Source organism: Rhinolophus sinicus, chromosome 17, assembly GCF_057876585.1.
Source record: "Rhinolophus sinicus isolate RSI-liver-muscle chromosome 17, RSI-T2T, whole genome shotgun sequence".
Classification (NCBI taxonomy): Eukaryota; Metazoa; Chordata; class Mammalia; order Chiroptera; family Rhinolophidae; genus Rhinolophus; species Rhinolophus sinicus.
Window position 1 is genome coordinate 84,964,667 of NC_142517.1, and position 144,179 is coordinate 85,108,845.

The 144,179-nt window shown below is 35.1% G+C and overlaps 1 protein-coding gene across 2 annotated transcripts; it reads left to right on the forward strand.

Moving 5' to 3' along the window:
* The first annotated feature begins 2,469 nt into the window (after positions 1–2,469).
* Positions 2,470–71,725, forward strand: PROS1 (protein S). Of its 2 annotated transcripts, XM_074333221.2 has the most exons (16): positions 2,570–2,704; positions 3,545–3,626; positions 27,548–27,705; positions 31,318–31,342; positions 39,734–39,820; positions 41,463–41,585; positions 41,684–41,815; positions 44,764–44,889; positions 47,567–47,688; positions 49,916–50,031; positions 54,996–55,185; positions 59,917–60,084; positions 61,372–61,540; positions 65,224–65,372; positions 67,315–67,540; positions 70,411–71,725. In XM_074333221.2, exons 3-16 carry the CDS (start codon positions 27,604–27,606, stop codon positions 70,569–70,571), a joined length of 1,896 nt encoding a protein of 631 aa, XP_074189322.2. In that variant the 5' UTR covers positions 2,570–2,704; positions 3,545–3,626; positions 27,548–27,603; the 3' UTR covers positions 70,572–71,725. The 2 variants fall into 2 exon arrangements, with proteins under 2 accessions (XP_019611102.3, XP_074189322.2); XM_019755543.3 differs by lacking the exon at positions 3,545–3,626 and having other exon boundaries at positions 2,470–2,704.
* Positions 71,726–144,179: the final 72,454 nt, after the last annotated feature.

Below are 144,179 nucleotides of genomic sequence, written 5' to 3' on the forward strand. Positions count from 1 at the left end.
TAAAGAAATATAAAACTGGGTAAGGAAATGGAGCTAGGATTAGGACTGGGCCTGGGATTAGATTGGGAGTCAAATTTTGGATGAGATTTGGTTGCATAGTTAGAACTGTACCGAAAACAAATTTTGGCCAAATAAAACTGGCCAAGTGTTATTTGATTTTCAACTAAAGCCAGATATCACCATTACAGAGTGAAGTTCTGAGATAAATTAGAGATAAAATCCCCAAATTTTATCCAAAGATATATTATTGAATTTTCACATTAAAAATTTCTGTATATAATTTTTCAAAGTTTGACATTACAATATAGGTAGGATGAAAAAAATTTTCAGCACTGACTACTCATGCTGGCACTGTGACACACTTTGCTTTACTGAAAAGATATTTATTTTCAGCTGAAGTCTTTGGGAGCATAAGATTTTTCTTTTAGGCACTCGCCTGTTTCTCTAACATTCCTTTATATTCATTTTTTATGTCTGTGTTGGAGATGATTTGTTATGAATGTTATCGATTCACAATTTTGGAAGCTTTCCCTCCTTGTAAAACTTTTGAGATCTCAAAGTTGATATTCTACTCTTAATTCTCCCTCAAGATGAAGAGATTCTCAAATCGAGCTTTTGCTTGAAAGATTCATGGCCTAAATACATTTAATAATTAAATATAGGACTTAAAATTTATTTTGTCTAATGTTATGATTGCTAATATACCAAATAAATCTACAGAGATTAGAATTATATTTATAATTAAATCATTTGGGGCTGGATATAAAGTGGTGAATAGACTGACATGGTAGAGTCAGACAGTAAAAAGGAAGATAACTGGAAAGAGAGAAAAAATAAAAAATTCAATAATTCCGTTGCAAATATTCTTATCAAAAAAAATGACTAACATCAACGTCCATCCAGCTGAATCACAAAACCATAGAAAGCTACAAGTAGAGCTGGAAGAGACTCTTGAAAGATGATCAGCCTGTGGAATTTTGCCCACATACAAAGGAAATCAACTGATATGTTCATTCGGGCAGAAATACTAGAAGTGATAATAGCAAATACCCCTTAAGTACTATTTAACACACACTAATTACTTTACATGTGTTATCTCTTTGAATCCTTACATTGTGAAACTCTATGAAAACATACGCTTACCCCATTTTACAGATGATACAACTGAGGCTTAGAGAGGTTAATCGATTTCCTTAAAGTTACATAACTAGTAAGTTGCAGAGTATTGCGATGTGTATCCCAGCAGCTTAACTCCACAGCAGCCTTAAACATTAAATAACATATTGTTACAGGAAACAATGTTTTCCTCGATCTTTGTCTTCTTAAAGGAAATAATTCAGTCAAGAGAGTTTGTGCAGCATAGGACATCCAAAAGTCTGTTAGTAAAAGCAAGCACACTCGGAGATAATGGAGAGGGATGACGCAAGAGAGGGAAGCAGCTCTTCTTACACTGTGTGAGGATTTTTATCTCTATGGGTGGAATGGTCTCCCCCTCTAGGTCTTGTTATCTCTCTCTTTCTTTGCTGAGGTGTATCGTCCTCCCCTCTGGTTCTCAAGATTGTTTTCTCAGGGCGTAAGCATGAACCTGTTAATTTTCCATGATTTATTTGAGAAGCTTATTAAAAGGGGTCCTGAGAAGCAGGATGTATACCGTATTCTGATAAGAGGGAGGGCTTCTCTCCCTCTCTAGCCTTTTTCTTTCTTCTAAGGACATATCTTGTTCTCAATATCTTGCTGAGCAAGCAAGGTGTTTGTACCCCAAGTGAGAGCAGCTGCAAGGGGCCTTGACCCAAGTGAGAGCAGCTGCAAGGGGCATCCTAAGTGGGGCTAGCTGCCTCCTCCTGTTCATTCCTACCTACCCTGTCACTACTTCAATATGTATGTCCACTCACAAAAAGCAGAGGTAATATGTGAAGAAACCAAACCGAGGTGCTCCAAGGTGACGGAATTTGATACATTCACTTTTTTCTCAAAACATTTTTTTTGCTAGTTTTTAATACACCGTACATGCAAGTACAAAATAAAAATGTTGATGATCAAAACTATTCCATTTGCTTCCATTATCTCTGTTCTTTGCCGTCTTCCTAGAGTCCTCCCTCACTTCTAGGTTTCCGTTAACGTTCTCATCCGCAACGTCGATCTCTCACGAATTTTCCTTCTAAGCAGGGATACCCTGTCCTCTGTGTCCTCAAAGTTCTCTTGGCCACTCAGCCTCCCACCCTCGCTCGCTGGGGCTGTTTTACTGCAGTCGTTTCCCCTTCCCGCTGGGAAACTTCACATTCCGGAGACTTGGAACGAAACGCTGGAGTTCGGGAAAGGGCGAGGGAGGGTGTCTCTAGTGTTTACTAGGCCTCCAACACTCTCCCTGAGCCCTGCCCCCAGCTCCGAAAAGCTTCCTGGAAATGTCCTCTCTATCACTTCCCCTCACGGGCTGGGGGCTGGGAGCGGGCGGTCCCCCCCCCCCCCCCCCCGGCTCCCGCTGTTGCCCGGAGCGCTCGCTCGCTTGGTGCTCTGCGCCGCAGACCTCAGAGAGCCGCGCCTGGGCTCACAGCTCCATCGCACGCCGAGCGCTCGAGTCCCCACCACGACGCGCCACGGTCCTCGCCCCGCGCCTTTGCCGACCTGGCCATGAGGGTCCTGGGTGGGCGCTGCGGGGCGCTGCTGGCGTGCCTCGCGCTAGTGTTATCCGTCTCAGAGGCAAACTGTGAGTAATCAATAGCGTCTTCTTCTCCCAGCAATGCCAACTGAGCTACCAGCCTTATTGATAGGGTTTTCTTTTCTGGGGCTGCAGCCTCCTAGAAAGTTTCCGGCAAGTCTGGACAATCAGCCGGCTGATGGAAGCAGCCGTGGATCTAGCGGGCAGTGTAATGGTGGGGCAGGGGCAGTATTTGTTCCCTGTCTAGGAATCATGTGTTGCCTACAGGACAGAATCAAGAACCTGGTTAACACTAAATATCAGTGAAGGAATTAGATCACCTATCCATTCGCCCCCAACAGCTGAACTTCCCAGTTAGAAGACGTGGATGAACACATTCCAATACAAAAGTAGAGAGGAAAAGGCAACCCGCTTTGCCTTCCCTTTGTACAGGCGCCTGTCCAACCAGCACCCCCTGCTGCAACCTACCACCGTTTTGCAATTGCTGAACTTTGAGCTTGGTTTACTTATCTCAACATTGACAAACGAATTGTTTTAGGATGATTACAGGTTTGCCTACCAGTAAGCAGATGTCATTTTCTGACCTTGAAATCAAAAAGACTGTTTAATATGGTATTTCCCAGATCATTTTGTCCTGAGGCTTTTTGGCACTGAGTGCCACTGATTTGTGTTTGGGGCATGAGCTTTCTGTCTTTATCTTTGTATTTCCAGTTCTTTATGTCCCTACGCAGGCCTGGATTCAAGAAACGACATTGAGTTTTCTCTGAAAAACACGAGGAGTGTCAAGGCATTTCGAGGATTTTAATTGTCAGTTAATACGTTTGTTTTCTAAAGCTTAAGTATGCTCATTGATTAAAAATGCTGACTTGTGCTATGTTTTATTCTCAGGAAATGGCCTGGGAGAGATAAACTCTGAATTACAAATAACTTTTAGGCTTTCTAAAGCTCCAACGTAAATTTTTCAAAGAAGGTAATTTAAGGAGAATTAAGTAGAAATTTACTAACATTCCATTAGTTCCTATTCACTACTGATCCGGATGAATGAGGTATTTTAAAATTCTAATTTAGAAGCTAAAATATTATTTGTTGATTTTAAAGAGCTACAATAGCAGAACGTGAACATTCAAAATCTTTCATTAAGCCTATATGTAGACCATATGCACTGCATCGTTATCTATATAGGTCATTAGGACAATCACGTATTTGCTTGTTAACCAGTGTTTTGGAGAGGAGAAACAGTAGCGAAAGTGGCTTGTCACATTTACAGCTTGTCACAGGAATTTGCTAGGCACTTTGTTTTAATAGAGATTATTCCATTTTCATTGAATCTAGGCAGAGTTAAAAATTGTGTGTGTGTGTGTGTGTGTCTGTGTGTATTATATGCAGGAGCGAAGGAAGGGAAGAGAGAGAGAGAGAGAGAGAGAGAGAGAGAGAGAGAGAGAGAGAGAGAGAGAGAGAAGAGAAAAGAAAGGAAGGCCATAAGATGCTGAGGGGATTTATTGGAAGGCTACTGAACGGTATGCTGAATAACCAGGCCTAGGGAAGCCAGGGACTTGGATGTTTAGGTGATCTACACAGTGGAAACTCATGTGCTCACTATATTAGAAGTTGCCACCAAATGACTCAGTTCTAACTGCCTTCTAGTCCTGTGTGTCTCTATTCATGGTTGAAATTCCTAGAAAAGACAGCCTGGTCATTTTGGCTTAGCTTGTTTCTGGAGTCCTGTGATTGACAGCTCACTAGAATCAGGTAGAGCACAGGACAGCTCCCACAAAGGAATGGATGCTGGGAAGGAAGCAGAAACAAGAGAAGTCTACACATTCCAATTATTGGTTGTACAACATACACACATTCCCTTCTTTCCATAAACACCATTTGAAAATATTTCAAATATGTGCAGATATTTCTAATATAATGTAAATAAGTGAAGTACAACAGAAACAACACCAACCCTATTTCTAACCTCCTCAGTAGGTTTTGTCACCATACCCAAGGAGGAAGGCTCAAGCCTATCATTTCCTAGTTCAGTGTCATCAGGTGATGTCCATGCCTCCTCTTGTTCTGTCATAATCCCATGTCAATGGGCTATGCTTTAGGGATGAAATTATACATTATAGTGTACCAACACATCCTATATGCCTAATAATAATAAAAATAATAATGAAAAGCAAGCAAAGAAATAAAGGTACTTGCTTTAGGGCTTGCCTATCCCTCTTGGTTATAAGCTGGAGCTGGTTTTATGGAAGGACTTCATCCTTCACAACCTCATTTCATATTTCTCTGGCAGTTCCTGTGTTGGGTTTTTGTCTGCTCAATGAGATGAACCTACACCGTTATTCAGGAAGAACCGGAACCCTATTGTTCTGACCTGTGGATGGTTGTATCCTTCTTTTACAATTTCAACTGTATACAATAGTTACTCTGGAGGAGAATAACTCTGATTTTTATGTGACAACACTATTTTGCCTTATCATTCTAGTATAACCTCTCTTATTATTATTTTTAAAAACCAAGAGTAAAACACTTTAAATGGCTTTAAAGCAGCTTCAACTTCTGTTTGAGTGGAGCATATATCCCCTAGTGAATCTATTCCCCCCTGGTTTTCCAATTTCTAGATAAGCAGAACCCAGTTGTAAGGAAAGAAAGCTAAAAAATTGGGAATAGGTCTTTGAATTAAGTTCTTAGTGCTGCTGTAACAAAATACTATAAACTGGGTGGCTTAAACAGTAGAATTTAGTCTCTCACAGTTCTGGAGGCTAGAAATCTGAGGTCAAGGTATCAGCAGAATTGGTTGCTTTTGAGGGCTGTGAAGGGAGAAATCTTTTCCAGGCTTCTCTCCCACCTTCTGGTTGCCTAAGATATTCCTTGGCTTTTAGAGGCATTCTTCCTTTGTCTTCACCTCATCTTTGCTCTGTACATGTATGTTTCTGTTCCAAATTTCCCTTTGATAAGGATGCCAGACATATTAGATTAGGACCAACCCGTATGACCTTGTCCTAACTTGATAATCTCCAAAGTCCCTATTTACAAATAGGTCATATTCACCAGCACTGGGAAATTAGGACTTCACTATCTTTATAGGAGACGCAGTTCAACCTGTAACAATCACTAAGCATCAAATCATGACAAGTACTTCTTCCCTTTCTGCCTTCATTCCTGATGTGTGTATTTTGGCTTTAGGACAAAGAGCACCATACACTGGACTTAGCCCTCAATAATTGGTCAGTCCATCATTCCCTAAGGCTAGGTCCTTCCAGGCATTAGAGTATATGAAAAGACCAAGAAAGCCATAATCATCCCATTGATTTATTTCCTTAATTGTAGACTTAATTCCTTAGAGGTTATGCTGTGTGGTTTAGCTTAAAGCTAAGTGTACCTACCAACAGTGGTGCCGACAAAAAAATTAAATCCTAATACAGAATAAATCTCTCTCTCTCTCTGAGTACAAATTGCTATTCCTCCATGATAGAAAAGCCCTAACTAATCAACCATCCACTATGTATCTGATTGAATTTTGCAATATGTGCAATTTCCAACAGCTAAAGGAATAGCAATTCTGACCTTTTTTTTTTTAGTAGTGAAAGCCTGGTGGACCTTAGTGAGGGAAAGTCAGTTGACCAGTAGTCTCCATCCTTGCCACCATGGCTGCTTTTTTATTTTATGAGTATTGAATAAACATTAGACTGAATCACACAAAATAACAGCCTGAGGGCCATATATACTCACAGAATTGTGTGTCTGGTCCTCATGGCATTTTAAGAAATTAGAAAATTTCATCTCAAATTTTGGTTTTATAACTTGTCTTAACAAATAAAGGAAGATCTGGCAACACTGGGCCCACATTCCAACATAGTAAGATTCAGTTACAGCTGATTCAGAGCTACCTTCTCTAGATAGAAATACTCTCTCCAGTTGGCCACAGTTCCAAGCATCTTCAATTGTCATTTACCACATTCTCTTCCCTTGTTTATGGTACCATTCTGACATTTAGAGGTTTTTGAGTTTGTGGCATTTGTCCTAGAGCCTTGAGAAGAAACGTAACTGACCCCTTTTATTAAGAACTTCTTTTCATTCTGTCCCCTTTTATTAAGAACTTCTCTGGCATGGGGCCATATTGTGAGCATTTACCTGGAACACAAATATTCCCAGCTCTGGGCCAGTTCTTGCCCAGACTTCCTTGTCCCGAGGCCTGAAATATAGCTCTTTATAGGTCGCTGAACATTGGACAGACCACTTGCAACAACTCATTTCAAATAATTTCTCATTCTAGGCAAAGTGGACAATGAAAAAATACTGCTTACATGTCTGCCCATTGTGAAGGTTTTGTTTCTCCGGTGCTTCTTAGGACCACCCTTGAAAGAGGCTGTAGTGTGTGTGTGTTTGTTTGTTTGTTTTTGGCTATAGCAGGTTGGCCTCTGGCTGCAGCAGGTTGGTACATCACAATATCTAATAATCACTAAAGTTTTTTTCATCTCTTTCCTTAGTGCACTTATCCAGTGCAGTTATTTTGCTTTGGAGAAAACTAGGAGAATGTTTACAGTACTGTATAAAGCTTTATAGTATTACTGATATATATATATATATATATATATATATATATATATATATATATATATACACATATATATATATACATATATGTCATCTCTATATATGATTCTTTAAGGGCATCTCTCCTCTCCGTTTAAGAGGTTCTGGATCCATCAACTTATTCAAGTTTGGTAATTAAGGAGAGATTGTGATTTCTTTGTTTTGTAACTAAAGTACAGTCCCTATTTGCTAACACCAGGAACATTTGGGGTGAAAAAGTTCAGTGAAGAATTCTGTGAGTTGTCTTCCGATCCCATTCTTTGTGGTTGTTATTAATCCTCTCTCCAAGATTTGATCAACATACTCAACCTGACTTTCATTCAGGTGAGTCCAGGCTGCTACCTAAGCTCATCACCCAAAGATTTCTCCCATTCCACCTGAGATCTGGAAGTCCATTTCAACTGCAGCCCCTCCACCAGCATTTCCAATATAAGGAGGATAGTCAGTAAAATGCTTTCTAAAAACTTCAGTGATTTCCTTAAAAATCTATTTCTATGATAATCATGGAAACATAGCCTTTTCTTCTATATTGAGAGGTGGGATGAATGAGTGAAGAGGTGAATAGGTAGGAATCGCATGAACAATTCAAGCCAGAATGTCTGTCTTCTAGTCTTCTGTTATGCCAAGGAATGTCTGGCTCTTCAGTGTTATTTTAGTGTGTGCAGAGCTTTCATCTAGGATGGCATTAGCCACCCAAGCCAACAAGTAGGAACTGAAACTGGTGACCCTAGCTAGCCCATGGAATGAAATTGGCAATATTAATACGTTTGGCTGGATTCAAAATGATATATGTCTTTTTGTATTAGTTTTCTATTGCTGTGTAACAATGAACACAAACTTAGCATCTTAAAACAAAACAATTTATTATCTCATGGTTTTGTAGGTCAGAAGTCCAGGCGCAAGTCCAGGGACGTGCTCAGGGTCTCCCAAGGCTAAATAAAATCAAGGGGTCCACCAGGGCTTAGGTCCCATCTGAAGCTCTTCCAAGCTCATTGACTGTTGGCAGAATTCAGTTTCTGTTCCTGAGGCCTCCCACCAATCCCACCAAGTGGCTGTCTCCACAAAATGGCAGTTTGTTTCTAAAAGGTCAACAAGAGGCATCTGTTGGCTGTTTCTTGTCTCTTCTACTTCTGATATCTGAACCTGGCTACCCAAGTAGGTTGAGTCCTGAGGGCAAGGGGTCTATACCTCGGGGAGCTGGAAGAAGTTGCATGGAGCATCTTCTTTACAGGCTTCCTGGGATACAGCCAGAGTTTCTCACTACTGCTTCACACAGCTAGACGTCCTCAGGTTACAACCTGCAGCCAGCAGCAGCCTCATAACTCACAGCAGCCCGTTTCTCAGTAGTCCATAGCTTCCGCCCTTGGGCACGGGCCCCACAGCCCCGTGTCTCAGCAGCCCTCACACTCTGGGCACAGCCCACGGTCTCTGTGTGTCTCCGCTCCAGCCCTGTTTCCACGCCAGCTGCCTCAACCCATCTCCATCCTGTCCCCTAAAATGGCCGGACCCCTTTATACCATTCAGAGACCAAAGAGTCACACAGCCAAGGTGCTTACACAAGCATATACACAAACAACATCTTCAGGATGGCTGGTGCTGGCGTGACATTCCATCTTATTGGACTGATGGACATGTCAGGGTCAGCAGCTAGCTGGGAGAGGGAGCCTGACCAATTTTATTGTCCCTACACTCCACCCCTTCAGGGTTCCTCACTGGCCAGTCTGTCTGTTTGGGCTGGGGCCTGCATCTCAGGCCTCTTGGACAGCAGGGCACTACTCTCCCTTGTGGTAGCCACTTGGCCACCCCCTCTGACATCACTGTAACTCATGGGTTAAAGCAGCCCCCTCCATGGGGCTACCAGGCCTAATCTAGGGATCCTATAAGATCCACTTGCCTTTGAGTGAGGGTCACCCTCCCTCACATAACCTGTTGTATCTCCTAGGGGAGCTTCCACCTGAACTCAGATGGCACAGTTGTGGCAGGTATCTGCCACCTCAAGTCATTTCAAGGGCAGCTCCCTATTTTTGTTCACTTGTCACATGGTCCTGTTTTCAGTGTGCTGTAATTTTTTATGTAGCCAATGGGCCACATCAGTGGCGGGGGCCTGTTCCAACCACCAGACCCGTACTAAGGTGTCTGCTTTAGCATTGTCCGGGGATGTTAAAGAGGAGTGAACTGTGACATGCATTAGGGTTACCTCTTTTTTCTGTCTTAGGTCCCAGAAATCTTGTCACATGGTTTGACCCCACGCAGTGTCCTATCAACCACACATGTGGGGAGCCACAACGTTAGGCTCTGGAATACCACCCAGCTATCTGTACAAATAACCAGAGGTCTGGGCTCATGGCCGATTATCATCCCACTGGCTATTCTGGCCCACCCCAGTATCAAACCAAATGGTATCTGGTTTGGACTGTACACCAATAGCTGCCCAAACGGCAGCAGCTCCCTGGCTGGAGCCATCAGTATACCGGGCATCTTTAGGTACTGAGGGGCTGTCTCTCCCCAGAGGTTGAGGGCTCCAAGTCCTTCCCATTAGGTAGAGCACTCGGCACAGCACGGGCTACAAGCTCCACAGGCCCTAGGACCTGTTGTAGCTTTGTGCTCAAAGGGCTTGAAGCTATGTTGAAGAGGATGGTGGTCTGTGCCACCCCCACTCTGGGTCTTTGGGTCCAAACATGGACCTACCCCTGGATGGGACTGAGTGTGTAAACCAATTCTCATGCCATCCCTGTGATGGTTTTTGTGGCCACCAAGCTGCATGCACAGCAGCCAACTGTTTTTCTATCAAGGAGTAGCGGACTTGCGCCCCCTCCCACAATTGGGATCAAAACCCCACTGGCAACCGGAGATGCTCTTGCCGTTGCCAGAGGCCCCAACTGTACCCCTCTTGGGTTATGTGAACATCAAGTTCAAACAGGCGATCAGGGTCTACTACTTGCCACGCCTGTGCCTGCTGCACTGTCCGTTTTGTGGCAACAAAGTCTTGTTCTATATATAGTCTCTGTCCAATACCATGAGACACCTTTTGTTTTCACCATGGAGTACAAGGCCTTGTTATCTGTGCTAGATGGGGTATAAACACCTGCCAGTACCCCGGCAGACCTAAATCTGTCTGCAGTTGGGAGACCTTGGTTGGCTGGGGAAATGTCTGTATCGTATCAGTAACAGCTTCAGGTATGACCTTTGTCTTACCTAACCACACAACTTGATGGATAAGCCAGGGCCTTGGACCTTTTCCTTGTTCACTGCCCAGCTCCATGACTTCAGGTGGCGGAGAAGAGAGGGAGCTGCTTGCTCTAAATCTGAAAGAGAATCAGATGTTAGTAAAACATCATCAACACAGTGAAACGGCAACAGATCCCTTTGTACCAAATTCTGGGCTATAAGCCCATGGCAAACATCGTCAGATCTGCTATATAGTAGCTATACAGTCCCAGGTGAACAGTCAAGCAGTCCATCACATCATGGATTGCAGGTACTGCAGTGTGTAAAGTCCACAGTCATTTGCCAGGTTCCATCTTGCTTCTTGACAGGCCATACCGGGGAATTAAAGGGCTGTGCATTGGTCTCACAATATGTGCTTTCTCTAGTTCCAAAATCATACGGCCAATCTCCTCCTGTCCCCTCCGGCAGGCGGTACTGTTGCACTGTAACCATACCCCAGGGCTGTGGCAACGCTTGAGGAGGTTGATGAGCATGCCCACGTATCACCTCTTTTACCACCCAGATCTGGAGGCAGAACTCTCTGACCTACATCTATAAGCTGAGGCCATGTAGCACATCTACTCCTAAAATGTATTTCAGGATGAGGAAGACATACACCACGTGGCGGGGGGGGGAGAGGGGTTGCGGGGAGCCTTCCGATACCCAGTGGTAAGAAAACAGCTTTTACCGTCACAGTCTTTTCCCCATAGCCATCAAGGTAGATTGTTGGTCTGGGGAACAGTTTTGTGTTTTTATAAATAAGACTGTAGTCTGTGTCGGTGTCTGTCAACTAGGGACAAAACCCTCTGTACATTAGAAGGGGACCAATGTATGGACAGTTTCATGTGGGGCCTCCAGTCCCCACTCGTCCCCTCCGACCAGGTACCTTGGTCCCTGCCCCAGTCAAACTGGAAGGAGCCGGCCTAAAGGACAGATGTATCCTCACAGAGGCTAGCTTTTCCATTTCACGCGCCAGCTGCCTCAGACCGTCTCTGTCCTGTCCCCTGAAATGGCTGGACCCCTTTATACCCTACAAAGACAAAAAAGGCACATAGCCAAGGTGCTTACATAAGCATATACACAAACAACATTTTCAGGATGGACGGTGCTTGCATGACATTCCATCTTATCCAACCGGTGGTGGGCTGGTCAGGGTTAGCAGCTGGCCGGGGGAGGGAGCCCGACAAATTTTATTGTCCCTACACTGGCATACCAGGCTCATGATCCAGAGGCTTCCAGATCTTTTCCTTCCCTTCTCAAAGAGGGTCATTCTCTGTCCTCTCTACCCTGTGGTCTTTTCACATGTGAGTCCTCATGTTTGGAAGACTCTTTCTTTGATTGTCCCCACCCCCCACAACCATCCTAGGTGATCTGACTTAAGGTTCCTTGAACTTTAGGATATTTTATGATATTTTGTTCCTCTTTTTTAAAGAGTCATGAATTGGTGTGTGATAAAATGTTCTAGGATCTTTATTTCCCCATCTATATTAAAGGATGATTTAGCACGTTATTTTCTCAATTGTTATTTTCTAATATTTTAAGTATATTTGGGGATTCTTTGTTTTTTGTTTTGTTTTTTTAATCTTCTGCTTTATTCGTTAGTTTGTTCAAGGAATAAACTGAAATACCCTGTCTTATCCAAGCATACTTTTGCTTTCAATCAAGCCCTCTGGTTTTTAGAATGAATGAAGGAGCAAATTAGCAGCACATAATTGAATAACCTGTTACAGGCATTAGTCGAAACTCTTCACAATCTCATAATAGTTAGAATAAGTATGCTATGGAGTAATAATACTTTAAGCCACAAATCTTCAAATTAATCTCCAAATTACCAAATCTTAGTGGTTTAGCAAAATAAGAGTTTATTTCTCAATCATGTAAAGTCCAGTGTGGTTTATGTAAATCTCTTTCATCTTTAGTTATACTACCTGGTACACATGGCTGCCAATGTCCCTGCAAGAAGAGAGAGCAATAGAGGACATGTACTTGTTATTAACTGTTTTGACATGGAAGTTACCAGATTCATTTCTGCTTATAGTTCAGATAGCCCCATCTCAAGGAAGCACATGAATATTTGGTCAGCATTGTCTCGGTTACAAACATTTTTCTTCTAAGGTTAAGATTACAGTTTCTTCCTCTAAGAGAAGTGCAAATACTTATTACCTACCGTGTTTCCCCGAAAATAAAACCTAGCTGGACATTCAGCTCTAATGCGTCTTTTGGAGCAAAAATTAATATAATATCTGGTCTTATTTTACTATAATATAAGACCAGGTCTAATAAAACATTATAATATAATATAATATAATATAATATAATATAATATAATATAATATAATATAATAATACCGGGTCTTATATTAATTTTTGCTCCAAAAGATGCATTAGAGCTGATGGTCCGGCTAGGTCTTATTTTCGGGGAAACAAGATATTTAAACTTCGGTAACATATATTACAAAGTGTGAGATTGTTAGCTACGTGAATAAAATTTGTGATAGGGAGAGGGCATAATTAAATATGCGTATTAACATATCAGCTGGTGACGTAGTAGAATGTCATTGAGTTGGCTGTTATTGTAGCAGGGTGAAAAAAATATAGTAATAGCTGGTACTGAAATTATTTCTATGGTGAGAACTGCTATTATATTAGAAATTACCTTGAAAAATGGCTTTAGGTTTAGAAAGTTAAGTTCTGAAAACATGTTCTATAACTTTGCTATTCAAGTGTAGTCCATGGACCAGCAGCAGTAGTACCTGGGAGCTTGTTAGAAATGAAGTATCTCTGGCCCCACCCCATGTATTTTAACAAGACTCTCAGGTAACTCCTGTGCACACTTGAAGTTTGAATCATTGTGGTCTATAAGGAGATAGCAGGGAAGATAGATAAATGGTTCTAAGAAGTGAACAGATTGCACGGGAGGCAGTAGGGGACAACCGGGCAGAGAGAAGAGGAAAGATGTCAGAGAAGGGAGAAAGGAAGTGAACCACATGGCAGAGAACACAGCTTGGAGGAAGGTCTCCAATCAGAAATTATTAGATGAGAGGCGGACAAAAGATTTTTAGGAGCTGGCATTTCTAGGATTCAACCTGCAATTTTAGAAGTTGCTTTAATATAAAGTGCAGCCATTCCCACCTTCTCCCTGCCGCCTGCCCCCAGTGTTTCTTCAGAAGGGGTTGATTTCCACATTTAAGTTGATTAAGAACAGAGAGAAGAGGATTGTGAGATGAAGAGTTCAGTGAAAGCTAACAGAGGAAGCCAATAGTGACCACAAAAACCACAGCTCCAAACGAATGCGGATGTCTTAAAATTTTATCAGATGTGGGTTTGGCATTTCAGGTCACCATTCAGTGACTCAAAAAGGCAGGATGACAACTGACATTAGCAAAACTATATTATCTTTAAATTGTTAAGTTTTAGTTGAGGGTAATGCTTTGCTAAGCTAAAAGAAAAAAACACCTTGGTGCTGCAAAAAAAAAAAATACATCTTAACTCTTGTTCTAGGGTGATACACATTTTTTAATCAAAATATTTCTGTTTTATTTTACAATTTCTGGGAAATACATATAATTATAATAATTTGGGGGATTGGGTAATAATTCATTTTTATTAAATTGAAATTGAAATATGTTGTTTATATAACTCTAAATTTAAGTTGTACGTTAGTTAATTTGATATATTTATATGTTGTAATATGGTTTCCATTAAGAATTCAATAATTTTAAATAAAAATATACTCTGTATAAAAGGTATAAGCTTTCAATTATAAAAATAAATAAGTCCTGGAGATGCAATGTACAGCATGGTGACCATAGTTCATAATAATGTATTGTACATTTGAATGTTAAGAATGTAGAACTTAAAAGTTCTCATTCACTACACACAAAAATTTGTAACTATATGGGAGATGGATGTGAACTAGACTTATTGTGGTGGTCATTTCACAATATATACATATAGCAAATCATGTTGCACACCTGAAACAAATATAATGTTAAATGTCAATTATATCTCAGTAAAAAAAAAAAAAATCCTTGCATAACAAAAAGGAGTCAAAGGAAATAAAATAATATTTTAATAGTGTCTTTAGAAAGTAGAATTATGATGCATTTTATTACTTGTTTACTTTTTTGGTTTTAAAAAATGTAATAAATTTTTATTAACTCTAGTGCGGAGAAAACTTCTTTAATTAAGAGGTTTATTTATATTACATTGTTCTAAATATAGAAATTTAATCCTCCAAGCTTATGGGTAAGTAAAATACGTATAATTTATCTAAATAGATCTGAGTATTTCTACAAATGAGTAAATGAATAGGAACCAGTTCTCACTAGTTCTAGGCCATCAGTATAAATGTTTATAGTCCTCGTCCATTTTTTTGGAATGAATTTTAAAAAGACGTGTTCAATAACAATGGCTTTTAAATTTTCATGAAAGTGGTAAAATTATAACTTCCTTCATTTATATGATATTTTCCATCTTTCAAAATGGCACATTTGGCATTTTTCCATTGGGTTTCACAGCTATTCTGTGGTGCATCTTCCCAAGTTTAGGAAAATGTTATCTTGACTCTGCCTCCATCTAAAGTTATTACCCCTTCTTTTTCTTCCTTGTCTCTAGTGAGCTTCTTGAAGAAATAGTTTATTCTGGAGGTCTCTATTTCCTCTCACTGGTATTGGTTACAGAATATTTATGGTCATCCTGTTGTTAAACCAGCAGTACAGATTTTAACTCTCATCCTACATACTAGTAATTACTACTAATAAATTATTTCCAACATTTGACACTGTTGAGATTTATCTTTTTGAAATATAATAAGCATTATAGTCTTTAATTTTTTTTTCTCTCTCTACGTATGTGTTACTGATTCTGCTTCTGTTGTTTTGTGACCTCTGCTTTTCCTTAAATATTAGTGTTTCCTGAGTTTCCCTTTTGACATTCTATCCATATTGATCAGCAGTTTAAACTACTAGCCATATTCTACTGATTCCCTAACATTTTTAAACCATTCAGTTAATCTGTGCTTAATATAATCTAATTTGGGAATACAGACATATGCTAAGAAGAAAAAAAGAAAAAAAAAAGGCATGTGAAGTCCCACTAGCCAGAGACCAATATAACATTTTGCTTTGTATTCTTCTAAGCTCTTTTGTCTTCATATATACATTCTTAGAAATTAAAATATATAAATGAAAGAATGGAATTGTGCTTTATATTTTATTTTTAACTTATTTCACCCAAAAATATGATTGTTTTCATATCAATAAATTAAAATCTATGTCGCACTTTAAAATAGATTCATAATTTTCTTTATGTTCATCATAATATATGTCCAAACCATATTTTTGTACATTTAGATTATTTCCACTGTCTTGCTTATATCAGTAATATTGTGATGCATATATTCATGTATATTCCTTTGCATTTGTCCATGTTCATTTCCTCAGGCTAATTTCCTAGAAATAGGATTATTAGCTGAATGTCTAAATAGTGTGCCTATTTTGAAGGTTTTGGATACATATTATTATATTTCTCCCTGAAATCTGCTTTTAAAAGTAGATTTTAAGAGTGCCTAATTCTTCTCATCTTTGCCAACACTGGACATTAACTTCTTTTTAAATTTTTGTAAATGCAATGGGTGCGGGGGGGGGGGGGAAGGGTGACATTTTTCGGAGTGGCGAGGATAATTCATTCTTTCAGTTCACCCATTAACTTTTTATTTCAAAATCATATTTTAGTTCTCTACTTTTCCTTTGTCATAGCAGCTTGCTTTTGTTTTATGAATGCCAGATCCTCTTAATTTATTTAGGATATTAGTTATACATTTTTAAATGTTATCTTCTGTCTTCAATTACGTACCTTGATTACCTTTGGAGTCATGTTCTATCTGTTTCTCTTGTCCTTCTCTTTCATGCTGTTAATTTTATGCAAATATCTGTTCATCTTTGGCTGTTAGCTCATATTTTTTAAATATAGCCCTAAGCTGATTAGATAGACTAGGTAGCTAGCTAGCATGTGGGTCTTCTGTGGTTCTTTAGGTTAGTTTCTCTAACAGGACATTTTTTGGATTGGGAAACCTGCTATCAGTCCTAGTTGGGTGGGCAGGTGTGCCAGTAGCCAGGCTTCTCTTTAGGAGCTTATGTGGGAATTGGGCGGGATCAATTGCCAAAGTAAGGAGGGCATTACTCTTTGATAATAATCTTTTGAGTTGCTCTACCAACTGTCTTCCACACTGTACTGAGATGAGGCTTGGAGTGACTGGAAGTTCTGCTCGTCTTTGTCATCCCGATTCCACACATGGATCCTTCCCAAGCAATATCTCTCCGATCTATAGGGAGCAGATTTCAGGTTTTATTTTGATGGCTAAACTCACGGTCTTTATCCTCTGTAAATGAATGGAGTTGTATAAATTAATCTGATGCTTATTCTTCTATTAGTTGATTCCAGAGCTTCTTTGGTGCTAGTTTTTTTTTGTTTTTTTGTTTTTAAATTGCATCATACTATGTCTAAATTGGCTTTCTTTTCACTCATTTGGTTTGGCACTCAGTAGAGCCTCTTTACGTGAAAACCGGTATTTCTCATCAGGTCTGGAAAATTGTCTGTCTTTGCATATCTGATAATTCCATCCATCCATATGCTCTATTCTCTTTTTGGAAATCCTCTGGAATTGATCCTTTATGACTTTGACTGTCATGTTTTCTGTCTCTTTGAAATTTTGCTCCTGGTTCCAGGAAATGTCTTTAGCTTTTCTCTCTTTCTTTCTTTCTTTCTTTCTTTCTTTCTTTCTTTCTTTCTTTCTTTCTTTCTTTCTTTCTTTCTTTCTTTCTTTCTTTCTTTTCTTTCAACCCTTCCATTTTGACAATCATATTGTAAATTTCTCAAAGTATTTTTTCTTTGATTTTACTTTGTTTCATGGGTGCATTGTCTTCTTAAGTAGCTATTAGGATATTCATTAGATTTTTGAAAGTTTTGAAGTTCTTTTCTGTGAGTTACCTCTTTTTTCTCATGTCAGTTTTCTTTGTCATGCTGCCGGTAGCTGTTAATTTTTTCTTCCATATTTCTGATGATTCTTGGTTATCTCTTTTTATTTAAGCAATAGTACTGGATTGATTTTGGGTGACTTGTGAGGGTTTCTTCTGCTGTTTTATATATTGATCTGGATTCCTACTAGTCTTCTAAATGGGAGAGTTAGCAGGTAGCTCTGTGTATACACATTGTTTGATTCATTTATACAATTAATGTTTATTGGTCTCATTCTGAGTATACTGCCTCATGTACATTGGGATGCACTGGGAAAGCAGTGCTGTGTGTGTTTGCTGGACTTTCAAATTAGTCCCCCTGCTTCTAATTGCCTTTCTCCCACTCTCCTGCTAGCTGTATTATAACCTTTCTGAGGCTAATTTCCAAGAGGCACAAAAGTTCTTACTTTCATTGCGTCTCTGTGTGTATATTTTGGATCAAGGCTTCCTCTCCTTTGTTTTATTCATCAACAGGTTTTTCACTAGCTTTTCAGCTTGGAGAATTCGCTGAAATCACTTATCTAACAAAAGTTTGCTTTCACTGATAGAACAAAATACCACAGACTACATGGATTAAAGAACATAAATTTATTTTCTCACAGTTCTGGAGGCTGGAAAGTCCAAGATCAAGGTTCTGGCAGATTCAGTTTCTAGTGAGGGTTCTCTTCCTAGCTTGTAGATGCTGCCTTATAATCCTCGCGTGGCCTTTCCTGGGATTGTGCATGCATGTGTGGAGAGAGGGGTAGTCGGAGAGAGAGGGAGAACTCTCTGTCTTCTTGTAAGAACACTAACCCAGTGGGATCAGGGCCCCACCCTTAATTGCTTACTTAGCGTCCCATCTCCAAAATACAGTCACACTGGGGATTATAGCTTCCACTTATGAATTTGGGGGAGATACACACATTTAGCCCATAATGACTTGTCAACTAAAGCACAAATGCTTATTTTATTATTTTCATTACTATGAAAGAGGACAAGTTGGTTTTATACTTTGTCTGTGGTTACTTCTTTTTTTCAAGTGGGCCTGAGTTTCTATATGTGAAATGCACCATTCCTTATTACTTGTTTTATTTTCCTTCTTTTCCCTGACTCCTTATCCCAGTAATTTTCTTTCCTTTCCTTAGTAAGTTATAATTTTATTCCATTGCTACTAAGGCTGTGTCTTACAGAGTTTTGGAATGTCAACAGGGAGTTCTGAGAGGCTAGCAGAAATTGTATGGAATTAGAAACACCTACTCAATGATATACCAGTGTTCCACGTAATTTCACTTCCATATCAGCACTTTTTGAAAAAATAAATAATATCCTAAGAGTCAAAAGGGAAGCCACTGAGATCTAGAGTCTTTGTAAACCTCTAAGCACACTTCAGACTTGCTTATTGGGGAGATCTGGGAGATAATGCAGGAAATGGGATATTGCAGAATTAGGCCAGCTCTTTCGTTGTTGCCTTTAAAAATGTCCAGGAACAGTTTGCCTGTTGCTTTTCCAAACATAAATACAGACACAGGCCAGTGAACTAATAATATTAATTGATGCCATCCTAAAAAAAATAGGTCAAATAGAACAAAAAACAAAACATTTCCTGTGCTGTAACCTCTTGGTACATGACGTCAAAATCAGATGGTATTTTGGTATCCTAGTGTGTAGGAGATAAAAAAAGACAAGGAAAGCTGTGCGTGAATATCTTCCTACACGTCATAAAAGAGACCACCCACTATAGCCTCAGGAAGTATAGCCAGTTGGCAATGTAGTAGTCCAGAGAAGAAAAGAGAGGACTATAGAAAATTCCTCTTCATTCCTCACCAAAATCTGAACTCTGATGAAGTATAGTATTTAATCAGTCACTGACAGCAAACAAGTCAAATACAAGAAATGGTCAATGTCTTTTTTTTTTCTGGGTAATAAGCTTCCTGTTCTGTCTTTTGGGTAGAAATATTTGTTGTTTTGGAAGGAATAAGTAAAATGGACTGCTTTCTCTGTCTATGGATAAATCAAAGTTTTAATCTTGCAGAGACAATGGCGGAGTGTTTGATTTCTTCTACTTTTTTTTTCCCCCTAGAGGCTGTAAATTAGAGTTATAATTATACCTTGGAGTAAGAAGAGGCCCATTTCACTTCTGTTGTGGCTAAACACTTCAGGCATTGTTTCCCTATTCATTCATTGATCTATTCTGGATCGGAGATCAATGGTCACGGATTTTTTAATGTCACCAATAGCTTTCCTATTTCTAAATCAATATGAGCCATCAGCCCTTCTAAGCCAAATGTTTTAGAACGCACTTTAATATGTGCAGTATATAATTCCCAGGTGATTTCCTTTTTTTCTTTTCCTGGATTTAAATCCTTATCCAGACTGATCTCTTATGATCTTTGACTCTCTTAAAGTCAGCCTATTTATTGCTCACTCCTGAAGGACAGGCATAGTTCACCTTTAGAGAATACTGTTAACATTTTTCTAATCCTTAACATAATAATAAGAGACGAATCAGTTGTTTAGCAACGTAGTCCTCAATATGAAACAAAATGTGAAATTTAGAGAAAAGCCAGGGTAATAGCTTTCTTTAAAGAAAAAGCAACTTAAAAAATAATTTAAGGGTAGCATACATACAGAGACATAGCATTTCTTTCTGAAGGCTAATACAAACTTTTCTGAACGTTCATAATAATTCTATAGGATGATGAATGCCTAATTAAAAATTGGTCTTTAGGTTTTTCTTAATCTTTGCAACCTTCACGTTTTTTAATATCCCTCCTGAATTGGAAATCTTCTGTAATAGAAATAGTTATGAAAAAACTGAAAGATTTTATAGGTAATGTGATACTTTAAAATAAAATTTGTAATATCTGACCATAATATTTTCCTAGTGTTATTAACTGAATTCTACCTTTTTTTCAGGCTTTGATTAAGGAAAACATACTGTTCAACAGTTGAGACATGAGACACAGTTATATCTCTAAGTATTATCTAATTGTTTTATTTGTATTTTGAAAGTCATTTTCCCTGACCTGGTCCCACACTGAAGCAGAAACAAAAATTCTAACACTCTGCCAACCCAAATGCGAGCCACAGATTCTCTCCTTAGACACATTCTTTTAGGGGCAGTTTTTCATTCTTGGGCTGCATCAGATGAGAAGGGCCTGGGGAATGGAGAGACAGAAAACAAAATTTAAAAAGGCATGAGCTTTTGGAGGGAGGATTTTTTGACTCATCTTTGCAAAGGACAAGAGAGCAGAATGGAAGAGATTCAGAGGATGAACTGTCCTAAAGCTTGGGCCTCCTTCCTGTGCTACCTCATCCTCATCTGACTGATCAGTTGTTGTTGTTTTTAAATTTATATTTTAAATTTATTGGGGTGACAATTGTTAGTAAAATTACATAGATTTCAGGTGTACACTTCTGTATTACATCATCTATAAATCCCATGGTGTGTTCATCACCCAGAGTCAGTTCTCCTTCCATCACCATATATTTGATCCCCTTTACCCTCATCTCCCACCCCCTCCTCCCTACCCCCTGGTAACCACTTTTGGGCAACCTGTAGATCAGTGGTTCTGACCTGCCAGAACAAAGCAAGACAACTAAGTGGGAAAGGGGCCTGAAGAAAGGATCTTGACTAAGATCAAACTGAAGTGAACAGTGGAGGAATTTTCCTGTGAGTGAGGCAATACTAACTCCACTATCCTTATTACAGGTGCTTAAGTGAAGTACCAATAATAATAAATTTATTTTTTGGAGATAAGGCAATGGAACATATGCTGAAAAAAACACACTAAGATTTGCCCCCACTGAAAATCTTGAAGGGGACACGTGAAGGCTGTGAAGACGTCAAAAGAGAATTTCAGTTAGTGTTTGAATAATTGTTATGTAGTTGACATAACTGTTCAACCTGCTGTGGTCACTATTTTGAAGCAGGGATGACTGAGATGAGTTAAAAAAAAACAAGCAGATTCAGTCATACTTCTAATCTTGAATGACTCATAACTAAACATTATAACCTAAAATTTTGAATCTGAATGTAACACTTTTCAAGCAACATAGTTGGGTTTTCACAAGGACTTTCTTGAAAAACTTCTTAATCTAAAGAAGTGAAACAAATGATTAGAGACAGTGTGGTAATGAAAAAATAGAACAGGTTTTGGAGGCAGGCTTGGTTGGCTCTGTTCTCAGCTGTGTGAACTTGGTAAAATTGAACTCAACTTTCCTGAGTTTTAGTTCATGTGTAAAATGAGAAAATTACTCTCTACTTAGAACAGCTGTGATTAGATTAAAGGAGATCATGCAAAAATAGCATTTACCTGCTAATGTGCCATGGCTATTATTGTGATAAATAACGGAACTTATTAGACATTCCTGCAGGCCCGTTAAGTGAATGTTTTGGGGCAGACAGATTTTGAGCCAGCTGTTAAAAGCACTTCTAACCACATATTTGTCTCATCCTACAGTTCTGTAGTTCTTACTAGTTTGGATCTATGATGTCTTGTTTATATCTTTTTGACAAAGAATAGTAGACGCCTACAAAAGCACACTCTGTTAGATGGATCGGTTTATTTTAAAAAGGACAGTGAATATCTTATTTAAGCTATCAAAAGTGTCCACTTCACAACCACATAATTTCCTTTTTTTTTTTAAATTAAGTACATTGTGAGCATTTGAGTGACAGACTACACAGAAGAAAAAGCAGAAGGCTAGGAGGATAGATATATGTAAAGTCCTGTTGCATTAGCACTACTTTATAGCTCTGACTTTGGGGAAATCATGTAACCTTTCCATTTTAATTTCTTCAATAAGAAAATGGGGATGATAATTCTATGCAGTAATTTATTTCATTATTTATCTGAGGATCAAATGAAATAACTAATATACACTTTGAAAATTATTAAATACTATGCCAGTTTGAAGGCTTATTGGGTTGAATCCAGAGAAAATAAAACATAAACATTCAAGTTTAGACAAAAGTAGTTTTTTGTGTTGTTAGCTGCATGATCCTTTAGGTCAGAGGTGTAACAATTTTCCTTTTTAATATTCCTCTCATCAGTCGACTCAGAAACTTCTGCCTGTTTTCTGAGAAACATCAAATAGTAATAGATGGTTGCAGGTCTGAGCATTGGAATGTCTGTGATCTAAGTCATACTTTTGTTATTTTTTATCATTGTAACATAGGGCAAATATCTTTCATGTTCTTTACCGGAGTTGCATCATCTCTGAAATAATGGAGGCTATTGTGTTTCCTTTTAGTTTTATAAACTTATGTGGGCATTCCTTTAAACCACAACCATGGTTCTCCCTGTACATTTGAAAACTTCCGCTTTCACAAACAGGAATATAATGTGTGTTGTTATACCTGGTCTGTGTCCTGCAGTGGGGTTGTGGGTGGGGGTGGGGTCCTTGTAGGGAAAGAGAGATTCTTTTTTTTTTTTACTTAAAAAAATTAATATTACATTTAATAATTGTCATTGATTAAAAGCTAATTCTGTGCCAGACTTCAGAGAGTTATATATATTTATATGTCTCACAGAATGAATATACATACATATATTTATTTATTTATTTATTTTTTATTAGCTTCAGTTATACAGAACAACATAGTAATCAGATACTTACATAACTTAGAAAGTGACAACCCCAGTAAGTCCACTACCCTGCGTGACACTGTACAGTTTGTTATTAGATTATATTTCCCATGCTGCACTACACATCCCCGTGACCATTTTTTAAAAATTATAGTTGACATTCAATATTTTATATTAGTTTCAGATGCACAGCATAGTAGTTAGACATTTATGTGATTTATGAAGTGATCCCCCAATAAATCTAGTACCCATCTGTAACTATACATAGTTCTTACAATACTACTGACTATATTCCTCAGACTGTACTTTACATCTCTGTGACTCTCCTGTAACTACAAATTTGTACTTTTTAATCCCTTCACCTTCCTCACCTAGCGCACACCCTCCTTCCCATCTAGTAACCATCATTTTGTTCTCTGTATCTATGGGTCTGTTTCTGTTTTGTTTGTTTGTTTATTTTGTTCTTTAGATTCCACATGAAAGTAAGATCATATGGTATTTTTCTTTCTCAGCCTGATTTATTTCACTAAGCATAATACCCTCTAGGTTTATCCATGTTGTCGCAAATGGTAATATTTTTCTTTTTTATGGCAAAGTAGTATTCCATTGTTTATATGTACCACAATGTGTTTATCTAATCGCCTCCTGATGCACATTTCAGTTGTTTCCATATCTTGGCTATTGTAAATAGCACTGCAGTGAACATAGGGCTGCATTATCTTTTTGAATTAGTGTTTTGGATTTCTTTGGATAAATACCCAGGAGTGTAATTCCTGGGTCATAAGATAGCTCTATTTGTAATTTATTGAGGAACCTCCATTCTGTTTTCCATAGTGGCTTCACCAATTTGCAATCCCACCAAGAGTGCACAAGGGTTCCCTTTTCTCCACATCCTTGCCAGCACTTGTTGTTTGTTGATTTATTGATGATGACCATCCTGACAGGTGTGAGGTGATATCTCATTGTGGTTTTAATTTGCATTTCTCTGATGGTTAGTAATGTTGAACATTTTTTATATGTCTATTGGCCATTACTATGTCCTAAGAAAGAGATATTCTTAAATGTCAATATTCTGTCAGGAAGAAATGCCAAAGAGTTATGTATATGGTTTGTTTCCTAAGTGCATTTGACCTTGATATATTTTTTTATTATTGAATTAGTGTATTCATCTTTCAAAGAAAGTGTTATTGTTTTCCCCAGAAAGACTCATGTATTTACTTTGAAGCTCAGAAGGGCCGAGTTTTTGCTGTATTTATTATAAAGTAGCATGCTTACAACCACTTCAAATAAATGAGATAATTGCAAATGTCAAACTCTTTCATTGTTGATGGGGCTGCCATTTATCAATGAGTAATACACTTGGTAGGTAGCGTGCTCATAGAATGGCATCTTTAGATACACACATTCTTGATTTAATCTTTATCTTAATGAGCATTGATAAAGATAATAAAAGATAGAGTTAAAAATATAATCTAACACTACTTATTTAGTTAGTTATCACTTTTAAACTTCTATTTGGCAACTAAGAGAGATAAAGTAACATTACTTAGTTAACTCTTGAAAGATGTTTAATTATTCAACTAATAACTTTGGTGATTGTTGATTAATTAATCCTTTGCTTTTTTTCTTCTTTTTATTGTAAACTTTGAGTATTTATTTCATATTAACAGTTAATAAGAGAAAAATAAATTTATATTATTTATAATATAAACTATTTATATTACTTTCGCATCTCAGTGAAATAAGTCTTTGTGTTTAAAATCAGGATTTAGAAAGTTTTTTATAGATTTTATTTGTGCTTTGAAAATTTTTCATTCAAAATTATGTTCTGTTCATATATTAAAATAAATACCTAAAACAAAACCTTATACTTTGTGGTTTTTTTTTCCAAATGTAATTGCAATTAGCAGCTTGAGTATGTTTTCACTCTTTTCTGTATATCTGTCCACAAAATATTTACATCTCTACAAATTTGGCTGATATATATAGGATTATACTTTAGGTGTGGCAGTCCACAATTTCCATTTTTAAACTTAATATATCTTGGAGATTTTCAGTGCAAAAGTTATCTTCCTTCTTTGTAATAGCTGCTTATAATTCTCTGGTACAGATATATTTTATAGCTTATGTTTCCATTCCCTTCTTGATATTTAGGTTGTTTTTAAATTTTTTTGATATTGCAATCTTTCAATAAACATTTTATGCATTTTCCATCAGAAGTGTGTATCTGTAGCACATACTTAGGGGCAAAATTGTTAAGTCAAAGAGTGTATGCACATGCTGGAAATTTTCAGGTACTAACAATATACCTTCCAATAATGTTTACCAGTTTATATTCCCACCACCAATGTACAAGAATACTTCTTTCCTTTTATCTTCACCAATACTTGACATTATCAGTCTTTTAAATGTTTGCAAATTGAATGGGCAAAAATAGAATTATTTTCTTAAATTTGTATTGAACATCTTTTCATATGTTTTTTACCCATGTGATTTTTCTCTGTAGTGATTTGTATATGATTTTATTTATATTGTTTTGTTTATATTTTATTTATACTATTTACATTATTTTGTATTTAATCTTGTACATATTCCTGTACTGGTTGGCTTTTGTTTTATTTTTTTTTAATTTGCAAATTTGCTTATAACTTCTGGATGTAATTTTTTCTATTCTATATGATACAGATATTTTCCTCCAACCTGTTGCTTTATGTTGAATTTTGTTATATAATTTTTGTTACTGTTCAACTATTTAAAAATTTTTATGTAGTTGAAGTTACCAATTTTTTAATTTGCCTTGTTTTTTCTTAGATATTCTATATAATGATTCCATTAAATATTTTTAAATAATATAATAAAATAAATGTTATAGTAACAAATCTGAAAAAGTAATTCTATTAGTCATTTTTAATTATATTAATAAATTTTTTGAGAAATGTTGGGCAAACTTATACATCCGTATTGATCTGTCACAATAATGAATAACATTAGTTAACTAGTTAAGTTCCACAAATTAACAATAATTTTGTCAAAACTGATCTTCACATATTCAAATGCCACAGATAGTATTGCCTGATTTTTTAATCTTGGCTCATAGTTGGTGAAAGAACATGTTTTATTAATTTTAATTATGGAAGTTTTTAAATGAAAACAGATATACCAAAAATAACATTTGAGGTTGTGAGAAGTGGTCATATCTTCTATAAATGTTGAAAAGAAAGCTGAGAGAATTTACAATGATGTAGATTTGGAATATGAGGGGGAAGAAGGAGGAATGGAGGATTATTTCAAGATTTTTTGCATACCTAGAAGTTACCATCAGCTGGGAGGCTTCAAATGGACCCATTCAGATGGAGTGGGGAAATTAAACGTTCAAACATGTGCGCCATGTTTGAGATTTTTATTGGTCATCCAGGTACAGATGTCCAGTAGCCAATTGGACATACCATCTGAAGTGAGGAGGGAGGCTAGAGCTGGATGTATAATGTATTATTACGATACAGCCGTGAAAGAGGATGAGATCATCAAAGGAGTGAATGTTGGTAGAGAATAAGACCAAGAAATAAATAGCCAATATTAAGAGGTCAGCAAAAGGAGGAGATGAGGAGGGCCTAGCCCGTGAGATGTAAAAATAATGAAAAAAGTCTGATGACTTGTAAACCAGGTTAAAATACTGTATCCAGGAAGCAATAATCAACACTGTCAAGTGTTACTGGTAGGTCATGTAAGATGAGGACTGATAATTAACCATTAGAATTAGTATTGTGACCTTGGTAAGAACAACATGATGGAGTCATGGATTGGTGTGAGTGTATGAAAGAGTGGGAGGAGAGGATGTGGGGACATAAATATAGACAACTGTACCATGGGGAGCAAAGAATTGGGTGCATTTCTGATAGGATTGAAATGCCCTTCATTAGAGGATGAAGAAGGTCACAGAGGGCACGATAGGATTTGTCCCCGTGGATCCAAGAGCCTTCTCTATGGTCTTCCTTTTGCCACGAATTTTTATTTTACTGTTTGTATGAATAATTAAGTGTGTTAGCCTATCAAGTATCTTTTAAATAGCTGATTGGACTATACTCCTGCATATCTGTATGTCCTCAGTGATCATGTAAGTTTTCCATTAAAATTGAGAAAGTTTATTACTCTAGCTTTAAAGATGGTATGGCTATGACTTTTGACATAGTTGTTTCAGCATAATGCTATTTCCAAACTAGTTATAAAGTAAACAGTAAATATTGCCTGGTATGTTTGACCTCAAGCAGGAACTTGATTAATTTGTGTAGATCATTATACAAGAGCTGTAGCTGCACACCAAACCTACTTTTTGAGTTGTTAACCAAAGTGCTATTATCTACATTTTCTTCTCAGTTCAACCATACTGATTTTAAATGCTGTATAATTTACAGGCAAAAAATAGTTTTAATTCTCATTGCTTAACAAAATAATATATTTTAGGTGGAGAGATGAAAGCTTTATTCATATACGCTTATATTTTTCTTCAGTTTTGTCAAAGCAACATGCTTCACAAGTCCTGGTTAGGAAACGTCGGGCAAACAGTATGTTTGAAGAAACCAAAAAGGGCAATCTTGAAAGAGAATGCATTGAAGAACTGTGCAGTAAAGAAGAAGCTAGGGAGGTCTTTGAAAATAACCCTGAAACGGTAAGAATTCATGAAAATTCATGTTAGCACACCTGGACATACAGTTATAGATGAAACATTTCCAGCTTTAGTCTTTGTTCCCTTGTGTTCCTTTTTAAAGTTAGTGATTGTGTATATCACGTTGCACATGTAACCACTGAAGCATTTCAGGAGGTAGTACCTTCAAAGGAAGGTGTGCTTGTTAGGAAGACACTATTGCCAAAAGCAATGTGCTTTGACCAAACTGTAATTCAATTATACCTCAGTATTATCAAGTAGCATAGACCTCATGGTTTTTAAATCCTTTCTCCCAACCAGAATTTGGTAGTATTGGGTGAGGGGGAAACCTTCTCAAGTATAGAATGCTTGTGTGTGAGCATGCACACACCCACATGCTTGCATTGTTATCACTATACTTCATTAAATCTCTCCATTGGCATTTTTAAGGCTTTAATCCAGAGTTCATACATAATGGTTAGTCAGGGAATGCTTACTGAAGAATCCATTCAGTACTGTGTTCCCCAAGTATACTTTAATTTATTCCATAAACCCTTGGGAAGTTTCCTGAGCCATTTTATGTCTTCAGTCATTCCTGGGGTTAGAATTTATATCTTTAGTGTATAAATGTTTCCAAGTTAATTTTAAAATGTCTAATCATAAAGACCCCAAAATATCATACAGAAATATGGGGCCCTTAGACCTTATCTTTAGTCTTCTTATTTCCTAGGGGCGGATATTCTCTGACATGTTCTACAGGTAGCAGGAGAATAAACAATGCCTCTAAGAATTAGGGTTAGGGTGACATTGAGAAGTGAGGTTTGATAACCTTCACGGTTACCTCAGATATTTTTTTTCCTGAGATGAACGATATAACCAAACGGAAATAAGGGAGAAAACATAAAAAAGTATTTCCTTTACCTCTGCTATGGCTCTAAGACCATGAAACTAGGTAAGAGATAATGAGAAAACCATTTCTCTAGTTAGAGAACTTGTCAAAGACAGTAATAACTTGAGTTCTCTTGTAGTACTGCCACCAACTCTAATAGGTTCAAAGGGAATTTTTTCCAAGGTAACTCAAAGATTCATTTTTAATACTCTCTGGAATTGAATCAAAATATTTCTCTCAGTGTTGTTCCTTTTGTGGATAAGCAATAATTAGCAAGACAAGAATATTTTATTCCACACAATATAGCAAAGTGTTCTTATTTTGTAGGAAATAGATACACACACACACACACACACATTTATTTTTATCATGGAAATTTATATATATAATAGAGAGAACAATATTATAAACTCTAATATACCTTCTTCCCACTTTGACAATGATCAACAATCTGCCATACTTCTTTTACCTATTCTTTACCCCACCCACTCTAATTTTTTTTTTTTTTTTTGCTGGTACATTTTAAAGCAAGTCTCCGTGCCTGAGGTATACTATTACTATGTCACCCATAAATACTTGACTATATATTTCTAACACTGTAGATATGTTCTTATAGCTTAGCCTCTGAGTAGCAAATTGAGACTGAGTTAGAAGACAATAAGGAAGAGAAAGGAAGATAGTGGAGAAGGGAAGTTCATGAAGGTGCTTCCTCTCCTCTCCTCATTCTGACATTGGTCATACTGGCAGAAGAGAACGACCTGATAGAGAGGGACAGGAAGAAATGGGAGAAATGAAAGGAAAAAAACAACAACATTTGGTTCGTCTCACTTCTCTCCTTTCACAACCACTCTCTAGCCACGTCCCTAACACCCTAGACCACATTCTCAATCTCTACACTATTGTTTACCTCCCCATTGTCCTTAATATATTCCTTTCACCATTACGTCATTTCTTTTTGAACCCATTCATTGTTGCTTATCCTCCTGGCTTTTGGTCTGTTGAAGACAACACTACTGTGTGAAATACGTGGTGGGAGATCCCATCCTTATAAACTAGTAGGTAAGTATTGTGTAGGTTTATATTGAGAGGAGGAAGCAGTGAGGACTTTGACTCTGTACTGGATGAAGTTATGTTTTGTATAGGAATACCTGTTCGTGTAGAATACTGGTTATTCATGAGGTGTTTTTGTGCTATTAATGTTACACAGATATATTATGGCTTACGAGGGCATTTATGAACTAGCCTGGGAACCAACTGTACCATTAGAAATCATTTTTGACATTTCATTCCTTAGTCCAAATTCTGATTTACAGACTAGCTTTTGGTACATAACCAATTACCGTATTTTGCCGTGTATAATGTGCACTTTCTTGCCCAAATTTGTGAGAGAAAAATAAGGATGTGAATTATACATGGGTAGTACTAATTCTGTATCTATATAAATGTTTTTAATTCTTTTATTTATGCTTATGAGTTAAAAGTGTAGCTCTAGAAATTAATAATGATATTCGTATGCAAAATAATACCCTGGAATACGATAATCGGTTTTGTTGAACTAACAACGAACTTGCAATGAGGAAGAGTTCTTGGCCTTCTATTATGCGTAAATATCATAAATTTGTTACAAGTACACAAAATTTCTTGTACTTTGTATCTGTTCTTCTTATGTTCTTTAGTTTTTTGTTACATAAAATTTCTTGTACCATATATATTAAAAAATAAATGCAAAATTCCTTTGTAATACAAAAAACAAGTACCTTAACGTAAACAAACAAAATTTCTTGTACTTTGTATCTGTCCTTCTTATGTTCTTTAGTTTTTTGTTACATAAAATTTCTTGTACCATATATATTAAAAAATAAATGCAAAAGTCCTTTGTAATACAAAAAACAAGTACCTTAATGTAAACAAATAAAATTTTGAATTAAAAAAGTAAAACAAAAGATTTTTTCCCCTGAAAGTTTAGGCCAAAAATGTGGGTGTACATTATACACAGGAGTACATTATACATGGCAAAATGCAGTAATAACTAAGGTATTGTGTGTACCTATGATGCTGAAAGATAAATGTCTACTTCAATTCACTTCAGATGATGTCAGTGTTATTCAACATTGAACCTGGTGTGTGTAATTAGCATGACATGAAATGTGTCAAATGGGTATGTAATCATTATGGAAACATTAATGGATTTACAAAAAAGGGGCACATATTATTACATTGAATAGCTTCTTTAGAACCTGTTTTTAGATTGGAAGCTTTTGAAGCATGATTTAATTGATCAATATTGACTTAAGCCTAAGCATTTTATTAATGTAACATTATTAGTTACCTACTTCTGGCATATTTTATTATACCATGTTTCCCTGAAAATAAGACCTAGTTGGACCATCAGCTTTAATGCGTTTTTTGGAGCAAAAATTAATATAAGACCCGGTCTTATTTTAATATAATATTAGACCGGGTCTTATAATATAATATAATATAATATAATATAATATAATATAATATAATATAATATAATGTAAGACCAGGTCTTATATTAATTTTTGCTCCAAAAGATGCATCAGAGCTGATGGTCCGGCTAGGTCTGATTTTCAGGAAAACATGGTAGAAAAAAAAGGTTATAATATAGAAATTACAGTTACATGGAAATTATTTGCATCTTTAAGATAAAAAAACTAAAAATAGTTTTAACTGTATAGTGAAATATGGAATACTAAGATATTTTTTCTTTTCTTTCTTTCTAGGAATATTTTTATCCAAAATATTTAGGTAAGTTCAAAATATTTCAGTCATATAATCTTAGAAATGGAAGAGAGCTTAGATATGGTAAAGTCCAACCCTTCACCCATGTATTTCATCCAATAAAATTTCATTAGCCTTCCCAGTAAGAACTCATTCTAAATGCAGTATTGCTGGGGTTTTGGGGGGGCTTTTTTTGTTTTTTCTTTTTTTTTAAGTTATGTAGAAAAATTTGGAATGGTTCTTTAATTACCATGTGGCATTCTAACTTTTAGTCTTTTCATTTTTGTGTCTTTTGCATAAAGAGTCATTGCACTAAGGCTTAAATTAGAATTACGTGATAGGTTATCTTTTAATGAAAGGAGAAATCTTTGTACTCTCCAGAGCTTGTGACATAAATAATTATCATTTACATATTTATAGAAGTTATTAACAACCTCTCCCTTTGCAACGTCATTTCATCATTCCCTGCAGTATCCCTTCCCACGTTTTGCTTCTGTACATGATTCTGGACGCTCAAGGACTGAGGAGTCATTTCCATCCAGACAGATTAGATGATTTCAACAAAACATCAATTAAATATAAAAAGGTTTCAGTTTGCTTTAAGCAAATATAAAAATATTTTGTATTAACATTACTTGGGATAGTTGTCAACATTTCCTAACAACGGAAGTCGAGTTTAATTTGCATATCTCTTTTTGATGGGATTTTCTGTAGGTTCAGCTCACAAAGGTGCACTCTCCCTCATTTAGGCTCAGAGTATTCCCCATCTGTGCATCTTTCTGCCCCACTCACATCCCATCCAACTGGAGCAGCAAGCCCTGCAGAAAATGAAAAGTGAATCGTCCTTGAAAAAAATGTAGAAGTGTATGCTGATATACATTAATAACTATGCAGCTTAAAACTTATTAATATAATTTTGTAAATAACTTTCTATTGAACTTTTATTTCTCTTGCAGTTTACAGTTTGGGGCTATACTTTTTGTTGATTCTTTTTTGTTTCTGAATACATATGCAAACATTCCAGAGACCATCTTTAGGTGGGGTATATTTCTTTCCCCTTTTCCTAGGGAGGCTTACATTGAAATGATGGTATATACTTATATTTACCCTTCAGGACAATTAACAAGATAAGACCCTAAGATCACTGTGTAGAAGGCTCTTGTAGAGCCAAGTGCTCTTTTTCATAATCCTGAAGTGGTTATTATTCCATTTTATTGAGTGTCCATGATGGTCTGAATCTTATTTGTGTGGCACATGCTGAGCCAAGGAGACTCAACTATAATGTACTACATCTCATTTCACCCTCTCATCAACTACAAGGCCTCAGTTCAGTGGTATCTCTTTAGAACGCCATGACATGACCCATTTCTGTTCTATGGGCTGTTAGGTTTTTTCCAGTTGTCTTATTAGAATTATTTTTATAATTTCCAATCCAACATTTCTCCTGCAAGATCTTAAAGTGATTTAACCTCTATGAGCCACAGTCTTCTCATTTGTTACATGGATAGGAGGAATTTAATAAGTTTTTAGCAAGAAATAAGATAATGTTTGCAAAGCACTTAACAAAATATGTCAAGCTAGTCCTCTTCATTTTTCTTCCCTAAATCTCTCCCCTTCCATTTTCTAGCTACTAATAACACACTTAAAGAGTTTTACTTAAATTTGGAAAGGGGACACTATAAAAACTGTGTAGTAATATTTATGTCTCTGGATTTGTAAATGCAACAAGATTTTCTAAAACCCTTAGCTGCATCTTAAAAGAACAATGAGATATAGATTTACATCCACGAAAAACATCTCTTCTTTTGAATTACTTTCTAAAGCAAAAACTAAGGGTTTGCACTGTGAAAGTGGAGAAAAGGTAGAATAGCAATACTATTTTAGCTTCTCCATTTTAGATAGAAATTTGAATATTTTATAACTAAAACAGACAATATTTGGTTATTAAAAAATTACAAGCTTGCATTAAAAAACATAATATTAATCCCTGTTTCTTAGGTCCGTCTATCGAGTCTGTCTCTGTCTCACACAGAGACAGACTCGATAGACGGACCTAAGATATTTTCAACATCTATTTTATGTTGAAAATAGAGTGTATTTTCAACACTCTAGAAAATACATAACTTTGATCACAGAATATATTTGGATAAAGATAAATGACATTTAAACACAACATTATGTATGTTGGAAAAGTTCCTTAGATGAAATGTTTTTCTTTTTTCTGTTTTTGTCCTTCTCCACTTCCTCTTTGTTGACTTGACCTAACTTTCTCTTCTCTTTGCCTATAATATTGGACAACATTGTTTAAAAGCTAAGTACCAAATTAATAAATAAGCAAATAAGATGTAAGCTGTAGTCTCAGATCTAAAAATTTCTACTATGTCAGGGTTAGCAAGTGAATTAACTTTTCAGATTCTCTATTTAAATACACACTGTAACTGTATTTTCTAACTTCAGAGCTATGGGGAATACCAAATAAGTATAGGAAGATACACTTTTTACTGCAGCAAATTTCTTCAAATATAAAGTATTATTATTTAACCAATCCATAATATGAAACAAAAATATACTTTTATCATGATTTATTTTTTGATTCAAGTTTTATATTTCGGTCTTTATTTACACATAGGCATATGCAATAAATTCCACTATTGAAAACAGAAAACAAATGCTCTACCAAAGTTAAGCTTTTCTGTTATTTGATATATATACGAGGTTGGACAATTAAGTTTGTGAACTCATCCTAGAAGTAGTGCTACATACCTCCTTGCTGAATATCACTACAATCACCTTCAAAGTACCCCCTTGGGAAGCTATGCACTGACTCCAATGCCTAGTCCACCCTTCAGAGCAATTTTGGAACTCTTTTTCTAGAATGGCCAGCAGAGCTCTCATAATATAATCCTTGATGTCCTGAGTGTCATCAAAATGTCTTCCTTTCAATATTTCCTTTATCTTTAGATAAAGAAAGAAGTCATTGGGGGCCAGATCAGGTGAGTAGGGAGGGTGTTCCAATACAGTTATTTGTTTACTGACTAAAAACTCCCTCACAGACAGTGCCGTGTGAGCTGGTGCATTGTCGTGATGCAAGAGCCTGAATTGTTGGCGAAAAGTTCAGGTCATCTAACTTTTTCATGCAGCCTTTTCAACATTTCCAAATAAAAAACTTGGTTAACTGTTTGTCCAGTTGGTACAAATTCATAATGAATATCCCTCTAATATGAAAAAAGGCTAGCCACAGTGGTATAACAAGTTTGCTAACTTAATTGTCAGACCTTCGTGTGTGTGTGTTGTGTGTATCAAATGCTCTGTCCAAGTCAAACTTTTCTGTTGTTTGATATATATATATATATATATATACACACATACATATATGTACATATGTATATGTACATGTATATATATATACATATGTACATATATGTATGTGTGTGTATATATATATATATATATATATATATATATATATATCCTAGTTGGAAAAAAACCCTTTACAATCCTGTCCCTGGTAAACCTAACAGTAGTTTTATTAATTACCACAGCCCATGCATGGAACTCCTTACAGTGAGATAAGGACACCCAAGAGATTAGACCACTAATAACCCATACTTTTTGGACAGTATTTAGATTTAGAGTTTCAGGGGTTTAAAAAGAACTTCAATCTATCCACATATCCTACTACTGCATTGAAAACATGGAATTTGGATAGTAATACTTGGGGATGTATTATGCAAACATAAATTTTTAAGTTTTGTTCTTTTCCTTAGAAAATAGAATGAATAACTCTATTATCTTTATCATTGACCTTTAAAATATCACCTGATAGAGTGAAGTATTTTATCAATGGGAGAGAAACTTCTTGGAAAGAATGCTAAATTCTGAACCTAAATATAAACGTTAGAAATAATTTTGTTTCTAGTTCTTGCCAAGTTGGTGAATTAGCTCAGTCTGCTGACTCCTTCTCTTAAAATCATCTCAAGAGCGACAGTAGCGTTTCACGCACTAATAGTAACAAATTAAAATGAAAAAGAACAAGAAACATGAGAAACCCATGGGTAGACTAAAGACTGGCTTGAACTACCGTGTTTCCCCAAAAATAAGACCTAGCCGGACAATCAGCTCTAATGTGTCTTTTGGAGCAAAAGTTAATATAAGACCCATTCTTATTTTACTATAAATGCTCTAATAATAATATAATATAATATAATATAATATAATATAATATAATATAATATAATATAATACTGGGTCTTAGTTTTGGGGAAACAGGATAGTATGTTCGGATGGGAATGAGGGTGCTGACTGCTGAGTCAGCAGTAAGAGGACAGACTGGAATATTTTTTTAAATGACCTAAGCATTCAAATCAACTACATTTTTTAAAAGTACAATAAAGTAAATCCTGAGTAACAAGAAATAGAGAAATAATAAAAATGGGCATAGAAATAGGTTAAATGGAAAATAAAAGAGAAAATAAACAAAAGCAAATTCTCATTCTTTGAAAAGGCTTGAAAGTTAGACTGACATCTGGCAAGAATAATCAAGGAAAAAAAAAAAAGGCAAAGAGGAAATGCCAAAACATAAAGTGTAGCATAAAAATGAGAAATACTATAACCCCTCATAGATTAGATTTATAATCATAAAATAAAGATCATCATAAAATAAAATAAATAAATAAAATAAATAAAATAAAATACAATCAAAAGTATTATATATAGCTATACCATAATATATTTGGAAACTGGATAAAATAGATACATTCCTAGAAAAATGTAAAACATCTGTAATTTCACAGGAAGAAACAGAGAACTTTGTTATACAAATGAGTACTAAACAAGCTAAAACCACATTCAAATGAGTATTAAACAAGCTAAAACCACATTCAAAACCTTTTTCTCCATATCCCTCCAAATCCAGACTTAGGTGTTTTACAGACAACTTCTTCCACATTTTCGAGTAAATAAATTGTTAAGTTTCCTCTTATAAAATTATCCTGGAAAATAGAAAAAGATCTATGCTGTGAGGATATTCTAAAAGGCTGTTGTAATCTTGATTCCAAAACCACAAAATAAAAACATAATTCCTTCTAATTTGTGAGTGAATTCTAAATAAAATGGCATCCAATCTAATCTAAAGTATATTAAAAATGATAAAGTAGGTTTTATTCCTGAAATTCAAGGCTGGTTTAACATCAGGAAATCCATTAATGTAATTCTCTGTGTAGTTTATTATTACCTCAGTTCATACAGAAAAAGCAGTTGATAAAGTTCAACACTTAGTTATGATAAAAACTTTGGCAACCGATTATTGAAGAACTTTCTGAGCTTGGTAAAGTTTATATATAGAATAACTATATAATTTATCTTCCCTGTTTTGACATTTTGTCCAAATACTACAATAGATAAATGCCAAGGAAAAATAATAAAGTAGAGCTGTCCTGGGAAAATTGTCACTTATGGTCATACTAATGATATATACACAACATGAGAGAAAAAATGGAAAGGAAGGAGGGAAGGAAGGAAGGGGAACAAAACTTACAGTAAACATTATACTTAATGGATAAACTTTAGTCACAGTGTCTTTTGATTGAGAACAATAGGAGAAGTACTGGAGGTTACAGGCAATTCAATAAGGAAATAAAAATTAATAATTGTGTAGATCATGAAGCAAAATATATGCCTATCATTATTTGTAATTGATATGATGATATACCTTAAAACTAGAGTCGTAGGCAAAACATTAGAACACATAAGAAATTTTATATAGTTCTAAAACTATTCCATATAAATAAGTAGTAGTTCTTTACACAATGACTTTCCAATAGAAAATGAAAGTTGATACTATTCTCAATAGCAGCAAATCCCATAGACTATCTCGAAATATCTTAAGAACATATAAGACCTCTATAAAGAAAATTTTAGAAGTCAAATTGAGGATATAAAAGATGAACTGAAATCATAGAAATGATTTCAAAATCAAAATCTCATGATATTAAATTGAGTGATGCTATAAGGAGATCAATTAATTTATATATTCAGAGCAATCCTGTTTAAAATTTCAGCTGGATTTTTTAAAAAGGAATTCAGTAACTTCACTAATATTTAAATCAGAGAATAAAAGTCCACACATGCCTAAATTAACCTTAAAAATGTAACAGGAGGAAATACCTCATCAAATATTAACAATACAAAGCTGTAGAAACAAAGCCATATACTATTGTCAGAAGAACATGTAGACTAATGAACTTAACAAAGAGTGCAGAGACAGACCTAATTCTAAATGCATGTTTTCCTAAAAACATCATCACATGAGTATAGACTTGTATGTAAGGCACAGTATGAGTTAAATCTACTTTTCAGTCTAGCTCGGGGTCCTAATCACCACATGAAACATTTCACCTGGACCTCCAACCTAAGGTCTTTCCTCTTGCCTAGAGGTACAATTTTTTCAATTTGTCTAGAGGTACAAAATGAGGCTTTCTCATAAAGGAGGATCCTAATACAATATCTACATTAGAATGAGCTAATTCTGGGATTCAGTGATTCAGAAGGAGGGACAAATTAACCTGGAGAAAGAATTATTCAAGATCTAAAACTGCTTAGGTCTCTTTTGGCCTCCAGGAAGACCATTATAATGTAAGGTGTTATTTCTGTGGGAAAATATTCTAATTCACTGTGGTAGGCTGAGTAATGACGCCCCCAAAGATGTTTCTGTCCTAATCCTTAGAACCTGTGAATGTTACCTTATATGACAAAAGGAAGTCTGAAAATTAAATTAAGGATCTGCAGATGGGGATATTATCTTAGATTATCTGAGTGGGCCCAATATAATCATAAGGGGCTGTATACAAGGTAAGCAGGAGATCAGAGTCGATTGTAGGTTATATGACAATGAAGCAAAAGTTGGGAGTAATATGAGAATGGACTCATGAGCCAAGGAATGTAGGTGGTCTCTAGAAGCTGAAAAAAGCAAGGAAATATATTTTCTCTTGAAGTCTCCAAAAGAAACACAGCCCAGCTAACACCTTAATTTTAGACTTCTAATCCCTACAACTATAAGAGAATAAACTTGTGTTGTTTTAAGCTACTAAGATGGTGATAATTTGTCACAGCAGCAATTGGAAACTAATACCCACACTGACTTCAAATGAGCCTTTGAATGCATCTGTGATAAATTTTATTTTCCAAAGATGGCTACAAAAATATCTCCCATCTCATGTACTTTTCCACAATTTCATTTTGCTGCTTCCCATTCACTACATGGAATCTGTGCTTGCCATGTCTTCCTTGAATCTCGGTGGAACCTGGGACCACTTTGGTCAACAGAATATGGTGGAAGTGACAAAATGCCTCCTAACTGGCCTGGCAGCTTTTGCTTTCTTCCCATTGGAAGCTAGCTGCCATGAAAGAAGTTCCACTTTAGTATCAGCATGCTAAGAGAAACTCAGCTGCAGGGAGAAGCCCTGTAGCATGACTTACCAAATGGAGAGAGAGATGCCAAGGGGCCCGAGCTGTTAGACATGTGAATGAAAAGCCACCTTGGAGGAGGGTCCTCCAGTATGTACAGCAGAGACAAACCGCCCAACCCAACCCTTTCCAAATATTTGACCCACAAATCGTGAGCAAAATAGAATGATTATTTTAAGCTATTAATTTTGGGGTTTGTTTGTTACTCAGCAAAAGATAATCAAATCCACCTTTTTACTAAGTCAGTGACTCTGCACAGTGAAGTGATATATATATATATATATATATATATATATATATATATATATATATATGTATATATATATAAAATGTTGTCTTCTGTGGCTATTAAAAAATGTTATGTCGTTGGCACTAAGTGACCCCTAGTTCCTTTAAAGTCTAAAGTATTTTATTTCTATTATTTCAGTTGTTATTTCTGCCTGATTGCTACATCTAGTTTCGTAGAGTTGTATGTAGTGAGGAGTAAAATGAATGCAGTAAATGTTTGCTTTGTAATATTGAGGCATTATGCAAATATTATTATATTAGTCTCTATGCAACATTGGAAGAATAGGACATTGCAGTAACCAGAAACATTAACTCATTCTATTGACTTAATTATAGACACTTTTTAAAGCAGGTTCTTGTCTACAGATTAGAGGGTAACTTTAGGTCTCTGCTGAAGCATTAAGAACATAGACTTATGTGACAATAAATGCCTCTGCTAATCCAAGATCTTTTTCATTTCCGGCTTTAAAGTTCATTCTTTTCCAAAGAGAATGTTCCATAAACCTGTTTTTCATGATTCTGTATTTTTGTAATCTTGTTTTGAATGCTGAATCCTGTAAATCCACAGGAGCATAAATACTGTACCTCTCTGGATAATTTCTACTTTGATTTCAGATCAAGTAAGCATATCTATTCTAAAAAGATGACATTTGTTTGTATTTACAGGTTGTCTTAGCTCTTTCCGAATTGGCGTATTCAGTCCTGCACGTCAGTCAACTGATGCTAGCCCTGACCTAAGGAGCTGCGTCAATGGTAAACACCTCTACAATCAATTTAAAAACAAAAGAAAATGAAAACATGCAAGTAAAGTACACCCATGTAAATATAACTATTATTTAAAAATCAACAAATGAACCCTGGAAGGGTATACCCAGCAAAGTACACCCATGTAAATATAACTATTGTTTAAAAATCAACAAATGAACCCTGGAAGGGTATGCCCAGCAATGAGGTGTTCTCAAAACACATTTGAAAGAATGTATTTCAGGTGTAAATGCTGCTGTTTTACTCAAAATCATTTTCCACAGAACGTTAAAATTGAACAGGTACCTTGTTTACTAAGGTTTAGGTCATTGACTTCAGAATTTTATTCTCCACAGCTTTATTTTGGCTGTGGTTGCATAATCATGTAGTATGACCAAATGTTACAGTTGATTAATAGGTCAAAGTGGAGATAGGTTTTTCTTTTAACTTTTGGCATCAATAGCTTAAATGTAGAAAATGTTATGATATCAAATTAGCTTTCTCCCTCTGAAGTTCATATAGGGTCTGGTAGATTATTTGTCTCTGATTTACCAATTTCCCAACTGAGAGTCAGAGAGAAGAAGGTGAAATTGCAAGATATAAATTGGGATGTTTGTCCAGTGACTATTTTACATGCAGCATTGGTAGTATCTAGATATTTGTCTGAATTTTTCTAAAGTTGGTTATAATTACATAAGTTTGTCTGATCACGTATATTTAATTTATGCTTCATCTTTTATAAAATTTATCAGAGAACAGGGAAATAATTTGATAATAATTTCCTGATTAATCTTTCTATCACTTTAAGTAATACCTAATTTATTATTACTTTTCAAAAAAAAACAAAAAAAACTTGATGCTTTTATGAGGACTTTTTTTTTTGGAAAATTTTGGTTCTTAAGTTTCAGTTAGGTTTTAAAGTTTTGTTTTGTTTTCAAGTAGCAGAAATTTCCTCTGACTAACTTAAGCAGAGGAGAATGTACTGGAAAGATGAAAGGAACTTGCAGAGTTGACTAAAAAGACTTGAAAAGCAGGTGTGGAAATGTGTAGGAACTGCAGTGTCTAGTGAAGAGGAAGAAACCACAAATGAATAAAGAAACAAATGGGCATATCATTTAAGATAGTGATAAAGTGCTGTGACATTTTATGAAGAAAATGTTCCTCCCCTAAGAATCATAGTACTCTGCTACCTGTTGTCCAATGTCTGAAAACCATTGTTTCATGTATGTTGACAAGAGTTCTATGTATTTCAGGCAGGAGGATAAGTCTGATCCCTGTTACTCCATGTTAGCCCAAATTGGAAGGCCCCAATTTTTTTCTATTTTGATATTGAGAGTAGTTTTATTTGTTCTGCATATCTCATGGAATTGTTTTAAGGGTCAAATAAGGTAATATATGTGAAAAAATATCTAAATTAGAGTATAAAATACTGTATATAGTTGCAGATATAAAAGTAGTTTCCTTTTGCAAAATAATTGCAAAGGTTTGTTTAATGGACTCACTTCTTCATGAAAAAGTATGATTTCAAGGAAGGAGTTACAGTTTTTTTTCATTGTTATAGGCTTCATGCACTGGATTTCTATTAAAGGACATATAATTTTATTTTACCATGGCATGTGGTAAAAATTAAATAGATGTCTATTTCCTTCAGCCATTCCAGACCAGTGTAATCCTCTGCCATGCAATGAAGATGGATATAGGATCTGCAAGGATGGCCAAGCTTCATTCACTTGCATTTGTAAATCAGGTTGGCGAGGAAGCAAGTGTGAATTTGGTATGTATAATAAACCCACCTGGCTTCGCTGGATTGACCTGGAAAGTTTTCTGAAGGCTTTATCACTTTTAAAAATAATTTATTTCCCTCTGTTTTAGACATAAATGAATGTGAAAATCCCTCAAATATCAATGGAGCTTGCAGTCAGATTTGTGTCAATACACTTGGAAGTTACCAATGTTCCTGTAAAAGTGGTTATGTTATGCTTTCAAATAAAAAGGACTGCAAAGGTAAGAGAGCAAGAAGGTAGAATAAAAACGTATTTGCTGTGTGAGACCAAATTTAGTTAGAGAAATTTCCTCAGGAAATTCTTGGAAAACTCTTTGGTTGTAAGTTGTTTTAATGAATATACATTATTATCCACTTTAAAGCCTTGTGATATTATGGGACTGCATTTTAGTTTATTGTTTATAGGGCATTTTATTATTTATAGAGTATTTCATTGTTTCTTATTGTGTGTATATGTGTGTGCACACACATGAGCATGTTTTAATGAAGAATTTCATTATATGGTGATAAAGTAACGTTTCACTGCAAGTCCTTGTATACTACACTTCTTTTCAGACACTATAATTTCCTTTATTCCAATAAGATAAACAATTATACAAAGGATGCCAGCACAATCCTGAATAATTTCTTTCATTTTATTTTATATTTCTTTGTCAGAAATACCTCTAATTTCCAATGTAAACCCTTCATCTTGCACCTCATTTCCTTTTGTGGTTTTGGGAAAAATGAAAATCTACTTTTCTTTCCTTTTGTACATTTAAGATCACATCATTGGTCATAACTCTTTTTCTTTAAATTTCAGACCTAAATAATTCCTGTCAATTTAGCTTTTTAACAGTCATTTTACTAGTGTATTTCTTTTATTTTTCTTTCCCCTGAATTTTGACTTCTTTCTCTCTGCATAATGTCTTTTCCATTAAATTGCTTTAACTACCATAACTGGATCTTTAAATATAAGTGCTAGGTTTGTGGGTCACTAAAAATGCAATTTTCCAGCCAGTAGTTAAATTTTGCCTTTAGAAACTGGGAGCGAGTTTTTCTTTCTTCCCCTTCCTTCCTTTTCTCCTTCCTTCTTCATTTCATTTTCTTCTTCTTTACTTTGTCCTTTCCTCCTTCCTTCCCTCTCTTTCTTTTTCTCCTCTTCCTGCTACTCACTTTCTTCTTGCTACAAGATAAAAAAAAATTAGTAAATTACAATGTAAACGTTTCTCATTCAACTCAATTCATATCTGCTTTGGTAAATCCCCAAATTCAATTCATAGTCAAGAAATGGTCTGTCCCTCACTGCTTTGTAGTGTTTTGTTAGTATAGTTTATTATTTAAAGTGCAGCTAAATGACTAACGTGAACTATATTAACTAACAGTTTCTTCTAAACACATATTTAATTTGTGACCATATATCTTTCTTATTTGTCTGTTTGAAGGTCTTTTTGTGGTTAGAAATTTAGAATACTGATTATCATTAGAACACCAGTTATCGGAAACCATCATAATGCAGGATACCACAAATATCCCACAAGAAAATAATACCCATTCGTACTTCTGCCTTTAAATACTTGAATAGTCTGTCCGTCTAAAGAATTTATGACTTACACTTTTAATTAATACATATTTAATACTTATCCATTTAATTTATCACGTGTATATAAACTATTTTACAAAAAATACTTGTATAAATAAGAACATCCCAGATGAGAGAAAACACGGTCTTGTATATTTCATTTACATAGCTTTTTATCCATGATACCTAAGTACAGAGTACAAAACTATTAGAAGAATATATATATGTATATATATATATATATATATATATATATATATATATATATATATATACACACAACTATTACAGCAGAGCTTTTGCCAAGATGGGGATATGCTTGGGATCAAGTTATAAATGTCTAAAAGTGCAAGAATAAAAGTTTCCATCAGTCATTAGATGTCAGTATAGAGTCATAAAATCAAAAACAATGTGCTCTATAACCTGAACTCATATGATTTAGATACTTCCTTGCCTCAGACCAGATAATTTAAGGCATATGTTTTTACTTTCTTTTAAAGGATTTTATAGCTCTTTAAAAAATATTAAACATTTTATTTTGAAGTAATTGTAGATTCACATGCTGTTTTAAGAAGTAGTAAAAAGAGATCCCATGTACCCTTTACCCAATTTTCCCCATTGAGTAAGATTTTACACAACTATAGTACATTATCACACCCAGGATACGGACACTGACACAATTAAGATACAGAAAAATTCCTTTACCACAGGGATTGACTCTGTTACTTTTGTGCATGTCATTTTAAATAAAACTATGTCTGAAATTTTGGCTATTAGTCTGGAAAAATTAAACTCTTAACTGTTTAGAGTAGAAAGTATATTTTCCATTTTGAACTTGCCTTTCTCCAGAGAGTACAGATGAGAAAAATCCACTAATAATTAAATCTCCATTGAACTATTTCTGTCACTTGTTGTGTTTTTTTCCACAAGTGCTTATTTAGTAACTAATAGCAATCAATACTTTGTCTCCTACTCTACCATGCAATATAATAAATACATATGAAATTTCAGGAATATTAATTTAGCACTAAAATTTGTATAGTATTACCTGCAATTTTATAAATACTTTGAGACCTTGCTCAATCTCATTTTACATTTGAATCACTCCTGAACACTTTAGGCAACAATAGTGATATGCAGTTTTAGCTATTGTCCATTTTCAAGGGACAAATGTAAGACTGATGAGCCAACTCATTTTTATTTTTTATATTTGTGATAATACGGAGTGAATATACTTTTAAGACTATAAATCAGAAATATGTATTTAGGAATACATAATAAGAATATGTTGAATCTCTTATCCCATTTATTTTCATGCTATAACCTGGTAGATAAAAAACAAAACAAAACCTAAAGCTTTCTCTTTCTTTTACATAACTACAAAGGAACATGGTAAACATCAATCAAATTCTCTTTGTGTTTGTATAAAGAAATCATATTGAAGTGAATTAAAATATGATGATAGATTTAATATTTTGTTATTCCCAGGTATTCTGCTGTTTTATTTCATATATTAAACGAGATCCAGAAAACACAGTTTAAGTGTTCTTTGCCTAGCATCTTCTGGTATGGGAAAAATGTTTTTTAATATATTTGTTTCATTTACAGATGTGGATGAATGCTCTGTGATGCCAGGCATTTGTGGCACAGCAGTATGCAAGAACATCCCAGGAGACTTTGAATGTGAATGCCCTGAAGGCTACACATACAATCCCTCATCAAAGTCTTGTAAAGGTAGAGTTGTGGTGGTGTCATTGCTGATGGTGGAGAAGGGTGGGTTTGAACTCTGATTTGATATTAGAAGCATTGGTTCTGTTTGACATCAACAACCAGATTTTCTAAGGTGGTAAAATCCATGATACAGTTCGGGGAATTGTGTAGTCATTGGCTTCCTTGGAAAACAAAAGTATAGAAGACTCATGGTCTTTAGGTTTAGTATTATGCGCTACGATTGGCCGTCTAAGCTACATATGGATTGGAGATCTCACATGTCTGATAAAAACAAAATAAATTCATTTTCACATCATTTAGATAATATTCAAAGATAAAATAATTTCAAGCTGGAAGGAAAAACACACACGTCACAAAAAGGAAGACAAGTTTGAAAAGCACATGGGTGTTACAAAGGTGGTTAGAAACCGATTTTATACCAAGTTTATCAATGATTTTCTGGGCATGTGTCAGTAATGTCTTTTGTTGTAAAATAGAAATGACATAGTTCTGTTATAATTAAATACGTATAAAAGAAAAGTTTCATCTTAACCAAATGATAAGTAAGCTCCAGAAATTAGAGAAGTACTGATTAGTAATGTTAGTGCCTGTGGATTATGGTCAGCTCTTGGACTTGTTATTATTTCATTTGGTTGCAGTAGAGTTGCCTTGTTTGCCTCAGGTAACTTAGATGGATTAGGGGACTTTTTTTTTTAAATCATGAATATACACAGATTATCTCACATTCCTCCATAAAATTTTTTAAATTTCAAAATGAATTTCGTATCATGACTAAAACTAATCTAATCAATAGTAATTTTTCTATTGTGGCAAACTATATATAAGCTACAATGTGCTCTTTTAACCATTTTTAAGTGTACAATTCAGTGGCGTTAATTACATTTCATATAGTTGCTCAGCCATTACCACTGTCTGTTCCAAAACTTTTTCATCACCCCACACAGAACTCTGTAACCATTAGCAATAAATTGCCCTTCTTCCCTCTCCCCACCCCTGGTAACCTCTAATCTACTTTCTGTCTCTACGAATTTGCCTAAATCGATAATAATTTTAGAATAGGTTTTTTTTTTTTTTTTCAGTTATATATACTCCTCTTGAGATTTTGATACCTTACCTCCTCATTCACTCACCAAACCCCTCCCACACACATACCGTATCTACTTTCCCACCACTCCAAATAAAAATTACTGTGGTAAGCCCTAAGTGTTTGTAGATTTATCATTAGCCAGACAACTTCATCATCTATATTGTAGTTTTATACAATGAATGACATATTTTTTAAAAAAGATTTACATGACATATGTAATATTTTATTACTTTAATCATATCTCATTCAATTATAATGATATTGAGGCATCACTACTTTGGGGGTTTTATTTTAAAGAATTTTTTTTTTTTTTTTTTTTACAAATTAGGGGTTTTTTTTGTTTTGTTTTGTTTTTTAAGATTTATTGGGGAATATTGGAGAAGAGTGTATTTCTCCAGGGCCCATCAGCTCCAAGTTGCTGTCCTTCAATCTAGATGTGGAGGGCGCAGCTCAACTCCAAGTCTAGTTGCCATTTTCAATCTTTAGTTGCAGGGGGCGCAGCCCACCATCCCTTGCAGCAGTCGAGGAATTGAACTGGCAACCTTGTGGTTAAGAGGATGCGCTCCAACCAACTGAGCCATTTGGGAGCTCAGCTCAAGGTGCCATGGTCAATTTTAGTTGCAGGGGGCGCTGCCCACCATCCCTTGTGGGACTCAAGGAATTGAACTGGCAACCTTGTGGTTGAGCCCAGTGGCCCATGTGGGAATTGAACCGGCAGCCTTCAGAGTTAGGAGCATGGAGCTCTAACCACCTGAGCCACTGAGCCAGCCATATTTTAAAGAATTTTAAATATTAAGGAATTTTTATGCTATAATAGCCCTTAGGACTTTGGGAATTTTCAAGTATCACAGGGTACATTCATTGAAAAGGTCAAGGATCTTGGTAGGTCTGAAGTGGACTTCAGCTGAAGCATATTATTACAGCTTTTAAAGAATGATATTCTCAAAATGTGGAGTGGGGACAGAAGATTTTACAATATGGGAGGTAATATAGCATAGTGAGGTTTTTGTTTGTTTGTTTTTTAAAGATGTGTTCAGAAAAAAATAAAGATATGTCCTTAAATTTATTGCCACCATTAATCATGGCATGATGAAAAGTCAGGTGTTTATGATATTGTCATTTAATCCTCAATTACATTGACCTTCAGTTAAAAGGGATCTTCCTTATCTTCCTATCCTCACCCCCACCCTCCACTCCCCTCTCCTTTCCCTCCCCTTCCTTTTCTTTTCTTCAAAGAATTGGGAGGTAGTCTTGATGGAATTATATAATCAGAAATGACAATGAACTTGAGACTCTCAGTCTGTTTTTCCCTCAAATTCAAAATCAGAAAATTAGCATACTTGTTATATTTTTTATTAATTATAATTAATGAATTTATACATTAAATTTGTTGTTTCAGATTGGTAAATAAATAGAAATTACACTGGTAACTCATTTAAATTTTCATGCAAAGTGTTTAAATGTAAATTGATATCAGAGATTTCTTTCACTAACGGTCTATTATCATTGGTGTCTCAAACTAAAATCAGAATACTCCTTCTATTGGATTGAACATTTAAGAGATACTAAGATTTATCTTCTCTTTTACTCCAGATGTGGATGAATGCTCTGAGCACATGTGTGCTCAACTTTGTGTGAATTACCCTGGAGGTTATTCTTGTTATTGTGACGGGAAGAAAGGATTCAAACTTTCCCAAGATCAGAAGAGTTGTGAGGTAACATTTTGCAATGTTAAACTTCCCATCTCTTTTCTAAAATAAGAGATCTTGGTACTTATTTCCACATAGCTGAGGTAAGTCAGGAAAATACAGATGTTCTACAATAATTGCTGTAGTTCTATCTAGGCTATGAGTCACCATCTATTTACTAATTATGGTCATGGAAGTCATAAACATTGGGAGTGGCTGGGTTAAAAAAAGGCTGCAGGGTTACAGATCAGAGAGTGCTCACCTGCGTAGCATGTACATTTGCAAAATGTATGTTTATTTAAGAAACTTAAGGAAAGCTGAGGTTTATACTCCCCTGTGAGAAAAAAATCTTCCATAGAAACTTTAGTGAAAACGTTTCAATAGTGTCTACTTTTTTTTATTGACCATTCTGACAAGTTTGATCACGTCTTAAGCATGTCAGTACTTGTAAGAGTGCTCATAAAATCTTAGGTGGAAACAACTTTGTCAGAATAGAAGATGTAGTGGTGTTTAAATTTATCAAATTTCAGAGAGTTTGGTTTTGTTCATCTGTATCTCTCAACCTTGCTTTTAGTTACTATGAATTAACACATAATTAGCCCAGAAATTGAATGTTGGGGTAGGTTCTAGTTTTCCCTTTATTGAAATAAATAGGTCAACCTCTGAAGCTATTTTTTTCCTAAATAAGCATCATGTGTTAGTGATCATTAGTTCAATTCTTGCATCTCTTTTATTTTTTACAAGTAAAGGTAAAATTTTACATGATTATGAGTAAAAAGAAAAAAATCCTAAATAATAATGATTCAATCATGTGTATACATATACCTCTTTATTATTAAGACAAAGCTGTTAGATGTCCAAAAAAATGTAGCGTTCAATATTATGCTACCTACTTGGTAAAGGAAGGTAAGGAAGTTAGTTGGCATATGTAGTAACTTTGGTAGTAATTAACTGAAATGCCATGCTGTGTGAATATCTATTTTGTAATTTAGTCTCTTACTATTTCAGTATTTGTTGCAGTTACACATCACTATCTACCTTGCAATAGATTTATTAAAGTTCTAAGAGAAATGAGATGTTATTTCCGGACCTTGATTTAACACAGTGCTATGTACACGATTCCTTCCAAAATATCTATATATCTATCTACCATGTTTCCCTGAGAATAAGACCTAGCTGGAGAACCAGCTTTCATGCGTCTTTTGGAACAAAAGTTAATATAAGACCTGGTATTATATTATATTATATTATATTATATTATATTATATTATATTATATTATATTATATTTATTATATTAAAGACTTGGTCTTATATTATAGTACAATAAGACCTGGTCTTATATTAATTTTTGCTCTAAAAGACGCATGAGAGCTGATTGTCCGGCTAGGTCTTATTTTTGGGGAAACACGGTATATCTATATCTATATCTATATCTATATCTATATCTATATCTATATCTATATCTATATCTATATCTATATCTATATCTATATCTATATCTATATCTATATCTATATCTATATCTATATCTATATCTATATCTATATCTATATCTATATCTATATCTATATCATCTATTTATGCCCAAGAACTTATCCTTAACAGGATTTCCATTTTAATGTTTATTTTTATTCTTAGGAAAAAAGTTCTTGATATCAGATTTAGTGACTCAAAAATCACTTTTTTGTAGCTTCCTTGGAAACAAAGATATCTTATTTATATTTATCCCATGTAGGTTTTTCAATATTTCCTTTGCTATCTTGATAGCACAATTTTTGCTCAGAAAAATTTTACTTAATAATGAATGAGTAAATGAATGAGGCACTATTTATTGGTACATTAACTTTTCCACCTATTTCTGACTCCAAATGAAAATAATTTTCAGATATAATTTATAGAAGGTATCATACCTATACTAGTTAGTTAAGGGGATATATGTTGTTATTAGAAGACAAAGTTTGTATTTCGTACTGGGATTTACAAAGGAAACATTAAGGACAAAAAATCTGAAGCCACACACATTGAACAAGATTTTAAAACACACATATTCTTGGAGGTTATACTGATAGATTATATACAAGGAAGTAAAATATATTGCTTTATTATTACCAACGTGGACTTAATTTATTTTAGTGTGTCACAGAGGGTACATTTGACAACATTAGGAAGGAACCAGAGAAAGGATGCATAATCTGCCAAAAACACCAAGCAGTAAAATGTGCAGTTTGTTTGTTTTCTTTTCTTTTCTCCAGGTTGTTCCAGTGTGCCTTCCCTTGAACCTTGACAAAAATTATGAGCTACTTTACTTGGCAGAGCAATTTGTAGGGGTTGTTTTATTTCTAAAATTTCGCCTGCCAGATGTCACCAGGTGAGATAATAATGTCAGTGATAATTTCTAGAAGTAAGCAGGTTAGGACGGAAGAAGGAAGTGACTAAAAAGGTTTAAAATGTATGAACTTGCATTATAAATCAGATAAATTTGGTATATGATCAATCAGATGACATCGGGAACCCTAAAGTGAATTTGCTCCTTCACATGTGTACTTTTCATGTTGGAACCAATTTGGGTCACTCTAGGCTGACCTTCCCCAATGATCGTTTTACCTTATCCCCTCATTCTTCCTTTTCTAGCGAGTACATATTTATTAAGAAGCTGGGAAAGTAGATTTAATGTTTATGTGTAAAATGTTCATTCTTTTTTATACGTGTTTCAAAAACTAAGTAATGAGAACGTACTCTGTTACTTTTAAATATGGTTATATTCATAGTTATTAATCAAAATTCATAAGATTGCTTACAAACATTTAAAGAAATGTATCACATGATTTTAGTAGACTATCTGAGTACATTCTCTGCTATTCCTGTAGTTAGCTTGACTTTAGGGAGGAAGTAGTTGCTTATGTTTTTGAATCATGATTTTACTTTAACTATCAAATTTTCTCAAAGCCATACACTGTTTGAAAAAAGAAATTGGAGTTTTGTTGGAATAATGGAAAGGAAACATGTTTGAGAGTGATTCTAGACTGCAATTTTAAAATATATTAATTAAATAAGCATGCATATTTAGAATTTATTTCATTAGATGTATTATTGGTTATTCATTAAATATAAATTCATAGAAATCTTAGCATTAAGGAACATTGAAATTTATACTAAGATTCACTGGTGTAATTATGCTCCTTCAACACTCCATTCTCCACTAAGACCTGGTTTTCCCCTTTAACATCTCAGAGTAAATAATAGTGATTGGAGACAATGGTTCCTTGCAATGCGAATGACAATGAGAGAAGAAAAAATAATTATTGCATACCTTCGGGCACGTTCAGACAATTCACAGTAGCTTGGCCTCTAATGTTGGCTCAAATATTTATTCTTCCCAGTATTTATTTATTTAGATAGTTAGGTACTTAATTTAAGCTTTTTATTGAAGTGTAATATATACAGAAATTACATGTCTTAAATGTACAGCTTGATGAATTTTTGTAAACTTCCACCTGTGCAACCAACACAAAGAACAGCTAGCGCTTTTTTGATTTTTTTCTTTTTTTTTTTTCAAATTCCTTCAGCTCTGTCTCCCAGGATCAATTACTTACCCTACCCAAAAGTTAACAAATTCAATCTTTTTTTTTTTCACTCTACAATACTTCTGAAAATAATGAATTGTTCCCCAGTATAATGAATCAGTATGTTGATGTATTCCAGAAAGAAAGTATGCAGAACACAATTCTTTGAATTACTGGTTTAGCATGATTTTACAAAGAGAAGGAAATTATCTCCATAATAGGATCAACTTCTGTGAGATTCTGAGCATACACAGCTTTGGATCTTGGCAAGATAACACATGTTTCACAGGAGCAAAATGTGATGATTATGAAAGAGTGTATGATAAGATTCTATTCTAAGGAATTTTTTTTAAATAAAATAATCTGAGTACAGTAAGTTTCTACTACATTATTATCCATCCAATATACTTAACTCCAGATTTACCTCTTTAGAATATTTCCTTGGAATTCCATGATTAAAAATTTATCCTATCACCTTTTCTTTGTTCCATTTGAGGTAGATCCATGCCCTATTGCAAATGGAACCTCTCTATTGCTATTTAAACTACTGTATGTGTGGAAAAGGGTGTGGAATTCTTTGCCTTATTTAGTATTATCCAAAGTCCTGACTTTTTAACTTAAATTATCTTTATTTTAACTCTGATGACTAATAGTTATACAACTACTTTTCCTATCACTTGTTTGTCTTTTTTCAATCATTTTGACTTTTTGGTCCCTTGGAAACTTTCAAGTGTCCTAATCTTGAAAGTACTGAATCAATACGTATTATCTAAAAATAACATCCCTAAGATTTTTCCTCCCTTGTAATAGATATGTATATCTCCAGAATCTTAATAGCAATAGGCATTGCCAGAGCTCAGATACCTCCAAACACATGGCTAGTCTATGTCTTTTTTTTTTAGGTAAAATTGGTGTATGACATTATATAAGTTTCAGGTGTACACCATTATAATTCAACATAAGTATACACTACAAAGTGATCACCATCAAAAGTCTCGTGGCCATCATTCACTATACAATTGACCCTCTTCACTCCTTTCATCCAATCCCCAACCTCTTTTCCCTCTGGTACCACCTTGTTCTCTGTATTTATGAGTTTGTTTTGCATTCCACATATGAGCGAAATCATGCAGTATTTGTCTTTCTCCATCAAATTTGTTTCACTTAGCATAATACCCTCGAGGTCCATCCATGGAAATAGAAAGATTTAATTCTCTTTTTACGGCTGAGTAGAATTCCGTTGTGTATTTGTGTGCGAGTGCCACATCTTTATCCATTCATCTATCAATGAACACTGAGGTTGTTTTTATATTGTGGCTATTGTAAATAATGCTGCAGCGAACCTAGGGGTGCATTTATCTTTTTAAATTAATGCTTTTGTGTTCTTCTGATAAAATTTTTAATCAGGTTGTTTGTTTTTGTTGTTGTTGAGTTCTATGAGTTCTTTGTGTATTTTAGATATTAATTCCTTGTCGGATTGTGGTTTGCAAATATTATCTCCCATTCAGTAAGTTGCCTTTTCATTTTTTTTTTAATTTATTGGGGTGACAATTGTTAGTAAAATTACATAGATTTCAGGTGTACAATTCTGTATTACATCATCTATAAATCCCATTGTGTGTTCACCAGCCTTTTCATTTTAATGATGGTTTCCTTTGCTGTGTAGAAGCTTTTTAGTTTGATGTAGTCCCATTTGTTTACTTTGGCTTTTATTTCCTTTGCCTTGGAGTCAGATCCACAAATACATTGCTAAGACCAATATCAAGGAGTTTACCTCCTATGTTTTCTTTTATGTATTTTATAGTTTCAGGTCTTACATTCAAGTCTTTAATCACTTTCGAGTTAATTTTTGTGTATGGTGTGAAGTAGTGCTGTAGTTTAATTCTTTTGCATGGGCTGTTCACTTTTTCCAACACTATTTATTGGAGAGACTGTCTTTTTTCCATTGTTTGTCCTTGACTCCTTTGTTATAAATTAGTTATCCCTATGTGTGGATTTATTTCTGGACTTTCAATTGTGTTCCATTGATCTGTACATCTGTTTTTATGCTAATATACTATTTCGATTACTATAACTTTGTAGTATAGTTTGAAATCAGACAGCATGATACCTTTAGCTTTGTTCTTCTTTCTCAAGATTGCTTTAGCTATTTGGGATCTTCTGTGGTTCCATACAAATTTTGGAATTGTTTGTTCTAGCTCTATGAAAAATGCTACTGGAATTTTGATAGGGATTGCTCTGAATCTGTAGATTGTTTTGGGTAGTATGGACATTTCAACAATATTAATTCTTCCTATCCATGTGCCTCAAATGTTTTCCATTTATTAGCTTCTTCAATGTCTAATATCAGTGTCTTATAGTTTTCAGTGTACAGATCTTTTCACCTCCTAGGTTAAATTTATTACTAGGTATTTTATTCTTTTTGATGCAATTGTAAATAGGATTGTTTTTTAATTTCTCTTTCGGATTGTTTGTTATTAGTGTATAGAAACACCACAGGTATCTGTATATTGATTTTGTATCCTGCAACTTTGCTGAATTTATTTATTAGTTCTAAAAGTTTTTTGGTGAAGTCTTGATAGTTTTCCTCTCTATATTATCATGTTATGTGCAAATAGTGAGAGTTTTACTTCTTCCTTTCCAATTTGGATGCCTTTTATATCTTTCTCCAGCCTAATTTCTGTGGCTAGGGCTTCTAATACTTTGTTGAATAAAAGTGGCGAAAGTGCACATCCTTGTCTTGTTGCTGATCAAAGAGGAAAAGCTTTCACATTTTCCCCATTGAGTATGATGTTAGCTGTTGGTTTGTTATATGTGGCCTTTATTACGCTGAGGTACATTCTCTCTATACCCACTTTGTTGAGAATTTTTATCATAAATGGATGTTGAATTTTGTCAGATTTTTCTTGCATTTTTTGAGATGATCATGTGCTTTTTATCCTTCATTTTGTTAATGTGGTGTATCACATTGATTTGTAGATGTTGGACCATTCTTGCATCTTTGGAATAAATCCCACTTGATCACAGTGTATGATCCTTTCAATGTATTGTTGAATTTGGTTTGCTAATATTAGACTATATCTTTTAAGCTCTGCTACTCTGTATTCTAGTATGGTGATTTATGTAGTTAGAGTTTGAAGAGCTTTTGAAATCAAACTAATGGAATACACTTTTACGTTTTTGATTTTACCTTCTTTACCACACACAAAGACTTAATTATGTTTGCAATCATCCAGATGCTATCTTGTATATCCCTATGAGTGTTCCTTCCTGACATATATGAAATCATAGGGAAAATATGCTTTTTGATGGATAAACCAATCGTGAAATTGTAATATATTTTACTAATCACTTACAGATACAGCAAAAAAAAATCTTAATATCAGATTATATAGTGTATAAAAGGCTCCGGGAGAGATACAATATGCCTTGTATTTGTACATGTGTATTAATTCCAACATTTGGAAGCATGGCTTCAAAACAAAGGCCAGAAAAAGATGAAAAATTACCAAAGCATCTGTTCACTGAGAAAAAGACTCCAAGAATAGGCAAGAAAATATAGTAACTTGATTTTAAACACACATGGAGCCAGAGATAATAAACACACAGTCTAATTCTGTCCTTCTCTTTTATTAGTTCCAGGGACAGAAATAGTTGACTTTTTTTTAACATATTCCTGTTTGCCAGTACAAATAAAAAACAAAAAGAATTATACATTGAGCCTTCCATATTTCTCAGTATTAAGGCTCTCTCTTTGTCCATTGTTTAGATTTTCAGCCAAATTTGATTTCCGGACATATGATTCAGAAGGTGTTATCCTGTATGCAGAATCTCTTGATCACTCAGCTTGGTTCCTGATTGCACTTCGTGATGGAAAGATTGAAATTCAGTTTAAGAATGAATATGCAACCCAAATCACAACTGGAGGCAAAGTTATTAATAATGGTCTATGGAATATGGTACGTTGTGCAGATTTCATAAAGAATCTTTCCACTTTGGTGCAGTTTGTATAAAATCATTAGCAATTTATTTTTATAGAGATGACAAACCTAAATGGGGTTTAATCTGATGTTATATGAAATATATTTTACATACCATAAATCCGTGAAAGAGCCTGAGAAAGCATGACCTCACTTAATATATTTAGGATTTCTCCAAAGCTGTTTTCAGTTATTTGTTTGAACTATTCTGTCTAGAACTTCTAATACCCTTTTTAGTGGCTGTCTATGGGTGAACAATGGTTCTCTTCTATAGGTCAGGGATTATTACCTAGCATAACAGTTTATGCAATGACACCATTGATGAAGGACAACTGTACTGAATAACCAATATATTTTAAAATGAAAGAAAAATACAATAAGGAAAAAAATTAAAGTTAATTCAATTTTAAATATTAGCATATAATCAATTTATATGAACAGTATAAATTTGAGTGCCAGTAGCAATTTGAGTGCCTAGAAACTAACATTTTCAGATAATCCCTAAAAGTGAGGCTTTATTGTAATAATCAAGAACAGCATTTTAATCAGCTGGGTTAAAATGCAACTTTTCTTGGAGAAGGGATGACTGCTAGTCTACAGTGGAGAAAATTGTTTTCTGCAGTAGAGTCATTGCTACTTGCAGCAGAGGATAGCTGAGAGAAGATCAGTTTCATCTTAGAATGTGGTACGCAAAGGAGAGACTTTCTATGCCTGTGGGAGCTGATGAGAAGACCGTGTGGAGAAGCCATGTGAAGTCATCACTGAACATTTCATTCCTTTATTTACCCACTCATGCACTCATATATTCAAGAAGCTTTTAGTGAGCACTTTAAAGTGCTAAGTTCTCAAATTCAACTATAGACGAGGTTTTCCTTGCTCTTGAGTTTAGTACCTCACAGTTTAGTAGCTGATGCTGCCTTATGAACTAATACAATGTCATGTGAAATATGTTACAGTCAAGGTAGTACTAAAGAACAGCTGGGCACAGATGTGGTTCACCAAAAAGGGGGCTATCTGTCCTTTGGGCTCCTAATTCTGAAAGGATGATGTCTGCAGAGGATCAGATGCAACTATCAGAGAAATCTCTAAAATTGTCTGGCTTCTGCTGATGCTCTCATTAGATGCTTTGCTACTATGTCTTTTCTAATACATCTATATCTAGAATATTTGATGCATTCACCTGAAGAATGAATTTTACTGCCTAATGTCCCCAAATAATCTATCTAAAATCGCTTTTTCAGGAAAAGAGAGTAAACAAATTTTTCCCCCAATAAGTCTATACAATTTGAACATCTCAGCTGTTTGAGGGAGAATTTAGATAAATGTCTTGGTAGTCTATAATATGTATAATGAAGAGGGTAAATGTTTACCTGTGAGGTTAATATCATGACTTGCAGATCGTGTTTATTAAAGAATTGTTTCATGAATGATGCTGTTAAAGGCAGGATTCTGGGCTGGATGGAAGTCAGCTATTCAGTTCCATATTGTTTTTTCCTCCTATGTTTATGGTCCTTGTTAAGAAGAAGTTACTATTTAATGATATGTCCGTGTTTTAATTAAAATACTTTAATTAAAGTCTCCCTTTATAAGCCAAATGCAATTTTATATAAAAAACAAAATTTAAGAACAATAAACGAATCAGAGTAAAACTTTAATCTAGTAATACATTTAGTGCTGGTGGTTTTTCTTAAATTCTTAATTCAATATCTTAACAATTATGAATTTTTACCCTCTTCATGTAAGTAGGATTTCTTTTCTCACTTTTGTTTTAAAAGTATTACCACATGATATTTACCAGTTTATAATCTTGATGGTTTATTAATAAATTATACTATTTCAAACAAATTTATGCAGCACAGAAATTAGTTCAAGTACATAAATATTTTAAGTAAGCATTTTAATCAACAAAGTTGTTAAGTTAAATTAATCTATAAACTGGACTATTTACTTGATAGTAATTTTTTCACTAATTTTAAATTATTTCAAAATTTCAAATGAAACACTTTAAAGATAAAAAATTAAAAATAAAATGTATACCATAGAATTGTTTTATAATGCAGATAAATTAAATAAAATGTGTAATTATTAAGTACTTAAATGGCTATAACCCATAGAAATAAATATTGCTCCTTGATTATATCTCATATTTGGTTTTAATACTAGTATTGGGGGAAATCTGTAATTTATATCACAATTTCATTCATTCAAAAAAATATTTATTGAGCACTTTATGTGGTATTCCTTGTTCTAGGTGGTGAGGATACAGCAGTGAGTAAAACAAAGTCACTGCTCTTATGGAGCTTGCATTCTAGTGGTGAGATGAAAACCACAAATGAATGAACAAATAGATATGTCAGATAGTGATCAATGCTATGAGGAATAAGAAAAGCAAGGCCAGGCAATAGAGAATTATGATAGTGAGTGTGCATATAGAATCAGAAAAGCCATTTCTGATGAATATCTGACCAGACTTGAGGCCACAAGTCATGAGAAATATGTGGGGGAAGATGATTCTGTGCCACATGAATAGCAAGTACAGAGTCTTGGACAAAAGGATGTGTCTGCTGTTTTTGAGGAGCAACACAAACGTCAGTGTAGGTGAAGTGGAGTGAGAGAGGGAGAGAGTAGTAGAAAATGAGGTCAGAAATGTGATCTGGAATAACGTAATATAGGGCCTTGAGGAACATAGTGAGGACTTGGATTTTATGCCAAATACAAAGATCTTGGATGATTTGGACATGTGACATGATCTAATTTGCATTTTTACAGATAATTCTGTTCAGGACCTCATGGCTATGTGAAAACTAGATAGTAGTGAATAGCAACTTATGTTGGACTGTTGATGGTGGGAGTGATGAGAAGTGATCAGATTCTAGATATATTTTTAAGGTCAACCCAACAAAGTAGATATACACTTTTGAATATTCAGCATAAAGAGATCTAAAGGCCATGTGATTGGGTATGTCAACCTGTGGTTCTAAACTCTGTGTCATCCAATGCCCAAATATTTATAATGTTCCTTTACTGTCCTATAATGAAATGCATCAATAATGTAAACTATGTTCACATATCACTAATAGAAAACGATAAAATGCTCTAATTGTTATACAAATGAAGGAAGGTAACTTATAATAAAATAACACAATTTCAAAATGTAAATATTCAAGTGCAATACTTGTCAAATCTTTCTTCTGTACATATAATAACTACAAATGAAGATACGTGCTGGGTGTTGTATTGGCAACTCAAATACCCTACGTGCATGAAGGATGTTGTCATCAGTAATAGTAATTTTCTAAAATGGTAGGAAACTCTTGGTAAAGATCCAAACAAAACAAGCATCAATCCATCCTTGGTTTACAAAACTTAAATTCTTGAAAAATTCAGTGAATACTAAAATGGTACAATACATATTTTGTGTTTATATATACACAAACTCAGATAATTATAAGCATGGGTATATGCTACATGAATATCCGGCAGGGATGTTTAGAAGGTTGCAGGATATTGAGTATTTTATTATTTGTTTTGCATGACTATCTTGCATATTTCAGAGTGTCTAGCATCTTGCAATGTCAGCATGCCCCCTACGTATGTGACAACTATAAGTGTCCCCCAACCCCAAATTTTCCAAATGCCTTAGACTGGAGCAATAGCGTGCCCATTTAGAAATACTTGTGTGGCTAAAGGGGAAAGGTCTGGTGGCTGAGCTCTGGGGCATATTATAGAAATTAAGAAGAGGAGGATCCAGCAAGAAGACTGAGAAGGAATGGTAAGAAAGTAGGAGAACCACGGCAGACTGAGATCCTGGAGGCTATTAGGAACATCTTCCAAGGAAGGAATAGTCATTAGGGTAAAATGATGTGACTGGCTATATTAAGGACAGAGTGTACACTGATTAAATCTATAAATGTTAACACATTTATTTTACTTTAGAGCATCATTTTTCTCTTCCTGCTATGGTGTCTTAATGTGCCTATTGTTTGACTTCCATTAGGGGTTAATTAATGAAGAGTGCATTTTGAGTGCTACAGCTTTACATGGGGATTGCAACAATAGTGCTTCGAATTGTCTTTATAGAAGGATTTTTGTATTGTCATTTGCCATCACTACCTACCTTTTTTAAAAAACCCAAACTACTTTTTGAAAAACAATAGCTTAATTTAATGTATTGTGCTTCCTCATGACCTCAATTACTTTTGAATTTTGAAGTAAAACATAATTTGTGTGTAATGAACAGAATACTGAATATACCGATTTCTCTTAATTTATATTAAGACTTTATTTACATTATTGATTCTATATGTGTACTATCAGATAATTGCCAAATAAGAATACTTAAAAACTTCCTAAAATTTTTGTAGAGTGACTCACTTTTTAAAACAAATTGTTCATTTTATGGCATACTGGATTGAAAGACATATATTATAATTGGATATTTAAATTTAACAGAATAACATTGATTTTTTTTTTTACTTTAGAATATGGTCATTTGATTTTTCAGTCCCTTTGATCCTTTTAAAACACATTTTTATCACCTTTATAATCATTTGATATTTCAAATGGATTGGAGCAAATTAATAAGTACATTGAAATGATTACTTTGGAAATTATTTACTGGAAAAATAACAGGATTTTTTCAACCTTAGTGTTTCAGATGACATGTAATGATGTTTGGTTGTTTGATAATTTTTGTCTCTTTAATTGTAGGTCTCTGTGGAAGAATTAGAATGGAGTATTAGTGTGAAAATAGCTAAAGAAGCAGTAATGAATATAAATAAACCCCAAAGCATTTTTAAGCCTACAAATGGATTTCTAGAAACCAAAGTATACTTTGCAGCATTACCTCGGAAAATGGAAAATGCACTTATTAGACCGGTAATGATCCAAGCTAATATTATTCATCATGGATGAATTCCTTTTGTCTGTAATAGATTTGAAGATGTATTTTTCTGAGAGTCAAAAGAAGTTATTTTATTAACTTCTATGACAACCAATTGTGACATACCAATTGTGACAACTTGAATTGAACATGTGAAAATAACATTAGCCACCCTCGATACTATATTAAGGAAATAAGAAAATGTGTGTAGTATTTTTGAGCTCATTTAAATCCCCAGGATTTCTCATGGAGAAGTAGACTTTTAAAAATTCTCAAGCATCAATTTAGTGTTGACATAATAGTCCATACTTAACCATTAAGCATATAAAAATACCTATATTTGAATCTAAAAATACATTATTTTGTAGAAGTCAGTCAAAGAACTTTCTTAGGTCTATTTTAGGACTTAAATTTGGGTGATAAAAATAGTACATGAGGTGTAACTTTTTTCTTTTTAAGAAATTTTTGCGGGAATATAGCAGTAGCCTGTCATAAATTGAAGTTAGATATAATAGATGATCTTCTAAATATGGTATTTGTCCAATAACTTGGAATAGGTTTCATGAAGTAGACTCATCATTGTCCTTGAAGAGTTTAAAAATTTTATCTGAAGTCATGGACCTGCCAATTATATCCATCTTTCACTCACGACAATTCAGTTACCTTCACTGAAATGATTTCTGCAATATAATATAAAACCTGAATTAGTTAACCCATGTCAGAGTGAATATACCTGTCCTTTGAAATTGATAAATCAAAACATTTTAACAGTAAAATAAATTATTCAAAAAGTATTTATGAAATGACTACTTCATTTCTTCCATCTGGCTGGATGCTTTGGTGAGGCTCAAGAATGCAAGCTCTTTAGTTGCTGAAGAGGCTTTGAGTTTGATGGTGAGACAAACCTATGTGGTAAATGCAATTAAAGAAAAAAATGGAAAGCTGTGTAGAGCCCAGGGTCACAGTTAGAAGCATATATGGAACTTGAGAGCAGAAAAGTTATCTCTGAATGACATAAAAGAGATAGGTAGGGCCTGAGGTGTTAAAAATTATTAGGATCCTAGGGGAGACCTGTGATGGCATACACTCAGTTTTACTGAAAAAGACTGTCTATCTGAAGGACACTTTGAAAAGAAAAATTTATATAAAATTAGAAATATTTTAAATATTTTAAAATGTCATAAAAAATATTTTTCCTCTAAACAAAAACATATATTAAGCCGCTATCAGTCTGACTTGTTTAAATTAAAAATGCACTCTTGAACTATATTTTATTTTGTTAGATTAATCCTCGTCTGGATGGATGTATACGAGGCTGGAATTTGATGAATCAAGGAGCTTCAGGAGTAGAGGAAATTATTCAAGAGAAACAAAATAAGCATTGCTTTGTCTCTGTGGAGAAGGGTTCCTACTTTCCTGGTTCTGGAGTGGCTCAATTTAACATAGATTATAGTAAGTGATTTCCCGTTTTATCTCTTCTCATTAATGACTAAATTTATTCATTGACAAACAGCAATGATTCCTATGTGTACCTACTTCGTGCCATGCATAGTGTTAGGCTTATTCATACTGTTATAAGTTTTTTATAAAAATTTCCCCATATAGTGGAGGGAAAAAGTACTTGAATATACTTATGTTATTATTTAAAGATTATTGACATATAGCCTGATTAACTTGGTGTAAATTTTATTGACCTATTATAAGGTTCAACAATTTCTCAGTTGTATTGAGTCTACTGATTAATGCATCAAAAGAATTCATCGTCATTTCTATCATTTCCATTTGATCCTTTCTTAAAATTTCTACCTCTTGAAATCTGTCATCTATTCACACATGTTGTCCACCTTTTTTCCAACTAAGGCTTCAACATATTACTCATAATTATTTTAAATTCCCTGATACTGTGTTTCCCCAAAAATAAGACCTAGTCGGACAATCAACTCTAATGCATCTTTTGGAGCAAAAATTAATATAAGACCCAGTCTTATTTTACTGTAATATAAGACTGGGTCTTATGATATGATATAATATAATATAATATAATATAATATAATATAATATAATATAATATATAATATAATATAATATAATATGGGGTCTTATATTAATTTTTGCTCCAAAAGATGCATTAGAGCTGATTCTCCGGCTAGGTAGGTCTTATTTTCGGGGAAACATGGTAGTTCCAACAAGCCTGGTCATGTTGATTATTTGTCTCTTGACTATGTGTTTTTTTCCTTTCTTCCTTCTGTATCACATAATTTTTGTTTTAAAGGTGGGCATCTTATGTAGAATAGTAGAGACTGAGATAAATAATATTTAGATCTGGAAATGAGCATACCTCTGCTTCTGCTGGGCCCTTAATGAGGCGTGTTGAATCAATCTTGTCAAGAACTGAGCAGCTTAGGTTTTGTTGTTTCTATAACTACTCTTTAAATTCCTTTAATATTACCTCATGTTTAGTTAGGGTCGCAGCTGGTTTGCCTGAGGGTTTTTTTTATAGCTGATCCATCCTCAACTTTAGGTATTCCCTTTATGATATGCATTAAGAAAGTATCTCTTCATGGACTTGTCTCACCCAGCAGAGTGTTTTTACTTGTTCCTTGACATTTGCTAGCATATTAGAGGGGTCTGGGAATTGAGGGCAGGGGCAGGAGAGCATTCTCTATTGTTCTTGTATAGGTTCAGTCTTAGGTGAGTGTTATATTCCTGGGTCTCAAGATGTGAACTTTATATTGTCTCTCTCCCCCCCGACACCAGCAGAGGAGATATCTAATAGTTAGGACTCAAGATGGGTCTTCACATATGTTCTGATGGTGACACGTTTGCTACCTTTTCCCCAATGCTTTAAGTCTTTTGTTGCAGAGAGGAGACAGAGAAGCATCTGGGTGAGACTTCATCCCTTTCCTTCATGTTGCTGCTCCTCTCCTCAGACCTGCGCTAGGAAAGAGGCTTTCTCTAATCTCTTTCTCTGCCCCCAGTTTTTCTCTTGAGTACCCATAAGGTCCGTGAAGAAGAGCCTATGAATGGGTATGAATTTCTCACGTGTCTTCAGTTCCCAGGAGTTCTATACTCTCACACCAGCTCCCACTAGGACTTTAGAAAGTTGTTAAAATTTTTACCTAAATTCTTCTTATCAAATTGTATAGTGTCTGGTGGCTGCCTTGGGTAAGAGAGTACTCTCATCCTGTCTCTCCTTGGAAGCACCTGTTCTTTAGGTTTCTAGTTAGTTGCTCTGAAATCTCAGTTCTTTGATAGTCCAAGAAAAGTTGTGATTATGTAGATAATTGGGCTCTTGATGTTGTAAGGGTGGGAGCAGTGGTCTTTCTAGTTTTCTACAGCCTAAGTGGACTTACAAAACTGATCCCAGGTTTTTACCTTTCCACATAATATTTCCATGGATATCCTTGGACATACATTCCTGTACCTTTATGTAATTGATTCTGTAGGACAGTCTTAGAAGGTTTCTCTCAGAAGTTATGCATGTATATAATTCTTAACTGTTTTGTCAGATTCTCTTCCAAAGATGTTTTATTAATTTGTACTACCAATAGAATAAGTAAGTTAATGCTTGTGACTTGTTTCCAATCAGTTGAAAAAGTAAATCTTATATATAGTTTTAAATATTATTATTCCAGTTTCTACTGAAGTTGAATGTCTCTTCATATGGTATATCTTACTTATTTTATTGGGTTCTTTGTCTTTTTTTTTCTTTCAGAAGTGTTTTTTGAACTGCTAACGGTTTGCCTTATAAATTTAGTGTGAATCTAATATCTCTGCTTTAAGAAAAAATTACATTTTAAATGTGTGTATTTTCAGTCTAAACAAAGTATTACTACAATTTTAAGAAAGAACCTTACACTAGTACTTTCTGTTTTTCTAACATAAATTAACATAATATCTTTAACTTTAGCTCTGTTCTGTATATGAATAATTTTTAAAAAAATGTTTAAATGGGTTGATGATTAAATACAGGCAAATAATTGACCCATGTTAATTTACTGAAAGGAAAAAAAAAATCTCAGAAAAAAATAAAAGTAAGAATTATATTGTGTCTGAAAAATTAGTTTCATTAGTAATTAGTTTTTCATGGATAATTTAAAGGATCTACTTTTAAATTTGTATTTAATATTACATTATGATTCCTGTTTATTTGCATATTTTTCAGCTTGACTTTGTTAATGTAGTAAATTTACTTATTTCAAAATAATTATATATAATATATATTTTTATCTTGGGTGTGAATTAGAGAATTTTAATGGAAAATGCAGTAGCATTAGATATGGCTAAATGGGAGAACATCTTGCCAAAGGAAAATTATTTTCTCTGTTCACATTCACCCTTTCAAAGCCTCCAAGTGGTATTTGAACTATTATTATATATTATTTTATATTAACTGAGGGAGACTTAATTCAGATTGTGAACTAATATTTTAAGGAATCAAACTGTTTTTAGAAACATTAATTCAACAAATATTTGTTGAGTGACTACTATGGAAAAGTAATGGTAGAGAACAGTAGCTATGATAGATAGTAAACCTAGTGATTGAGAAAAAGAATGTTAGGAATTGTGACAAGAGAATCACAAAGAAGAGTTTCTATTCAAATGTCAGAGTTAACTGCTGACTTCAGAGTTTTTCTTTATTATCAAACTACCCAACTCCCTTATTATATAAATCATATTTTTCTTTCTCACTGCTCTAACCCGACCCCTTTGTGGATGAGGAGTGGTGGTGTGGTGGTGGCAGCTATACTCAAATTTTCCCTCAGAAACATTACAGTAAATTTGTTGAGCTTCCTTCTAAATGTGTACTATAAAATATGACTACTCTGAGAGTTGATGAAAGGCAGAAGGAAGAGCTATTAAAGAGCAAACATGGAAAACTTGTAATAATCCTAAGGACCACAATCCAGAATTCTATTCTAGGAAGAATGGAAAGATGGGGCTCCATTTAAGTGTCTCCCACGTTAAATTTTTTTCTTTTGTTTTGTTTTGCCTAGGTTATATAGATCATTGAGAAAGGACAACTAAAATCTCTAGTATTACACGTATTACAGAAAAATGGCTTAGAGTATTAATAACAGTGTATTAATTCCTTTGAGTACATTGATCCTGCTTCTGTTTCATTGCTTAAACAGATAATATATCCAATCCTGAGGCTTGGCAAGTAAATGTGACCTTGAATATTCGCCCATCCACAGGCACTGGTGTTATATTTGCCTTGATTTCTAATAACACAGTGCCCTTTGCCTTGTCTTTGGTGGATTCCACCTCTGAAAAGCTTCAGGTAACTTTATTCTAAACCTTTATGATCCTTGGTTGTTGTTGTATCTGTAAAATGGATATAATGTATTTACCTCAAAGTGCTATTTTGAAGATTGAATGAGATAACTGATGTAAAGTATTTGATACAATCTCTAGTACATCACTAAGGACTTAATAAATGTTCATTATTGTTACTTTTTTACTGGCTTATTTCCAGCAAAATGGTCTGAACCAAGAGGTAAGGGGAGAAATTGAAAAAACCTATTGCATCTAGAGATAAAATTTAGCACTCACACACAGGCTGCTTGTCGCCTTCCCAGAGTACATAGGGATCCCTCCTTGTTCACAGTGCTTGAGGTATCATGGGAGGTATTAACACAATAGAAGTGAGTCTGACTACAATCCATTCTCAGATATTCAGTGCTGAATTATAATGTTGTGTGCTTTCTGGCACACTGATTCTTTTCTTCCATTGGTAAATTAGGTAAGACTATAGAAAACGAAAACCAGTCCACTTGGCTTCTTGCTGGCAATTCTGATTTGAAATTAGGAGGAAGAACAGGGAAATAAACAAAAAACAAAAATACCTCTTGGATAAATGAAAACATGAACATTATCAGAAGATCTGTGTTATTCAGCCTTCCATTAGAGACAGATAGTTCTGTCCATGTGAAATCAGCAGTGGATTCCAAGTTACAGCAAGAAACTTCTTTGTGCCAGGGCTGGCTTAGATGCTCTCTGCAGCTTTGGGAAAGAGACATATAATTGAATAATGCCTGTAGTAATAAAAAGGGGTGCTGTTTGCAACTTAAAGGGTGATTTGGAGGAGTTTCTGGTGGTTAATCATAAGCAACCTAAAAGATTCTGCTGAGTTTTTATCTCCAGTCTATACCACAGCAGGTTACTTCATGTGGATGTCAGCTTTTGGTTTGTTTGTTTTGTTTTCTAAAACAAAATGGGATTCCTATCTTTAACACTATGTTCATGGAGTGGAGATTAACACATGCCATGTCTTTGATATTTATTTTATCTTATTGTGTTTGTCTCCATGGCTCCCTTTTATTTGCATGTCAGATTGCTTTCTCAAGCTTTGTGTACACTGTTTTGTAACATTATTCCACATACTACTGACCATTATGGAACATTTTCTCAGCGGACCATCTTTAAGTCTTAATGAGTTCAAGAATATGGAATGTATAACAGAATAGCAGATTTTCTCAGATAACCTGTATTTGTGAAGTACAAGCTTCAGTTAATTTAGATTTCTTAGTTTTGATTTTATTTTCCCTCTTATGTTAAACACTTCCTCCACACACATACAGGTTGTATGCATAGATCACTCTCAACAAATTGAGTAATTTTGTGCATCAGCTGTTTGAAAAGTTCACCCAAATGAATACATTTTATTTTTTTGCTAATCTTCTCATAAATATTCTGTAATTTACTGCTGGTGATCCTTGGTTTTCCTCTCTTGGCGCTTCTTCATTCACTTTGTCCCAACTCTATAGGATTGCTTGGGCGGCACAAAAGTCCTTTCAGTCTTGCTGGAATGTGCTTACTAAAGCACTTCAAAGTTTCTAAGTCTTTTCCCCAACAAAGAGTAATTCAACTCCTTCCTTTTTCATATACATATTTTGAAGTTAAGAAGGCTTATAAACAGAAAAAATATTGCTTAAGACACTATTTTAGGTTCCCATTGTTGGTACAACTCTGTTGGTTATTGAATTTTCAGAAGCCACTCACCATACATTTATATCTTAGCTAAACCTGAAACTTGTTAAACTAATGCATATCCTAAAATTATGATTATGATAATAATTAGTTTTTTTTTCATTGAAACTTGGAGGCTCTGTCATACATTATTCCCCTCATTGAAATTCAGTTTTTGAATTTGAAAAGCTCAAAGTCACTCTTATGTGGCATTATTAGTACCTGCTTGTATTGAGTCTTCGCTTATTCTTCAGGATATCCTGGTATCTGTTGAAAGTACGGTAATATCTCGGATAGAGGCCGTAAACCTGTGTCCCGGTGAACAATACCACGTGGAACTCAGAGTCAACAGACAATACTTGGAGGTGTCAACTCCACTTCAAAAAGATAGCATCTACTCTGAAGACCATCAAAGACAATTTGCCATCTTGGACAAAGCAATGGAAGGAACAGTGGTCACTTACCTGGGTGGCCTTCCAGGTATCTTTATTTTTTCTTCAGTTTTAAAAAGTATATTTTTAATCGAATTGATGTTATTTTAAATATGTAACTTTAGTAAAAGGGCATCAGAGGGAAGATAACATTTCAGTATTCATTACTCTTTTCTTGAGGGCTTGTATTGACATTTTATTGGTTTATTATTTTTATTTTTTTATGGTGAACTGAAACCAAATTTTGCTTCATTTGACTATCCTAACCAGAAAAAAATGTACTATTTCATTTTATCCTTTTAATAATTTTATGAATTCAATATTGATTCTTCAATTCATCTATCAAACACCCAATATTTCTTATGAACCTACGTCCAGGCACTAGGGAAATAGTAATTAACAAGCAGAGGAGATCCCTGCTGTTATGGCTTTTACAATCTAGTGGCAGGGACAGATGTTAAACAAGGGATTAGGAAAATATTAAAAAAAAATAATTAAACTTGTCATAACTTCTATGAAGGAAAAGTATGAGTTGCTTTTAAAGCCTGAAAATGGGGACTTGTTCCTGTCTAGTTATAGGGACCAAAAGCAAGCTCTCTGAAGAAGAGACTAGATATAAATCTGATATTGGAAGGATTAAATGAATTTAACCAGGTGATGAGGATGGGTATTGGCATTAGTATTCAAGTAAAATGATTCCTGTGTGGGGAAAATGGGAAGGGGTTGACACACTTGAGGAATATATAGAAATCAGTGTGGTGAAAGCATATTGAGCAGGGGGGATGGCTGTTCAGGATGAGGCTGTGAACTGGGTGGGGGTTGGGAGTAGGAGGTTTGTAGACCTGGTTCAGGGTCCTGAGTCTTATTTTACGAGCCATGAAAATCATTTAAAAAGTTTTAGGCAAGGAAGTCGAGCATCAGTATTGCAGTTTAAAAAATCCACCATGTATAATGGATGGAGATGGACCGGTGGGCGGAAAAAGTGGATGAGATGAGTTGGGGACTCCTGAAGTGGTCCAGATGGAGAAGCAGCATTAATAACAGCAGCAACCCTATACTACCATCAATTGGTGCATAGTAAACAGTCTGGGAAGTGTTCAGAGTGCTTCAAATATATCAACTCATTGAATTTTCAAAATTGTCCAGTGAGGTGGATGCTATTAGTGTCCCTGTTCTACAGATGAGGGAGCTGCTGGCCTCAGGTGATGGCAGTGGAGATAGTATATAGTAAACAGATTGGAAATGTATATGAGAAACAAAATTAATAGGATTTAACAATTGAAAGGCAGGTATAGGATATCTTAAGGAATCTGTCATGGGCATTAGCATGGTGAAGATTTCATTTACCAAGATGGGGAAAAATGGAGGAAAAGCAGGTTTATCTTTAATTTAATATTGGAAAATATGAAATTGGCATAAACATTTTACTTTAAATGACAAAAAATTGATGGAGACATTTCTTTAAAAGAATTTTCAGGTTATTCACATGGGGAGAATTCTGAGTTTGATGTCTGGATTTGTTGTAACCTTCATTATATCACTTTAACTGATCAGAGACTTCATTTCCTACATAGGGAATTTTTATCTGGGTTTTTGGGGAATAGTACTAAATAGGCTACAAAAATTTAGATAGGTAGATAGACAAACATAGATGAGTTAGTATGATTTATTATTAGGAAGTTAGTTAAGTTAGCTTGAATTAATTAATTTAAATATTAGGAATTATAATTTTATTTGAATGCAATTTTATGCAATCAAACAATGAAAGAGTTCAAAGAAGTGAAACTATGAAAATGTCAGTGGTTCCAGGACTTTGACCACAGCACTAAGGACTGACTTCAGGTAAGATGGTTTTAGAAAAAGTGTGAGGAAAAATTAAGGGGAACCTTAAATTGAGATATTAAAAGTATAAACTATGAGATGAATAAATTATAATTGATACGCAAAATAGGCATGTTATAAATGAAAAATCAGGGGAAATTGATGATTCTGCGGTTTTTAAATAATAGGGGCATAATCTATGATACTCAGCCAGACTTTAAAGGGCTTCTTAAAAAATGCTATCAGCCCACAGAAAAGTGTGGACTTTATTCATGTATTGTCAACTTAGAGGGAGAAAATTTAAAGTCTGTATAATTTTGCATAAGATACTGAGGAAGAATAAGGGCTGAAGAATATCCATTGGGAATTAAAATTCATGGAGAAGAGATGACAAAAAAAGAGAAAGCAATAGAGAGATGGATGTTCTTAAGATGAACCATAGTTCTTAGGAATCTAAGGGTTTACCTAAGTATTAACTTTGATAAAGAGAATCAAAGTGTAGAAAGGTCCAAAGGCCATAAACTATTCACTGAAGCACTATTAAAATTGTTATTTTTAGAACACCGAACATTACATAAAAATGAATTCCCCATCATGACCTGTCATTGTATGCTCAGCAGGAAATTATTTCTTTGGAAACATATAGAAATTTGATTTTATTCCAGTAATAATAAAAGTGATATTTATTATGGCATTTAAAAAAGATTTCCAAGTAGCTATAATTTAGAGTTGAAAAAAATAATTTAACAATGCTTTAACTGTTGGTTAAATTTAAAGAGATGATAATGAAGTAGAACATAATACGTAAGAATATGCTTTTTTCTACTCTTCTTTACATGTGTTTACCTTAAGTTTGGATAGAACCGATTGTGTTTATGAAATCAAGGGAACTCATGGATGCTGAATTTGGTGCCAAGCACAATCCTTTATATACATAGGCATCTCTTAATATAAATTTATTAAATAGAATTCCATTATTAACTTTTCCTTTAGGACTGGAATTTGATTGGAACTGGGAGGTCTGAATAATTCCTCTAACTGTAAGCAAATGCAATGCTAAAAGTCTTGGGCTAATATTTTAATATTCTGTTTTCACAGATGTTCCATTCAGTGCAACACCAGTGAATGCCTTTTATAATGGCTGCATGGAAGTGAAAGTTAACGGTGTAGAGTTGGATCTGGATGAAGCCGTTTCTAAACATAATGACATTAGAGCTCACTCATGTCCATCAGTTTTGAAAAACAACATGAATACTTAAGACATCTTTTCTTTGCTGATAACATCTTTTTTCCTGGGTGTAATTATACTTGTGTTTCTATAATAGTTGAAGGGTTTTACTTATGATGTGCAGATCTTGATTATTTTATGGTCCTTTGACCTAGGAATTTTAAAAAGGTCCTTTTTCAAGAAAACAAGATTTTCTGGTGATATAAATTTCATTAAAACATTCTTACTTCTGTTGCTGTCTAGAAATTAAATAATGAAACACAGAGAAAATTTGAATTTGAATTTTTTGCTACAAATGATATTTCTTCATTTTTATGTTTGTAAAAGTCAAATTCAATTTTGTCATCATAAACTAGTGTTTAAATATCTGTTTTTTCTCAGAAGGCAAGGCAGTAAACCCAAACAAAAGTTAATGTGACTAAGTACTATTGATCATAGCAGGTACTATTTTATGTGTTTTTGTTTTTTCCTAACGAAGGCAGAATAAGACAGTGGCCTATTAATTTGAATTGAGCAGAAGGCCTTAAAGCTTTATTCCAAAACAATTCCTCAGGGGGACCAGCGTTGGCTTCATCTTTTTTTCACATGGCTTCACATTTGAAATAGTAGTTTTACTGAATTAAGAAAAACAAGTGGTACACATTTTCATGACAATAGCACAGGAAATCTTGCCGATTAGTAATTGAACTCCAAGAGGATGAGATACTAGATTGTGTTGGGTTATGTGTGGAAAGCTGGAAAGGGGACATTCCTTAAATTTGGCTGTGTGGATCACACAAGCTCTAGATTAGAAAAGGCAGAACCTAATGATGGAAAGAATGAATAAGGTGGAAGTTCATAATTTTCTCTGAACTCAACTTTAATTTCCAGAGTAAGTTGTCAGAATGTGATTATTGAAGGACAAAAGGAAGTATGAAAACTGGAACAGACTTTAATCAAAGGAGAACTACAGAGGGACATAGTTAAAATTGTGTCTTTGTAATATTGTGTCTTTGATGTAGGAGGTAAGATTGCCACATACTTGCTGGTCATGCATTTCAAGTGGCAGTTTTATCACTCCTCAGCCGACCATTCACATTAGGCATATATCAGATGTTTCACTGAGTTTTAGAAAATAAATTGTTTTCCACTATAGATATTTTATGTTATGTAAAACATAATAAATTGGTTTGTATTTTAAAAATGTGTATGACTAATGTCTATATTCTATCAAATCTTTTCATAGAACATAAAATTACATAACATACATGTAACTCTACATGAAGCATGGTTGTTCTTTAGTTGAATATTTGAGGAATTATTATGGCTGTTACACCCCAGCTCATAAAGAGAAGAAAAGCAAAAGTAACATGTATTGAGTATTTGACTCGTGACAGAAATTGCGCTAGATCATCTCCCAATAATTTATCTCCCAATTACCACCATGTACTGTGGGTGATGAATTTCAGCAAGAAACTACTGATAATTATGTGGATATAAAAAAGCAAGGAAGTAGAAAAACTGGACGTATATAAAGAGGAAAAATAAATAAATGAAGGAAGGAAGGGAGGAAGGAAGGAAGGAAAGAAAGAAAGGAAAAGGAAGGAAGGAAGGAAGGAAAAAATGAAGTTTTGAGGGGGAGAAGCTCTCTGATTCTCATTTAGTAATATCCGAATACGCTCAGCTATAGGGATCAATTACACATTTCTCATCAGAAATAAAATACTTTCCAACATGCAGTAATCTTCATAGAGGCTCCGGCGACTCATTTATAAATGTCATCTATCTTTCAGATGAGCTCACATGTGGCTTAGAGGTGGTGGGGGTGGGGGAGGTGTCTAAACCTGAGGCTAAGAATCTTTCATTTGATCTTTGATCTTGATCTTTGCCAAGAGATATAGATTCCTACTTTTAAAGGGTTGTTAGAAAACAGTGGTTTCTTGAAGGCCAAGAAACATATTTGGTGCTATTTGAGCTTTGTGTCATGAGAAAATCCAAGTGACAGGTTCATTACAGAGTCCCTTAGAACTTACTATTTTCAGAGATAGGTTACGGATCAGTAGAAATAATGGTTAATTTGTGAGAACAGTTATTTACCTCAGTTCCCCTGTCTGATATTGTAATTGTAGTCTCATTCCCCATGATTCTTATAAAGTATTTCCAATTTTCGTTTCATTTTGGAACTGGCATTATTGCTGGAGACAGGACTATTTTTATATATTTGTTTAACTATTGCCTTGTTTCTTTTGGAAATCTCTTATGCCTTCAGTCTCTGTGGTTAGTACAGAAGACTGCAATATTTGAAATGATTTTGTTTCGGATTTCTTGATATTGCTATCGATATAGTGTTGGGAGAAGACAGGGTCACTTAGATCCTCTAAGGACAAGTGTGAGAAATTTCTAATTCATTCATTCCTCAACAGGTATTATGGAGAACCTCCTCTGTGTCTGTAGACACTTGTGTGGTAGAATGTCTGAAGAGCAAAGCCTCACTGAATAGGAAGTGACACTAACGTCAGCCTATGGGAGGCCTCTGACTCCTGTCCTTGGAGTTACAAAGCAGGTTCTTTCAGGTTGTACTAAAAAATTAAAGCAATACAACTTTTGATCATTGATCCCGTATTAGCTTGTTCCCTGCAGACGGGACTGATTTGACAGTGATCTTACGCATGGGTTACTTGCTATACCAGGCTTCAAGCTTTCACAGAGAATTTATATTTGAAAAGTGGATCTTCCCCAAAGAAAAAGGCATTGGTCAGAGGTTCATCCAGTGATGCACTCGGGTCCAGTGGCAGCTCGTGGCTGTCTTGTGTTCATGTGTACAGAGTGTGAAGGTGAAGGGCAGTGACATGGATCAGCATCCGATAAGGATGGTTTTTTTTTTGGTACATATTAATATAAACACCACAAGCCAGATTCCTAAATCAGATTAACACTGTCAAAAGCCTGAACCAAGATATGTGAAGGTAAGAAAGTCAGAATTAGAGGGGAACTGAGCATGGGGAAGTTTGGAACAAGCAGGACACCACTGAGGCTGGGAGACATATCCTGAGCCACGATTACTTCTGCAATGCTTCAGATCTGCACGGGATTGCATTATGTTGTGCATAAGAATAGCTACCAGTGAACTCATTTCTGTCTCCTACAACTACTTCCCACAACAAGCCCACTCCCAAGAAAACCCTAATTTAATGAGAGAAACAGTACAACAAAATCTGCAGTTTACTAGTGACAAATCCTCTTTCCTGCTAAAGTTTCAAAGGGTGCAATCTGAAATCTCATTCCATAACTTGTCTCCAGATGGAAACACAATTTGGTACATTTGATCCTTCTTCAAATAGATTTGAAGAGAAGGACATTGGGCCAATATTTAACTGACATGGGAAGAATCTAACATTATTATCTGAAGTTCCCAAATAATAGCAAAATAGATATAAAATACTTTATTATTAATTTATAATTAATTTAATAATAAATTATATAGATATAAATAATTCATATAAAATAATAAAACATGCACATAGAATAAATATCAAAATGTAATGAAACAAAGCCATATTGAACCCTGGGGCTGAGGCTGGAGCCTCGAGAATGAGTGTCTTCCTGAGCTAACGGCATGTACAAGGTAGCCCAGAGGACTAACAGTGGGCTGTTCTGAAAAATTGGCAGTCTTAGCCTTCTTTGTATGTGCAGCTAGCAAGTTGCCAAGCTGGATTCCATCCTAGGACATCTGCCACAAGAGTTCATGCCCAAATTTGAAACTGTACCACCCCTATATTCTTACTAGTTATCCCACCACTTAGTAAATGCTATATTGGAGTGAACAAATTCTGTCTCCAGCTCTACCTCCAACCTGCTGTTACTCAATCTCGATTATCAGTGTAATGGTTTTGAAGACAAATGTGATATTACTTAATTCAATTAAGCAAATGCTGATAATGACTCTTACACAATGCTGATAATGAAACTTACACAATTAGAACTCTGGTACAGCCCTTGGAAAACAATGGAGAAAAATGCCCTCATCCTGCCATCAACAAATTTACAGTCTAGGGGATAGCAGACAAATGGACAAGTAATTACAATATGACTCGAGTTTGGCAATGGAAGCAACAGAGAAATAAACGTTTGCAGGGGGCTATGAGGAGGGATAAATGGATTTGAAATGGAAGCTTAGTGAGGTGCTGTTTGAATTAGGCCCGGTAAGATGGATAGGAATTTCCATTAGTTTCTCTGCTTCCAAGTCCTGTCCTGTTGCCCACAGTGTTTTCAGATGATGTCTCACACAAGGATTGTATTTCACTATAATCCTGAAAACTTCCTTTGTTTATCTATTGTTTATTGCATGAAGTACATATGATTAATCCTGGTTTTCAAGGGCTTTCATCATTAAACTAGTGGATCTCAACCCAAGATGCTTATTAGATTCACTGGCCCCGTCCCAGACAACTAAATCAGAGATTGCCACAGATAACCAGAGGAGCAAGCCACAGATCCAGCTTTTGGGTATCTCTAGCTTTGTGCACTCCCTTCCCCAGCCTTTTGTCTCCTGTGTGCATGTGAGTGTACACACACACACACACACACACACACACACACGCAACAGGAGAGACATAAAGCAAAAGAGTGAAAAACACAAATAAAAGGATAGTGAGGAGCGAGTGTGTGTGTGTGTGTGTGTCTGTGTGTGCACAAAACTAGGAGAAAAAAGACAATGAAGACAAGAAAAAAACAAGGGTATGAAAATAGATTCGGTGAAAGATTTTGGTGGGAGGTTGATGCTGGAATCAGAACTGTGAGAGCTTTTAAACCTACTGCCATACAAGGATCCCAAGCATCATTGGCTATTGCTGGCATATCAATAATCATCTAGAAATACCAATGTGCAACTCCTGGGAGTGCAGGAGAGCACCCCCGGCAGCACATCAAATTGACTAGCTTATGAAGACTACTGAGTTAGAGACAGTGCCGTTTCTCTCAGATTCCATAAAGGAAGAATCTTGCTTGAATTGCACCCTTTGGTAGACTCAATCATTATGGTGCTGCTTTCGTGACCTTCCTCAATAAGAGATCCTTTGAAGGGCTTCTCTCGATTTCAAACACTCTTCTGACTTTGATATAGCCCAAGAAATATGTAGAACAATTAGTCTGGAAAAATCAAATATTGTTTTTTATTCCCTGCAAGCACCTAAAAATTCCAGCATCTCCCCAAAGCTCAGAATTTGTTGCTGAAATTTCTCTTGAAAGGTTTTGTCAAGTGCCTACACAAAGAAAAGTAGTAGCTTTCAAAGAAATTTTTCTCTCATGCCAGGCCACTTTGAGCTGAACCCTCAACACTCCCTGGTAACTGTACTTTCCCCTCTGTTGTGTAAAATACTCTCTGGAAATGTCTGAAAAGACAAAGAATCTGAAGATTCAAGCACTAACTGTTATTTCACTCATCAGTCTATCTAGCCTCACAAGAGTGCTGTGCATGGAGCATGGCATCCAATCCTATATTCCTTCTTAGAAAGCAAGGATGTCTCCTTCCCTCCCACATTTCCTCCTTCCCTGCCTCCCTTCCTTCCTCCCTTACTCCTTCTTCTTTCTTTCCTTCCTTCTTCCCTCCCTTCCTTCCTTCCTTCCATCCTTCCTCTAATGAGGAAGAATGAGCTTTAATGGCCCTCATTAATGGAAAGCTACTGGTATAATAATGTAGACTCTTCCCAATGGTCAAATTGTCCACACCAGTGAAGAACTACCTGTGGTAGCCAAGGAAGGCTGCAATTGTACATAAATGTGGGAAGACTTCTGAGAAGATTCTTCATTACCTTCCATCTTCCAAGCAGAACTTTCTAGGATATGCAATAAAGGGGAAAAAAAATCAGCACACACACACACACACACACACACACACACACACACTGTTTTCAGATCTCCTGTTTGCTTCATAATCATCACAATCTCCCAATTTATTTCCTAGCACACAGAACCCAAGCACCTATTGTGTCCAGTAACTGTGGACGTATTGGAAGGGCAACAATAAGTTCACTTATTCAACAACTATTTGTGGAACATACAGTATGTCAGACACTGTTCCAGGTACCTGGGTTACATAAGTGAATAAAACAGACAAATACCTTTGTACTGATGTACATGGGTCTGGAATTCAAATAGAAACCTAATCAGTCAGGCCAGATAGTACCACTGAAATGTGATCTCTAAGGCTTTGTATGAATACCTCCACTGTTACAGAGCTCACTGTTTGCCTGTCAGTCTATTTTCTCTTTGTTCAGCAAATCAGTTTAGAAGCTAAGTTAAGTGGGATCATAAGTGTAGGACTCTGATTCACTATGACTGGTGTCCTTGTAGGATGACAGGACACCTGGGATGCATACACACAGAGGAATGGCCATGTGACAACATACTGAGAAGGCATTCCTTTGCAAGCCAAGGAGGGAGGCCTTAGGAAAAAACCAAACCTGCTGACGCCTTGGTCTTGGTCTTCCAGCCTCCAGAACGGTGAGAACATAAATATCTGTTGTTCAAGTCATCCAGTCTGTATTATTTTATTATGGCAGTCCTAGCAGACTAATATAGCAGGCAGTAGATTTATTGGGAATAACACCTGTGAAGGGAAAAGGGGGCGAGAGCAGGAATGGGTAGAGAGAATCTTTAAATAGCCAGGTAAGGCTGACACTACTGAAAGGAGAAAAAGAAATAGGTTGGGAGAAGAATTTCATAGCTCAGTACATAGCTCAGTTTTAAGCGAGGTTGATGTGGATTTCTTCAAAAAGGTTGCCCATCAGAATAGTCCTGCATGAGACAGGAGGGGCCTGGCATAAGTACCCTCATCATGCTTAGTGTCTGGGAAGCAGCCCAGATGGATTGAGAAGAGTAACAACTAGGGCTGTCAATCAACTATGCCTCCTGAGCAGGTTCTCTTGAAGGTGGTCTAAACAGCAACTTCCATGTCTCCCATAGTCAGCTCTATTAAAAAGTTCGTTATATTAAACAAAAATAGGACTCTGCACACTGATCAGTAAATACTTCCCTATTGCGGACACAAATGAATTAGAACTCCATTAGTTGCAATAGCAGATATGCAGTTGAAACTAGCTCAAACAAAAGAAGAACTTTTGGAAAGGTATTTGGTTGATGTATAGATTTCAAGGGCTTAATGACTATTCCTGAGGCTTGGATTGCAGTGGTGAACTAAGGAAATTCCCTCACATTGTTTCTCCTGGCTGTTTCTCTCTGAGCAACTGCAGTGTGGTCGAAAAATACATGCTGGTTTCCTTAATTCTTCAGCTGGAACATTATGGAACATGGCTGCCAACCATTTCTGAATTTACATGTTCATGTCATACACAGCTCGTACATGGCAGAGTAATAATCATGTTTATCTTTCAGTCCCAGTTCCAGAATTCCAAGAGAAAATCTGATTGGCCCTCAATACTGAATCAATCAACAGTAGTGTGAAGATAAAGTGGTTAGACCAGTGGTTCCCAAACTTGGCTGCACAGTGAGCTCACCTGTGGACATTTAAAAGTACTGACCATCACCTTCTCTCCATAAGAAAAATAACTTATTCTAGGAATAGATCTTTTATACCTTACACAAAATAATGGTTGTATAAATAAATGAGCTAAATATACTTTTCATACAGAAAATAAAAGTCTGAAAATTTGTGTGGTTCTAAAATGAACCAAATTTTTAGCATAAAACACTGACAGTATGGGGACAGAGCCAGGAGTGTAGTTTCCAGGTTCTCGACCTCACATGGAAAGGTGCTGGCTCAGGTAGTAAATGGCCATCAACTGTGATTGGATGGCCATCAGCTGTGGCTAATTGGCCGTCAGCTGTAACCAGTGAGCCACTGGTTATTAATATAACTGCCATGGCTTCGCTAGCAGAAAAAGGGGGCTAGCAAGAAGATGGTGGCTGGCAAGCGCGTAGTGTGGCAGAGTGTGGATTGCGGATCCTGTGGCTCCTGCCTCCTGTGTCTCCAACCCAGCTGCCAGCGAGGCTATAGTGGTGTGACTCCCCTATCTATGGCTCCGTGGGTGTTCCTTTTTGGCCTCACTATATCCTGCATTCTTATGTGGGGAGTGAGAGCTGAGACCCCGCGTGACACCCTGCATGACAGACAGGTAACTCTTTTTCTAAAGAATCTTGCTCCATTTTTAAGGAAATACTATTTTGGCAGTGGGAGCTGCTGAGGCAGACACTTCTACAAGTTCATGCTGTGCCTTTTAGAGCTCTTAAACAATGTTAAAAAAAAAAAAAAATCCCAACCCCTGTTGGACTAAAATATCACATTTTCTCTTGAATTTATCTTTATAGAGGTTTAGAGAGTCTTTGGAAAACTTGTTTAAATGATTGGTTCTTTGCGAATTATCACACTTTCTGATTTTATTGCTCTATTTGGTCATATTAGAAGTTTGGAATATAAACAAGTGCTCTCTGTAATGTTGCGTAGACATAGCTACATGGATTTCTAGACGGACAGGGCTATGTTGCTGTTAAAATTGCCATGACTCTTTTTTAGCTTACTAGGAACTCAACAATGGGATTTTGAAGATTTTGGTATGTAGAGATAAACAAATAGCTCAAATCTCCTGTTGACAAAAGCTGCAACTAAAAAGAAATTACTTTAAATATTCTCCTAAAGACTAATGTTCTAAAATTAGAAAAAAAAGTATGAACAAATATCTGTATTTCTCCTACAAATTCTAAACACAATTTATGGTGACTTATGTACTTTATACTAGCAGTAAGATTCCACTCTAATACTGTCTTGAATTTTATGATTTTTATGCTTTCAGACTGACAGATCTATGAGCCTTAGCTAAATGGTTTATCAAGTAGACACCAAAATATTTCAGAACTCACCAATTTTACTGAGCTAGAAACCTCGCATTTCAGACATTACTTAAAAAAATACCTTTGTTTTGCTTAAAATTGTAAATATTATACATGTTTTATGTGAAATAATTTAAAATATGTACATTAATAAATAAATAAGCATTGTGAACTGTATGGTACTTTTTAGTTGAAATTGCAGGGTGAAAATAAATGTTAATTTAAAAATTTGAGAGAGATTCAAATCCCTTCCAAATTTCTACACTAATTTCTATTTTCTCAAAATTCATATCCCCATTGTATACTGTCCCCATTGTCTCACCAATAGTTGATATTGTTAATATTTTTAATGTTTTGTTAATCTGGTGAGAAAAAGTGGTAGCTTATTGTATTTATTTGCATTTTATAGATAACTAATAATGTTGAGCAACTTTGTATATATTTATTGGAATTTTATATTGTTTTGTTTGGGGAAAGAGATTTTCTTGTTTATTGCATATTTTGCTATTGGATGAGTTGTCTTTCTCAATGAAGTCTAGGAGAATTTTATATATAATACATACTAAGTATCATCTGTCATCTATCTTACATGCCATCAATTCACCGAATGTTCTATTTGATTGGAATATCTTTCAGTGGATTTCTTTGTTGTTTTTTGTTTGTTTGTTTGTTTTACTGTTTTTACTATTATTAAAATAATAGTTTTCCTTCTCTGCATACTATACTTAATTTATTTTTTTCTATTATATTTGCTAGGACTTCCTGAATATTATTATTAGGTTGGTGCAGAAGTAATTGCAGTTTAAAATATTAAAAATAATTGCAAAAACCCAATTACTTTTGCACCAACCTAATATTAACAGTCACTTTTGTATTGTTCTTGATTTTAATGGGGTTACTTTTGGTATTTCACCATTGTGTTGAAATTTAGTTTTGATTTCTAAATCTATTACTCATCAATTTACTTATAAATTACTTAACAATAATACTTTATATTTTTCTAGTGTTTTAATTTTTTTTGCAGATTGCTTATTGAAACTTATCATACATTGTGTCAGTATCCATTGCGATGATTTTTTTCTCCTTTAATATACTCTAGATAGTTACATCAACAGATTTCCTAATATTGAACTAGCCTTGTATTCCTCAAATAAAATGTTCTTATTTGTAGTGTAAGAGGTTGGACAATTAAGTTTGCAAACTCATCCTAGAAAAAATACTACATACCTCATTGCTGACTATCACTATGGTCACCTTCGAAGCACTCCCCTCGTGAAGCTATGCACCGATGTCCACCCGTGCCTAGTCCACCCTTCAATGCAATTTTGGAACTCTTTTTCTGGAATGGCCATCAGAGCTTTCATCATATTATCCTGGAATTCCTGAATGCCATCAAAATGTCTTCCTTTCAATATTTCCTTTACCTTTGGATAAAGAAAGAAGTCATTGGGGGCCAGATCAGGTGAGTAGGGAGGGTGTTCCAATACAGTTATTTGTTTCCTGGCTAAAAACTCCCTCACAGACAGAGCTGTGTGAGCTGGTGCATTGTCGTGATGTAAGAGCTATTAATTTTTGGTAAAAAGTTCAGGTCGTTTTTCTCTATTTCATGCAGCCTTTGCAGGACTTCCAAATAGTAAACTTGGTTAACTGTCCAGTTGGTATAAATTCATAATGAATAATGCCTCTGATATATAAAAAAAGTTAGCAACATCATTGTAACAAGTTTGCGAACTTCATTGTCAGATTTCCTATTGTGACATTTCTATATTCAAAAGTAGAATAAGTATAGATATTTTTTCTTGTTATTCATGTTATGCTAGTTTGAAGAATGAATCCAAATTCTTTAAGTATAAAGATGAAGAGATTCTTTAAGTATAAAGATGAAGAGATTAAGGACCATGATGAAAAAGATAGGGAGATGATCATATGTGTTTGAAAGGATTATGTATTAGTTTGCTTGAGATGCTAAACAGAATAGCATATGCTTGGTGGTTTGAAAAAGAATGTATTGTCTCATAGTTCTGGAGGCTACCTGCTCAGGGCTGTGGCGGAGGATCTGTTCCGGGAAAAGGGGAAAATTTGAAAACCTTGAAAAATGTATTTATTCTATGTTTTCACCATTGCAATTTTCACCAACACCACTAGAACATACATTCAGATTTATTATGATGCAAAAAACAGAAATGCTGTTCAACTAAGTACTCATGTCAATGTTCATTTAACAAAAGAAATAGATTCTCTGACTCTCATAAGTTATGTATAGCAAGTAACCTAGGATATTATCAACTAACGTAATTCATTTAGATGCGCTTCCTCTGAAAGCATTAAAATAGTTGCTTCCTGCAGAAATTACTTTAAAGCATTGATATATCGTGATTCTCCTGTATAATTTTCAGATAGCTGATTGTGTGGTTTAGAAAGTTAAAAAAACAATGCTAAACTGAAATTCCATATTCAACTTGAATCTCATTTGTTAACCATAAACTCATCCAAATAAAAATTATTTTCCATAGTCTGGTCAATTATATACGCAGTTATTATTTAATGCTTTGTTCTTCTGTTTTTTTTTTTTAATTTTTGAAATCGATTTTATTAAAAACAAATATGATACTTCTTTGGGTGGGCAGAATGGGAGATACAAAATAACTCAAATATTAAGGAAAAATCAGTTTTAATTAATAAGACTACTTTCAGAAACATAGCTTTATCTACTTTATTATTACTTACATTTAATATGCCTGAGTATAAACTGGAAAATGTTAGGCTATTAGATCTAGAAAAGTGGTCTTCATGACCATATTGAGGTAAAGTCAGGAAAAGAACATAAGTTTCAAAATTATTCTAGGTATTCTCTATTACTCTGCATTCACGGAACTACTCAACAATACTTCGAATATAAGAACTATTTAGCTCGATTAATTGCATAATAAAAAGTATACCATAATCAAGTATATCTTAGGCCTGAGAAAAGAAGCTCAAAATATTTATTATGAGTTGTTTCAAATTCAATAATATGATTAGATGGTTTTTATTTTTGGTGTTAACTTAGATTTTAAAGTAGCACTTTGCTTCCACTTTCTCTTCACTATGCTTTCAGTTTAGTACATAAAACCCATGGTAACTAGGGACAAATGTGACAAATTGCTGTATGTCCTCAGTTCCTTTCCCTGACTTTGTTTTCACCACCTGCAAAATTCTACAGGCATAGTATAAAGAGTAAATCCTCACTATAGACAAAAGGGTTGAGTCCTGTTGCTAAATGCATTGTAAAAACAGACTACTTCCCTAGCCACTAATTGCTTTGTTTTACATTCAAGTTCTCTAGAGGGTTTCCAAGGTCCTTCATAATCTTTCCCCCCCCCCACTGTCCCCAGACGTCATTTCCATCTCATTAGGTCAGTTACTTAGTGGCCCTTCATAGGTGCCATGTAATCCATGTGTTTCCATCATTTTGCTTTGGCCTATGATGTTTTTCATTCCACTAACAGAGCCCTCCCCACCTTAATTCCCACTTTCCCAAATCAATGTATCCATTCTCCCTTGCAGCACTTAACCACATTTGTATACACTTGCATGTATCCTGTTTATTTACATGTACTTCCATAGACTATAATTTTTATGAAGGGAGGGGCATTACCTGTACCCCAGTACCTGGCATTTGGTAAGCTATACATATTTGTTGAATAAATAAATAAATTCTATTGTTTATATTGACTTGCTTTACTTCCTCTCCAACTAGGTTGCAAACATTTTATGTACAGGGAAAATGCCAATTATTCTTTTTATCCACAGTGGTTTCCAGACAACTTCACTGCCTCAGAAAATACCAATGATACGAAAATACCAAGTACCATGGATGCTTGAAAAATCCAGCCTCATTAAAATCATGAGGCACCACTGAAGGTCAAAGGGAGCGCAGGAATAAGGTAAAAAAGAACGAGGAGTATGGGGGTTATCACTTTGTGAAGGGTGTAAATATCTAATCATTATGTTGTTTTGTACACCTGAAACTAATATAAAAAATAAAATTTAAAAAAAGAATGAGATGTGTAAATTTTAGTAAGCTTTTTTTTCAGCATGCTCAGATGAGTATATTGGGCCTCACCATTATCTCGTCCAGAAGAGAGAATAACTCGACAGTGAAGTTTTTTGGAGCTAAGTGTTTGTAGCCGAACATTTGCAGAAGACAAAGGAAATATCGAAGCCTTTTGTGCTTGTATTCTGTCTATAATGAAGCAAGAAAGAGCTGTCCCTACTTCAGTCCACAACAGGATGATTTAGGGGAAAAGGCCTTGCACTGTAAAGAGATATTACCATCTAAGGAAGACATTGACATGCAAAGATGCATCCTATTTTCCTCCTCATTCTTGGAATTTCATGTCCCAGGCAACACAGATGACTCTTATTACTACAGAGCAGCCCACTCCACAAATCTTGACAGAACTGTCTCAAAGGAAATCCTCAACTTTTATATCAACCTGGACACGTCATTTTCTGTTTCAGATACTTATACAAAGAAGTGTTTCATCATTATTTTGACATCCTTGGGAATAATTCAAATGAATTCTACTCAGTCACAAAGAGAAACCCCCCAGTTATTTACATTTAGCAGACCTGCTTTTCCCCTTCTGACTTAAAAGCCCAATATCCAACGATATTTTTTCCTTTTGTACATTTCATATTTTTGCCTGCAATACTGCTTTTTTTCTCTGTCTATTTTTGAAGATACACTCATGTTGCAGTCTTCATTTGTTTCATGTCAGTAAGGTCAAAACAAAACTGTAACACATCTGGTAGAACACGTCATAGCCTTCGAGCCTTCTATTCTCTTCCTTCCTATTGTCTCATACTAATCTTGATTACTTGCTTTCAAGGCTCTCACTTTTTCTCACTTTTTTTTTTAATTGAAGTAAAGTCAACATAACATATAATTAGCCATTTAAACTCCATCTCTACTCAATACATTTTTTTTTTTCCCCTTCATTAGGGTATCTACTTACTAGGTCAATTTTTTTGTTTGTTTGTTTCCTTTTCTCTCATTTACAGATACCCTTCTTTTCTACTAAAAGTCATCAGCACAAACTTATTTTATGTAAAACTGTCATAAACTTATGAACATATTGTAGAAAGTCACTATATTTAATAGAAAGAAGTAATAGAAGTGGTGACAGCTTGAGATCCAAAATTTAGATTTATAGTTATGTTCTTTCTGATTTTATATCTGTTGATAATTTTATATCTTTGTAATCTAATGAACAACTTGTTGGTGTTCAATAGAGAAGGGAAAATAGAAAAGTAAATTAGGATTTTGTCCCACAAAGTTGATTTGTGTATTTAAATTTTATAATCTGAGATAATACGTTTGTAAGCACTTGGAATTTCTTAAAGCACTATATGAAACAATGGAATTTAAATGATCACATTTCTCTCTATATTCTCATTTAAAGGCAAAAATCTCACCAGCTCATTTAATGTTTTCTAAAGTAAGAGAGGTCAGTAATCAAATTGCAGTTCTCTGTAGTTTTTACTATATTTAAATTTTAGTAATGATTTATTTCTGGAAAAAAACAAACTAACATGGCTTTATAAGAAAAACTTTTCATATTTAAATCCTGGATCAGTCCTTTACCAACTTGTGTTTTTGATTTCCATATTCTGAACTTGAAAGAAAAATTTTAACTGATAAAATAGAAATTCATTAAAATAGTCTCATTTTCATCATGATTTGAATGATTGTACCCATCCCGCAGTATTAGAGATGATATTGAAAATTAAGTAGAAGAGAGGTGGAACGTAAGTTTGATTTTGTACTTTTGAAAATAGATGCAAATCATCTAAGTGAGAAAAGTACAGTGTCATGCTATGTGTTTAATATTTCCAATTTAAATTGCTCTGATTCAGCCCACGTGTGCTCTTAAACTTGTCTATTCATGTACACAGATTTTTTTAGTCAGATAAAAAGGCACTATGTTTATAAAACATCATTTTGACTGTAACTTGTGATTTTGGAAATAATTATATAAGTAACACAACTTTGAACCGTTGATAGGCCTTTTATATAAGATATCCAGAATAGTCAACAGATTAAACAGTTCTGAAATGGGAAATGCTATTTGCTGCCTGAGGTATTCTCAGCTATGCTGACTTGGTTCTCACTTCAAACACTCTATCTGGGCGCTTCTGGGAAATAAGTGCCTGGCTTAGATCTATAGCGTGAGATTACTACAGCTAACTCTTTCTAGGCTATTCTTGATATGATGAAGGTTCTCATTATGAACTAAATCCACCAAATTTCACATCCTTTCTCTTTTCAGACTTCATGCTATTTCAAATAAACTGGTATGTGCTTGCTTTACCACATGATGGCGCTACATGAATGTCTTATAATGAAAGCTTGTTTTCAAGCTGTATAATGTAACAACCCAAATTATCTGTTTAAAACATGAACGTGACCTAATTTGGTTCTCCTATTCCACAAAACATTCTTCATATTAAAAATATTGTCAAGTTATGCTCTTTATATTGAGGTTTTCCCCTCCTCCACCAGAGACTAATAGAATTTTTAGTAATCAGTGATAGATGTTAAAGGCATTGTTGTCTTGGTTTTATTTTTAATGAAAAGAATGATTAGAAATATCATTTCTATTAAGTGTTTTTTTTTCTTGTACTATTAATTCTCAGGACATCCTTCAGAGGTATGTAAGTAATAAAGTAATTATCATTTTAAAAATGAACAATACATTATCTAGATTTTAAAATTTCAGGATAGTTGAGAAGGAATGAAAGTTACCATTTAGAAAGGGATAATTTTAAGAATGATAGAAATTTTGTCCACCAAACTGAAATAAAACCAATGGGAAAAAGTACACATATTTTAAAAAGATAAAATGAGACAACAGAAAGTGAGATGAATTTTATTATTTGCATTAGAGTTAAACCTCATATATTGTTTTCTACTCATAGAATGTAAGGTTAACAAAAGAAAACAGCATTCCTATTCATTCATTCATCAGTCACATTTCATGTGACATCTTATTTCTTTATATTTTATTTTCAAACACCTTATTAATTTGAGGTTTTAAAAATGTTTTAGTCAATTCATCCTGAAGCAGATAATCTCACTGTTCCTGAGTTGGTTATATAAGGAAGATGATCTTACTTGTCCATTTAGGTTGCCCTTTGATTAACAGAAATTCCAAACTTCTATATAATCTCTGTACACCATCTTGTTCTTCTTCATTACTTTTACTTATCTAAACACACTTGAACAGAGTCTCATATCCTGCTTTATTCATTATTTGACCCCACTTGACTTTATGTGTTTCCTCAGCCTCCTTGGATGATGGAAGTCAATTACTGATGTGAATTCCTCTAAATTTCTCTTAAATCTTCCCACAGTGGAAATTAAGCACAGAACTCCTAGTTGTCGTTGATGCTTCTGAGAATGGACAACTATCGACCTGTTTCCCTTACTAATTTATTTGGATGTGTAAACTCTACCATGTGCACTATCACAGAGGTTGTCTATTAAAAGAAAATCTTGTCTATTCTGATTTCAACTTTGTCAAGTCCATTCTCTGTTTAGCTTACTACCTTAAATAACTTTTGGGTGCAGAACATCAAAGCTACGGAGAAAGAACTCATGTAACAAATTATATCTTTTCTCTCAACTTTCCCTCCTCATTCACTCTTCCCTTTCTCATTCTTCCTTTCCTCTCCCTGTCTCTCCTCCTTTATTTTTAAATTTGGAGTTCTAGGTTCTCAAAACCAGCCACGAAGAACTAAAGAATAGGGGTGGAGGAACAAACAATTGTCAAATTACAACCTCAAGGAACACAGTAATAAACATCAACCTGAGTTACTTTGGACTAGATTGCTTGGTTATTATAGGTACATGCAAACTGTATGTAAATAAACTTATGACCCACTTACATATTGATCTTGGAAGTCATAACTAACTTCTTAAATGCTGCTCAATCTATCATGAAATTTCTCTGTCCTCAGCATGAAAGATTATCCCTATTAAAAATAACATCAATATTTTCATTTCTATAGCTTTAAATACGGAGCCAAAATAAGCATTTGTGAACTGTTGCTTCATCCTGTCATCCTCATCTATTTGGCCACAATAATTATACTACTGTAACCAGCTTGAATTCTCTTTTAGTTCTAATTCTAAAATGATCCATGTTAGTATGATGAATACGTGTTTTTATGGAACTGGCTTCATTTCCTTATCCTTAGGATTGGGTGATTGTGTTTCCTCTCTGGATGAATTAGAGTGGTATATTCGAGATTATATTTCATTAGTTTTATTGCTGCTTGTTAAAGTTTTATTATCCTCTCTGTTTTATATTTCAGGCTTGCAATACTTGCCAGCAGTGCTAAGTGACTTGATATACATGAATCATAACTTTGTGACCTAAGAATATGCTCTCTGCAAATATAATGGTGTCTTAGAGGTGATACTTTACAGTGCTTTTAAATGTATGCATTCACAGAATAGCTATCTAAAATTAAGAAACCTTATTTCAAATTTTCTTCCATCCAAGTTAAAGTATTCAGCATGTCACTTAAGAGGTAAGTGGTACATCATATGCTTTAAATAGGAATTCATTCATACTGTATGATTTTCATTTATTTCATCTAGTTGTTATCTACTACACAATTATAATTCAACAATATCTTTAAAAAAATCTAGCACTTAGGTAAAATCTGAAACTACTTGGCGCTACTTACTTCTATGTCTCTTTACTCAGCTGAATAAATAGTTGAGTAGATATAATGGACAGTTACCCATCACATAATTGTAGTATACTAGACAGGTTGAGAGTTGAGTAGGGAGTTAGTAGGGAATATTCTAACATGTTCTACCATAATTATAACCCCTATACCTCTGAACTCACTGTACTGTGTTTTCTTGTTCTGTTAATGAAGATTAAGAATGTAGCACTCCCTGATACATTTATAGTAATTATTAAAATGCGTGCAATTATTATCATAGAGAACATGATTCAAATAAACTATCCAAAATTGGACTCCTTAAAGCAAATTTGCTTAAAGAATTTTTTTTGTTTTTTTTAGAAAAAAAGTAATGTTTTAGTTTTCTAATAAAGAGAATATTATCTGCAACCACCATTAATAATTTACTCTCTTGAAGGAGAATGATTCATTTATGAATGTTTATCAAGGTCCCACAATGTGCCAAAGGATACTTTATTTATTTATTCATTTATTTTTATTAAATTTATTGGGGTGATGTTGGTTAGTAAAATTATATAGGTTTCAAGTGCACATTTATATAAAACATCATCTATATATTTCATTGTGTGTTCGCCACCCAGAGTCAGTCCTTCTTCCATCACCATGTGCTTGACCAACCCCCTTTTTCCTCTTCTAGGAACCCCCCCCCACCTTACCTTCTGGTAGTCACTAAACAAAGAACACTTTAAATTGCGTTTAACACATTGTTATTTTTGTATCATTACACTTTATGTAATTAAACTAGTGATTCACATAAAAATCTCTAGTTAGCTTGATGTTTACTACCAATAACCTAAAATTCCTTGGACATTTTAGAAATACAAAAAGGAGTGTATTCTTCATTTTTATAGGGTTTTTCTTTCTTAGTAGTACTCTAACATTTAAAAAATTAAATATTTTTGATTAATCATGAAATCGAAATTTTTCTTACTCAGTCAAATCAAAATGGGACAGAAATAAAGTCTGTGGGAGAAAAAGAGACAATGTGGAAAAGTCAGCTTATTAGTTTTTGGAGCTGACAGAAATTCCCTGCTTGCTTTCTGGTGAGCAGCAATGTGGAGAGCCACAGATCTGTGCACACCTGGCACTAAACTGTGTCACGGCATTTTGTCTTAGGTGCTGGGGAAGCCCTGAAGACATTTGGCACCTCCAAGTTTAGAGAACTCTTGAGGTCTCTGTGGTTTGACATATGGAGATTTCTAGTCAGTTTCCCACTGATTCCAAAAGCCCAAGGGATCCTAAAAGAGAATGATCAGGCGACCTCCTGAGAATTCTGATTGTCTTCTGAAGAGCCTGGATTTTGAGAACAAAATAAAACATAATTACAGTAAATTATTTGAAACTAAGCGTTTACATGTGATGAGAAGAAAAAATGTTAATGTGTGCATGTTTACCCCTCTCCACATTTGCCCCCTTGTTTTCTCCCTGCTCCTGACTTCCAAGAAGAATTCTTTCAGTTCCTATGTTACTGGGATGCCGCTTTGAGACAATGAAAAAAAAAGAAGAAAGAAATAAGATAAAGGGAGGATGGGGTAATTACTTTGGGAAGAGATCAAAGAATAGCGATAGAAGGAAAGTGAGAGGAAAGAAAGATAAAAACCCTCATGGGATGTTGGAGCTGAGGAGAATGCTTGGTTGGGAGTTGAGAATATCAGAGAGGACAATTTTTAGGAGTTGCTGCTATCCATGTGGGGAATGTTAAGAGTGACACAGATAGGGAGAATGGATATTTAAGATGATTTGTGGTTTTTAAAGTATGCTTCTATACTCTTGCAATTTTTAAAATGACATCTTTAATTTGAATCTTTTAATTTCTTCTGGTTACTCTATTGTGCTCTTTTGACCACAAGTCTGAGCTGAGCCTGGATCACGTGGGCCTGGTTGTTACTTGGGTTGCTCTGTATTTCTAGAAGACATCAGGTTGCCTGATGTAAGAATCTCTTGTGGTCATTTTGTTTATCTTCTGGTGGGGAGCTTGCACCAGGCCATCTTTCCAGGAGTGCACGGATCGAAGTGTGATCATGATACTCTTCACCTTGATATTCTAGAACCCTTCACCAGACACAGTTTCCTAGTGTCCTCGGAGTAAAGTTCAAGTTAATGAATTAGGACCCAGGCAAGAGGCAGACAAACTTATGGTACATGTGGGAAAGTTAGCCTATAAGAAAAGCTATGGGAAGAGGATTGACTTCATGTCCCTAAGCTGAACTTCATTCTTTAGAGATGCTGAAAACTGAGGAGTCCTAGGGATTTTACTGAAACATTCATTGAGAATATCCATTGCTCTGTGTTTCTGTGTTGAAAGGAGAGGCCATGGTCAAAATAATTAAACATTTTAGTGATTGTGCTTTTCCCGGTAGCAGAAATGGTAGCAGCCATCTTTTCCTGTCATCACTTCTCATGTTGGTCAGGCATTAATACCACTTTTCATTTTCTTCTGGCTGTCCCCAAAATGACAGAAAATTCAACATATTCAAACTCAAATGCAAGCTTTTCTTTCATGCATTTTCCTCTCAGACTTACTGTGGCATTGTTTCCTTGGTTTGAAAATTAAAAATAATCTTTTATTTTCATCTTCATTCTTGTTCAGTCTTTCATGACCAATATTGTCTCTCTTTTTAATGTTTTTCAAACCCTGATTATTGCCAATTATATTATTTTACTCAAGCTGTTCCTCCAAATGGGGAAGCCTGCCCCCTTCCTCTCTATCCAAGTCTTTTAAAAACAAAAGTAGTAAGTCTCCTTTCTTAAGTACTGTCTGCTACTCTCTCTAATCTCAGGCCTTTTTCCCTTTCCCATATGAGCATAGTAACTATTTTATTATTTGTGGAAACTATTGTGAGGTTTATTAAAATGTGTTATTTCATGTGCCTCTATCATATATGCTTATTGAGTCTGTAAGATATAAACATTATTATGCTTTCTTTCTTTCCTCCATTACTACTCCTATGTCTAATCCTTGAGTATCCTTACGAATGTATATAAAATGCTGGGTTCATAGTAAGTTCTTATTACCTGTTGAATTTAATCAAAGAAACAAAGTTTTGCTTGTATAATGCAGGGTAAGAGATGCAGTTGACAGCTCGGTGAATAAGGGGCAAAGAATACAGGCATACTTCTCAAATATTTTCTCAGACGTCCTGGAAGCAGAGCAGAGTGGTGAATGTCCCAGGTGGCTGAAGTGTAGCCTGAAGCAGTTGTGTTAAATATGTTTGCTATCTTCTATTTAATCCTAAAAAATTTATGGAATTATTCTTATGTCCATGTTATCAGTATTTATTTTAATATAAAAACAATGTTTTAAATTATATATACTAGTTTAATAATTTCTCTTCTGACTGTGTGCCTCCAAAGCTCATCCTTTTTTTTTTTTAATTTTATTTTATTAAATTTATTGGGGTGACAATTGTTAGTAAAATTACATAGATTTCAGGTGTACAATTCTGTATTACATCATCTATAAATCCCATTGTGTGTTCATCACCCAGAGTCAGTTCTCCTTCCATCACCATATATTCGATCCCCCTTACCCTCATCTCCCACCCCCCACCCCCCACCCCCCTTACCCTCTGGCAACCACCAAACTATTGTCTGTGTCTATGAGTTTCTGTTTCTCATTTGTTTGTCTTGTTCTTTTGTTGCTTTTGGTTTATATACCACATATCAGTGAAATCACATGGTTCTCTGTTTTTTCTGTCGGACTTATTTCGCTCAGCATTACACTCTCAAGATCCATCCATGTTGTCACAAATGTTCCTATATCATCTTTTCTTACCGCCGAATAGTATTCCATTGTGTATATATAGCACAACTTCTTTATCCATTCATCTATCAAAGGACATTTTGGTGGTTTCCATGTCTTGGCCACCATAAACAAGGCTGCAATGAACATTGGAGCACACGTGTCTTTATCTCTAAATGTTTTCAGATTTTTTGGGTAGATACCCAGGAGAGGGATTGCTGGGTCATATGGCAATTCTATTCGTAATTTTTTGAGGAACCTCCACACTGCCTTCCATAACGGCTGCACCAGTCTGCATTCCCACCAACAGTGTATGAGGGTTCTTTTTTCTCCACAGCCTCTCCAACATTTGTTACTATTTGTCTTGTTGATGATAGCCATTCTGACTGGAGTGAGGTGATATCTCATTGTGGTTTTGATCCTTTCAAAGATAACCTTACTTTGAGATTTTAGAAACTTGCTGATAATGAGGCCACACTATGTAGAAAATGAATGGCATATTAATGACTGTAATACAACTGTGGGGACAGAGCCAGAAGAGCAGTTTCCAGGCTCTCAGCCTCATGTGGAAAGGTGCTGGTTCAGGTAGTAGATGGCCATCAGCTGTAAATAGTTGGCCGTCAGCTGTAACCGGTTAGCCATTAACCACTAATATAACTGCCTTGGCTACGTTGGAGGGTTGGTTGGTTGGCAGAGAAGCAGACTGCGGATTGCGGATTGTAGATTGTGTGGATCTTGCGTCCTGTGTCTCCAACCCAGCCACCAGCGAGAATATAATGGTATGACTCCCCTATCTGTGGCTCCGTGGGTGTTCCTTTTTCGGCCTCACCATATCCTGCTTTCTTGTGCGGGGAGCAGGACCAGAGTCCTTGCATGACAATAGCAGTGGGGGAATTCTCACTTAGGGCGGTTTGCATATATTTTCACTTACTGAAATTGTAAATATCGTAACAGATTTAAAATTAAAAACATTTGTTTGGCTCATAATAATTCATGTTTTTTTTATTTACGATGTGTTCAAATCCAATTACTATTTCGGTATGTATCTCTAAAATATAAAATCTAATTAAAAAAAATTTTTAGTTTTACTTCTACAGAGATCTATATGAACCTAATGTTTAAATGTAACATTTCATAATTATTTTTATAATAAAACAAAAAACCTTGTATTGCAAAGTTAAGATAGAAGAGGCATTAGAATATTAATATCAAAACAGATTTGTACAAATAACACACACATATAATATGGTCAAATGCTTTAATTTCATTCATTCAAAATATCAAATACTTGCATTTTAATTATGCATACCATGAATATAATATTAGTTATAATTATATAAATAATGGAATACAATTATAAGATTATAAAATAATTACATATAATAATTAGTATGCAAAATCATCAAAGTTAATTATCAATATTAGGTTTACAACCTCATCTACTCTTTTTCTATTTGCAAATATAGGTGTAATTAACTTAGTTATGGTACAATTGCAAACAAAATGACAATTTACTGAAAAGTTAAAATGAATGCAACAAAATGCAACATTAAAAGTATCACCAACACACAATGGGATTTATAGATGATGTAATACAGAATTGTACACCTGAAATCTATGTAATTTTACTAACAATTGTCACCCCAATAAATTAAAAAAAAAAGTATCACCAGTATTAGCCATTTGAGAATTACATATTAATGATTTGTGTTATATTAAAATGTATTGAAATAATGTAAATGTGATATTCATATTTATTGTAGACTATCCCCTGGCTTTCTGATAGTCATTGTAAATTTTATTTTTGCTGTTAACAGGTTAATTACCCTGATGTCTTCCCTCAAATTCTTGAATACACTGTTCTTGTCAAACAATTTTTTCTACTTAAACATTTAAAGGTATGTGAAAAATAGATTTTCAAATTTTTCAGCTATAAATATTATGTTCAAATATGTCTAATTGTATGTGGTTCCAACTTTCCAGGGCTCTACTGTGTTATTTGTATCTTTTCAGATGGCGAGACTGATCCTGAGAAAGTGTGAGTATCGTAATTTCAATTTCTGAAGAGGAGACAAAGCTGGGCTTTGATGATGTCTGGAAGCTCTTAATTCCATTCTTCATATTAAGTGCTTTCAGGCCATAGCCTGATAAAGTTACTTTAATTCAATGGGACTACTAGTTTTCTCAGGAGCATTTGCTGCAAGTGATCGGTGCTTAACGCTATACTTAACACTGGCGGCATTTCAGTCATAATTGATGGGATTTTGTGGGGAAGTATGGCGTTATAGCAGTCACCTTTATTATCTGACCATGGAGATAATTGTCTACTCCACTTACAATTTCACACTTACATTATATTGTTGATCTGTAGGTTGCTTCCTTTGAATAAGGATTTGTACTAGCTATAATTTTTTTCAGATACCTAACATATTTTTGAATCTAAAATCTGAACTATTTGTGAATAACAGTTCCCCGATATTTCTTATTCTTTGTATACATTAACTCTTTGAGCTTTTCAAAGTTATCTCTTTGAAACTGACAAATTATTTTGCAGTGTAAAAGTTTTCTGAAGGTTTATGTCGCTTTTCTAAAAATCAAAGTGTTTAAATATACATCTTATTTAAATATATGTATTAAGATATATGCATTTAAAACACCTTAGAAAATAAAGTAAATAGGTTAAAACAATTCATCCTCCATCAGCCAATCAATAATACTTACTGAGCTTGTGTCTGGGCTGGAACTGGAGATTCCTCAGTTGATTTAAAACAGGACTTCTGCTCTACTTGATCCAACGTTACAAGAACACTGCAGATGGTTGCAGGGTATTTGTCTTTCAAGCTCATCAGATTAGCAAACAAAAAGCCCAATTAAAGAAGAAAAGAACTCTATTTATAATCATTATTTTATTTTAAAAATTATTGTGATGCCTAAGAACCTGGTATATTGCGTACTCATAGTGGAATTTTTCAATAAATCAAAGTTTTTAAATAAGAAATGTTCAATAAATCAAAATTATAAAGCTGAGAGAATGGGAAGTTATAAAGTGCTGAAGATCTCCATTTGTTTTTTTCCAAAGCTTCACCCCACACTAAGCTGTTCCTAACATCCTTTGGCTATAAGTATAAAGTTTGTAACTAAACATGTGAAACTAATACTGTAAAGGTTTTATTTATTTTATGATAAATAGTAGTGTCTGTTTTCCTTACAAACTCAGTGATCTCATGTTTTACAGTTTCTTTTTAATATAAGGCAGTGGTGCTCAACCTTGACTGCATATTAGAATCACCTGGGAACTTTTAAAATACAGCGATTCCCCAGCCATCATAGACGTTTTGTTTTAATTGGATTAGGGAGGAGCTCTAGCATCTGTATATCATAAAACCTCATAAAGCGATTTAATACACAATTAGAATTGAGAACCACTGATGGGGGTGGGAGGAGGGTTTTATTTGAATTATCTGGAACAATCCCATTACTGGGCATATTAATATATCCTGGGTGGATAGTTATATAGCATATGTTTTGAAAAAGCTCTCCCACTAATTCTAATCTTGCAATAGACCCCAGAGTGAAAAATAAGTTCCTTCTTGTGCTTTGTTCTGCTGTCCATTGCAGCTCTTTGGAAAAATAATGTTGGCAGGAGTTTGATTTATTCGGCCACATAAAAATCAGTCAATGTCAGCAAGTCCTCTCTGTACTTTATGGCATATTAACACTCTAGTTTGGTTTATTGTTATATTTACAGCTAAAATTAGAAATCATTGGCATTGGAACATAGGACAGATACGTTTCTATGGAGAGAACAGGACAACCTACAGGGTTTAAACCAGTGCTTAAGGGCTGTCACCAATATGGAGGAGTTGCTGGGGAGGAGAAGAAAAGTCAGCTTCAGAATTGTACCTAAAGCGAGTCTTTTGTCTATCTTTCATAAGCGTCTCAAAATTTTATTTAGAAAGCTGTTCCTGTTGGGTCACTAAAGACATTTCGAACTTTGTCACTGATTCTGACTAAACTCAGTCACTTTGGATCATTCAGATTTTCTTATTGTTTCTAACATCTGATTAATCTGATTTTTTTAGTAGTAATTTGTAATAATAAAGAGATTTGGAGAAGAAAGTTTATTTCCTTTTCATATTGGATTCAGCACTTGTGTACAGATGAGAACATGTGTACTTAATTTTGTGTGTATGTTTCACTGGGCAATGGTGCCTAGATATTTGGTCAAACATTATTCTGGATATTTCTGTGAAGGTGTTTTTTCAGATATTAACATTTGTTATTTATTTATTCATTTATTATTTTATTAAAATATAGCTAACATACAATATTATATTAGTTTCAGGTATGCACCACAGTTCTTGGATTTATATTTATATACCTAACATGTATATACCTAAAGAAGTGATCACCATGATAAATCCAGCAACCGTCTTACACCGTACCACGCTATTTCAGTATTATTGACTATATTCCCTACACTGTACATTGCATCCCCATGACTTAATTGTTTTATACCTAGAAATTTGGAGCTCTTATTCCTCTACCTTCCCCCACTTTTCAGTTTTCAATTAAAGTTGATATTTAATATTTATAACAATTTCAGGTGTACAGCATAGTGGTTAGAGATTCATATAATTTAAGAAGTGATCCCCCTGACTAGTCTGGTACCACCTGGCACTATACATAGTTATTATCATATTTTTTACTATATTTCCTATGCTTTACTTTACATCCCCATGACTATTTTGTAACTACCAATTTGTACTTATTAATTCCTTCACCTTTTTCACCCTGCCCCCCAACCCACCTCCCATCTGCCAACCATGTATCTATGAGTTTGTTTCTGTTTTGTTTGTTTGTTTATTTTGTTATTTAGATTCCACATATAAGTGAAATCACATTACATATGTCTTTCTCTGTCTGACATACTCCACTCAGCACAATACCCTCCAGGTCATTCCATGCCACTGCAGATGGCAAGAACCCATTCCCTTCCATGGCCAAGCAATATTCCATTGTATGTATGTACCACCTCCTCTTTATCCATTCTTCCATTGATGAACACCCAGGCTGCCTCCACAACTTGACCATTGTAAACAATGCTGCAATGAACATATGGATGCACACATTCCCCTCAAAGTAGCATTTTGGGTTTCTTCAGATAAACATCCAGAAGTGGGATGGCTGGTTCCTTCTTTGTCTCTTATTATAGCCTTTATTTTAAAGATTATTTTGTCTGGTGTAAGTATTGCTATCTCAGCTTTGTTTGTTTTTTCCATTTTCATGTGTAACTTTTTCCATCCCTTTACTTATCATCTGTGTGTATCTTTCAATCTGAAGTGAGTCTGTTATAGGCAGCATATGTAAGGGTGTTTTTTGTTTGTTTGTTTGTTTGTTTTTTGTATTCTTAATGAATGTTTCAGTAAAATCCCTAGGACTCCTCAGTTTTTGCAGGGCAAATGGAACTGTCCTCCATCTGGCTTCAAAACCACATACCTCAGTCTGCTCCCCATGTGCCTCTGTTGTCCCAAGTCACTGTGCTTCTGCCAGAGCCCAAGGTGTGTGCCTTGAGTGTGTGCGTCTGTACATGGGCTGTTTAAGAGGATGTCTGGGTTTCCTGCAGCCTTCTGTCTCAATGGGATGGCCAAAATCCCCACTGTTTTTCACAGGTAGGTACTGTGGGGGTTCCTCTTCCCGGTACCAGTAGTCCTGACTAGGGAGCCTGGTGTGGGGCTGGGGTCCCTCACTCCTCTCGGGGGGAACCTATGCAGCTGAGATATACCTTTTAGTTCTCAACCACCACACAGAGGCTTGAGGCCAGCCCTGTTCACATCTCTGCTCCTCCTACCAGTCTCAACGAGGCTTCTTTTTTATATCCTTAATTATAAAACTTCTGTTCAGCTAGACTTCAGATGCTTTTCCAAGTAGATTGTTCTACAATTTAGTTGTACTTTTAATGTGTTCATGAAGGAGAAGGGCACAGCATTTATCTACTCCGCCATCTTGGATCTCTGGATATCAACATTTAAATTGGTGGACTTTGAGTAAAGCAGATTACCCTCCAGAGTGTGGGTGGGTTTCATCCAGTCAGCTGAAGGTCTTTATGGAACAAAGACTGACTTACCCCAAGCAATAAGGAATTCTGCCTGCAGTCTGCCTTTGCACTCAAATTGTAAGACCCTAGGACACCAGGCTGCTGACCTACACTGAATATTTTGGGCTCAACAAGCATTCACAATCATATCAGCTAATTCTTTAAAAAACAAAACAAAAAACAAAAACTGCCCCAAACCCAGTATCTAGTTAGCTAGCTAGATAGGTGTCTAGCTAGCTAGCCATCCATCCATCCACCTGTCTAATCTGTATATGCTGTTGGTTCTGTTTTTGTGGAGAATGTTGACTGACACAGGCCATACATAAGCTTTGGACAGGCTTATCTGCCTCATGCATAGGCTTATCCACCCCAACTCCTGATCACTGTACCAGCAGCATGGACATTCCATGGAAACCTAATAGAAATGCAAACCCTTGGGCTTTATCTCACACCTACTGATTCAGAAACTTTGTGGCATAGCTAGCAATCTTTATTTTAACAAGTCCTCTCAGTAATTCTGACCCATACTAAAAATTAAGAACTGTCATAGGCCACAGGAACTTTAAGAATTAGCATCATTTACCTCCAACCTCACTCTGACTATATTTTCTAGAGCTGGCCCACCTCGGTAAGAAGGAACATAGTAGATTGGTGGTTCTTAAAGTAGGCTGCATATTAGAACAACCTGCTAAGCCTTTAAAAATTCTAATGTAGGCTGTAGCCTACACCAATTAGGAGTATTTCTAAAAATTGTCCAGGTGGTACCAATGTGCAGCCAAGTTTGAAAACCAGTGGCATTGCTAAAGAAGCTACACTTTCCACTTGGAATAAAGAAAATATTTGTAGTGTCCTACAATGAAAATGTCCCCTGAGGAACTGTAAATTATGAAATATAACAATATAATTAGCATATATGTTTGTGTTTTACATATACATATTCACTAATTTAATCCTCATAACGACTTTATAATTATCTTCCTTTTGCAGTTGAGGCGATTGAAGTGAAGACCGGTTAAGTAACTTGGCAGAAGGCACAGAAAGGGTTGGAACAGGAACTTGAACTCAAGCACTCAGGCTCCAGAGATTTTGCTTTTTATTATTACCCAACACTACCTTGCAAATATTAGTTGATGCCCCTGAACACATACTTTGGTGCAGCTGGCTCATGACTTGAGGATTGTTGGCTTTTGACTCCCTTGTTAATTTGCTTTCAGTGATCCATACAAGCATTAGAAGACATTGCCAACCAAAGGCCAGAACGTAAGTCACCAACCCTCCAGCACTTGAACAAAAATAGACTCCTGGAAAATATCTCAAACTGGGAAAAAACCTAATGACATGAAAAGTTTTATGTGTTAAACCCAGAACAAAAAAAAAAGAAAAAAGAGCAGGTTCTGGTTGGTGACAAGGAATTGTCCTCTTTATTCATGTTATTAGCCTGGCATTGGCTTAGCCTCTTCATTAATGGAGCTGTGTAATATCATCAATGATGTATTTGTGTGAAGGGAAACACACCACAGTTTCAGGAAGGGTTTTAATCAATTGTTGCATGCTTTCATTCATGACTAGTGTTGTTTGTGGTGCAAAGAAAAATACTGCATTTGCATTACATGCCTGTTCAATGTTGGGGCTTTCTAAATATAATGTCCATTGAATCTATTTAATCTCCACTATGTTAATTAAGTCTGGAACTTTTTCTGTTTTGTCGTCTTATACATAATTACATTTGGAGTCTGGCTATGGCCTTTGGTTACAGTATCATTTACAGATGTCTCTATGACAGGATTTTAATTCAACTTCCCAGTATCGGGGTCTAATTTTTGGAAAGGAAGCAAAAAAATAAATCAAAGGAAGAGTTGAAGAACAGCTACAGTGACTTCTTTGTGGACTGCAAATATCAATCTGATTGATTTTGTGAGTTAACACGATCTTTGTGTTGTTTGAGAGTTTTAATACAGCAGTGATTGTTTGATTCCACAATATGGGTTTGTCTTAAACATAATCGCAGGCTATCTGGGTTGCTGGGTGGTAAAAATGTGCTGAGTAATTCGCTTCCTGTGAAAGGAAAACTCACACACACGAAGCTTGGCATAGATGCTATCTAGTGACTTAGTCTTAAATTCAGAGAGAATAGTAACTCTTTTTCTCAGTTTAGAAATACACTTGGTGCTTATTTATGTTATGGGTGTAAAACTTACACTTTGAAACATTCTTTAAGTACTTTAGAACCTTTGGTTATATGCTGTGTTTTGTTTTGTTTTGATTACATTGATGTAAGAGAGCTTCTAAAGAAACTGATTGGTTTAATTTGAAAACGTATCATTTCTTCAGTGACCATTAAGCAGATGTAGAAATCGATTCTTGGCAATCACATCACAAAAATCCCTATGAAAAAGTCTATACTGGAGAAACAATGGGCTTATTTCCTGTTAATTGTAAAATTGTTGGTTGCAGAATAAAGAAGCACTGGTGATCTTTTCCTTAATGAAGCTCTTAACTTCATCTATTGTTATTTGATGACCAGTAAAAATCTTTAAGTTACTGGTTTTTGTTGTTTTTGTTGTTGTAAACTCAGTGGAACAGTACCTTTAAAAGTATAAAATATAAAAACAATATAAAAAGTATAAATTCCACCCCCAAAATAACAGGAATTCAAGGGGCTACAATGTGAACAAAGTAAATTCACTCCAATAATTAATTTAGCTACAAGTGTTTGTTAAACCTGACATTTTTTTTTCTGAAATAGGAGTAAATAAAAATTAGCTGTTATTTTTTAAATCATAAAAACACTTTATACATTAATATAGTAATAAAATTATTCTTTTATATTGTGTGTGTGTGTGTGTGTGTGAGAGAGAGAGAGAGAGAGAGAGAGAGAGAGAGAGAGAAAGAGAAATGGAGTTTTAGTTTTTAATTTGTACTGACTTAGCTATCTTTCCATAAAAAGTTAGAGCGTGGTTAAGATAGAATAGTACGTGACTTATCACTGTGGGGGAACGGACATCGGCTCTCAAACCATTCTCATTTCTTTGTTTTGATAACTATTTAGTAGAAACTGACACACACAAAAAAGTGATGCTTCTGCAATGGTAACATAAATATTATCAGTTAAGACATATTTAGTTCTTAGGAAAGGGAAGGTATATGTATATCATGAGGAACTGCTTTTACTTGCTAAAAATAAAGGTTTTCCCAAGAAATTCATTGTCATATTTATGTCACTTTTTGTTACTCCATGTCAGGAGAAAGGAAAAGGTCATTGCTGATATACAAATAATGTATGGAAAAGTACACTGTAAGCAGCAACACAATTTTAAAATTTGGGTTATATTTTAGTTCCCCCCCTTCCAAAATAAAAGCCCACAACAACCTCTGACAAAGCAAGTAATCCATTTGAAGGGGCTAGAATATTAATATAATATTTCAGCAGTGGTTTGAGGCACTAGACAACTTTGAAAGGACATGATGAATTGCCTAAAGAAAATCTAAGCAAATACATAATTTATACAACTTCATCATATTTCTCTCATTTCTTCTTTGTCTTTTTCCTCCTGCGTTAGCATTTTGTATGGCACTATCCAAGTCAGTTAGTCCCCGAATGTATCAGCTCCTAATGATTAATAAAAATTAAAAAAAAATCAAATATAGTTTGAATTAGACTACATTGTCCTTTTAACAATGGAGTTTTAGTATACTAGAACAAATACACAGATGTATAAACTTTAAAAATATATATAATAGGACAGACATTGAACATAAAAGAGCAGATCAGTGTATTGGGTAAGAGCATGAACTCTGGAACCATAAGGCCTCTGTACCAATCCCTGCTCTTCTACTTACTAATGTGTGGCACTTGGCAATTAACCTTTATGTGCCTCAGTTTCTTCCCCTGTAAAATGGGATCAATGTACTTACCTCATTGGTTGTGAAGATTAAGTTAGATGACACATGTAAAATGTGCAAACCTTAGCTCTATTAAAAAAATAAACTAGAGAAGCACTTAAAATTGATGACACATGCAAAAGGCTATAGTACTACATAATCTGGGGAAATTGATTGGTTTACTTTGAAAACCAGAAGGGAAATCATGGGTATTTTATGTTGTAGTTCAGGGGAAAAGGAATGTTCCAGCTTCCTTCTGTTAACTATGAAAATCTTCAAGGAGGAAGGAGGAAGACTGGGAGGTTGATAAGTGGGCTGCTGAAGAGAATTTATGGTGAAGAGAGTGGAACAAGAAAGTTGGACATTGAAAACTAGAGAGAGATCAATGTGAATTCAAATGAGATATGAGAAAAAGGTTTTAGTTTTAATAAGAAATGTTATCAGAAACCATTTTAATTGCGTGAAATAAGTCATGTTGCAAAAAAGAGGATTAACTAGCTTTGGCAGTGAGAGGAAGTTTTGTATATAGAATTTATTGAGGCAGAGTGTGTGTATAGAAATAATAGCATTTATTTATTATAGATATTATAATCTTATACAGAATAATAAAAATAATTTGTCATGTATTCATATATGCCAAAAAATGTATACACATTTTAAGAAAGGAAAACTGTATTAAAATTGTAATACTCAATATATACTGATAACAAAGATGATACAAGTCACGTTTGACTTCTGCAATTACAAGAGGTGCTCAAAGTGGTTACCATCAGCATCCAGACACATCTGATTACAGCGAACTACTGCTTGAGCAATGTTGACCAAAATGTCCCCTTGTATACATTTTTTGGCACCCCTATGCCATATATATATATATATATATATATATATATATATATATATATATATATATATATATATATACAGAGAGAGAGAGAGAGAGAGAGAGAGTTGGATAGACAGATAGATAAGGACAATTATTTATCAGACTTTAACATTAATTTACTTGGAAGTGACTTTTTGATAACTCTCATTTCTTAGACTTCAAAGGAGAGAAAAAACAAATAGACTAAGTTTAGGCATGAGGTGACTAAATAGAAACTCGTACTCCATGGTGCAGATGGGCCTCTATCCATAGTTTTGTTGTTGGTGGTAAGTGAAGATACCTGAAAACAAGTTATAATATCTAATAAGTGTGACATAATTTGATAAATTAAAAAAAATCTCTCTGTTTTACTGGGGCTATATACTAATGGAATCATAAGTTATTGTGTATTAAATGCCAGTTGATATTACACATGGCCAGGCCATAAAAATGTCAAAAATTAACTAAATCATAAATTTGAGGCTACTTTTAAAGGCTGATACATAGATCCAACTGTACTCCTGGATTACTCATTTGATTGATATTGTATGCTAGTTTCAGAAGTTTGAAGGCAAATGTAAGTGAAATATAACTTTATTTTCATTTTTCTAAGTTTCTTAGGATAAGTACAAAGGAAAGCTTTACCAAATTGGACAAAGGATTTTAATAGGTGAGAAATAATAGTATCCCCATTGTAGAGACAGGTTAGCACTTTGAGGAAGAGTTATTTCATAGCCACTATCTATACCTCAAATCCTAATTGCATAATATATCGGGAACTACTATAACCACACACGAACTTCATTTCTTTAGCGTGCATTCTGCTGTAATCCAAGCTGGTTTTGTTTATCCTGATAGAACTCTGACTCACTTGCATTCTTTCCCCAGGCCTTCCTACCTGTGCATATACTGTATGTCCACTCCTTTTAATCAAGAAGCCCTTGGGACATTAAGATCTGGTCAGTGTCAAACTCATTTAAGAATAAAGCTTCAGCTCTATCAACCACGACCAAGATACAATAACCAAACCTCAAATTAGAATAAGGTTTTAGTTAAACAAAGATAACACCTTGGCCTCAGTTGTTTCAGCTCTGGACTCATGAAAGTAGAACGGCCCCATAGACCACAGCCCCTGGAAACAGGACAGAGCAATGCCACGACTGACACCAGGACCTGCAGCCATGATCAATTGCTCCCCAATCAATTAGCCCTGACCAATCAGTAGAGTCCATGGCCCTAACTCCCATAGGAAACATGATTAATGATTTTTCCCTTATATAACCTAGTCACTAGAGACCATAAGGAGCCAGGTTTTTGAGAACATTTAGCTCACCTGTGTCTCCGGACTTGGCACCAATTCCTTAAATAAACCTTTACTTTCTTTGCTGCAATCTCCTATTCGTATCTTATCTGGCTTGGATTCCTGCAGGCCAGCGGACCTCTTGAATCTATGGTAACACTATTGTGTGTGGTGGGACAGGAAGGAAATGAGCAAAAGGGAAAGGTGTGAGCTGTACAGATAAAGCCTAGAGAATTCAGCTCACAGGAGACTGTAAACAGTGACATTCCAACAGAAATGGGGGCAAATTATACCTGATTTTGATGAGTGTAACTATTCAAGGTGATGAGTGTAACTACTCAAGTCTTAGGATGGTTTGCCCATCAAGTGAAGGTAAGATGGGCAGCAATCAGAAATCCCAGGCTGGGTCTTGCCTAGGACTATGGATGCCATCCTCCTATTCATTTTCCACTCTCCCTCCCATTCACCCATGAACTCTGGGACCTTGGGACCTATATGGAACATTGGTAGCACACTGCTGGTAGTGCTAGGAGATAGATGGAAATGCTGCTGGGTAACAGTGCTGAGTAGTAGGGCTCTTTCACCTTCAAGCATAGGGCAGGACCTGCATAAACAGAATCAACTATCTCCAGATTTTGTTTACCATCATTGAATAGACTGATAAATTCCCATTAGGCTTGGCTTACAAGAAATCTTAAACTGATCTGGGTTGAATGGCTCAGGTACATATTAATCCTAATAGACAGTGTCGACCGGGGCGGCCTGTGGGGTCTCGGCTCCCGCTACCCACATAAGGACGCAGGATGTGGCTAAGCCAAAAAGGAACACCCACGGAGTCATAGGTAGGGGTGTCATACCACTATAGTCTCATTGGTGGCACTACAGTCCCACTGGAGGCTGGAGTTACACAATCTGCAGCCTGCTGTCCGCTTTTCTGCCTGCCAACCGACCGACTACCCTGCCCAGCGCATCCGTGGCAGTTATATCAGTGGCCAATTGGCTAGCCGGCTACAGCTGACAGTCAACCAGCCACAGTCGACGGCTGCACCCCTCCACGTGAGGCCGAGAGCTTGGAAACTGCTCTCTGGGGCTCTGTCCCCACAACAGTGATCAGGAAGAAGGAAAAGTTAAAGATAAATCAAGGCATATTTAAAGTTTTAGGAGTTTCTTTCAGCAAAAATTGAGTTGAATTGGACAGTGCCAAACCAGAAGTGGTTAGGAACATGCCACCAACAGGGGCTCTTATAAGAGAAGAGGTGGAAGCACAGCAAGAAAATTATTGATTGGCTATAACTTAAAGCCTAGTTGTCTGTTTACGATTGGTTGTCCTTAGGTTTAATTTCATAAACTTGAGACATTTACAGACTTAGATTTTGGTTTGCTTATGTAGATTCCCATGGCATTAGAGCCAAGCTCAGTTTAATAGGCTCCTTTTTAAATTAATTTAACAGAAATAATATTATAGATGATAAGTGTCAAGGTGTCTTTTGTATTTTGAGTGGCTTTACTATCCACATGAAATGGAAGGATTAGAATCATAAAACCCAAATTGTGTCCTACTTCCGCCTTTGAAAGGTTTGTCTTTCTAGGCAGAGGAAGAGAAAATTCCAAACCTATTCCTGTATGTGTTTTTTCTTTTCAGAAGTCAGCATTATTATTCACAAATCAAAATAATTAAATTTTTACTGATAGACATTTTTTAAAGATGCGAAACAATCAGGTAGGGGAGGAGTAAACTTCATAATAGCTACAAAATAGAGAAATGGCTAAACAGTTCAAAATAATCAAAGAAAAACAGGTTTTCTCCTTACTGGTAAGTAAATACAGTATTGCTTAGATGAAGAAGTTGTATATGTTTCACACACATCAGTTGGAGATTTCTATTTTATCTCAGCAAATGTATACTTGCAGTTATAAAAATGATCCTGAAAACCTCTGATTTCATTTTGGTTCTAAAATTCAATGGGTTTCTTGTTTCTTTGTTTAGAAATATCTGTCTTCCCCACTAGGTCGTAATGTCATTTCCTCCCTGTGTCTAGCATAGGTCTCTTCACTTTGGCTAAATGATGTCAGTTGAACTTGATCTTTCTCAGTGCCTCACTCTTTAATAGATGTTGAGTAATTAAATCTTGTATTAAAAGTCCTCAAGCCTCAGTTTGAGCTTTTTTTTTTTTGCCTTAAAGTTGTAAAGAAATTAGATCATTTTGTAGACCTGTCTCTGCTGCTCTGTTAATGATTTTCACCTACAGTGTATTCAGTACATTTCTGAAGGAATCTTCTTCACTGAGTAATATGGATTTAGACTCCTTAACCATGGGGAATAAATTGTACTTTTTACTTTGTAGAAGATTTTATCCATTATTTGAGGCTAGTCCTTTTTTATAGATTCTCTTGACCTCTACCATATTTACTAAAGGTAAATTATCAGATGATTAATCCTGTTATTTATCTTAGAAGATAATAAAAAGGATTCAATGATCATATTTTTCCAATTTATTTTTTTAGCCTTAGGATTAAATCAAGAGTGATATACATAAAAGACTCACAATAGTGCAAGTAAAGAGTTTTGATATGAGTAGCCAAAAGGTTATTTCCTTCTTTAACATACTCTATTTAGGTTATCTTAATCTGGGGAACATATTTTATAGGATGCTAAAACTTCCACTTATTTTCTAGACAATATTTACTACTGATTCAAAGAATATACAAAAGTAAGATCTTACACGCTCATGCTCCCATTATTTCTCTGTCATTTTTTCTCTACTTTCCTTTGTTTCAGTCTCTCCATGCCAGCCATGCTCCTCCTTGCTTTTCCTCAAACAGCCAAACACATTCCTGACTCACGGACTTGGCCCTTGATGCTTTTTTTTACTCCTTTAGATATTGGTAGAATTAGCTCTTTTGTGCTTTCAAGTTTTTCATCAAAATTCACCTTCACAGTGGGCCACCTGAGTCAATGTTCAAAATTTCAACCTTTTATCTCTACACTTCAAATCTTCCCTCCCTACTTTATCTTTTTCTCCTTTGCACTGAATACAATCTAACACATCACATAGATTATTTACTTGTTTATTTGCTATCTTCCGCATCATAATTTAAGCCCCCTGAGGGCAAGGCATTTTTTTCACTATCAAATGCTCAGTGCTTAGCAGAGTGGTGGCACATCTAAGTATTCTATAAATGGTTGTTAATTTAATGATTGAAAAAAGAATGATTTGATGATGTCTGGACATATAACTGGGGTTTTCTTTATTCATGTGTAGCCTGTGTTTAATGTAAATCTCTCCTGTGTGTAAATCCAAAATAAGGATTATTAGAAGGCATAGAATTAGTTTAAAATCTCTATGGTACAGTATTTGAAATCATCATTGCAAATAGGGTCAATGATTAAAGATGTACATAACTTTTGTAAGACCCTTGGATATGTAAATTATATTTTTTGTCATGCAGCTTTCTTTATTTTTATTCTAAAGAATAAATAAGTAAATTAGCAGAAAAAAATATTTAGATAGGTGGTATGCTATGACACTAGAGGTAAATGTATTTGATGACTTAAAATAAACTATGTTCCAAACAAATTACAATTGCTGCCCAGGAAAGAAAAACAAAAACCAAGAAATTCTTTTCTGCCTTTATTTGATGGGAGCTGTGTGCACATAATGCACTTGACAAAAAATAATGACAAAGGAAAGGTAGAACTATTCACAGCAAAATGTTTTTCATTTCACAATTGGGTACAAGTCAAATGAGTCTGCCTAAAATGGAGGGAAGTCATAATTTTTTTCAAAAGCAGTTCCTAGAAAAAAAAAAAAAGAGTTGATCTATTTTAAAAGGGCCTGGTCTTAGTGCCTGGCACTGTGCTAAAAACTTTGCACACACTGAAATGCTAAATTCTTCAGAAACACTGTGAAGTGGGTACAATTTTCTCCATTTTGCAGACGAGAAAATTGAATCTCAGAGATGTATGCACCTTGCCTAGTAACTGCCCACTGCTCAATAGTAGGACAGAGATTCTGGCTGAGTGGGCTTCTTAACTACACAATGTACTGCTATATATGGACGCCATAACTCAGATGAAAGCCTAATGGCCATTTTTGGCTGTTTACGCTCAATTCCAAGGGGCTAGAGATCTTTAGGGTATCCCTTAGGATTAAATTACCCAACTGAATAGGAATAATGAACATACTTCATAGCAACTTTTTAACATCTAGTTTTTTACAGCCATCAGAAGCAGGAAATGCGAAGTCATAGGGAATGTAAGGTCCTGGGTTTATATCAATTCTTTAACTACTTTACCTAAGTCCTGAAGTCAAAGTTTTGAGTACATTCAATATTGGAAAGAGTCAGCCTTACAGAGTTGACAATTGAAAAAGATAAAGGAAGTCAGAAGAGAGAGCACTAATTAACCCTGATGATTCAAAGATGGAAAATCCCCTTGTCTTCTGGAGATTAGCTTTTCTGCCCCTTGACAGTGAGATGTTGCATCCTAGAGACAGAAACAAAGAGGGCAATAAAACAATAAAGGAAATGCCAAGCTATAAAAAAGAAAGATTTGTATCTGGGTGTAGTAAACATTTGGAAACAGGACAGAGATGATGGACATTTGTGAACGTACAGACAGAAGGAAAGGTCTTGGAGAAAGCCACCTTTTCATCATTTGCCAATCTTTCTATTGTGACTAGCCATTTCTTTTGTTGGAGGGAAATGCTTTCAGGCTCTGTTTTTCCAGATTGTTCTTTACTTCCATCCTTATTAGTCCTGACCCAGGACTGCCTACAAGATGTTTTCAAACACATTTGATCATGGTCACAAATTCTGCTGACTCAAATGCTATTAAACAACCCATGATTTCTTTTATAAACTCTAGAGAATAAAATATATATATATTTTATATATTTTATATATATATATATATATATATATATATATATATATATATATATATAATGAACCAGTAACTTTTTCTTTTCTCTCCTTTCTTTGCTTAAGTTTCCCTGTCTACTCTTAAAACAATACCTACTTTTCTCTAGCTGTAAAATTCTTCCTATATTGTTGTATTAAATTGGTCATAATCCATTGTGGATTTTATATTTTGTGATGGTAATTTAATCTGTTATAGCATAAGCAGGTTCAATTTGTTTACTTCAGTGACCTACTAGGCTGGAGTGGTTAAAAGAAAAAAAAAGCCAAGTTCCCTTATGAGAGTTTTAAGCCAAATTCCCTCTGTCCAGATGGCTCCTTCTACCAAGCCAGGAAAATGTAGAGCCTCTATATTTCCTGCTGATTTGTTTATAGTGGCCCTTGATTGCTATTAATGATCCCCAGCTGTACCAGCTACCTAGCCCTGTCTCCCTTCTGTCTCTTCCACCCTCATTAACCCCTTGGGGTTGGTTCCTGCCTCTCTGCTGTCTGATCCTTCCTCACTTCTTTGCAAAAGAAACAAAACTTGAATTTTAAGAATTTTCTAGGAAACTGGAAAAACAAAAATAATTAATTCTATCCATAAAGGGATAATTGGCAATGTGAAACCTGAAGTATTCTAGGGAGGGCCTCTTTGACTTCCATTTTTCTTAATTTGTACTCATGCAACCATATACATGCTCATTTTCATCTAAAAATGCTATATATATATATATATATATATATATATATATATATACACACACACACACACACACACATACATATATATACATATACATATGTATATGTATATGTGTATATATATATATACACTGTCATGCGGGGTCTCTGGTCCCACTCCCCACATAAGAACACAGGACATGGTGAGGCCAAAAAGGAACACCAACGGAGCCATAGATAGGGGAGTCATACCATTATAGTCTCGCTGGTGGCTGGCTTGGAGACACAGGAAGCAGGAGCCACACGATCCACAACCCGCCGTCCACTTGTCTCTGCCAACCAACCTCACTTGCCAGCTGAAATCCACTGTGCTAATTGCAATCCGCTCTTGCTAGGTCAGCCACCCTCTTCTTGCTAGCCCCCTTTTTCTGCTAGCATAGCCATGGCAGTTATATTAGTGGCCAATGGCTCACTGGTTACAGCTGACAGCCAACTAGCCACAGCTGATGGCCATCCAATCACAGTTGATGGCCATTTACTACCTGAGCCAGCACCTTTCCACGTGAGGCCGAGAGCCTGGAAACTGCACTCCTGGTTCCGTCCCCACATATACACATGCACACACATATACATATATGGGTGCCAAAAAATGTATACACATTTTAAGAAAGGAAAAAACTGTATTAAAATTATAATAATATATAATATATACCAATAACAAAAGATGAATACAAGTCATGTGTATATATTTTTTGGCACCCCTGGTGTGTGTGTGTGTGTGTGTGTGTATATATGTGTATATATATATGTATATGTATATATATGTATGTATATATACACATACATACATATATATACATATACATATATATGTATATGGAGAGAGAGAGAGAGAGAGTGAGAGAGAGATTCATTCCATTTCAGATTGGTTTTGGAGAAATTTTAGTACGGCTTTGTCTATATTACTTAAAGCCCTCTCTTAACTACCCCCTTTTATTTCTTTTTTGCAGGTGCTATTTATTTTAGGTGCCCAAGACATAAACAAATACAAATATCATAGTGTAAAACAATTTCCAATGTGTTCAAAAATAGAATATTTCTATAGCTTCTGTTTGAAATAGAAAGGGAAAAGAAGGAATGAAATGGAGAATGAACTGAACTTTTATCCTTTAGCATCTAGGCAGACTGCAAAGCAGATATGGTTCCATGAATTAAGGTGAAGTAAAGTGAATGAAAGTGTCTTGCGTTTGGTATTTTTCTTTCTCTTTCACTGTTCTTTTTCTCTCTTTCTGCCTTAAATATTAAGCTACAAATTCCGTTTTAGAATGTCTGGAATGCCTCTGTGTCTTCATAGGAGGGCACTTGATAATAAGATCTAACATCCACAGAACATGTTCTAATTTCCAGGTGTTGTACCACTATACTTTCCATGAAACTGTTCTTGTATTTATCACAAAACTGTTTCAGATAGATTTTTAAATCATTCTCATTTACAGAAGGAGATACTGAGTCTTAGAGGGATTGGGTATAAATATCAAGAGATTGAACAGTTCTTCTTATAGAAGTAATTGAGCAACTGTAGTATCTAAATCTTTTTCTTCAAGCAAAAGCTCTGAAGCTGAAGTGACTAAGGAAGAAGAATCTGTAACCATTGTTTGAGGGGGAAGAACCTGAGAACTGGGACCAGGGGGCTATCCGTTCAATAGCACCAGCAGAAAAGCCTTGAAACCTCCTGTTGGGAGCAGGTAAGGAGGGCTGCAAGGATTAAATCAATTCAATAATCTCACCTCTTTCTGAGGGAAGAAGAACAGATTGCTTTTGTTTTCCTTACTGGATGATAGAAAGAAATCCCCACACAATAGGAATCAAGAGTATATATTATTAAAATGAAAAGACTTAAAACTCTCTGATAAACTTAAAATACCAAAAATTAACATTTATTAGTATCAAGTCTCATAACCTGGCCTACTAAATTATTTTACAATCTTTGGGCATTTTTTCTAGTATTTTGTGACCCAGTTCTTTGAGGGAGTTGCTTTTTAACTGTACTAAAATTCAGGCAACTTTGATAGATCATATATTGGATCATAAATCATTTGGAGATTATCTTTGCCACCTTGCCTGTTTTTTCTTTTTTTAAATTTAGCTTTTTGATTGTTTCAAATTCTAATCTTAATAGCTTCTCTGTTTAAAAATAACCCTTATCAAATAGTTTGTATTTAGAGTTGTGACTACTGAAACCAGAATGCTTACCACTGTCTCTCCAGGAGGGACGTTTGGTTTGTGGGAACACAGGTTTGCTGAACTAATTCCCCTGGTACAAATACACTGTCCGAGGCAGCACATTGCAGTGTGCTTTAAGTGAACAGATACATTCCAAAATCAAATGAGGACTTGGGGAATTGCTCACATTTAACCAAATAACCAGCTGTGCGAATGTTAAAATGCAATTGATCTACTACAGTATTTGAGAATCATGGAGGGTCATTTAGTTCAATGCTCAGATGGTTATCCCGCAGGGCTGGAAGCTTTGCAGGTCCAGCCATGACTGATACTAATCATTACTGGAAATGATCAAAAAGGCTGACTGGGCCTCTTTTAATCCAGCTACCATTCCATTTATGCATTCTTTCCCTCAATTCCCAGATCCCGTAAATTTCTTCCCTAAAATTTGGCTAAGGAGAAGTTTTTTTGGGTATTTTTTTCCCCTCCTCAGTTGACTTCTTACTCTTACATATAAATGACAAAACTAAACAGACATACAGTGGAGAATCATGGTTTGTATCAAGGGGAAAATAAGAATCTTAGTAAAAATATTTTTGTTTTCTGAGATCTCTTTCTAGTATATCCCTCATGCTTTAACCAAACTTCCTTTGATGATTTTTGGGCTCTGAAGCCTGTTTTCCCTTTTTTTTTCTTCTGTATGGATATTCTGAGGAAAACGCTTATACAAAGCTTAGACTTCACATTGTTCTGTTTCCTTTATTTTTCTTGTGTTGGCTCTCAGTTTTTTTCACTCAGCTCTATTTTAGTGAGTTTTTCCCGTGACTGTCTTGGTTTATATAGTTTGCTTTATTGACAGTACATAAAATAATCAATTAAAATATTAAGAATGCATTCCACTTAAAATTATAGCAGCATATTTTCATACTATTTAGAATAGGGTTGGTATAAAATGTTGTTGAATTGGTAGTCAAAGCCTTTGCTCTTTCGATAAGGGCTCTTACAGCAAAAAGAGAAGTATTTCTTTTTGGCTACACATTGCATTTTGAGTTTCTAAAGTGTTTTGGAATGATGATTTGGAGCATACTTAAGAAGTGTAATTTTGATTAAAATAAAAATCAAGTATTTATTTTTTGAAAGTATAGCTTGGGGCTGAAATTTCACTTTTTTTTTTTTTTGGATGAAATGAAAGCCAAAAAGTCAATTAAAATTATTCTTTTGTTTATATTGCAGCAGAAAATGGTGAAAAAAGTCATAGCTCAGCATAGTCTAGAATTTTATGGAAATCAGTGTTAGTGTGTAAAAGGGTCTAAGAAACAAAAGATAGAAGGAAAATGAAACTATCAAGTAGACAAAAGTTTTTGTCTCTGTATTTGCCTCTAGTGGAGTAGAACACTGCTCCAAGAGGCAGAAAAATTGGTTTTAGGGCTCTCTCCCCTAACTAGTCATGGGATTGAATTTCCCATGACTTACACTAAGGTAATTTCTGTGGTCACTTTTCACTCTAAGGTTCTATGAATTCTAGGACTATTGACCTAAAGATTGTTTCGTAACTCATGCGTACAAACCAATCAGTCCAATCACAGACATCAGACCCAGGAGTGACCCTCCAGAGTTTACATCGCCATAGCCCGAGATCCTGAGCCAAAAAAGAATTTCATTGGATGCTACTGAAAGATCATTTTTGAATAATAAAATTTGAACTTCAGGGGCAAATTCTTTAAGTTTAGCTTTATCTTGTTCCATGGCCTTAGAGTTTCAAAAGATGACCTCTTTCTTAAATGATTTGTGTGGAGAACAAATATTAACAGATACCTCCATTGTACTCTAAATACTTCGAAGTTAGACTTCTATTTGTATCTCTCACCATTAAGAAGTATAAGGAGCTATCACCGTGCATACTTAGAGCAACTTTCATTACGTAGATTTAAAATCCAAGGTCTGCCTCTTCATGAAAGGATAGTTTAATTTAAATGTGAATATTCACTAGACTACTTAGTATCTAGGGTCAATTACAGGCCTTCCTTTGTCTCATTTTGTGCAGGGAGGAATGCTTTTTATACTGTAGTTATTATTCTGTCTTTCACAATATCTGGCATGGATAGCCAGCACTTTTACAACACCAATAAATGTTTGATGAGTCTGATAGAATTAAATCACCCTCTGATAAAAAGTGGTGGATAGATGAAGAATAATTATGCTCACCAGCCAAGCTACATTTGTTCGTCCATTTTGGGAAGAGGTGTGCCAACTTTTCTATACACTAGCTTTTGAATTTACAATCTAATACTAGGTCAGATTCTAGGTTGGTGTCTTCAAGTAGTATAATTCATGTTGTTAACCGAGGTTAAAACTGATAGCTATTTGAATATGATATTCTTTCCGTAAACCACAATTTTTGACACTTGCTTTCTCCTACCCTGCTCTCTTCTGATAAATCTGGTTCCTCTTTGACACCTATGACTAATTAATTCAGTTAGCTATTTAAATAGACCACCTTCACAAAAGAAATTCAACCCTTTCAATCCAAAACGTAACAAACATGTACAAAAAGTTCTTGGTTAGGATTAGAATAAGATGAAATAAAAAAGAGGACAAAGCTGGGCAATGATTGGAGATAGGGAAGGAAGTTGTCAAAAAAGAGGGTAGGGTGTTAATAAAATGTGTGGTTTGGAATTACTATGCAAGAATGGTGGGAGGAAGAGGTGTCATAAAACATTTCAAGACTAGGTATATAGAAAGTGGAATATAATGGATGGAGTAGTGAAGTACATTCGAGTCTTCAAATTATTGGAAGAAAACTAGCACTAAAATAAAAAACGCAAGACTAAAACACTAAAAGTATTTAATTTCACTGACAGCTAGAATGTATGAAGCCAAAAGCCCTTAACAGAAATTGAGTGATAACAAGGCTTGTTGTTGCTAAAACCAATTATAAGGAACAAAATATTGTTAATCTTTTTGTGACTAAATATAATTAGATTTGCATAATAAATACGGTAGCATATGTCATGGAAAACGTAAGACATTTGTACAAATTGCGTCAGGGCTTACATTACTTAGACAGCAAAATTATGGGAGAAATAATGATCGGCCATGCTAAAATAAAAACCCCTCCATATTTGATTACTACCTACTTTAGATATTGATATAATTCACACTATACACTGCATTCTAAGATTTTATGTAAAACATTTGGCTATAACTTGGTATTTTTCTTTATTTTTGGCTGGGTAACATTTGTGTTTATCTTACTTCAGTTTATCTGCTTTTGTTAGTGGTAAGTCATTAATGATTCAAATTGGTTTGTGGTCTGCATTGAGGAAAGTTTTCATTTATTCTTGGTATTTGCCAACCTTTTAAAACAAAAGCTCTACTTTTAACCTAGGCACAGACTGAAGAAAACAGGAGTTTAATACAATGAAGTAGGGATTTATTTATTTGTAATTGTATTCTTCTCTCAATTACGCAATTTTCACAATCAACTGCTTTGCTAAATTAATTCTTTTGTTCCTTCAAATTGTATTCTTTTTAAACATGTTTTCAGTGGTAAGGAAAGCTGCAAGTAAGAAATATGATGTATGATGTCAGTGATACGGCTTTATTTTATGGTGTTATGCTGTTATACACATAATAATAAATATGTTGTTCCCAGCACTGGTATTATATTAGTGAGATTCTTTAATACTGCAGGAAAGTGTCACACAGGAATTACCTTTGACAAAGGAAGTTGATTCAGTTTATAAGGAAATATTGGGTTGAAAGTTCTTCTAAGATTGGCATGTACAACACCTTTAGCAGAACTGAACCCATAACTCAGTATTATCTAGGATCTAAGAGGAATAGGAGACATCTTTTCATTTACCCTTTATATTTCTAAAAACAAAAGGATTTGATTGGCTTGGTGTATCATCTTTCAATATGGGACAACTTTATTGGGTAGATTTTCGTACTGAAGCCCTTCAGAGATGTTTAGCTCACTTTTGACTTGTTCCAATGTGTTTGCCTCTCACTAACACACTGATTATTGCTGCAATCAGCTATGGCCAAAGGAATGAGCTTGGTTTCACTCAACATACATTTGAAAGCATCATATACAGTTCTGGCTACTTTCCTTAGGAGGATACCGTGGGCTTGGCAATCATTTGAGGTTATGTGGGTCTCCCTCCAGCACGTCCAGTAAAAATACCATTTTTCGTTAGGATCATCTTTCTTAATTAGTTAATTGACTTAAACTAGTTATTTTATTTAAGTTAGTTAGAAAATGTAGTGGGAACAAAAGGATTCAGGAAAAATTGTTCTATGTCAAAGTACTAAAATCTCAATGTTTTCTTACCAAGAGCCTAGCTTCCAATTTCATACTTTTCTTCCTTGAAATCACACACATTAAATATGAGTGTATTGCATATACAAAGGAATTGGCAGGTATTGTTTCATCAAAGTTAAAATTTCAGGGCTTATTATATCTGTGTTCTGTAAGCTTAGCTGTGAAATGCTTAGAGTATGGAAATCAGGACTTATCAGAGATTTGTGAATTTCCAGTGATAGCTCAGAGGTGGTGAGCCTAGAGAAAACTTCCCTAAGTTTAGAGTTCAATTTTATTACTATAAATAAAAACAGTATCTACTCTTTTTTTTTTTTTTTTCTTTTTTTTAAACAAGATGTTCATAGAGAACAGAACACATATAAACTACTGGCTTTCTTCCACTAGTTTTTGCTTTTTTTAATGGGCTATCTTATGAGGTGGTTAGCAGGAAACAACTGACACACTACATGTTTGGGTGAGGTGGCCAGTAAAACAGCAGTGGCAGGGGAGAAGCTCCTTAGATAATTCAGCGGTCTCATAAAACTGAATTCTACAAGGAGCTGTCAGATTTAGTTGTCACATCCTGAAAGAGTTTCAGTGTGCTCTGGGAGGAAGTTTCTAGTGGGTTTAAAAGAGGGTTTTAACACACAAGCCACAAAAGGTGTGGAGCTTAACACTTCCACTTAGCCAGTCACACCAAATTAAAAACAGAGGACTGGGGAGAGGTAACTTGGCGACTCTAAATTATGCAAGAACAAGAGGTTAATTATGGAAACTCTCTGACCATCTGCACACATGTTTAAAAGTTGGGAGAAACAGTAGGCTGTATTATTTTGACAACTGAAGGAGAAATGCATTCACATTGCCTATAGGATATGGGAATGAAGCTAATATTTATGGTAAGTTTATTCTATGTGTCAGCGTATGTGATAGTGCTTTTTCTATGTCACTTAAAATCCTCACCACTTTTTGTGTTAGGTCATATCATCATAATTTACATCAATGAAAAATCAGACCATACAAGTTAACTAATTTACTTAAGGCCCTGCAGATAATAGGAAGCCCGTTTGGAATTGAGATCCCAAACTGACTAATTTAAAGGCCCAAGGTGCCTTCACGGACTTGGAACATTCTATGTACTATTGTTCTAAGAGCAATAATCAGCTTCTTCCTGGAGTTATTGTAGAGAACTGTTTGGTAGTTAAAAGGATATTAAATAACTTGTAAATAAAAACTTAGTACCTCTTTCATTCATTTATTTGTTCAACAACACCTGCCTTGAGACAGTGCCATGGATATTCCGTGTGTGGAAGAATAAAACAGAAAAAAAATAAGTCATGGTATCCACCCTCAATAAGGAGGACAGGTGGATATGTGAATGAAAATCACAATATCATATAAAAAAAGAGGTAGAACATGAGAACCTCCGATAAAAGTGTCAGTTCCACCTATTTTTCATTTAAATGTTTTTGTTTTTTTTTATTGAGGCAAACTTTATACACAGTGAAATATACAGATCTCAAATGTACCATTTAATGATTTTTGGTAAATGTATGCACCTCAGTAAACAGCACCCAAAACCAGACATAGGACATTTTCATCATTCTAGAAGGTCCTCTTGTGCCCTCTTCCAGTCGCTTCCCATCCCTCAGCAACAATTGTTCTAATTTTTATCACCATGGAATTTCAACTTGAACTTCATACAAATAAAATCAGTTAGTATGGTCTTTTTTCTTCTTTTTCTTTTTTATCTACCTTCTTGCTCTTAGCATTCTGTTTTGGAGATTTGTCCATGTTGTTTATTGTAGTATCCATACTTCCTTCTTTTTTATTGCAGAGTAATATTCCAGTATATCAATATACCACAATATGCTCATCCATTCTCTGGCTGATCATCGTTTGTGTTGTCTCCAGTTTTGGGTCCATCTATTATTATTTGATATATAGCTCCTTAAGTAGAACACTGATCTCCAAATACATTTGGTTACGCTAGTCATTTATTTATTCATTCATTCATTCATTCATTCAATATATATATATATATATATATATATATATATATATATATATATATATATATATATACCGTTATCATTAACCAATTTTTCAGTATACAATACCAATGATTCTCAAATTCTGCTGGGGTTATGTCCTGATAAACTTATTATAATTTGAAAATACCTTCAGTCAAAAGGCACGTAATACGTCTAACTTACTGAACATCGTAGCTTACCCTAGCCTACCTTAAAGGTGCTCAGAACACTGACATTAGCCTACAGTTGGGCAAAATCATCTAACACAATGAATACACTGTAGAGTTTCTGCTGTTTACACTCATGATTGCGTGGCTGGCTGGGAGCTGTGGCTTGCAGCGGCTGCCCAGCATCACAAGAGAGTATGTACTGCATATCACTAGCCTGGGAAAAACTCAAAATTTGAAATTTGCAGTGTAGTTTTTACTGAATGTGTATCACATTCACAACATTGTAAAGTCGAAAAATCATAAATTGAACCATCATAAGCTGGAGACTGTATACGTTTTTGTTATTGACAGTGGCTATACGTTCATATTTGTAATAGTTTTCTTGGTAATTGTAAGTTTTTTGTTGATATCTTATCAGATATGTCAGACTTTCATTGATTTTACTTTGTAGTGTGGCCAGTGAGGCTCTCACACTAGAATTAGCAATAATGTAATCCTAGCCACTTGTCTATTTTATGTAGGTTTAATTTAGTTGAAACTGGATGATACAATTTGTAAATTCACTTGTTGGTTAAAATTGAGCAATGTAACCTATAAGTGCACTTTCTGGTGCAAATGTAGACTATAGCATATGCATCCATAAGATGAAAGCAAATGCATACGTGAAGGAACCTCAGTCCCATTTGTCTTAATTGTAGGTGTCCCATTCTTTCCTTGGGACTGCTGAATATTGTAGGTGACATGAACATCTGACATATACATCACCCTAATGTGGGGACTAATGTCAAACTGTATATTAAAATCTTAATTCCTTGTTTTTTTCTTTTCTGAATATGAAAAGTAAACATAATTAGAAATGCTAACATTATCTACACTCAGTACATTGGCTTTGTTTATGTACAGGCTGGGGTATGTGTACTCCACTTTGCAGGCCTGAGCTAGAGCACGCATTGTGGACCAGCTAGCAGTCAGAAGACTCATTTTCTAATTATATCATACTCCCTAACTCACGGTAGAATACTATAGCACTCCACATCTTTGGACCCTGTTTGCAAGATAAGGTGCTTGGACTAAATAACTTCCAAGATCTCCCAGATCTAACATCACATGATGTTCAATTCCTTATGTCTGTGTGTCCTTTTCACCTTCTCAGGAAACCCATCTTTTCTTAATGTGATCTCCTTCTTATTAAAGTGATGCCCTCTAATAGCCTTCAAGACAATATTGTGGGCTAGGTTAGTCTCTCACATATCTTTTTTCCCCTTAGAGTTTAGCTGTATGTCACATTCCGAAAAGACTCCTAGTAGATGTTCTGCCAGGTGCAGTTTGTAGGATTCTACGATGGGCAAACCCAGGGGCACCTAACTGGTAAAATCCTGAAGCAAATGTCCAAAAGTCAAGAATGAATAAAAGAAGACAAATTCCTACAGCGTATACAATCCTAGAAAGAATTGGCAATAATCATAGAGCACTTAGAAGCAGGTATCATTGTTTCCTAGACCAAGACTTAGTTCTCTTTCTGGTGCTAACTAGAATACTAATCTTAAACAGAAAATTCAGCATAGTTTGGAATATCATTATAATAGCTGGCAACTTAGAGTATTTTGAATATCTGAATTATTAACTTCAGCAAAATAAGGGTAACCACTTAGTTCATTCAATAACTATTTAAAAAACTGGAATAGAAGGGTGAAGTAAGGTTTGAGATGGAAACTGGGTTGGATTTTGATTGGATTGAATGTCAGGCTGCAGTACTGGTGCTTCATTGTGTAGGTGATGGGGAGCCATTGATACTTTTTGAGTTGGTTAAGACCTCGTTGTAAATCATGTTTTAGGGGAAAAAAGATTGCTGACTATGTATAAGATGAAATGTAGGAGTTAAAAAAATAAGCAATGTACCTAGAGGAGATCAGACATGTAGTGATGGGGGGGGGGGGAGCATGTGGAATGGAAAAATTGAAATGATTGTAGAAGATAAAAATATGTATGCAAAGTGGTGACTGATTGATTATAAGGAAAAGGAAAGAAAAAGTGTCAAAGATGATACTGAGATAGTTTTAAAATTACTTCCTCTGAAATCATTGCATTTAACTGCAGTAATTATAAATATATATACTTATAGCATATATCCATATGATATGAATGTATACATATATTTTTTATCACTTAAATTTTACCAAAGCTAAATTTTCTGAAGGAGAAACATTATTCTTCAACAAAGGAACCACGAGGAGAACACTAATGAAAAACATGAAGGTTTGCTATGACCATATTCTTTCCATCCCCTCTGGCAGTGCTGTAATGAGAAGCTATTAGTATTTTAGTTGTCACCAGCTATTCATGAAAACAACATTAATTTTGTTGAAAATGGTCATTAAGAAAATTAATTATTTTTAAAGTGTTAACTGATTATTGTGTCAGTATCATGCATTCATTAATTATTATTCCTTTCCATTAATTATATATAATTACTTAATTCCTAAAAGCAGATGAATCTTGTTTTGCCATGGTGTTCACTTTTGTTAGCTTACCAGCTAATCCTTTGTACTAATGCAGAACCATACACTTGAGTGTTCAGAGTAATTTGACAAACAATAATTTGTTAATCCTAATGACTTCTTGGTATCAAAATAAAAAATTCTTTTTTGATAGCATGTGCCTTATAGTCAACACCAAGGTGACAATTAAGTATTACCTGAATAAATGAAGATAATGAAACCATGTATAATGTTGGATAATCCATGGGAGTTAACCCATTTCCCCAATGGAAAAGGAAAAGAAATCATACCTGAGATATGGAATTAAATTATCATGCTTCTCTTGTAAGTACAAAAACTTTGAAGATCATAATTTTAATGTGAAGAGGAAGTAAATAAATGTAGACAAACAAATATTAATCAAATAGAGGGAGTCTCCTCTATATCCACATTTTATGTCTACATGCACAAATTCAAATTTATTTGCAGATTGATCCAATTTTGGGACACAGTCTGGTACAATTTGTTGTACCTTATCGATATAAACAAATGTACATGAACAAATTTACCTATTTTATTTTCTATTTTCAGCATATCTGTCTTTAGTACCATGTTTCTTCAGTACCGTGTTTCCCAGAAAATAAGACCTAGCCAGACCATCAGCTCTAATGTGTCTTTTGGAGCAAAAATTAATATAAGATCCAGTCTTATTTTAACATAAGACCGGGTCTTATAATATAATATAATATAATATAATATAATATAATATAATATAACATAATATACTATAACATAATACCGGGTCTTATATTAATTTTTGCTCCAAAAGACACATTAGAGCTGATTGTCCAGTAAGGTCTTATTTTCGGGGAAACACGGTAGTTCTCCCCAAATGTTAAAATGATGGATTTGTGTGTCAACAAATTCCATCTGTTATTCTAACTTGTGTTATTCTTTCTTTTCTTATACTTTAATCCCTACTAAGACATTCATAATTTCAATTATATTTGCAAATACCTCCTCTCTCAAGATATGATGGATCATGAACATTTTATATAGTAGTAGCTTAGGAGAAAATGCTTGAGGAAGCAGAATAGTGAAAAATTCACAATGAAATAGAATAAAGTAGTTTAGCCTTATATATTCTGCCACTGTAGTACATTAGAACACATTTCAAAGATCATTTCATACCCTTCTGATAAGCACTTTAGGGAAAGAAACAACTATACAAATATAGGAATTTTATATAAATGAGTGGTTGAATTTCAGCTTAGACCAAATGAGTATAGAGAATCATTTGCTAATCAAATAACAGTGGTAGAAAATGTGAATTGAAAACTCACTGTTCTCATTTGTTATGGTCAATAAATCTGAGTGTTATTGATTGTCAATAAGGAAGTCACCTTGAGTAAGATAAAAGAATGGCGTTCATCTAAGGAAGATTAGCCATTCCATTCCATTAAAAAGCAGCTAGGTAAAAGGCAAGTGGAATAGTTTGTTTTTCCTATCCACAATTATACAATTGTTTAAAACAAATAGGAGAAACCAAATTGAGAAAAAAACAGGTTGGTGTGGTAGAAAGTACATTACATACAATGATGTTTGTTTGGAAGTGTTTTTCTAATTGGAATGCGATAAACTATTCTAACCTATTATTATTTTAAATAATTAGATGTGGGTTCTATTTCCAGTTTAGCTAACTAGCAGGGCAACCTTGGGCAAGTGTATCATCTTCTCTTAACCTAAATCTGCTCCACTCTAAAGTAATATACTTGAACTAGATAATCTCAAAATGCTATTTTATTAAAGTTCAAGTAAACATGTAGTAGCTTAGATGTGTTAAAAACTACACAATGAATTATGTAAATTAAGAACTCTAGATCCATACCATTTAAAAATGATCTACAGGTGTTAAAATTTTTTTCAGCTCTGTACATTTCTGTGAATTTAAGTTTAGCGTTTTATTCATACTGATTTAAAAAAAAATGTGATGTGTGAGTGATTTGCTATCTACATTTTAAAGTGTTAGATTAACTTTAGCGATCATAAGAAAGATTAGGTTTCTAAAATGATGAAGGTTTTGGTTCTGAACTTTATTTCCTTTTCTTTATCACTATATAGCAGAACATATTTCAGTGTAAACTACACATTTATTTAGTAGACATGATTGGATTTCATAGAGTTGATGTTATTTCCCTGAGCCTACAATTACCACAGAGAAATCTTTGAAAAATGTAACAGAATTTTAACTTTTTATCCTTTACATAGTTCGAGAAAAATGGGTGTTTATTATTTTCTGTATGGAGTTATCCTGATTTGACGTATTGAAATTCTCCATTAAAGTTTTCCAGACAAATAACTAAAAGAAGGGGATTTTCCAGTGCAAACACAGAAAATAAAAAACTGAGTCACATTAATTCAATTAAAAGAGAGTGAACTTTTGTTATTTTCCAAGCTGTCTTTTCCCCCACCTGTTTTTTTTCTAGCTAACTCCAACTTGAAATGTAGGGTAAAATACTTAAACCTAATGGTATTTATTACATCAGTTTGTTATTATTTGTATTTTTAGCAAACCGTTTTAAAATCCAGCAAGTGATTCCTAGATACCTTCCTTTAAAAGCAACTGGGTTAGTCTCTGGATAATATTAGCATTCTGCTTTTCTTCAAGTTAAATTTACCAAATGAAAGAGAAGATAGAAGAATGTCTTGTATAATATAAATGCACTTTTCAGGAAAGGGAGGTAATATAAAGACAAGATTTGTAGTCAGAGAAGTAGAATTAATGAAAATGTTAGCAAATATCACTTATTCTCTTGTGACCATACTCGTTAAACCCTTTTGGAAAAACAATTATATTATTTCCATTATTCTAGGTATTAGAATGTAGGCTGAGATTGATAAGGTGGCAAAGCCAATATATACTTCTGGAGAGAAGCAAAGTTTATGGAAAAACCGTTCCCCTTTCCTTTTACTTTTTACTTCAGCAAAATTAAAAGTTTCAAGGGCACATGGTTATGGTAGAATTACCAGAGGGTGGCAGAATTAGTTCTAGAAATGTATTGTAGTATCATTAATGTAAGTGACAAACAGTAACCCATATCTATAATCAGAAATGAGAGTTCATTTGGGCATCTGCTAAGACATCAAATTCAGATCAATCAAAACTAATCCACTTGACCAAAAGCTATTATTAATTTATCACAGCAAGATCAACTATGGCTTGCGAATAATTTTAGTGACAAAATCTTTTTTGCCATCAAAAACATCTTACTTAGGATTCCAAACTATACAACAGATAAAAGTGAGATTTTATTTGTATACATTTTCCTTATAATAATCTTCATATTTGTTGTATATACACTTGTAAAACCAATATTCAGAAAAATAACTAATCCACACTATATGTAAATTGTATAAGGACCCTCATTAAATGTAGAATTGTTGGGATGGAAAAACAAACCCCACTGATACATTGTCTACAAGAAACTCACAAAAATATAAAGACATAGCTATGTTAAAAATAACACAGTCAACTATGCAAACATTAAACATAAGGAAGGTGGTGTGATTATACATCAGGATAAGTAAACTTCAGAACAAAGACAAGTTCCGGGGATAAAGGAGGATGTTACATAATAATAAAGGGGTCATGTCATCAAGAAAATATAAAAATTCCAAATAGGTATGCTCCTAATAACAGAGCTTCAAATTATGAAACCCCAAACTGGCAGAAATAAAAGGGTGAATAGACAAATCTACAATTATAGTTGAAGATTTTAACACTGAGTTTCTCGTTGTGTCCTCACAAATACAGTTGTGGGACAGGCATAGGATTGACATTTTCACTCCAAAAGGGAGAAATTTAAAATAAGAAAGGGTGACAGGTCCCAAGCAAATCAAATTCCATTAGCTCATAAAGCTTGAGAATAAACCTCTTGGGTTCAATGCTCTGCTTTCTGGACACACATGGTGGTAGTGTCACTCCCATTTCTCTCTACGTAGCAGCCCTACCCCTGAGGTTCTGCGGGGTGGCCTTGCCCCTCCAGTAAAAGGCAGCAGTATGCTAGCCCACAGAACCTGAGGAGGTGGCCTCACCCTCTGAAACCACAGAGGAAAAAGCCTTGCTCCCTGGGCTTTGGTGGAGATGGTGTTCCTGAAGGTCTCAGAATTGCCTTCAAGGTCTTTCTTCCCTTTTTTCAAAGGATAATGTATATTCCAGGCTCCATAGCCCTATTGTTCCATCCTATGGAATCCCTGAAGTCCAACAGCCTCCTTTCATTCTGTCCCATTGTGTCTGCCCATTTTATACTCTGCTAGCAGTGTGTCTGTCACATTTTTAGATATTTTGATAGTAGCATCCATCTCCGTCATACCCACATCTGTATTAGTCTGCTCAGGTTACCATAACAGAATATCGCAGACTAAGTAGTTTAAACAACACATTTATTTTCTCACAGTTCTGGAGGCTAAAAGTCTGAGATCAGGGTGCCAACAGGTTGATTTCTGCTGAGTCCTCTCTTCCCAGCTGGCAGAAGGCCACCTTCTCACTGCGTCTTCACATGGTCGTTCCTATATGAATGAGGGTAGAAAGAGCTCTAGAGAGCACAAGGGAGTGAGCAAGCAAGCTCTCTAGTGTCTCTTCCTCCTCCTGAAAGGACATCAGTTCTGTTGGATTAAAGCACCACCCATATGACCTCACTTAAACTTAATTATCTCCTTACGGCCATACCTCTAAGTATAGCCACATTAGGGGTTAGAGCTAGAACATAGGGATTTTGAGGGGGACACAATTCGGTTCATAATAACAACAAACCCACAGCACTTTGTGGCTTAAAAGCAAAACAACAGATTTTGCTTACATATTTTCCCCCGAGCAAGGCTCCGGACATTTAGCTTGTCTCTGCTCCACTCAGTGCCGACGGGGGCATCCAGAGGGCTGGGAGCTGGCATAATTTCTCATATGTCTAGCATCTCATACTGGCAGTCGCATAGGAGTTTCGCAGGGGCTGTCGGCGGAATACCTACCAATTCCATGTGGTGGCTCAATTCCAAATGTCAGTGTCCCAAGAGATTTGGAAAGAACCAAGCAGAAGCCATATCATCACTTATAACTCAGCCTCAAAGTCACACAGCATCATTCATGGTACATTTTATTCATAAAATCCCATTCACTTTCAAGTGGAGGGAAAATACTTTACCTCCCTTGATGGGGGAATGGTAAGGATATGAAAATATTGCTGTGGAACAAGAAATATGGCTGTGGCCATTTTCTGAAAATACATTCTGTCACACTGTATACAGTTAACAAGCTTTGAGGAGTATGAATTGGAATCTTCTCTTTGGTTTACCACTAATCACATCTCCTTGCAGTTCTCTATCACAGCAAGTAATCAATCATAAATATTTTTATTTTACTTTAGAATCACCAAAAAGACAAGGGCAGAAGCCAACAGGAATTTATGCATGGCTCAGCAATTTGCAGATTTAATGGATACCATTTATATTTAATCTAATATACCTACTTATGAAGGAAAGCAAGAGTCTTAGCACAGATAACTTTTTAAAAACTCATTTTAACCTGGAAAGTGGCTGAATGTATGAAACAGGAGGGAAACAGAGAATTATAATAAACTGCTGTGGAAAATACTTTTAAAGCAAACTAAAACCCCTAAATTATTCCATTACAGGTTGAGGAAAACACGTGACACATTTTCTCAAGTCAGGATGTTAAAATTATTTAATTGCTTGAAATTAGTATGTTACATATTTAAAATTTAATGTTTGATAAAATAATTCAATAACATTTGAAATTTTATTTGGGTTTGAGCATTCATTATTTTAATTACCAGTCTCTGTAAAAGTCTCTATTTTTGCATAGTTTACGAGTTGTGTATCATGTTACAATGAATGGTCTTTTATTCCAGAACTTTGTTAGAGAACATTGCAAAGAAAATCAGAAATTCACTGTAAATACTTCCTACCTGTTGTCTCTTTTCTTTCTCCCCCCAACCACTCCCTTTGTATACTGTTTGCCTTAATATCACTTTCTTCCTCACTTTATTCTGAAATAGGTGATGTAACATAGGAATGGTATTCTTAAATGATTTGGTGTCCTTGAGGACTTCCCAGGTTAGATGCCAGTTAGCCTGCGATGGTCACAGAGAAACACAAATTGCTATTTTGTGCCTTCACAGGAACTGGCTGTGGGTCTGTCTTCACTTTGACTGGCGCCAGGCAAAAATGAGAAGCAAAACTGTGTTGAACCACATAATAATTCTGATGGGCATTAAATTTTAAGTTTGTACAGAAAGAAGATGAATTCATGAACTGTAGAACATTGGATCTTTTGAGTAAAAAGTAAAAACATAAAATGTGGTACAATTCAGTTTTACATGCAATGTTGAAGTTGATCGGCATTATTTTTCGAAGATATTTTTAGTTTTGTATGTGACACACAATTATTTAGTTTAGACCGTTGTAGTCCACTGTGGCTGCTATAACAAATGATCACAGACTGGGTGGCTTAAATAACACACATTTATTTCTCACCGTTCTGGAAGCTGGGAAAGCCAGGATCCAGGCACCTGCAGATTCGGTGTCTGGTGAGAACCCACTTCTTGGTGTAGATGGCTGTCTTCTTGTTGTGTCATCACATGGCCGAGAGCAAGAGAAATAAGCTCTCTCATGATTTTTATAAGGGCAATGATCTCATTCTTGAGGACTCTGCTCCTAGTACCATCATATTGTGCGGTAGGGTTTCCATGTATGAATGATGGGAGCACACAAACATCTAGTCTAGAACAGACCAATAAGTCTTAGGTGAAGAAGGGAAAAGGAAAAATTAAAATACAAAGAAAAATATAACCTCTATCTTTAAATAAAGCAACGTGTCATTTTTGGAATGAGTGAAATGAGTAAAGTTTATTATTGAAATAGAAAAATTTGATAAATAATGTTAGTATGTGAGATACTTATTTAGAATCTACAGAAACCCATCACTGCTAAGTAGATGCTGTTTTACATATTATTTCCCGTTATATACTGGCATGCACACTAAATGCTGGAGTCCTTTAAGGAGCAGACTGTAGCATGCCACCTGGATTTAAGAGGATAATTTATTCACCACTGGATTTTTCTTGGACTGAAAAAGATACATAAATCAACAGATAAATAACAACCAAGCTTATGAAGATAGGTTCTTTTTTTTTAATCTGGAACAGTTCTACTTTTACAAAATTTGTCAATTAAAGCATACAAATAGAATCCTAGTTATTTTATTGCAATTAAGTCAAGAGCAGACATTTTCCACACTATTCCTTAAGAAATAAACAGTAAGGTAAGTTACTTGTTACACTATTTATTTTCCCAATATGAAGCTAATTAGTGAGCTCAATCTTTTAACAGCTGTCCCTGTTGTTCAGGATTTTCCTAGGAAGATTAGGGCAATTGGATGGAAAATGGAACTTAAAATTCTAATAGTAATAATAAAAATCTCACAAAGCATGTCTGAGGAATTAAGTATAAATAAATAAGTCATTTTACAAGAGTTCAGTGATCTTGAACTTCCGATTCCACTTATCCACATTGAGGTTGTGTTGGTTAGTGTCAGTGGGAAATCTTACCGTAAAATGGAAAAATATTAGCAATGAGTCAACCTCAAAGGGTTCACAATGAGTTTGTGTAAGTATTCTGAGTTCAAAAGTCTACTGGGATCTTAATTAAACCTCCACAATCCACTAGCACAGACCAAAAACTTTGAGAGAACTGGCTTTTTTCCAGTATTGTTTCAGCGTCTTCTTGTTCCTATCAGAATGTTAATTTCCAAATTCCTATATCCCTTAATTTTAATATCTTTTCCATTCATTCTCAGTGGGTGTTCCTTTACCACAGACCAAGTAAAGTTGAAGGAAATTTATATGTACAGAAGATATGCAGTGGTAATAAAAAGGTAAGAATCTAATGCCAAAAAGGTAAAATGAAGAGTTTTAGAACCTTTATTTCAAAGGGAATATGAAACACAAATTGGAAAAAAAGGTTAAGGATTCCCCATACCACACAAAAATGCATGGCAATAGGCAAAAACAGTGTCAAGTTAGCAGCTTACATATACTAGATGTCATCTAATGAGGTCTTTATAAAAATAATTCAATTATTTGTCAATTTATATCTCGGTGAAGCTGGGTGAAACATTTAAGCTATTAGCTGTTTGGTTTGCACTGCCAAGCATAATTTGTCCATTATTCCTCATTCTATCAAAAATTTTCATATAATGCATCTCAAGTAATTTTTAAAAAGTGAAATGGGGGTTGGGAGTTCTGAATATCAATATTTTTATTACTAGTCTTTCATACACCCCTTATCATACACAAAACAGATCTTAAAGTAGGCTCTCTTGTATACAAAATAATTCTCTTTTACTTGATTTATCGACTGCACCCATGACGACCCAAAATTCCATGCTAGTGTCTTTAGAATTTAACAAATTAGGAGGAGATGGGGAAGAGAAAGTCTCTCTAGAATCCAAAATAAATTATCATTGGATATTCTGTTTAACATTTTCTATAACCTCTAATAAAATATTTGATTCAAGGATCATTAATGGATGATACAAATCACTAGATGAAAGATTGCTATAGATATTCATAGGATGCCAAAATATCATGATGAAGATTATTTGTAGGACATAAAAAGATGTAACTTTACAAAGAAGGTGTCGGGCAATCATCACTTACAGTGCAGACATTACGTGCTTCCTATTATGATATGAGGTCCACAGCATCACCTGTAAAGTATTATGTCTTATCACACCCCAACACAATGTTTGGTTCTTAATTTGTTTCTTGTTTGAATAAGGACATTTCTTTTTTGATTATTAGGAGAATTTCAAGATGGAGTGAATATTAAATGATATAAAGATATTAAGTTTGGTAAGTGTGAATGTAGAATTTTCTTATGTAGTAAAATATTACTTTCAGTGATTACAGATAGTAATGTAGTGACCTATTTAGGGATAAAATATCACAATGTCTGTATTTACATCATTACACACAAAAATAGATTAAGTAAGGATAGCAATTGCTAACTGTTGATGATAATGCTGAGTGGATTATTCAGGGTTTTGTAGAGAAATAGAACCAACAGGATGTGTGCACATGTGTATGCAGTATGTATGTGTGTGTGCAGGTGTGCATATGTGCATGTGTATAGTTAGTTTTTTTTTTTTTTTAATTAAAGTTTATTGGGGTGACAATGGTTAGTAAAGTTACATAGATTTCAGGTGTACAATTCTGTAATTCATCATCTATATATCACATTGTGTGTTCACCACCAGGTCAGTTCTCTTTCCATCACATTGTATGGAGGGGTCGGTAGATGAGGTTAAAGGGGATAGTTAGTTATTTTAAATTTTATATGTATATTTATTTTAAGAAATTGGCTCACGTGATTACGGAGGGTAGCAAGTGCACAATCTGCAGGATGGATCAACAGGTTTAAGACCAGAGAAGAGACAATATTACAGTTGTAGTCTGAAGGCTCTCTGATGGCAGAATTCTCTTCTGCTTGGAGAAGACTGTCTATTCACGACTTCAACTGACTGGTTGAGACCCACCCATATTACGAAGGGCAATCTGTTTTACTCAAAGTCCACCAAGATAAATGTTAATATCATCCAAAAACACCTTTACAGAAACATCCAGAATAATGGACAAATATCTGGGCACCATAGCCCAGCTAACTTGACATAAAACTAATAATCACAATGGATATATGGAAATTTATTGTATCACTCTTTCTACTTTTCTGGAAGATTAAAAAATCTTCAACATAATAACATTAGAAATATTTTAAGAATTATCTTGTATGTATTCATTTCTACAAAATGGCAGTAAACTGAAAATATCTTGCTTCACAAGGCTCTTTACAGCATTACACAGAGAACAGCAAGGAAAGCAAAAAGGAAACAATTTGAAGACTGATGTATAAAGTAGGAAAAACATATGTGAGAAGTATAGTGGTTTATTTTTTCTGGTGTTTTTATGCTACATCTGTGAGGGAAGTGAAAAAAAAAGCTTCTAATCCCATAGAAGCTCTCAAGAGAATTTTTAAAAATTGCAAGTCCAAATTAATTACTTCATTCAATAATATTTTATATGGACACATTTAAACAGGGTTTGAAATAAGATCTCATGGTCTCATGGCTTGCACTGTTGACACAAATTTTATTTTAATTATTTGAATACTCTCTTTCCAGTAATCACAAAAGATTACCCAACCCATCTAGAATTCTTGGGGGAGAGATGAGAGATAGTATGATTGTTCTTGAGATTTTTGACAAAGATTAAGGTGGAGAAAAAATGAAAAACAAGCAAAAATCTGTCAGTATTCTTTGTGATAATAACCAAGGCACTAAGGAAATGATTTTCAAATAAGAATGCCTGAAACAATAATTTAAAGCAAGACAATGTGAATGTTGGAAAAACTAAATTGGAATGAACTGTGCTTACTGATGAGTGTCACTGGGAAGGAGAAGGTTTGTTGCTGGGGCCTCCTAACAGGAAGCAGACAGCAAGTTGCTGCTCCTCCAGCTTTCCAGGTGCCCTCTAGCACCCCCTTGTAGGCACAGTCCAATAGGGATCCAACTTAGGTAAAGCTGTGTGGGGACAGAGCCCCAGAAAGTAGTTTACAGGCTCTCGGCCTCACGTGGAGGAGTGCTGGCTCGGGTAGTAGATTGCCGTCAGCTGTGGCTGATTGGCCGTCAGCTGTAGCCCTTTAGCCAATTAGCCGCTAATATAACTGCTGTGGCTACGAAGGAGAGCCGAGGAGAGTGGAGGAGAGTGAAAGAGAGTCGTCGGTGGGTTGCAGACAAAACGGACAGCAGGTCGCACGTCCAGTGAACCCAGCCTCCAGTGAGCCCGTAGTGGTATGACTCCCCTACCTATGGCTCCGTGGGTGTTCCTTTTTGGCCTCACCATATCCTGCGTTATGTGGGGAGCGGGACCAGAGACCCTGCAGGCCTCCCCGCACGACAAATGGCGCAGCGAGCAGGGTCTCCCGCACGACAAGCTGAAACTTTCAGCCTCAGCATCACAAAAAGCAGTATAAATGTTGGGTTCAAAGTTTACTATCCAACACACATGTCACTGATATGAGAACATTTAATATAATTAAGAAGTTTAATTTTACTGCGAACAAATCATGTCCTTTAGAATACCAAAGCAACCATACATATCATATGGTGTTGGCCTTGGTTCTCTCTACTTCCCCTCCTTAAGTTGCTTTGGGCCAGTCTATACTTAATATGCCTTGCTTTGAAATAAAGGAGAAGGAGAAATGGGAAAGGGTAAACATAAGAATATATAGAAATTACACTATGAATAGAGAATTAGAGACTCAGCCAATCTCTAGCCTATATCCTGGGAAATGTAGATTTCTGGTAAACACAAATAGCTTTGTGATCTTTAAGATGGGATTTCATTGCTCATTAACACTTTCTTGCAAAGTATCAAGCAGAGCAGAACATATGATCATATAAACTAGGGATTGGGATTTAGATCATATAAACTATGATCTAAAACAATCTTCTGCAAGTGCATTTTTTGTTTTATATTAACAATAGGACGTCTACTTCATTATATATGGTTTATATATGATTGCTTATTTTAATAGCAATTATTGCCCTCCCTCACCACTCGCCTCCAATTTTTAAGGGGCTCCAAGTTTAATTTGTGACTTTGAATAACAACAGCACACAGTCACATACTCCATGGGTACATAGTTCAAGAAACATAAATGTGATATATATATATATATATACCACTTGAATATATAAGTGATATTGGCTTTGTGAAATAGAAATAAAAATGTATTTACAGACTCTCACATCTATCAATATGAGCATATGTGAAATTATTTGTACTTGAAGCTATACAATACAGTAGAAAATTCATAGGATAGCAGATCTGAAGACTACTATTATGTGTATCCCCTCAATTTATGAAGGCTTTGGCTGGTTGCATGACTTCTGGATTGTGTCATCTTTTAAATGGTGTCAATGCTCAGGCTGCATAGGGAACAAATGCTTGAGTCCCAACTCTGTGCCAAGCACTATTTTAAAAAAATATATTTACAACATTATGTAATAAGTATTATTATTTTCATGTCACAGAAAAGAAAACTAAGCTTCAAAAGGAATAGAAAAAGGAAAGACCAAAGTCACACAGGTAGAAAGTGGTAATACTGAACCAGCTATTCTCTCATCAATTTAGGATAAAATAAATAATTTGAGTGATTATACATATAAACTATGAAGTGCTACATAAATCTAATGAATTAAAAAAATTTCATTCAGCTTTCATTATTTTAAGTCAAGAAAGAAGTTTAAAAAAAACTCCTATGAAGCTTGTGGGCAGCAATTTTTAAAAACATGTTTATTAAAATATAGCTAACATACAGTATTACATTAGTTTCAAGTGTACACAATATTTATTCATAATTTATATACCTAAAGAAGTGATCTCCATGATAAGTCTAGGAACCATCTGACACCATATTATGCTATAGTGTTATTGATGCTATTCCCACTGCTGTATATTACTTCCCTGTGACTAATTTGTTTTAACCTGGAAATTTTAACCTCTTATTATCCTTCACCTCCCCACTTTTTAAATTTTTTCAGTTACAGTTGACATTCAATATTATTTTATATTAATTTCAGGGGTACAACATAGTGGTTAGACATTTATATAATTTAAGAAATGATCCCCCTGACTAGCTTAGTATCCACCCAGCACTATACTTATGTATTACCATATTATTGACTATATTCCCTATGCTTTATTTTACCTTCCTGTGACTGTTGTGTAACTTCCAATTTGTACTTCTTAATCACTTCCCCTTTTTCACCCTGCCTCCCAACCCCCTTCGTGTCTATCACCCCAATAAATCTAGTACCCATCTGACACAACACATAGTTATTACAATATTATTGACTCTAATCTTTATGTTATACCCTACATCATGACTACTTGTAACAACCAATATGTACTCCTTAATTCCTTCCCCCTTTTCACCTTCCTCACAACCCTTGTCTTAGCTGGCAGCCCTCAAAATGTTCTCTATAGCTATGAGCTTGTTTCTATTTTGTTTGTTTATTTTGTTCTTTAGATTCCACATACAAGTGAAATCCCATTACATTTGTCTTTCTCTGTCTGACATACTCCACTCAGTACAATACCATCCAGGTCCATCTATGCCACTGCAGATGGCAGGAACCCATTCTCTTCCATGGCCAAGCAATATTCCATTGTATACATGCAACATCTCCTTTTTATCCATTCATCCATTGGCGGACACCCTGGCTGCCTCCGCATCTTGGCCATTGTAAACAATGCTGCAATGAACATATGGATGCACAGGTCCCCTTGAAGTAGTGCTTTTGGTCTCTTTGGAATGAATTCCCAAAAGAGGCTCTTTTTATAGGCTTTGTTTTAAAGTATATTTTGACTGGTATAAGTATTGCTATCTCACCTTCTTCCTTTTTTTTTTTTTCCATTTTCATGAAATACCTTTTACCTTCCCTTTACTTCCCTTTACTTTCAATCTTTGTGTGTCTTTCAATCTGAAGCCTCTTGTAGGCAGAATATGTATGGGTCTTGTTTTGTTATCCATTCAGCCACCTTATCTTTTGATTGGAGCATTTAATCCATTTACATTTGAAGTAATTGTTGATAGATATGTAGTTATTGCAATTTTATTGTTCATATTTTTAATCTGGTTTTTCCCCTCATCTTAAAGAAATCCTTGTAAGATTTCTTGTACGGTAATACTGGTTTGGATATGATGAACTCTTTTAGCTTTTTCTTGTCTGGTAAATTCTTTATCTGTCCTTCAATCCTAAATGAAAGCTTTTTTGGGTAGAATAGTCTTAGTTGTAGGTCTTGCTTTTCATTATTTTGAATATTTCCTGCCAATCTCTTTTTGTCTTCAAAGTTTTTGTTGAGAAATCAGCTGATTGTCTTATGGGAGCTCCCTTGTGGGAAACTAACTGCTTTTCTCTTACTGCTTTTAAGATTGTTTCTTTGTCTTTAACCTTTGGCATTCTAATTATGATGTGTCTTAGTGTGGGCCTCTTTGGGTTCATCTTGTTTGGGACTCTCTGTGCTTTCTGGGCTTGTATGTCTATTACCTTCACCTGATTAGAGAAGTTTTCCATCATTATTTCTTCAAATAGGTTTTCAATTCCTTTTTCTTTCTCTTTCCCTTCTGGTGTCCCTGTGATGTGAATGTTGGTAGGCTTGATGGCCTAGAGGCTTCTTAAACTGTCCTCATTTTTTTGGATTATTATTATTTTTTGCTGTTCTGTTTGTGTTTTCTGCCACCTTATCTTCTAAATCACTGATCTGAGCTTCTGCTTCATCTAATCTACTGTTGATTCCCTATAATGTATTCTTCACTTTGGTTATTGTATTCATTTTTTTTTCCATGTTTTCTACCTCTATTTTTATGTTTCCTATCTCTTTGTTGAAGTTCTTCCTGAGATCATTGAGCATCCTTATAACCAGTGTTTGGAACTCCGGTTCTGGTAGATTGCTTGTCTCCATTTTGTTTAGTTCTTTTTCTGGAGCTTTCTTCTGTTCTTTTATTTGGGACATATTTCCTTGTCTCCCATTTTGACTGCTCCCTGTGTTTATTTCTATGTATTAGGTAGGGCTGCCACTGGTCTTAGTAGAGTAACCTTATGTAGTAGGTGTCCTGTGGGGCCCAGTGGTGCACTCTCCCTTGTCACCAGACCCAGGTCCCTTGTGTGGGTTGTGTGTGCCCTACTGTTCTAGTTGAATCTTGGTTGCTGTTTTCACGATGATGGGAGAAATTCACCTTGGGCTGATCAGCTGTGAGGATTAGCTGTGACTATAGTGTAGGAGCTGTTGGGCAGGGCTGACCCTACAGAACAGGGTTTACTTTAGCAGGGCTCTGGTGCCTGCTCAATCTGCCTTTTTTATGTGTCCTCCTTGGAGGTGGCCAGATGATACTCCAGTTTGGTCCAAACCTGGCCTCTGGGTGTGCCAATTTCTAGCACCACCTGGGAGGGTCCCCACGATAGGCCAACTTCAGCCACAGCCTGTGCCCTTCCCAGGGTCCCCTGGCATGATCCATAAAGCAATGCACAGATGGCCGCCACTTGTGCTGGGCTTAGAGGTGCCTTGAGAGGCCTAGTCACAAATTAAGACAGGCAGTCACTAGTCCCAGGCTTGGGGTTGCTTAGCAAGAAGTATGGGGCACACTGAAGCCAGACACTGCCTGTTTGGGCTTTGTGAACCTTTGAGAGACATTAGGAAAGTCTGCAGCATGAGCCAAGATAGGCTGTTTGTATGGAACAGCCACTGGAAGCAGTGTGGCTTTGTCTAAAAGTTTGGTGGGCAGGGTCTCTGTGAGTCACCATGGTGGAGCAAATGAATGGTGTTAACCTGGTTGATGGAGAATCAGATATGGTGGCTGCCTGCATCTGCATGATGGGAGCAGGGAGGGTTAAAGAAAGAAAGGAAAAAAAAACAAAACAAAACGGCTCCAGATCCTTTCTTTGGGAGAAAGCTGCCCCTCCAGCTCTTGCCCTAAAGCCAGACAACTCAGTTCCTCTCCGTACATACCTGGTGCCTTTTGAGCTGCTGCCCCAGTTCTGGAGATCAGACTAAGTGAGTCCATCAGTGAGTAAGCCCCTGCATGGGTCTTTTAAGAGAAGTGCCTGGATCTGCAGCTGCCCTCCAGCTCACTCAGCCACAACCTCTGCTGCTTTTCACAGCCAGAAGTTATGGGAACTTCTCTTCCCAGCACCGGAACCCTGGGCTGGGGAGCCTGTGTGGGGCTAGGACCCCTCACTCCTCTTAGTGGGACCTCTGAAGCAGAGATATCCCTTCTGATTTTTATGGGTCACATGCAGGTGTGAGACCAGCCTGTTCCACATCTCTGCCACTACTACCAGTCTTAAGTGGCTTCTGTATGTCCTTACTTGTTGGGCTTCGGTTCAGCTAGACTTCAGGCAATTCTCAATGGTTGTTCTATAGTTTAGTTGTAATTTCGATGTGGTTGTGAGAGGAGGCACAGTGTTCATCTGCTCCACCATCTTGACTGGAAACTGGGCCAGCAAATTTTAACACAAAAATTTAATCCTTTAAGAGGAGGAATTGCTTTGTTTCCCCACACCCCCAAATTAGTTTGCTATTTTGCTTTACTAATTTATTTTTTTTTAACATGGACTGAAATTATCCTAGCACCACTCAGGTTTTCATTTATTAAATGTTTTTTTATGAAGGGGAAAACAATATTCATTAAGGGCACTTCAAAGTATGTTTCATCCACTAAAGAATTGAGAAAGCCTCACTGTTTTAATATAATTCATGCTCATACAATGTGTATGATATATTTTTAATTGGCAATGTCTTCCCACAACCCTAATTTTTAAATATACTTTCTTTTTTTTCCAAATACTATTCACAATTCAATTTTATACTTCATTTAATTTTTACTTTATCTAAATTCCACATTATTTAGAGTACATGCCACATTTAACCCTTAATTATACATTAAAAAATGATTCTTTCTAAAAGGAGACTAATTTTCATAAGAACATGCAATATTTGATGGTAATAAGTTTTGTTTCACTTTGCTACATGGTTTTGTTTTGTTTTTTGCAATGTATTATTATTGTTTTTCAAAGGTGAAACAAGTTATATTTTCATTATTGTACCAAAAGTTTTTAGCAACAACTATTAGATTGCTCACAGATTTAATTAGCATCATCACTTCAGCAAAATTTTATTATTATAATGGTTCTTTAAATGTTCCCACTATTATTCGCATAGACTCAGCTTCCATCTCTATTAATAAACTTCTTTTAAAAAATGTGCAATATATAAAAAGTTGAAGAAAATGCATAATAGTGAAATAATGTCTTCCATCCTTTTATTGAGTTTCTATGATTTCAATGAAAATATTTAAATGCTGTAAATTAGTTACTTATGAAAAGGAATAAGTGAAAAACAAATTGCTTCAGAGAAAATCATTCTTATTTAAAATCAGATTGTTTATTAGTAACCAGAAGTCATTATTTCCTGGGTAATAATGACTAACTGAGCATGGCTTTTTTTCTCCTTGTTCCACAGATAATCTTCAGCAACAAAGAAATACCCATTCCCCTATACGACAACTATTATTGATGCCAACCAAAGAGCTGGGTAATGTTTATATGAAAGTGGAAAGGTAAATTGGTTAAGTGTAAACGTCCCTGATATTTTCAATTTAGCAAAATGCAGGTCAATAAATCTGAACCCCATCTGATATTGGGCCCATAGAACAGCCATTGTTAGGGTCGGGTCCCAACCAGCTCTATCCTTCAATAAGTGTTCTGACCTGAATACATTCAATCAGACGGCTTTATTCAGTTCTAACTGAAAATAAATCTCTTAAAAAGTAAAAAGAATCTCTTTTAATATAGCTACCCTCATACTTGTAAGGGTTACCAGGAGAAAAGGAATTTTCAGACTAGATCATAATCCTGATACCAGATTTTTAGAATCAGCTTATTCAGGTAAGAGTTAATGCAGTTCACCAGGTAAGCTGTAAAAGAAATTGCAGTCATTGCCCTGCTAAACCTTAGGAAAAATGAAGAATTTCAGTCTTTGGTGCTGTCAAACCAATACCATTCATCATCCTGGAATTGGCTTTTGGCTCTAAAATAAATAAAACAAACCAAAGGTCCCTTTCAGACCACATAATAAAGGCAACTCCCTTCTGTAGCTCATCGTGATTTTGGAGTTGATAGCAAAAAAAGATTTCAAGTTCTTAATACTCTCAAGACTGCAACTCACACCGGAGTCAAACAATCTCAAGGCGTTACTGAACTAGGTATTGATTGCAGACACTAGGGTTGTTTGTTATTTGATTTTTCAATTTTCAAGGAATGCGGTGAAATTCACACCTCTCCAAAGGAAAGTATGCTTTGATTCCTGGAAGAAAGAGTTTCCGTGACTCGAGTTCATTGGGAGAAAATAATTTATATTGGCATGAGTACATCGAAGAAAGGAGTTCTATGTCTAAACAAGATATATAATAATCTGAGGGGGAAAAAAATTGGACCACGTTGTAATGTATCCTGTATTTTGTTATAAGCAACAAGAAATAAATCATTTCAAAATCACCTATCCACTTTGTTTTTGAAAATCTCGCTTTGTCAAAAAGTGTCATTGGCATCATTTAGAGGCAGAGAGGCAGCTTACATTGTAATCAACTGCCTCCTTGTTAAGTTTGCTGAGTAAACTTGAAAGTCAATGATTTACAAAGAATATGAGAGTGACAGTGTGCCCATTTATCAAGTGTCTCTTCATGAGAAATAGTAGTTACACAGCCAGTGAATTTTATAAAATCACAAACCAATTTGTTTGGTGTGAGAAAATTTCAGCATCTTTAATTTGTATATAGAAACCTCACCAGCTGTTACACATTAGGCCTTGCTCACTGTTTGTGGTAGATGTATCTGCACTAAGAACATTTGCAGGTTTTGTTCCCTTTGTTCATATTAAATCTTAACTGAGCCAATTCCTTTGAATTAACCTAATCATAGTTGACTATTGAGTACCATCTTCCTGAATTCTTTCTTTTACAGATCAGACTTTTGTTGGTCAGTAAAATTATTTATGTTATTACACCTAGAAATAAAGACTTAAATTCTCATTCATGTGATTTAATTCTAAGGAGTAAATGTATAAAAATCGGCTTTTATTTCAGTAGATGACCAATCCCTCCCCCACAAAAGAGTTGCATAGCTTAAATAAAGAGTATAAACCAGGAATAAGGAAATATTAATTCTGATTGCATTCTGCCACTTATGCAGTATGGGACCTAAGAGCCGTCGTTTGACTGAGCTTCCCTTTTTTTACCTAAAAAGTAAGGATGATGGGCCGAGATCCTGTGTAACATTAAAATTCTGTGGTGAGTTAAGGTCCTGCATTGAGTTATTTTAGATTTTACTACCCTAAAGGGAGAGCAATAAATTTACTTTCCTTGTGTACTCCTTTTGATAGAGGCATTTGTGAGTAATGGGATTTTACAATAATCTGGTCCCCCATTTACACAGGCTATTTCACCAACACCTTTTAGCTTTCTGAAATCCATTTTATTTTCACTGCTGAGAACTAAAAATTTTACTTGTAGCTATGATGTGAGAATTAATTTCATTAATGAAGATGTTATTGAAATCCAAAGTGATTTCTGAATTTTGAATGCCAGTTTATTACCTAAAATACATGAGTGGATAAAAAGTCTTATTCTATATGTTGTATGATATATCTGTTCCTTTTCATGTGTTGTGGTAGGCTGAAAAATGATTCCCCAAAAGACAGCCACTGCAACCTATGATTGTTACATTATGTGGGGATAAAAGGGTCTTTGCAGATGTGATTAAGGATTTTAAAATGTGGAGATTATCCTAGATTATCAAGGTGGGTCCTGAATGTAATCACATGTGTTTTCAGAAGAGAGGCATGAGGAGACTTTCCACAGACAGAACAGAATAATGCAATGTGACAATGAAGGCAGATATTGCAGTGATGTGGCCACAAGCCAAGGAATCTGAGCAGCCACCAGAAGCTGGAAGAGGCAAGGAAAGGAATCGATTCTCTCCTAGGGCCTCCACCAGAGAGAGCAGGACTCTGCCAATAACTGATTTCAGTTCAGTGAAACAGATTTCAGACTTCTGGCCTCCAGACTTATGAGAGAATAAATTTCCATTGTTTTTAGCCACCAAGATTGTGGTAATTTGTTACATTGGCCACAGGAAACTAATACATATGCCAATTTTTTTTTTTTTTTTTTTTTTTTTACCCTTACTACCAAAGAGCATGTGCAATGCAAGACTTGATGCCAGACATTTGGTAAATAGCAGGGCTATAGGCATCTTTGTTTCTATTTTGCATCTCTTTGGCATCTTTTAGTGTAGATCCAACACTTAATGAGATTTTTTTTTAGACAGTAATCCTAGGAAACTTTGTGTTCATGAGGGTGTGGTGTGATCCTTAGTTTTGACAGTGAAGATTATGCAACTGAGTTTTTTTGGGTGCTTTTGTCTCCAGGAAGCTGAATGTGAAATGTAAAGTTTGTTTCTTTAACCATCTGGGCTCAATATACATCTGCCTTTTTTTTTTTTTTTTCATATCAGATTAAAATCATCTTTATATTTTCCTGGACTAAACCCATATTTCTATTTTCATTCCACCATTTTATCATGGAAGTGTCTGAGAAATTCATCTTAAAATCCTTTCCAGAACAAGGAAATGTATACACACTAAATAATATAAGTACTACAGATAAATTCTTTCCAATAACTAGAAATTCAGTAACAATAGGTATTGACATGGTTATAAGTACAAATTAAAAAGTGTTTTGTTTCAATGGATAGAAAATAAGATGTTACATAAATGGTCTTTAGTCCATACAGGTAATCCCTGTATAACACGACTGTTAGGTTCCTAAAAATGCAGTGTTATGTGAATTCGTGTCATACGAAACAAAGAACTAGTACAAAAAAGGGGATTAGGTTCTAAAAATTAAAAAAAAACACACCACATACTATTATATTTTTATAATTAAGAGAAATATCTTTATTAAAGCAATTTTAGTCAAAAGTATAACATATTAGTATGTATTAAATAATGTTTTCTTCGTCATCACTACTAAGCACCATTAACTGAGGGAGTTTTCTTTTAGACAAGATATCGTCATCCTCTGAACTTAATACTCCACAAACAAAATGGATTTGGGGTTTCTCTAATTCTCAAACCCTGTTAGAGTGAAACCGTGTTCTAGGATGCCGTGTTGTATAAGGGTTTTCCCCAATTCTTGAATCGTGTTAGAGCGAAACCGTGGTATAGAAGTGCTGTGTAGTACAGGGGTTACCTGTACATTATTTTCTTTTACAAATCACCCAGAGTACTTATTTACATCACAAATGAAATTTCATGGTCCTTTTATTCCTCTGCATCAAATCAGCCCTTTAAGTTAATAAATATAACTCAACAAAGCATATCATGTGATATAGTTAAGAGGCAATTTTATTTTGTCTCTTACTGCCCATTCAAAATGCATCCACTGAGGATATTCTTTTATGGATGAAAATAGATGCAGGCACTATGACTTTTCTATCATTCTTACATGAAAGGACTTCCATTAACTTTATGCCTCAAACATTGTCTCAAATTGGTCAATAAGATATTTGGTCCTATATTAATAAAAAATTGTGACCTGATTCATTATCAAAATCTTTTCTCCATCATCCCCAGGTTGAGCCAGCCTCTGACGTGGAAGTCTGCAGTAGGGAAGGAGCAATGCCTGTCTTCTCTGCTCTCCCAAGCTGACCCACCACATCGCCCTGCTCTCACCACTTGCTAGCTCCCTCCATTTGCTAGCTGCTGCTTTTTATTCTGCAGGTTCAAAGGGAGGAAGAGAGAGAAAGGAAGGGAAGATTTCAGGGAATTCTGACTTGAAATTGTCCATCATTAGCTCACTGTGTGCTCTCTGGGTGATTCTTTCCTACTCAGTACACTTTCATGGGCTTTCTGAGGTCCCAGTGCTCTCCTTTGGTTTCCTTGACACTGACAGAATGCTTCTAGGGGTTCATGAAAGCTCATGCTCCTTCCTCAGGTTTTGGGCATCCAGCTTGACATATCCAGCCTTTTGTGGCTGGAGTCTTTTTGCTGCTAGAAGGGTCCTATGGGATAACACCCTAGGTAAACCCAGGCCAACTCTTGTTCCCTGACCACCTCTGGATCAGCAGCCTAGTGGCCACAGAGCAGCAGTCTTCTTGATTCTGTTGGAAGGTAGTTGCCAGACCTTCTCTCCATTCCTAGATTGTCTTGGAGTTAAACACAGGTCACTGTTTAATCATCTCAGGCATACTTTGGCACCTGTCCTTCATGTCACTCAATTTCAGAGAACACATTTCAAAGCTATCAGAGTGATCTCCTTTGAGACATGTCAGTCACCCTTTAAAATGTTTGACGTGAGGAGAGATGAGTGAAAATGACTTTCCCCAAAGATATTTTCCTCGTGACATCTTCACTCTTTTTCCATACTTTGACCCCTTTTATTGGTAGATGATTTGCTGAGAAAAATCAAGAATGATGGAATTGGTTCACAGAGACGAATATCTGCATGTGTGTATTCCTCTCATACCTCCTGCAGTGTTTGCCTCTCCAGCACTGATACCTCAATTGCTGAAGTAGAAAGACTTGCGTTAAAAAAATCCTAATAACTTGTGGTCCTTCAGCCTTGGCTGTGCCCAGAATCACGTAAAAAATGTTCTAGACTCCTGCCCAGACTGTAAACCACAACCTCTGTGGTCCAGTGAGTAGGAATCAAAATTTTGAAAGCTCAAGAAATAATTCTGAGAGGCTGTTAGGGTTTTTGCTTCGTTGATAGGCATATTCAAAGGTGTATAAATGATGTGATGCTAATGAGTTTCTGTTCCTCTTTGGGTGGAAAAATCATGGATATTGTGAATGATGCTTTTATAAACTACTCTAAACAATTTGTACCCTAAAATTGTATTTTTATTTATTAAAGTATGGCAAATGCTTAATAATATCTTGGTAGAGAAATTATTAATGCATAAAGTTTTATGCATTTAGACAATTTGGATTTTCCTTTTAATTTCCTTTTACTGCAGAGTCATTTAGTAGATAATTAGATAAGTGTCACATGCATCTGTAATTTCTCGCGTGTCACTACTGAAAAGGTTAACATGAGTGGAGAAACCATGGTTTTATTCACATGAACAATTCAGACTCCTTTCTGGGGCCTATGTTCCCTAAACAAAGTAATAATGTTGAAATGTTTTAATTTATTTCCAGAGAAATAGAAATTTCCAGGAAAGTCTGCCCCCAAATGTGTAATATGAAAATATACCCTAGCTGCTACTTTAGCTAAGAATCATAATTAAACACTTCAGGTAGTCAAATAAAATTTAACACAAAGAAAAGCATTTGCTCTGTTGATTCATTGATGTCACAGTGCTTTGGGATAGCATGCAGAAACCACCTGATATTCTAGGAAGACTTGGGCAATGGTAACAATGAGCTACCATGTCAATTTGGAAAGTAAAACATATTTCACACAAGCATTGTACTCAAAGCCTTGTTTTGATATGAAGTTAAACTTAATTCACCTTTGAGAATCTTAAACCACAATCTTAAACCTGGAATCAAACAAAAATTATAATTAAATATTTCACAGTCAGATAAAAGTTCACACGTAAAGTCACCCATGTGGAATGACTTAAGGGGCTGTGTGGACAGGGCATAATTCTTACCCATAAATATCAGTGACTGATA

Coding starts and splice junctions, on each gene's coding strand:
- PROS1 (XM_019755543.3), top strand. CDS start 2,629: ATGAGGGTCCTGGGTGGGCGCTGCGGGGCGCTGCTGGCGTGCCTCGCG. Junction 50,032..54,995: donor CGCCTGCCAGATGTCACCAG/GTGAGATAATAA, acceptor TCCATTGTTTAG/ATTTTCAGCCAAATTTGATT. Junction 65,373..67,314: donor CCACCTCTGAAAAGCTTCAG/GTAACTTTATTC, acceptor CTTATTCTTCAG/GATATCCTGGTATCTGTTGA.